The 144,179-nt window shown below is 51.3% G+C and overlaps 1 protein-coding gene across 3 annotated transcripts; it reads right to left on the bottom strand.

The window, feature by feature from the left end:
• Window positions 1-33,757: 33,757 nt before the first annotated feature.
• Window positions 33,758-128,411, bottom strand: OLFM1 (olfactomedin 1). 3 transcript variants are annotated; one of them, XM_072125806.1, is made up of 6 exons: window positions 128,256-128,411; window positions 72,550-72,699; window positions 71,913-72,068; window positions 62,091-62,310; window positions 35,669-35,775; window positions 33,758-35,196 (listed from the first exon to the last, which is right to left on the bottom strand). In XM_072125806.1, the coding sequence occupies exons 2-6, from the start codon at window positions 72,598-72,600 to the stop codon at window positions 34,522-34,524; spliced, it is 1,209 nt and encodes a 402-aa protein (XP_071981907.1). In that variant the 5' UTR covers window positions 72,601-72,699; window positions 128,256-128,411; the 3' UTR covers window positions 33,758-34,521. The 3 variants fall into 3 exon arrangements, with proteins under 3 accessions (XP_071981907.1, XP_071981906.1, XP_071981905.1); XM_072125805.1 differs by lacking the exon at window positions 128,256-128,411 and adding an exon at window positions 111,005-111,491; XM_072125804.1 differs by lacking the exon at window positions 128,256-128,411 and adding an exon at window positions 77,458-78,004.
• Window positions 128,412-144,179: the final 15,768 nt, after the last annotated feature.

Here is a 144,179-nt window from a genome sequence, read left to right as displayed (position 1 = left end):
CCGTCTTTTATACAATCTATTAGCGAGAAGACGACTCAACTCCTCAGGACTCGGATACATCTCCCCTTACATTCACATTATCAGCTGTGACAGGGGCGATGCCTGGATCCCCCAGTATCACACTAACCCTATGGTAGAGCAATCCTGACACAGGAGGGTGTAAGATTGTGATGTATCTGAACAGTGATACACCCACAACCAGCGCCCCCTCCCCCTAACACTCGCAAAGTCTTCTATGTACCGGGAAATGCAGATCAAGAACTTTTATTAAGTGCAGCCGGTGTTATGTATTGTCCCTGGAGAGATGTGTAATCAGACCTCACACTGCTGTGCTCTGTGCTCTCTGCAGCCAGTGTTATGTATTGTCCCTGGAGAGATGTGTAATCAGACCTCACACTGCTGTGCTATGTGCTCTCTGCAGCCAGTGTTATGTATTGTCCCTGGAGAGATGTGTAATCAGACCTCACACTGCTGTGCTCTGTGCTCTCTGCAGCCAGTGTTATGTATTGTCCCTGGGGAGATGTGTAATCAGACCTCACACTGCTGTGCTCTGTGCTCTCTGCAGCCAGTGTTATGTATTGTCCCTGGAGAGATGTGTAATCAGACCTCACACTGCTGTGCTCTGTGCTCCCTGCAGCCGGTGTTATGTATTGTCCCTGGAGAGATGTGTAATCAGACCTCACACTGCTGTGCTCTGTGCTCTCTGCAGCCAGTGTTATGTATTGTCCCTGGAGAGATGTGTAATCAGACCTCACACTGCTGTGCTCTGTGCTCTCTGCAGCCAGTGTTATGTATTGTCCCTGGAGAGATGTGTAATCAGACCTCACACTGCTGTGCTCTGTGCTCTCTGTAGCCGGTGTTATGTATTATCCCTGGAGAGATGTGTAATCATACCTCACACTGCTGTGCTCTGTGCTCTCTGCAGCCAGTGTTATGTAATACTCCTGGAGAGATGTGTAATCAGACCTCACACTGCTGTGCTCTGTGCTCTCTGCAGCCAGTGTTATGTATTGTCCCTGGAGAGATGTGTAATCAGACCTCACACTGCTGTGCTCTGTGCTCTCTGCAGCCAGTGTTATGTATTGTCCCTGGAGAGATGTGTAATCAGACCTCACACTGCTGTGCTCTGTGCTCTCTGCAGCCAGTGTTATGTATTGTCCCTGAAGAGATGTGTTTCATGCTGGTATATATTTATGTGCAGTATATTCCCTGCTGGTATATATTTATGTGCAGTATATTCCCTGCTAGTATATATGTATATACGCACTCCAGTAATAAATGTGTCACGAACTCCGACAAATCCATTACACATCCCTTTAGGTGTCAGACAAAATGCAACAAAATGATGGCGAAAAACACTTCATTAATACATGAAGCTACAAAGACCTTGTATTTAACTTACACAAAAAACTGGTGCAGACACAATGATATATCTGGGCCAGTGCCCCTCTGTCCTGCACCCCTGTCCTACTGCACCCAGACGCTGGCTTGAAGCGTGGCCTAGGGTTAGCCGGGGTCATGGTAATGTGGTCCTGGTGCACAGGCCCCTTCTGCACTGGACATGGCCAGCGAGGGGATGCAAGATGAGGGAGAGGCACTCCCGGCGTATGTGATGAAGGCATCCCCAGGTAGATAGTAGAAGTGAGGCCTGTGATGTTAGCGGCAGCCAGGCTCCGTGTAGCTTATGGTACCTTAGGGGATCAGCTTAATTTGTAATGCCCTAGTGAATGGGCCATAACACATCCATGTCCTCCTGCCCCCCTGTCCTCGTGTGTCCTCCTGCACCCCTGTTCTCGTGTGTCTTCCTACACCCCTGTCCTTGTTGGTCCTCCTGCACCTCTGTCCTCGTGTGTCCTCCTGCAGCCCTGTCCTCGTGTGTCCTCCTGCACCCCTGTCCTCGTATGTCCTCCTGCACACCTGTCCTCATGTGTCCTTCTGCACCCCTGTCCTCATGTGTCCTCCTGCACCCCTGTCCTCGTGTGTCCTTCTGCAACCCTGTCCTCGTGTGTCCTCCTGCACCCCTGTCCTTGTGTGTCTTCCTGCACCCCTGTCCTTGTGTGTCTTCCTGCACCCCTGTCCTCGTGGGTTCTGCTGCACCCCTGTCCTTGTGTGTCCTCCTGCACCCCTGTCCTTGTGTGTCTTCCTGCCCCCTGTCCTCGTGGTCCTCCTGCAACCCTGTCCTCGTGTGTGTCCTCCTGCACCCCTGTCCTCGTGTGTCCTCCTGCACCCCTGTCCTCATGTGTCCTTCTGCACCCCTGTCCTCGTGTGTCCTCCTACACCCCTGTCCTTGTGTGTCTTCCTGCACCCCTGTCCTCGTGGGTTCTGCTGCACCCCTGTCCTTGTGTGTCCTCCTGCCCCCCTGTCCTTGTGGTCCTCCTGCACCCCTGTCCTCGTGTGTCCTCCTGCACCCCTGTCCTTGTGGGTCCTCCTGCACCCCTGTCCTCGTGTGTCCTCCTGCCCCCCTGTCCTTGTGGTCCTCCTGCACCCCTGTCCTCGTGTGTCCTCCTGCACCCCTGTCCTTGTGTGTCCTCCTGCACCCCTGTCCTCGTGTGTCCTCCTGCACCCCTGTCCTTGTGTGTCTTCCTGCACCCCTGTCCTTGTGTGTCCTCCTGCACCCCTGTCCTTGTGTGTCTTCCTGCACCCCTGTCCTCGTGGGTTCTGCTGCACCCCTGTCCTTGTGTGTCCTCCTGCACCCCTGTCCTTGTGTGTCTTCCTGCCCCCCTGTCCTCGTGGTCCTCCTGCACCCCTGTCCTCGTGTGTCCTCCTGCACCCCTGTCCTCGTGTGTCCTCCTGCACCCCTGTCCTCATGTGTCCTTCTGCACCCCTGTCCTCGTGTGTCCTCCTGCACCCCTGTCCTCGTGTGTCCTCCTGCACCCCTGTCCTCATGTGTCCTTCTGCACCCCTGTCCTCGTGTGTCCTCCTACACCCCTGTCCTTGTGTGTCTTCCTGCACCCCTGTCCTCGTGGGTTCTGCTGCACCCCTGTCCTTGTGTGTCCTCCTGCCCCCCTGTCCTCGTGGTCCTCCTGCACCCCTGTCCTCGTGTGTCCTCCTGCACCCCTGTCCTCGTGTGTCTTCCTGCACCCCTGTCCTCGTGTGTCCTCCTGCACCCCTGTCCTCGTGTGTCCTCCTGCACCCCTGTCCTCGTGTGTCCTCCTGCACCCCTGTCCTCGTGTGTCCTCCTGCACCCCTGTCCTCGTGTGTCCTCATGTGTCCTCCTGCACCCCTGTCCTTGTGTGTCTTCCTGCACCCCTGTCCTCGTGTGTCTTCCTGCACCCCTGTCCTCGGGTGTCCTCCTGCACCCCTGTCCTCGGGTGTCCTCCTGCACCCCTGTCCTCGGGTGTCCTCCTGCACCCCTGTCCTCGGGTGTCCTCATGTGTCCTCCTGCACCCCTGTCCTCGTGTGTCCTCCTGCACCCCTGTCCTCGTGTGTCCTCCTGCACCCCTGTCCTCGTGTGTCCTCCTGCACCCCTGTCCTCGTGTGTCCTCCTGCACCCCTGTCCTCGTGTGTCCTCCTGCACCCCTGTCCTCGTGTGTCCTCCTGCACCCCTGTCCTCGTGTGTCCTCCTGCACCCCTGTCCTCGTGTGTCCTCCTGCACCCCTGTCCTCGTGTGTCCTCCTGCACCCCTGTCCTCGTGTGTCCTCCTGCACCCCTGTCCTCGTGTGTCCTCCTGCACCCCTGTCCTCGTGTGTCCTCCTGCATCCCTGTCCTTGGAGGTCCTCCTTCCCCCCTGTCCTCGTGTGTCCTCCTGCACCCCTGTCCTCGTGTGTCCTCCTGCACCCCTGTCCTCGTGTGTCCTCCTGCACCCCTGTCCTCGTGTGTCCTCCTGCACCCCTGTCCTCGTGTGTCCTCCTGCACCCCTGTCCTCGTGTGTCCTCCTGCACCCCTGTCCTCGTGTGTCCTCCTGCACCCCTGTCCTCGTGTGTCCTCCTGCACCCCTGTCCTCGTGTGTCCTCCTGCACCCCTGTCCTCGTGTGTCCTCCTGCACCCCTGTCCTTGGAGGTCCTCCTTCCCCCCTGTCCTCGTGGGTCCTCCTTTTCCCCTGTCCTTGTGTGTCTTCCTTCTCCCCTGTCCTTGTGGGTCCTCCTTCTCCCCTGTCCTCGTGGGTCCTCCTTCTCCCCTGTCCTCGTGGGTCCTCCTTCTCCCCTGTCCTCGTGGGTCCTCCTTCTCCCCTGTCCTCGTGGTTCCTCCTGCACCTGTATTATTCCTGAGCTGTAGAGGCAGCAGCATTTCTCTCTGCCAATAATTACATCATCCGTTGCCAACACTTTCCCCCATTCATTATTTCACATCTAAAATTACATACAACATCAATTATTCCCATCTCGCACTCAGTCCCTGCAATCTTCCTATTATCCAGGTGGCCGGGGGGGGGGGGGGGGATACAGGTCCGGGGTGTATCTACAAGTGGACAATAAGCTATATGTGAGAGAGATACATCAATCCCTCCTCTATCACAATGGGGTGTCAGGTCCTGCAATACTGGAGGTTGTTGGGTTATGCCGTTACTGTCCCATAGGGGGCGCTGCGGTTATAGATCTCGCACCTACCCATCTTTATTTGCTAGTCATGACATATACCTCAGTGCTGGTAATAGATTGTTTTACATGATGTATCTGCTGCCTGCAATGAGAGGTAGGCGAGGGAAGATGGAAAGGTTTCTGGAGCCGCTGGAGGGGATGTCAGCCAGAGCTGCGGCACAGAGAAGAGTAAACTGCTCAATGGGCCCCGCTCCGGCACAGCTCAATGGGCCCCGCTTCGACACAGCTCAATGGGCCCCGCTCTGACAAAGCTCAATGGGCCCCGCTCCGGCACAGCTCAATGGGTTCTGCTCCAGTCACAGCTCAATGGGCCCCCTCCAGTCACTGCTCAATGGGCCCCGCTCCAGTCACTGCTCACTGGGCCCCACTCCGGCACAGCTCAATGGGCCCCCTCCAGTCACAGCTCAATGGGTTCTGCTCCAGTCACAGCTCAATGGGCCCCTCTCCAGTCACTGCTCAATGGGCCCCACTCCAGTCACAGCTCAATGGGCCCCACTCCAGTCACTGCTCACTGGGCCCCTCTACAGTCACTGCTCAATGGGCCCCTCTCCAGTCACTGCTCAATGGGCCCCACTCCAGTCACTGCTCAATGGGCCCCACTCCAGTCACTGCTCAATAGGCCCCACTCCAGTCACTGCTCAATGGACCCCCCTCCAGTCACTGCTCAATGGGCCCCACTCCAGTCACTGCTCAATGGGCCCCGCTCAAGTCACTGCTCAATGGACCCCCCTCCAGTCACTGCTCAATGGGCCCCACTCCAGTCACTGCTCAATGGGCCCCACTCCAGTCACTGCTCAATGGGCCCCTCTACAGTCACTGCTCAATGGGCCCCGCTCCAGTCACTGCTCAATGGGCCCCTCTCCAGTCACAGCTCAATGGGCCCTACTCAAGTCATCGCTTATTGGGGCCAGATGATTGCATTCTAGATAGTTTTTTTGCCTGATACAACAGACTCCCCCAGTCGAGGCATTATTCACCAGATTCATTTATCCTGTGGTGTAACATTGCACACATCCATCTTCTGGATAAAATGTAGGTCAGTGCATCTCTTACATCCCCCGGGGCACAGAAGACCCCACTTCCGATATTATTGCAGTAGATTCACCTGGTCTGCTCCTCATTGCTCCGAATCTTCCCACTAATTCCCATAACTCTGTACGGTGAGATGTCCATAAAGCCATTACATGGGGCGACTGCCGGGACCCGACCATTCATCAATGCAGGAAGCCAGGAAACAATATGGGTCACTGCGCCACTTACATCCACCGGACTGCAGAAGACAGATCCCCAGGCTCACCCTCATCTACCAGATTCTTCTCCCATGTCACTCTATGGATAGTTTATCTGTAGGGTCACATGATTATTAGATAGGGGGACCTCTTCTTCCCTTCCTTCACTACCCACTTGTGTCTTCCAGGATAAAATCTCGGTCACTTACATCTATAAGACTATGGCAGATGCCACATGTGGATATTGGGTTGTGTCCATCCTTGGTCCTCACCTACCAGATCCTGCCCTAATTCATGCTGAGGAGCCTGTGCCGTCATGTATCTTCCCACAATGGCCACCGACCTCCATCCCTACATACATCCATCTAGCAGGCTGTGGTGTGTGGCTAGTAGCAGACCCCTGATCAGTGTCGCTGTGTAAGTTGCAAATTGTGGTCAGTATATGGGGGTCCTCAGCTTGTCCTGCCATCGTCATGCACTCGGCGCTCGTCCAGGATAGCCTATCGGTCAGTGCATCACTTGTAGCCACCAGGCGCCTCCACACCACACCAGGCTGATGGTTTCTGATCTCTTGTGTCTTTCTATCACCATGAGACGTCCTCATGTACTAAGGCTTGGTGATAATGCGCACATTACAATGTCCAGAGCGATGGGGCTGGGAGCTCACACCTTCCTGACCCAATGTCACCCAAAAGGCAAACTGCAAAGAAAATAACGCAGGGAGACGTCTGCTGAGCCTCATCAGGTGATCCAACCTGTATCCACAGATACCCGACCCCAGGAGGACGCCCTGCAGAGACGAGTAATTATACACCGGCCTCCGTCAGACACCACACAAGCTCCAGCTTAGATGTAAAGCTGATACAACCCGTGTGACAGGTGCCGCAAGGGTTAACTTATCTTACCTTACATTGCGGAGGTGTACAAGGAAAGATATGTCCAGGTGATGCTTGTGTGTAGGTAATGTCATATCCCCAAGGACTTACCTCCATATCTTCATCCGTGATCCATGCAGTAACACATTTCTGTCCTATGGGTGCAGTGTCCTGTGCATGGTGCAGGGGGCGCCACATCCATGATGTATGTCACCCGTTCTTCATGTCCCCTGCACTGCTCATGGGGCGTGCAACACATTTCTGTCAGACTTTACAACAGACTTTGTTGGGTAGGTTGTGTTCACCTTTCCTGACACCTTTCTATCATAGCCAGCAGTGGTCCGGGGTCAGCATGGGCGCTCTGACCCCTCTGTGACTACACCCCCCCCCCCCCACCATAAACAGCGAGCTGCCATGTCCTGTGTCCTGACACCTTTCTATCATAGCCAGCAGTGGTCAGGGGTCACCATGGGCGCTCTGACCCCTCTGTGACTACATCCCCCATACACAGCGAGCTGCCATGTCCTGTGTGTCCTGACACCTTTCTATCATAGCCAGCAGTGGTCAGGGGTCAGCATGGGCGCTCTGACCCCTCTGTGACTACACCCCCCATACACAGCGAGCTGCCATGTCCTGTGTGTCCTGACACCTTTCTATCATAGCCAGCAGTGGTCAGGGGTCAGCATGGGCGCTCTGACCCCTCTGTGACTACACCCCCCATACACAGCGAGCTGCCATGTCCTGTGTCCTGACACCTTTCTATCATAGCCAGCAGTAGTCAGGGGTCAGCATGGGCGCTCTGACCCCTCTGTGACTACACCCCCCATACACAGCGAGCTGCCATGTCCTGTGTCCTGACACCTTTCTATCATAGCCAGCAGTGGTCAGGGGTCAGCATGGGGGCTCTGACCCCTCTGTGACTACACCCCCCATACACAGCGAGCTGCCATGTCCTGTGTGTCCTGACACCTTTCTATCATAGCCAGCAGTGGTCAGGGGTCAGCATGGGTGCTCTGACCACTCTGTGACTACACCCCCATACACAGCGAGCTGCCATGTCCTGTGTGTCCTGACACCTTTCTATCATAGCCAGCAGTGGTCAGGGGTCAGCATGGGTGCTCTGACCCCTCTGTGACTACACCCCCATACACAGCGAGCTGCCATGTCCTGTGTCCTAACACCTTTCTATCATAGCCAGCAGTGGTCAGGGGTCAGCATGGGTGCTCTGACCCCTCTGTGACTACACCCCCCATACACAGCGAGCTGCCATGTCCTGTGTGTCCTGACACCTTTCTATCATAGCCAGCAGTGGTCAGGGGTCAGCATGGGCGCTCTGACCCCTCTGTGACTACACCCCCCATACACAGCGAGATGCCATGTCCTGTGTGTCCTGACACCTTTCTATCATAGCCAGCAGTGGTCAGGGGTCAGCATGGGCACTCTGACCCCTCTGTGACTACACCCCCCATACACAGCGAGCTGCCATGTCCTGTGTGTCCTGACACCTTTCTATCATAGCCAGCAGTGGTCAGGGGTCAGCATGGGCGCTCTGGCCCCTCTGTGACTACACCCCCATACACAGCGAGCTGCCATGTCCTGTGTGTCCTGACACCTTTCTATCATAGCCAGCAGTGGTCAGGGGTCAGCATGGGTGCTCTGACCCCTCTGTGACTACACCCCCCATACACAGCGAGCTGCCATGTCCTGTGTGTCCTGACACCTTTCTATCATAGCCAGCAGTGGTCAGGGGTCAGCATGGGTGCTCTGACCCCTCTGTGACTACACCCCCCATACACAGCGAGCTGCCATGTCCTGTGTGTCCTGACACCTTTCTATCATAGCCAGCAGTGGTCAGGGGTCAGCATGGGCGCTCTGAACCCTCTGTGATTATACCCCCATACACAGCGAGCTGCCATGTCCTGTGTGTCCTGACACCTTTCTATCATAGCCAGCAGTGGTCAGGGGTCAGCATGGGTGCTCTGACCCCTCTGTGACTACACCCCCCATACACAGTGAGCTGCCATGTCCTGTGTGTCCTGACACCTTTCTATCATAGCCAGCAGTGGTCAGGGCTCAGCATGGGTGCTCTGACCTCTCTATAACTACACCCCCCATACACAGCGAGCTGCCATGTCCTGTGTGTCCTGACACCTTTCTATCATAGCCAGCAGTGGTCAGGGGTCAGCATGGGTGCTCTGACCCCTCTGTGACTACACCCCCCATACACAGCGAGCTGCCATGTCCTGTGTGTCCTGACACCTTTCTATCATAGCCAGCAGTGGTCAGGGGTCAGCATGGGCGCTCTGAACCCTCTGTGATTATACCCCCATACACAGCGAGCTGCCATGTCCTGTGTGTCCTGACACCTTTCTATCATAGCCAGCAGTGGTCAGGGGTCAGCATGGGTGCTCTGACCCCTCTGTGACTACACCCCCCATACACAGTGAGCTGCCATGTCCTGTGTGTCCTGACACCTTTCTATCATAGCCAGCAGTGGTCAGGGGTCAGCAAGGACGCTCTGACCCCTCCGTGACTACATCCCCCATACACAGCCAGCTGCCATGTCCTGTGTGTCCTGACACCTTTCTATCATAGCCAGCAGTGGTCAGGGGTCAGCATGGGCGCTCTGACCAGTGTGTGACTACACCCCTTATACACAGCGAGCTGCCATGTCCTGTGTGTCCTGACACCTTTCTATCATAGCCAGCAGTGGTCAGGGGTCAGCATGGGCGCTCTGACCCCTCTGTGACTACACCCCCCATACACAGCGAGCTGCCATGTCCTGTGTCCTGACACCTTTCTATCATAGCCAGCAGTGGTCAGGGGTCAGCATGGGCGCTCTGACCCCTCTTTGACTACACCCCCCATACACAGGGAGCTGCCATGTCCTGTGTGTCCTGACACCTTTCTATCATAGCCAGCAGTGGTTGGAGGTCAGCATGGGTGCTCTGACCCCTCTGTGACTACACCCCCCATACACAGCGAGCTGCCATGTCCTGTGTGTCCTGACACCTTTCTATCATAGCCAGCAGTGGTCAGGGGTCAGCATGGGTGCTCTGACCCCTCTGTGACTACACCCCCCATACACAGCGAGCTGCCATGTCCTGTGTGTCCTGACACCTTTCTATCATAGCCAGCAGTGGTCAGGGGTCAGCATGGGTGCTCTGACCTCTCTGTGACTACACCCCCCATACACAGCGAGCTGCCATGTCCTGTGTCCTGACACCTTTCTATCATAGCCAGCAGTGGTCAGGGGTCAGCATGGGTGCTCTGACCTCTCTGTGACTACACCCCCATACACAGCGAGCTGCCATGTCCTGTGTGTCCTGACACCTTTCTATCATAGCCAGCAGTGGTTGGAGGTCAGCATGGGTGCTCTGACCCCTCTGTGACTACACCCCCCATACACAGCGAGCTGCCATATCCTGTGTGTCCTGACACCTTTCTATCATAGCCAGCAGTGGTCAGGGGTCAGCATGGGTGCTCTGACCCCTCTGTGACTACACCCCCATACACAGCGAGCTGCCATGTCCTGTGTCCTGACACCTTTCTATCATAGCCAGCAGTGGTCAGGGGTCAGCATGGGCGCTCTGACCCCTCTGTGACTACACCCCCATACACAGCGAGCTGCCATGTCCTGTGTGTCCTGACACCTTTCTATCATAGCCAGCAGTGGTCAGGGGTCAGCATGGGCGCTCTGACCCCTCTGTGACTACACCCCCCATACACAGCGAGCTGCCATGTCCTGTGTGTCCTGACACCTTTCTATCATAGCCAGCAGTGGTCAGGAGTCAGCATGGGTGCTCTGACCTCTCTATAACTACACCCCCCATACACAGCGAGCTGCCATGTCCTGTGTGTCCTGACACCTTTCTATCATAGCCAGCAGTGGTCAGGGGTCAGCATGGGTGCTCTGACCCCTCTGTGACTACACCCCCCATACACAGCGAGCTGCCATATCCTGTGTGTCCTGACACCTTTCTATCATAGCCAGCAGTGGTCAGGGGTCAGCATGGGCGCTCTGACCCCTCTGTGATTATACCCCCATACACAGCGAGCTGCCATGTCCTGTGTGTCCTGACACCTTTCTATCATAGCCAGCAGTGGTCAGGGGTCAGCATGGGTGCTCTGACCCCTCTGTGACTACACCCCCCATACACAGTGAGCTGCCATGTCCTGTGTGTCCTGACACCTTTCTATCATAGCCAGCAGTGGTCAGGGGTCAGCAAGGACGCTCTGACCCCTCCGTGACTACATCCCCCATACACAGCCAGCTGCCATGTCCTGTGTGTCCTGACACCTTTCTATCATAGCCAGCAGTGGTCAGGGGTCAGCATGGGCGCTCTGACCAGTGTGTGACTACACCCCTTATACACAGCGAGCTGCCATGTCCTGTGTGTCCTGACACCTTTCTATCATAGCCAGCAGTGGTCAGGGGTCAGCATGGGCGCTCTGACCCCTCTGTGACTACACCCCCCATACACAGCGAGCTGCCATGTCCTGTGTCCTGACACCTTTCTATCATAGCCAGCAGTGGTCAGGGGTCAGCATGGGCGCTCTGACCCCTCTTTGACTACACCCTCATACACAGCGAGCTGCCATGTCCTGTGTGTCCTGACACCTTTCTATCATAGCCAGCAGTGGTTGGAGGTCAGCATGGGTGCTCTGACCCCTCTGTGACTACACCCCCCATACACAGCGAGCTGCCATGTCCTGTGTGTCCTGACACCTTTCTATCATAGCCAGCAGTGGTCAGGGGTCAGCATGGGTGCTCTGACCCCTCTGTGACTACACCCCCCATACACAGCGAGCTGCCATGTCCTGTGTGTCCTGACACCTTTCTATCATAGCCAGCAGTGGTCAGGGGTCAGCATGGGTGCTCTGACCTCTCTGTGACTACACCCCCCATACACAGCGAGCTGCCATGTCCTGTGTCCTGACACCTTTCTATCATAGCCAGCAGTGGTCAGGGGTCAGCATGGGTGCTCTGACCTCTCTGTGACTACACCCCCATACACAGCGAGCTGCCATGTCCTGTGTGTCCTGACACCTTTCTATCATAGCCAGCAGTGGTTGGAGGTCAGCATGGGTGCTCTGACCCCTCTGTGACTACACCCCCCATACACAGCGAGCTGCCATGTCCTGTGTGTCCTGACACCTTTCTATCATAGCCAGCAGTGGTCAGGGGTCAGCATGGGTGCTCTGACCCCTCTGTGACTACACCCCCATACACAGCGAGCTGCCATGTCCTGTGTCCTTACACCTTTCTATCATAGCCAGCAGTGGTCAGGGGTCAGCATGGGCGCTCTGACCCCTCTGTGACTACACCCCCATACACAGCGAGCTGCCATGTCCTGTGTGTCCTGACACCTTTCTATCATAGCCAGCAGTGGTCAGGGGTCAGCATGGGCGCTCTGACCCCTCTGTGACTACACCCCCCATACACAGCGAGCTGCCATGTCCTGTGTGTCCTGACACCTTTCTATCATAGCCAGCAGTGGTCAGGAGTCAGCATGGGTGCTCTGACCTCTCTATAACTACACCCCCCATACACAGCGAGCTGCCATGTCCTGTGTGTCCTGACACCTTTCTATCATAGCCAGCAGTGGTCAGGGGTCAGCATGGGTGCTCTGACCCCTCTGTGACTACACCCCCCATACACAGCGAGCTGCCATATCCTGTGTGTCCTGACACCTTTCTATCATAGCCAGCAGTGGTCAGGGGTCAGCATGGGCGCTCTGACCCCTCTGTGATTATACCCCCATACACAGCGAGCTGCCATGTCCTGTGTGTCCTGACACCTTTCTATCATAGCCAGCAGTGGTCAGGGGTCAGCATGGGTGCTCTGACCCCTCTGTGACTACACCCCCCATACACAGTGAGCTGCCATGTCCTGTGTGTCCTGACACCTTTCTATCATAGCCAGCAGTGGTCAGGGGTCAGCAAGGACGCTCTGACCCCTCCGTGACTACATCCCCCATACACAGCCAGCTGCCATGTCCTGTGTGTCCTGACACCTTTCTATCATAGCCAGCAGTGGTCAGGGGTCAGCATGGGCGCTCTGACCCCTCTGTGACTACACCCCCCATACACAGCGAGCTGCCATGTCCTGTGTCCTGACACCTTTCTATCATAGCCAGCAGTGGTAAGGGGTCAGCATGGGCGCTCTGACCCCTCTTTGACTACACCCCCCATACACAGCGAGCTGCCATGTCCTGTGTGTCCTGACACCTTTCTATCATAGCCAGCAGTGGTTGGAGGTCAGCATGGGTGCTCTGACCCCACTGTGACTACACCCCCCATACACAGCGAGCTGCCATGTCCTGTGTGTCCTGACACCTTTCTATCATAGCCAGCAGTGGTCAGGGGTCAGCATGGGTGCTCTGACCCCTCTGTGACTACACCCCCCATACACAGCGAGCTGCCATGTCCTGTGTGTCCTGACACCTTTCTATCATAGCCAGCAGTGGTCAGGGGTCAGCATGGGTGCTCTGACCTCTCTGTGACTACACCCCCCATACACAGCGAGCTGCCATGTCCTGTGTCCTGACACCTTTCTATCATAGCAAGCAGTGGTCAGGGGTCAGCATGGGTGCTCTGACCTCTCTGTGACTACACCCCCATACACAGCGAGCTGCCATGTCCTGTGTGTCCTGACACCTTTCTATCATAGCCAGCAGTGGTTGGAGGTCAGCATGGGTGCTCTGACCCCTCTGTGACTACACCCCCCATACACAGCGAGCTGCCATGTCCTGTGTGTCCTGACACCTTTCTATCATAGCCAGCAGTGGTCAGGGGTCAGCATGGGTGCTCTGACCCCTCTGTGACTACACCCCCCATACACAGCGAGCTGCCATGTCCTGTGTGTCCTGACACCTTTCTATCATAGCCAGCAGTGGTCAGGGGTCAGCATGGGTGCTCTGACCACTCTGTGACTACACCCCCATACACAGGGAGCTGCCATGTCCTGTGTGTCCTGACACCTTTCTATCATAGCCAGCAGTGGTCAGGGGTCAGCATGGGTGCTCTGACCCCTCTGTGACTACAACCCCATACACAGGGAGCTGCCATGTCCTGGGTGTCCTGACACCTTTCAATCATAGCCAGCAGTGGTCAGGGGTCAGCATGGGCACTCTGACCCCTCTGTGACTACACCCCCCATACACAGCGAGCTGCCATGTCCTGTGTCCTGACACCTTTCTATCATAGCCAGCAGTGGTCAGGGGTCAGCATGGGCGCTCTGACCCCTCTTTGACTACACCCCCCATACACAGGGAGCTGCCATGTCCTGTGTGTCCTGACACCTTTCTATCATAGCCAGCAGTGGTTGGAGGTCAGCATGGGTGCTCTGACCCCTCTGTGACTACACCCCCCATACACAGCGAGCTGCCATGTCCTGTGTGTCCTGACACCTTTCTATCATAGCCAGCAGTGGTCAGGGGTCAGCATGGGTGCTCTGACCCCTCTGTGACTACACCCCCCATACACAGCGAGCTGCCATGTCCTGTGTCCTGACACCTTTCTATCATAGCCAGAAGTGGTCAGGGGTCAGCATGGGTGCTCTGACCACTCTGTGACTACACCCCCATACACAGGGAGCTGCCATGTCCTGTGTGTCCTGACACCTTTCTATCATAGCCAGCAGTGGTCAGGGGTCAGCATGGGTGCTCTGACCCCTCTGTGACTACAACCCCATACACAGGGAGCTGCCATGTCCTGTGTGTCCTGACACCTTTCTATCATAGCCAGCAGTGGTCAGGGGTCAGCATGGGCGCTCTGACCCCTCTGTGACTACACCCCCCATACACAGCGAGCTGCCATGTCCTGTGTGTCCTGACACCTTTCTATCATAGCCAGCAGTGGTCAGGGGTCAGCATGGGCGCTCTGACCCCTCTGTGAGTACACCCCCATACACAGCGAGCCGCCATGTCCTGTGTGTCCTGACACCTTTCTATCATAGCCAGCAGTGGTCAGGGGTCAGCATGGGCGCTCTGACCCCTCTGTGACTACACCCCCCATACACAGCGAGCTGCCATGTCCTGTGTGTCCTGACACCTTTCTATCATAGCCAGCAGTGGTCAGGGGTCAGCATGGGCGCTCTGACCCCTCTGTGAGTACACCCCCATACACAGCGAGCCGCCATGTCCTGTGTGTCCTGACACCTTTCTATCATAGCCAGCAGTGGTCAGGGGTCAGCATGGGCGCTCTGACCCCTCTGTGACTACACCCCCCATACACAGCGAGCTGCCATGTCCTGTGTGTCCTGACACCTTTCTATCATAGCCAGCAGTGGTCAGGGGTCAGCATGGGTGCTCTGACCCCTCTGTGACTACACCCCCATACACAGCGAGCTGCCATGTCCTGTGTGTCCTGACGCCTTTCTATCATAGCCAGCAGTGGTCAGGAGTCAGCATGAGTGCTCTGACCTCTCTGTGACTACACCCCCCATACACAGCGAGCTGCCATGTCCTGTGTCCTGACACCTTTCTATCATAGCCAGCAGTGGTCAGGGGTCAGCAGTGGTCAGGGGTCAGCATGGGCGCTCTGACCTCTCTGTGACTACATCCCCCATAGACAGCGAGCTGCCATGTCCTGTGTGTCCTGACACCTTTCTATCATAGCCAGCAGTGGTCAGGGGTCAGCATGGGGGCTCTGACCTCTCTGTGACTACATCCCCCATACACAGCGAGCTGCCATGTCCTGTGTGTCCTGACACCTTTCTATCATAGCCAGCAGTGGTCAGGGGTCAGCATGGGCGCTCTGACCCCTCTGTGACTACAACCCCCATACACAGCGAGCTGCCATGTCCTGTGTGTCCTGACACCTTTCTATCGTAGCCAGCAGTGGTCAGGGGTCAGCATGGGCGCTCTGACCTATCTGTGACTACACCCCCCATACACAGCGAGCTGCCATGTCCTGTGTGTCCTGACACCTTTCTATCATAGCCAGCAGTGGTCAGGGGTCAGCAGTGGTCAGGGGTCAGCATGGGTGATCTTATTGTATCCACTGTGGCTGTTCCTCATGATGTTACTCTGTATATTTTTCATATTCCCTTGTATCCAGATAATTCTGCTTCCGATTGCTTCATTTTCATACAATCACCTGTAATATGGAGAATAATCCGGCTTCATTCCCCTCTGACATTGCGGCTGCCTGGAGTAGAGACTCTGAAATCCCATTAAGTGGAGCTGAGATACAGCGCGCGTCTCTATTAGTCAAAGATTTATGCCGGTGTCAGCGCACATAAAACACGCCAGTAATGTGAAGATTTTACAATTAAGTAACATGGGATCCGTGTTCTCCAGCGTCGGATCAGCGTCACCGCGATATTGCCGTGGTTTATTTCTCCTCGGTTTATGGTTATTGCAGATATTTATCTCTCTGCTTGTAAAATCCGAATATTAAAAAATCCAAATATAGAAGGTTCCTACAATCTCGTGTCTGTGATGCGCCCACAGTCCTGCAGACATTTGTGTAACCCGAGTTTAGGGTCTGCCAGTCACAGATCTCCATCCTGCACTGCAGGGTCGGACTGGGTGCACCAGGGCCCAGCAGTAAGATCGATTAGTGGGGGCCCCACGACTACAACCTGGATACAATGGGACACCGTTAGAAAGTGTTTGCACCAGAACGTGGGGACTTCTTGTACATGTGTTTATGTGTCCAGTTTTGTGTTGCGGCTGCGCGGTGTCTGAACGCGGAAATGCTCTGGCGAGGGTCAATGTGTTCTGCCACTTTAAAAAGACCATCACTGCTTCCCGGAGCAAACATCAGGGTCTAAATATCATGTGAACATGGCCTTAGGATCCAGCATTAGGTATGACCTCTTATTAAAGGCAATCTGTGCCTCCACCAACTCCCCCTCATATTGTGGTCTCCCATCTCCCTCTCAAATTGCGCACCCTCATCTTCCCCTCATATTGTCACTTTCCATCTCCCTGTCATATGGAGGCCTCTCATCTCCTCCATCACAATATGGCCCCTTTCATCTCCCCCCTCATATTGTGGCCCCTCTCATTACCCCCTCATACTATGGTCCCTCTCATCATATTGTGGCTCCTCTCATTACCCCCCTCATACTATTGTCCCTCTCATCATATTGTGGCCCCTCTCATTACCTCCTCATACTATGGTCCCTCTCATCATATTGTGGCCCCTCTCATTACCCCCCTCATACTATGGTCCCTCTCATTATATTGTGGCTCCTCTCATTACCCCCCTCATACTATGGTCCCTCTCATCATATTGTGGCCCCTCTCATTACCCCCCTCATACTATGGTCCCTCTCATCATATTGTGGCCCCTCTCATTACCCCCCTTATACTATGGTCCCTCTCATCATATTGTGGCCCCTCTCATTACCCCCTCATACTATGGTCCCTCTCATCATATTGTGGCCCCTCTCATTACCTCCTCATACTATGGTCCCTCTCATCATATTGTGGCCCCTCTCATTACCCCCCTCATACTATGGTCCCTCTCATTATATTGTGGCTCCTCTCATTACCCCCCTCATACTATGGTCCCTCTCATCATATTGTGGCCCCTCTCATTACCCCCCTCATACTATGGTCCCTCTCATCATATTGTGGCTCCTCTCATTACCCCCTCATACTATGGTCACTCTCATCATATTGTGGCTCCCTCTCATTACCCCCCTCATACTATGGTCCCTCTCATCATATTGTGGCCCCTCTCATTACCCCCTCATACTATGGTCACTCTCATCATATTGTGGCTCCCTCTCATTACCCCCCTCATACTATGGACCCTCTCATCATATTGTGGCTCCCTCTCATTACCCCCCTCATACTATGGTCCCTCTCATCATATTGTGGCTCCCTCTCATTACCCCCCTCATACTATGGTCCCTCTCATCATATTGTGGCCCCTCTCATTACCCCCCTCATACTATGGTCCCTCTCATCATATTGTGGCCCCTCTCATTACCCCCTCATACTATGGTCCCTCTCATCATATTGTGGCCCCTCTCATTACCCCCCTCATTCTATGGTCCCTCTCATCATATTGTGGCTCCTCTCATTACCCCCTCATACTATGGTCCCTCTCATCATATTGTGGCTCCCTCTCATTACCCCCCTCATACTATGGTCCCTCTCATCATATTGTGGCCCCTCTCATTACCCCCCTCATACTATGGTCCCTCTCATCATATTGTGGCTCCTCTCATTACCCCCCTCATACTATGGTCCCTCTCATCATATTGTGGCCCCTCTCATTACCCCCCTCATACTATGGTCCCTCTCATCATATTGTGGCTCCTCTCATTACCCCCCTCATACTATGGTCCCTCTCATCATATTGTGGCTCCCTCTCATTACCCCCCTCATACTATGGTCCCTCTCATCATATTGTGGCCCCTCTCATTACCCCCCTCATTCTATGGTCCCTCTCATCATATTGTGGCCCCTCTCATTACCCCCCTCATACTATGGTCCCTCTCATCATATTGTGGCTCCCTCTCATTACCCCCCTCATACTATGGTCCCTCTCATCATATTGTGGCTCCCTCTCATTACCCCCCTCATACTATGGTCCCTCTCATCATATTGTGGCTCCTCTCATTACCACCTCATACTATGGTCCCTCTCATCATATTGTGGCCCCTCTCATTACCCCCCTCATACTATGGTCCCTCTCATCATATTGTGGCCCCTCTCATTACCCCCCTCATACTATGGTCCCTCTCATCATATTGTGGCCCCTCTCATTACCCCCTCATACTATGGTCCCTCTCATCATATTGTGGCCCCTCTCATTACCCCCCTCATTCTATGGTCCCTCTCATCATATTGTGGCTCCTCTCATTACCCCCTCATACTATGGTCCCTCTCATCATATTGTGGCTTCCTCTCATTACCCCCCTCATACTATGGTCCCTCTCATCATATTGTGGCCCCTCTCATTACCCCCCTCATACTATGGTCCCTCTCATCATATTGTGGCTCCTCTCATTACCCCCCTCATACTATGGTCCCTCTCATCATATTGTGGCCCCTCTCATTACCCCCCTCATACTATGGTCCCTCTCATCATATTGTGGCTCCTCTCATTACCCCCCTCATACTATGGTCCCTCTCATCATATTGTGGCTCCCTCTCATTACCCCCCTCATACTATGGTCCCTCTCATCATATTGTGGCCCCTCTCATTACCCCCCTCATTCTATGGTCCCTCTCATCATATTGTGGCCCCTCTCATTACCCCCCTCATACTATGGTCACTCTCATCATATTGTGGCCCCTCTCATTACCCCCCTCATTCTATGGTCCCTCTCATCATATTGTGGCCCCTCTCATTACCCCCCTCATACTATGGTCCCTCTCATCATATTATGGCTCCCTCTCATTACCCCCCTCATACTATGGTCCCTCTCATCATATTGTGGCTCCCTCTCATTACCCCCCTCATACTATGGTCCCTCTCATCATATTGTGGCTCCTCTCATTACCACCTCATACTATGGTCCCTCTCATCATATTGTGGCCCCTCTCATTACCCCCTCATACTATGGTCCCTCTCATCATATTGTGGCCCCTCTCATTACCCCCCTCATTCTATGGTCCCTCTCATCATATTGTGGCTCCTCTCATTACCCCCTCATACTATGGTCCCTCTCATCATATTGTGGCCCCTCTCATTACCCCCCTCATACTATGGTCCCTCTCATCATATTGTGGCCCCTCTCATTACCCCCCTCATACTATGGTCCCTCTCATCATATTGTGGCTCCCTCTCATTACCCCCCTCATACTATGGTCCCTCTCATCATATTGTGGCTCCTCTCATTACCCCCTCATACTATGGTCCCTCTCATCATATTGTGGCTCCCTCTCATTACCCCCCTCATACTATGGTCCCTCTCATCATATTGTGGCCCCTCTCATTACCCCCCTCAAACTATGGTCCCTCTCATCATATTGTGGCCCCTCTCATTACCCCCCTCATACTATGGTCCCTCTCATCATATTGTGGCTCCTCTCATTACCCCCTCATACTATGGTCCCTCTCATCATATTGTGGCTCCTCTCATTACCCCCTCTTACTATGGTCCCTCTCATCATATTGTGGCTCCCTCTCATTACCCCCCTCATACTATGGTCCCTCTCATCATATTGTGGCTCCTCTCATTACCCCCCTCAAACTATGGTCCCTCTCATCATATTGTGGCCCCTCTCATTACCCCCCTCATACTATGGTCCCTCTCATCATATTGTGGCCCCTCTCATTACCCCCCTCATACTATGGTCCCTCTCATCATATTGTGGCCCCTCTCATTACCCCCTCATACTATGGTCCCTCTCATCATATTGTGGCTCCTCTCATTACCCCCCTCATACTATGGTCCCTCTCATCATATTGTGGCTCCTCACATTACCCCCCTCATACTATGGTCCCTCTCATCATATTGTGGCTCCCTCTCATTACCCCCCTCATACTATGGTCCCTCTCATCATATTGTGGCCCCTCTCATTACCCCCTCATACTATGGTCCCTCTCATCATATTGTGGCCCCTCTCATTACCCCCTCATACTATGGTCCCTCTCATCATATTGTGGCTCCCTCTCATTACCCCCCTCATACTATGGTCCCTCTCATCATATTGTGGCCCCTCTCATTACCCCCCCTCATACTATGGTCCCTCTCATCATATTGTGGCTCCCTCTCATTACCCCCCTCATACTATGGTCCCTCTCATCATATTGTGGCTCCTCTCATTACCCCCTCATACTATGGTCCCTCACATCATATTGTGGCCCCTCTCATTACCCCCTCATACTATGGTCCCTCTCATCATATTGTGGCCCCTCTCATTACCCCCCTCATACTATGGTCCCTCTCATCATATTGTGGCTCCTCTCATTACCCCCCTCATACTATGGTCCCTCTCATCATATTGTGGCTCCTCTCATTACCCCCCTCATACTATGGTCCCTCTAATCATATTGTGGCCCCTCTCATTACCCCCTCATACTATGGTCCCTCTCATCATATTGTGGCTCCTCTCATTACCCCCCTCATACTATGGTCCCTCTCATCATATTGTGGCCCCTCTCATTACCCCCTCATACTATGGTTCCTCTCATCATATTGTTGCTTCCTCTCATTACCCCCCTCATACTATGGTCCCTCTCATCATATTGTGGACCCTCTCATTACCCCCCTCATACTATGGTCCCTCTCATCATATTGTGGCTCCTCTCATTACCCCCCTCATACTATGGTCCCTCTCATCATATTGTGGCCCCTCTCATTACCCCCTCATACTATGGTCCCTCTCATCATATTGTGGCCCCTCTCATTACCCCCCTCATACTGTGGTCCCTCTCATCATATTGTGGCTCCTCTCATTACCCCCCTCATACTATGGTCCCTCTCATCATATTGTGGCTCCCTCTCATTACCCCCCTCATACTATGGTCCCTCTCATCACATTGTGGCCCCTCTCATTATCCCCCTCATACTATGGTCCCTCTCATCATATTGTGGCTCCCTCTCATTACCCCCCTCATACTATGGTCCCTCTCATCATATTGTGGCCCCTCTCATTACCCCCCTCATACTATGGTCCCTCTCATCATATTGTGGCCCCTCTCATTACCCCCTCATACTATGGTCCCTCTCATCATATTGTGGCCCCTCTCATTACCCCCCTCATACTATGGTCCCTCTCATCATATTGTGGCTCCCTCTCATTACCCCCTCATACTATGGTCCCTCTCATCATATTGTGGCTCCTCTCATTACCTCCCTCATACTATGGTCCCTCTCATCATATTGTGGCTCCCTCTCATTACCCCCTCATACTATGGTCCCTCTCATCATATTGTGGCCCCTCTCATTACCCCCCTCATACTATGGTCCCTCTCATCATATTGTGGCTCCCTCTCATTACCCCCCTCATACTATGGTCCCTCTCATCATATTGTGGCCCCTCTCATTACCCCCCTCATACTATGGTCCCTCTCATCATATTGTGGCTCTCTCTCATTACCCCCTCATACTATGGTCCCTCTCATCATATTGTGGCTCCTCTCATTACCTCCCTCATACTATGGTCCCTCTCATCATATTGTGGCTCCCTCTCATTACCCCCTCATACTATGGTCCCTCTCATCATATTGTGGCCCCTCTCATTACCCCCCTCATACTATGGTCCCTCTCATCATATTGTGGCCCCTCTCATTACCCCCTCATACTATGGTCCCTCTCATCATATTGTGGCTCCCTCTCATTACCCCCTCATACTATGGTCCCTCTCATCATATTGTGGCTCCTCTCATTACCCCCCTCATACTATGGTCTTTCTCATCATATTGTGGCTCCCTCTCATTACCCCCCTCATACTATGGTTCCTCTCATCATATTGTGGCTCCTCTCATTACCCCCCTCATACTATGGTCCCTCTCATCATATTGTGGCTTCCTCTCATTACCCCCCTCATACTATGGTCCCTCTCATCATATTGTGGACCCTCTCATTACCCCCCTCATACTATGGTCCCTCTCATCATATTGTGGCTCCTCTCATTACCCCCCTCATACTATGGTCCCTCTCATCATATTGTTGCCCCTCTCATTACTCCCCTCATACTGTGGTCCCTCTCATCATATTGTGGCTCCTCTCATTACCCCCCTCATACTATGGTCCCTCTCATCATATTGTGGCTCCCTCTCATTACCCCCCTCATACTATGGTCCCTCTCATCACATTGTGGCCCCTCTCATTATCCCCCTCATACTATGGTCCCTCTCATCATATTGTGGCTCCCTCTCATTACCCCCCTCATACTATGGTCCCTCTCATCATATTGTGGCCCCTCTCATTACCCCCCTCATACTATGGTCCCTCTCATCATATTGTGGCCCCTCTCATTACCCCCTCATACTATGGTCCCTCTCATCATATTGTGGCCCCTCTCATTACCCCCCTCATACTATGGTTTCTCTCATCATATTGTGGCTCCCTCTCATTACCCCCTCAGCTATGGTCCCTCTCATCATATTGTGGCTCCTCTCATTACCCCCCTCATACTATGGTCCCTCTCATCATATTGTGGCTCCCTCTCATTACCCCCTCATACTATGGTCCCTCTCATCATATTGTGGCCCCTCTCATTACCCCCCTCATACTATGGTCCCTCTCATCATATTGTGGCCCCTCTCATTACCCCCCTCATACTATGGTCCCTCTCATCATATTGTGGCTCCCTCTCATTACCCCCTCATACTATGGTCCCTCTCATCATATTGTGGCTCCTCTCATTACCCCCCTCATACTATGGTCCCTCTCATCATATTGTGGCCCCTCTCATTACCCCCCTCATACTATGGTCCCTCTCATCATATTGTGGCTCCTCTCATTACCCCCCTCATACTATGGTCCCTCTCATTATATTGTGGCTCCTCTCATTACCCCCCTCATACTATGGTCCCTCTCATCATATTGTGGCCCCTCTCATTACCCCCTTATACTATGGTCCCTCTCATCATATTGTGGCTCCCTCTCATTACCCCCCTCATACTATGGTCCCTCTCATCATATTGTGGCCCCTCTCATTACCCCCTCATACTATGGTCCCTCTCATCATATTGTGGCCCCTCTCATTACCCCCCTCATACTATGGTCCCTCTCATCATATTGTGGCTCCTCTCATTACCCCCCTCATACTATGGTCCCTCTCATCATATTGTGGCCCCTCTCATTACCCCCTCATACTATGGTTCCTCTCATCATATTGTGGCTCCCTCTCATTACCCCCCTCATACTATGGTCCCTCTCATCATATTGTGGCTCCTCTCATTACCCCTCATACTATGGTCCCTCTCATCATATTGTGGCCCCTCTCATTACCCCCCTCATACTATGGTCCCTCTCATCATATTGTGGCCCCTCTCATTACCCCCCTCATACTATGGTCCCTCTCATTATATTGTGGCTCCTCTCATTACCCCCCTCATACTATGGTCCCTCTCATCATATTGTGGCCCCTCTCATTACCCCCCTCATACTATTGTCCCTCTCATCATATTGTGGCTCCCTCTCATTACCCCCCTCATACTATGGTCCCTCTCATCATATTGTGGCTCCCTCTCATTACCCCCCTCATACTATGGTCACTCTCATCATATTGTGGCCCCTCTCATTACCCCCCTCATACTATGGTCCCTCTCATCATATCGTGGCCCCTCTCATTACCCCCCTCATACTATGGTCCCTCTCATCATATTGTGGCTCCCTCTCATTACCCCCCTCATACTATGGTCCCTCTCATCATATTGTGGCCCCACTTATCTCCTCCCTCATATTGTGGCCCTATTTCATCTCCCCCACATACTTTGGTCTTTATCATCTCCCGCATATATTGAGGCTTCTCATGCCCCCAGTCTCTTCCAGTTCACATATGCCGGGTCCATCCATCCTGGAGACGTCACCTGTGCAGGTAGATCCTGGCGCCTCCTCCTGGTCAGGTGACTCCTCTCATCCTCCAGGCGGAGGCAGAAGCTTCTTACCTCATCCATCTAAATGGCAGCGGAGGGAAGACAAACAAACACAGAAGGTCTATTAATATCATCGTCATCTGGTGATGGAGGAAGAGCTGAGGCGAGCGATTATTTTGGAATCAGGCGGCGCAGGGGATTAAGTCATTATAGAAATGAGCATCTCGTTGCCATGACTCCTGCGGCCGCCGACTCCTGACTTCAGAGACTCGTTGCCGGCTCCTCTGATACAGAGATGTTTCCTTTCATGCCTCCGGATCACGTTTGGCGCTTTCTCCGTGTTCCAGGCGCGCAGCAGGATCCTGAGTGATGAGCGCCGGCGCAGGAGATGGGCGAGCGCTTGCTCATCCCTTTGTAGTGGATTTTATAGATGAAACCGACAGGACATAGAGGCCGGTGCAGTCACCAGCGCAAGCGCTCTGCTCGTTAACATCACTAGATGAAGCCAATTACACGTCTCGTGTAGAGATTTGTGGCTGCGGCCCCCGGAGTCCGGGACGTGTCACCGGCACAATTAGGAAGAAGGCGGAAAAATTGTACAAAATGACGGAATATTTCCAACAGAAAACCTTATTGTCTCCTCCCAGGAGTAACAGAAAGCACAAGCTCAGGGACACCAACAGCTTCTTGTATCTGCACATCACATTGTCTAGGCTGGATACAATTGTAACAAACCCTCTGCTGTGACTCAGCCCCGGTCACTGCTGGGTCCTTGCACTAGTAGTGAGATTATATCACCTGGTGCTGCACCCGAGGCTGAGGAAACGTGTGATAGGGTCCTGACCCCTTCTCCACCTTCTCTGACCTCTGCCTGCTCCTGTCCACACAGACCTGACCTCTGCCTGCTCCTGTCCACACAGACCTGACCTCTGCCTGCTTCCCATCCACACAGACCTGACCTCTGCCTGCTTCCCGTCCACACAGACCTGACCTCTGCCTGCTTCCCATCCACATAGACCTGACCTCTGCCTGCTCCTGTCCACACAGAACTGACCTCTGCCTGCTTCCCATCCACACAGACCTGACCTCTGCCTGCTTCTCATCCACACAGACCTGACCTCTGCCTGCTTCCCGTCCACATAGACCTGACCTCTGCCTGCTTCCCATCCACACAGACCTGACCTCTGCCTGCTTCCCGTCCACACAGACCTGACCTCTGCCTGCTCCTGTCCACACAGACCTGACCTCTGCCTGCTTCCCATCCACACAGACCTGACCTCTGCCTGCTTCCCATCCACACAGACCTGACCTCTGCCTGCTCCTGTCCACACAGACCTGACCTCTGCCTGCTTCCCGTCCACATAGACCTGACCTCTGCCTGCTTCCCATCCACACAGACCTGACCTCTGCCTGCTCCTGTCCACACAGACCTGACCTCTGCCTGCTCCTGTCCACACAGACCTGACCTCTGCCTGCTTCCCATCCACACAGACCTGACCTCTGCCTGCTTCCCGTCCACACAGACCTGAACTCTGCCTGCTTCCCGTCCACACAGACCTGACCTCTGCCTGCTTCCCGTCCACATAGACCTGACCTCTGCCTGCTTCCCGTCCACACAGACCTGACCTCTGCCTGCTTCCCGTCCACACAGACCTGACCTCTGCCTCCTTCCCGTCCACACAGACCTGACCTCTGCCTGCTTCCCGTCCACATAGACCTGACCTCTGCCTGCTCCTGTCCACACAGACCTGACCTCTGCCTGCTCCTGTCCACACAGACCTGACCTCTGCCTGCTTCCCGTCCACACAGACCTGACCTCTGCCTCCTTCCCGTCCACATAGACCTGACCTCTGCCTGCTCCTGTCCACACAGACCTGACATCTGCCTGCTTCCCGTCCACACAGACCTGACCTCTGCCTCCTTCCCGTCCACACAGACCTGACCTCTGCCTGCTCCTGTCCACACAGACCTGACATCTGCCTCCTTCCCGTCCACACAGACCTGACCTCTGCCTGCTTCCCGTCCACATAGACCTGACCTCTGCCTGCTTCCCGTCCACATAGACCTGACCTCTGCCTGCTTCCCGTCCACACAGACCTGAACTCTGCCTGCTTCCCGTCCACACAGACCTGACCTCTGCCTGCTTCCCGTCCACACAGACCTGACCTCTGCCTGCTTCTCGTCCACACAGACCTGACCTCTGCCTGCTTCTCGTCCACACAGACCTGACCTCTGCCTGCTTCCCGTCCACACAGACCTGACCTCTGCCTGCTTCCCGTCCACACAGACCTGACCTCTGCCTGCTTCTCGTCCACACAGACCTGACCTCTGCCTGCTTCTCGTCCACACAGGCCTGACCTCTGCCTGCTTCCCATCCACACAGACCTGACCTCTGCCTGCTTCCCGTCCACACAGACCTGACCTCTGCCTGCTTCTCGTCCACACAGACCTGACCTCTGCCTGCTCCTGTCCACACAGACCTGACCTCTGCCTGCTTCCCGTCCACACAGACCTGAACTCTGCCTGCTTCTCGTCCACACAGGCCTGACCTCTGCCTGCTTCCCGTCCACACAGACCTGACCTCTGCCTGCTTCTCGTCCACACAGACCTGACCTCTGCCTGCTTCTCGTCCACACAGACCTGACCTCTGCCTGCTTCTCGTCCACATAGACCTGACCTCTGCCTGCTCCTGTCCACACAGACCTGACCTCTGCCTGCTTCCCATCCACACAGACCTGACCTCTGCCTGCTTCCCGTCCACACAGACCTGAACTCTGCCTGCTTCCCGTCCACACAGACCTGACCTCTGCCTGCTTCCCGTCCACATAGACCTGACCTCTGCCTGCTTCCCGTCCACACAGACCTGACCTCTGCCTGCTTCCCGTCCACACAGACCTGACCTCTGCCTCCTTCCCGTCCACACAGACCTGACCTCTGCCTGCTTCCCGTCCACATAGACCTGACCTCTGCCTGCTCCTGTCCACACAGACCTGACCTCTGCCTGCTCCTGTCCACACAGACCTGACCTCTGCCTGCTTCCCGTCCACACAGACCTGACCTCTGCCTCCTTCCCGTCCACATAGACCTGACCTCTGCCTGCTCCTGTCCACACAGACCTGACATCTGCCTGCTTCCCATCCACACAGACCTGACCTCTGCCTCCTTCCCGTCCACACAGACCTGACCTCTGCCTGCTCCTGTCCACACAGACCTGACATCTGCCTCCTTCCCGTCCACACAGACCTGACCTCTGCCTGCTTCCCGTCCACATAGACCTGACCTCTGCCTGCTTCCCGTCCACATAGACCTGACCTCTGCCTGCTTCCCGTCCACACAGACCTGAACTCTGCCTGCTTCCCGTCCACACAGACCTGACCTCTGCCTGCTTCCCGTCCACACAGACCTGACCTCTGCCTGCTTCTCGTCCACACAGACCTGACCTCTGCCTGCTTCTCGTCTACACAGACCTGACCTCTGCCTGCTTCCCGTCCACACAGACCTGACCTCTGCCTGCTTCCCGTCCACACAGACCTGACCTCTGCCTGCTTCTCGTCCACACAGACCTGACCTCTGCCTGCTTCTCGTCCACACAGGCCTGACCTCTGCCTGCTTCCCATCCACACAGACCTGACCTCTGCCTGCTTCCCGTCCACACAGACCTGACCTCTGCCTGCTTCTCGTCCACACAGACCTGACCTCTGCCTGCTCCTGTCCACACAGACCTGACCTCTGCCTGCTTCCCGTCCACACAGACCTGAACTCTGCCTGCTTCTCGTCCACACAGGCCTGACCTCTGCCTGCTTCCCGTCCACACAGACCTGACCTCTGCCTGCTTCTCGTCCACACAGACCTGACCTCTGCCTGCTTCTCGTCCACACAGACCTGACCTCTGCCTGCTTCTCGTCCACACAGACCTGACCTCTGCCTGCTCCTGTCCACACAGACCTGACCTCTGCCTGCTTCTCGTCCACACAGACCTGACCTCTGCCTGCTTCCCGTCCACACAGACCTGACCTCTGCCTGCTTCCCGTCCACACAGACCTGACCTCTGCCTGCTTCCCGTCCACACAGACCTGACCTCTGCCTGCTTCTCGTCCACACAGGCCTGACCTCTGCCTGCTTCTCGTCCACACAGGCCTGACCTCTGCCTGCTTCTCGTCCACACAGGCCTGCCTTCCTGACATTAGCCTGTCCTGTTCCATCTGTAACAACACCTATAGACGGCTACAGGAAAGTGTAGTGGGCATGCTTTGTGACTTGTGCAGGAAGGGGAGATGTGACATCACCTATAGACAACTATGTGAGAATGTAGTGAGCATGCTCTGTGACCTGTGCAGGAAGGGAGTTGATTCATCACCTATATACTTCTATGGGAGTGTGTAGTGGGAATACTCTGTAACTGGTCCAGGGATGGGGAGGAGGGAGCTGTGACCTCACCTATAGACTTCTATGGGAGAGTGTAGTGGGCATGCTTTATGACCTGTGCAGGGAGAGGGAGCAGGGAGAGATGTGACATTACCTATAGACCCCTATGAGCGAGTGTAGTGGGCATGCTCTGTTACCAGTACAGGGAGGTGGAGTAGTGAGCTGTGACATCACCTACAGACTACTGCACCATCCCCCAGCAGGACCTAGCCTTTCTTTGGTGGCTGGACCCAGAATACCGGAGTGGCTGGTCACGGTGCTTGGGTGATGGAGGATGGGGAGACGTGATGGTGACGCAGCCTGGATCCAGGGATTAGACGGAGGCAACATTGTGCAAATCAACTCACGGTTCTTTATTGGAACTTGAACAGCAGATAACAGCCAAACATCATCAGCAGCAGGTTCAGCAAGATGAAAAGCTGGTAGGAGATAGCTGGTCCGTAGGAAGGGTTGCTCTCAGCCTGGTAGTAGTTTCAGGCTTGGCTTGTAGATGGAGCCGAGTCCGGACAGTGGACCTCTGCTATGGGGCTTAGTCTCGGGACTTGCCCAAGGTGTCAGGCAGTGGCCAGAGGCACCTGTGGTTCCTGGTTGTGGGTCTGGATGGAAGCTCTGCAGGAGCCGCACACTGGACCTGCTTCTCCATTGCTGACTAAACCCTCAGACCATGTGGTCCCATCCACAAGGGGTTTTTATACTCCCCGAGTGTGGTGGCAGGACTCTCCAATCAGCTTTCAGCTTGCATTATAATAAGAATACAGCATATAATTGGTTATAGACAATATATATGTCAACTATTGCCTTCCAGGCAGTGGTTCCAGCTGCAATTACAAAGTTCCTCACTTTTGGAGTCCTCCTAGTGAGGTGATCAGTCTCCCTAGGCAGCTCCTAACATGGAGAAGGTGCTACTCGCAACAACTACCCACCCTATGCATCGGCAGGGTTGTTGCACTTTTATGTGTAGTAGGCTTGCAGTGAGGAGGTGGAGCTATGTGGGTCAGGCTGATGATGTCACACTGAGGAGGTGGAGCTATGTCGGTCAGGCTGATGATGTCACACTGAGGAGGTGGAGCTATGTCGGTTAGGCTGATGATGTCACACTGAGGAGGTGGAGCTATGTTGGTCAGACTGATGATGTCACACCGAGGAGGTGTAGCTATGTGGGTCAGGCTGGTGATGTCACAGTGAGGAGGTGGAGCTATTTGGGTCAGGCTGATGATGTCACTGCTCATCTCTATTTCCATTCTCCTCTTGATGTCCTCCTCCTCTTAGGAGCCTAAATCATAGAATTTTGGAAATGTTAGCTGTGCATGACGGGGATCTTGTGTATTTCTGTGATGTTACAGCTGCACATGTGACTTTTGTTAGAGAATGATGTCCGCAGCGGGTGATGTCCCTAGGAGACAAGTGCAGAGCGCCATCGGATGAGAGACCTCCCGAATGTCCCCGGGTGATCTCTCCTCCGCTCTGGGTCATGTGACTGACATCAGGAGCCGCCACAGATCTGACAGGAGAAGGTTAGTGGACGACTGACCCCGGAACCAGGAGAAGAGGTCATGGCAATCCTCTATAAAGGGACTTCCCAAAGCAGAAGAGTCTGCAGGGGTCAGGACACGTAGGCACCAAAACCGGTAACTGGCAGAACACATCTTACTACTTACCAAACACCAGTGTCATATGTCATCTGTGTTCAGGGAGGAGCTTCACCTGATACGTGTGCCTTGTGTGAACGCGTCCTTAGTGAATTATAATGTTACTTATGTCCCGGGGTGAGGTCACCCCTGTACTTAAGGCTTTCTGTTATGTATAACAGCAGAGGTGCCGCAGCAGCTGCTTCCCTATGGGGAGCAGAAGAGCCTCTACATCATCAGCCGGTACTGCACCAGTGACCCGACCCAACAGTGTGGTAAAAAAATAAGTGGACGCCCGTCTAAATATAATTCTGTAGTAATCTTGGTTCTGGTGCTGTATCTATGTCATAACCTAGGTTACGGTACAGGATCTATGTAGTAATGTTCTGTGACTGTATTTTAAAGGTTTAGGCTCCAGGCCCAGCCGGGTTTGTGGTCCAGTTTGCGCTGGGTGGAGACGGGGGGGGAGTGACCAGAAATGGGCAGATATAGGACCTGCTCACTCCTTGCGGCGCGGAGCGTTGTGCTCACCGCCCCATGGACCGTGCAGAATGCGTCTTTGCGGAGGCCGTGAGCTAGCTGCCGCTAAGTCGTCTTAATCCTGCACGCTCTAGGACCCTGTGCACACACATTCCCAGTTCTGAGTAGTCAAACCAGTGGAGGGCTCATATTAATGTTTTGAGTCAGCTGTGTAAATGTTGAATTTCAGCGCAGCTGAGCACCTATAGCGTACGGCGCGCCCCATGTGCCCGGACACATTGTACATCAGTGTCTGTACAGCTTCTCGTCTAACGAATCCTCCTCAGTGTAAATAATAGGACACAAAGTGACGGGATCTCACGGGGGAGCGGATCATCTGCGCGCTGAATGCACATCCTCCGGAGCTGACAGCACGTACAAAGTATCGCCATGTGTGACCAGGAGCACGACGCCCGCACCCCGAGCCCCCCAAAAACACGCCAGCCTGTCTAAATACAAAGACTGAGCCGCATATGACGGCAGATGGCAGATCCCCCTCTCATCCCTCATCCTGTCACATGTAATCTCCGGGGTTTAGCGCGGATGGCATCGGGATGGGCACGCGGGCGCTCTCCTGGGCAATCATTAAAGGAGAAGCCAAGATTTACTCCAGGGCTGCAGATGGAGCAGATTAAGAAGTCATCACATCCAGAGATTACACACAGTCCGGTGCCACTCTGCGCCCAGGACTGTGCCAGGCTCTCAGCAGGACTATAACGAGGACCCCCTGCCTGCCATGCGTCCAGGCCTGATGGGGCAGCAGTCACATCAGTCACATCGAGCCCTGGTGCTCACTGGGGCCCAAAGGCCACTGTAGGATGGGGCCGCATTGTGAATGGCACATGGTTCTAGGGCCCCGGGGGTTCATGGTTCTGGGGCCTAGTGGGTGCAGCTGGTGCTTTGCATAGCTTTTGTTCTCATGCCTCTGTTCTGGGGATTCTTGATTTTACGGACTTGCTAAATATCAGCGGTGACAGTGGCGCCTCCTCCTCTGCTTGCTGAGGCCTCGTCAGGTGCATCAGGGAGCCATCTCATTATATTGGCCCTTTCCGCAATGGCTCCTGCGAGCGTCCAGAGGTAATTTGTAGATATCAGGGGTGCGGAGAGGGAACATTTTTGAAATGTTAATTGGTGACAGGCCGTGGCGTCCTCCAGATTGAGCAGCGCGGAGCAGGTCATTAGTCAGCCGCGATATCGTCTCATTGTGTCTGGGTAACAGATTTGTTGTGGCTGGTAATAGGGGCCATTAATGGGCACAGGGCGCGGCGAATCTGTAACGCCATTGTGTGCAATGAGAACGAGGCCCGTGCCCCATACTCACACTGAGGGACGGCGCGTTTATGGCGATACTTTGCTTTAACCATCTGGCAGACGTATAAATGTATTTATTAGCCTCTCACTCACATCCTGCACTCCTATGGGATCATTCACACGGCAGAGGATTTATGGCTCAATCACATCCACATCCACACACCACCCCAGATCTGCAGAAATCTACTCCTCCCTGGTATATGTGATATAACCACCTGCAACGCCCCTGCCAATACATGGACAGAGGAGTAGTTGTGAACAGCGCGCTCTCCAGGTTAGGAACTGACAGAGGGAGTTGCGGACGCTCCAGGAAGGTTCCAGAACCTGAGCACTAGGTATTAGCAGCTGTAGATTCTGCAAGGGTTAAGTATATTTGAATTATCATCCAATTGTATTCCCCTATGTAAGCTGGAGTGTGATTGGAGAGTAAGTCACCACCTGACCAGGGTAATAAAAAACCCTGGACAGGGAGGGGCGAGCTCTTGGGTCAGTCAGTTCCAGAAACTGCTTTGAGCACATGCTCTTACCACAGGCCTCCTAGTCCTCAGCTCTCACTATAGAGCACACCCAGTCACACAGGAGAGGCAGTGTCTGTGCTTCATCAGCACTAACACTCAGCTAATCCCAGGACAAGAGCTGCAGCTTCCACACCTGGACATAGCTCCATCCCAGCCTGCATCTGCTACCAGGCTGGTGACCCAATTCCTGAGGAGCACTCTCTATGACCACTCCAGTAATCCGGAATCTGTTCTGAAATCATTTGGCCCGTTGCCTGCAGTTGTTCCAATAAAGAACCGTGAGTTATCTTTGCACAACGTTACCTCCATCTGCTCCCTGGATATGGCTGTTACCACCACAGGCTCCCCCATCTATTACCTAGGGACTTATCTTACAGACACTCAGGGGTTACCCCAGGGAAAACTAGTACATCAGCCTCTCCCTCCATATTCCTTGCACACACCACCTGCTGGAGAGCTGCCAGGCTGTAGGACAGCCCTCCGGCCCCCATACCAAGCACCGTGACCACAGCGTGCCCTAGGCTGCAACCGCCAGCCACTCCGGTATTCTGGGCCCCGGCTGTCTGCAGGCCCCAAGAAATGGCTAGGCCCTGGTGGGGAATGTTGCACACCACACCGGATCCTCCTCCTCCCTGTTACATGTGATATAACCCCCACACAGGCTCCTCCTCCCTGTTACATGTGATATAACCCCCACACAGGCTCCTCCTCCCTGTTACATGTGATATAACCACCACACAGGCTCCTCCTCCCCGATACATGTGATATAACCCCCACACAGGCTCCTCCTCCCTGTTACATGTGATATAACCACCACACAGGCTCCTCCTCCTCGATACATGTGCTATAACCCCCACACAGGCTCCTCCTCCCTGTTACATGTGATATAACCCCCACACAGGCTCCTCCTCCCTGTTACATGTGATATAACCCCCACACAGGCTCCTCCTCCCTGTTACATGTGATATAACCCCCACACAGGCTCCTCCTCCCTGTTACATGTGATATAACCCCCACACAGGCTCCTCCTCCTCGATACATGTGCTATAACCCCCACACAGGCTCCTCCTCCCTGTTACATGTGATATAACCCCCACACAGGCTCCTCCTCCCTGTTACATGTGATATAACCACCACACAGGCGGCTCCTCCCCGATACATGTGATATAACCCCCACACAGGCTCCTCTTCCCTGTTGGCTCCTCCTCTCTGTTGGCTCCTCCTCTCTGTTACATGTGATAAAACAAAGGCTCGTGTTGTAATATCTCTTTTTATTGTTACATAGCTGTGGATCGTACAAATCGTTTTGTCATGTATCTTGTTGTTCGGTGTCTCCTGATTAGTGGCCTAATAATAATAATAATAATAATAATACATTATAAAACAAAGCCCCTGCGTGGCCCCTCCCCCTGCGTGTCCGGGGGGCGGGATCTAGGGCCACCTCTCTACCCCCGGACACTTCTATGGGGCGGGGGGGTCCTCTCTACGCTCACATATCTGCACGTATATATTATATTATGTCATAAATAATTTTTTCTTATTCTTTTCTTTATACTTTTTACATAAACGAAATTCATTTCTCTTAATAAATCCGAAAAACTACTTCAAACGGAACGACATTCATGGCGGAACAGACAAATACAGCGGAATACTTCAGAGAACGACGGACATCATACGTGATACATAAGATTACAGCGCGGGCGGAATGATCCGGAACGTCCTCCCTACAGTCTCTGCTGCGGATCCAGAGTCTCTGCCCGGATCGTCCTCGGTAACAGTCACGGCCGTCGTCAAGGCGTCTCTGTTACATTTGTAGCAGTTTTTAATGACCTTTTCTATAAGTTCCTGAAGTTTTCTCGTGGAGGGGGGGGGGGAAGGGTTAGTTTATGTTTCGGGGGGGTCATCCAATCCTCTGGCCGTTGCCGTGATTTTGGCAGCCATTTGCAATCTACATACCGAGTCTTTTTTTAGTTTTTCAGGTTTTTTTTCTTGTGTAATTTTGGTCGAGGATTTAGCTACAACTCGTCGGAGCGGATGACGTGGAACAGGGTGACGTTGTAGAGGACCTGGTGGCCGTTGTTCCAGGCGTACAGGGCGCGGTCCTTGGGGTTGTAGTCCAGCATGGAGATGTGCGAGTACTTGTTCTGGAAGGGGATGTCGATGTACTCGTAGTTGGAGGTGTTGGTGTGGTAGGCGTAGTGCACTTTAGTTCCTCCGGAGTAGCCATTGGTGACGTAGAGGGTCCCGCAGATCATGAAGGCCTCGCCCGCGCTCCTCTTGGGGTACCCCGTGTTCCAGGTCTTCAGGATCTGGAGTGTGTTGGGGTCCAGTTTGCTGATGACGATGTTGCCTGCGTTTTGGTTGGTGGCGTAGACCACCCATAACCCACCCTCGTCCACCATGATGTCTATGTCTGACTGCCCCCCCCAGGCGTAGTGGTAGACGTTAGTGTAACCGGCAGAGTCCAGGCTGCGAGTCTTCAGGATTGTCTCTGACTTTAGGTCGAATCGGATGATGATGTGACTTTGGAACTTGTTGAAGTAGATGGATCCATTATAGACGACCTGGCCGGTCCCGGACCACGGGTGGGGGAGGCGGTGAGAGGTAAAGTTGTCGCTGTTCATGAAGTCCTCCATAGACTTGTACTCCCGTACAAAGCGGTTATTGTGGTACCCGTCCATGTACCAGACCTGCGGAGCAAGCGACAGACATAGTCAGCAGGGAGCGGCGCACAGCAGCACAGAGTATTTCAGAGAGGAATAAACGCTGAATTCTGGGGTCGTCTCCAAGTCCTTCCTTTGGTGCCGGCATGAGTCCCCCCCTCCATCCCCGGCAGGTACCACCTCCGGCTACACAATTTACATATGACATTTCCAGAGAAAATGTCATCTCCCACAAGGCTGAGAAATGGCGGAGCACCGGCTGCCACCGCTCCATTAACCCTCTCATACACCAGGCAGGAGGAGGGCCCAGACATGGAGACCTGTGTATATGTATAAGCTAGGTGCACAGCAGTGTGAGGACACAGCAGTATCCTGTGCATTCAGGGTTGTGCTCAGGACAATGGGGAGGGCAGTTATGTTGGTTGTATGACTTTTCAGCAGCTGTAAAGTGAGACTTCTGTGCATGTTGTAGGGGGTGTAGAGGGGACGAGCTTCTTACCCTGTTATCTCCTTCAGGAGCCAGAGGATCCGTCATCCATGACCCAAACCTTGATCCGGAGGCCTTGATGGTGACCGGCTCGCTGATGCCCGTCAGCTTCCCGCAAGCTAAAAGACAGGAAAAAGATGTAAATGTTAGGAGGGAGGAATGGGGCGATACTCTGCAGCTGTGACATCACATTACGGAGGGTTCTACGCTGACGCCGCTCTACTCCAGTGTAGACCCCATGTCTAGGATCATCATCTACAATCACGGCCATAAGTTGTGAGAATGATACAAATGGTAATTGTTACAAAGTCTTCGGCATCAGGTGTTATAATGGTAATTTGCATATTCTCCAGAATGTTATAAAGAGCGATCAGCTTAACAGCAATTCATTACAAAGTCAATATTTGCCCAGAAAATGAACTTTTTCCCCCAAAACACATTTCCCCTTCATTGCCGGGGCCTTAGGCAGAGCAGCGGCCATGGTGTCAGTGATGTCTCCAGTAACACAGGTGCGGGGGCTGATGGGGACAGGGCTGGGGACAATGTGTCATGTGTAAGTAACAATCACCACTGGGCAGTATAATAGGAGCAGGTAACATGGTGTCAGTGATGTCTCCAGTAACACAGGTGCAGGGGCTGATGGGGACAGGGCTGGGGACAATGTGTCATGTGTAAGTAACAATCACCACTGGGCAGTATAATAGGAGCAGGTAACATGGTGTCAGTGATGTCTCCAGTAACACAGGTGCAGGGGCTGATGGGGACAGGGCTGGGGACAATGTGTCATGTGTAAGTAACAATCACCACTGGGCAGTATAATAGGAGCAGGTAACATGGTGTCAGTGATGTCTCCAGTAACACAGGTGCAGGGGCTGATGGGGACAGGGCTGGGGACAATGTGTCATGTGTAAGTAACAATCACCACTGGGCAGTATAATAGGAGCAGGTAACATGGTGTCAGTGATGTCTCCAGTAACACAGGTGCGGGGGCTGATGAGGACAGGGCTGGGGACAATGTGTCATGTGTAAGTAACAATCACCACTGGGCAGTATAATAGGAGCAGGTAACATGGTGTCAGTGATGTCCCCAGTAACACAGGTGCGGGGGCTGATGGGGACAGGGCTGGGGACAATGTGTCATGTGTAAGTAACAATCACCACTGGGCAGTATAATAGGAGCAGGTAACATGGTGTCAGTGATGTCTCCAGTAACACAGGTGCGGGGGCTGATGGGGACAGGGCTGGGGACAATGTGTCATGTGTAAGTAACAATCACCACTGGGCAGTATAATAGGAGCAGGTAACATGGTGTCAGTGATGTCTCCAGTAACACAGGTGCGGGGGCTGATGAGGACAGGGCTGGGGACAATGTGTCATATGTAAGTAACAATCACCACTGGGCAGTATAATAGGAGCAGGTAACATGGTGTCAGTGATGTCTCCAGTAACACAGGTGCGAGGGCTGATGGGGACAGGGCTGGGGACAATGTGTCATGTGTAAGTAACAATCACCACTGGGCAGTATAATAGGAGCAGGTAACATGGTGTCAGTGATGTCTCCAGTAACACAGGTGTGGGGGCTGATGGGGACAGGGCTGGGGACAATGTGTCATGTGTAAGTAACAATCACCACTGGGCAGTATAATAGGAGCAGGTAACATGGTGTCAGTGATGTCTCCAGTAACACAGGTGCAGGGGCTGATGGGGACAGGGCTGGGGACAATGTGTCATGTGTAAGTAACAATCACCACTGGGCAGTATAATAGGAGCAGGTAACATGGTGTCAGTGATGTCTCCAGTAACACAGGTGCAGGGGCTGATGAGGACAGGGCTGGGGACAATGTGTCATGTGTAAGTAACAATCACCACTGGGCAGTATAATAGGAGCAGGTAACATGGTGTCAGTGATGTCTCCAGTAACACAGGTGCAGGGGCTGATGGGGACAGGGCTGGGGACAATGTGTCATGTGTAAGTAACAATCACCACTGGGCAGTATAATAGGAGCAGGTAATATGGTGTCAGTGATGTCCCCAGTAACACAGGTGCGGGGGCTGATGGGGACAGGGCTGGGGACAATGTGTCATGTGTAAGTAACAATCACCACTGGGCAGTATAATAGGAGCAGGTAACATGGTGTCAGTGATGTCTCCAGTAACACAGGTGCAGGGGCTGATGGGGACAGGGCTGGGGACAATGTGTCATGTGTAAGTAACAATCACCACTGGGCAGTATAATAGGAGCAGGTAACATGGTGTCAGTGATGTCTCCAGTAACACAGGTGCGGGGGCTGATGGGGACAATGTGTCATGTGTAAGTAACAATCACCACTGGGCAGTATAATAGGAGCAGGTAACATGGTGTCAGTGATGTCCCCAGTAACACAGGTGCGGGGGCTGATGGGGACAGGGCTGGGGACAATGTGTCATGTGTAAGTAACAATCACCACTGGGCAGTATAATAGGAGCAGGTAACATGGTGTCAGTGATGTCTCCAGTAACACAGGTGCGGGGGCTGATGGGGACAGGGCTGGGGACAATCTGTCATGTGTAAGTAACAATCACCACTGAGCAGTATAATAGGAGCAGGTAACATGGTGTCAGTGATGTCCCCAGTAACACAGGTGCGGGGGCTGATGGGGACAGGGCTGGGGACAATGTGTCATATATAAGTAACAATCACCACTGGGCAGTATAATAGGAGCAGGTAACATGGTGTCAGTGATGTCTCCAGTAACACAGGTGCAGGGGCTGATGGGGACAGGGCTGGGGACAATGTGTCATGTGTAAGTAACAATCACCACTGGGCAGTATAATAGGAGCAGGTAACATGGTGTCAGTGATGTCTCCAGTAACACAGGTGCAGGGGCTGATGGGGACAGGGCTGGGGACAATGTGTCATGTGTAAGTAACAATCACCACTGGGCAGTATAATAGGAGCAGGTAACATGGTGTCAGTGATGTCCCCAGTAACACAGGTGCGGGGGCTGATGGGGACAGGGCTGGGGACAATGTGTCATGTGTAAGTAACAATCACCACTGGGCAGTATAATAGGAGCAGGTAACATGGTGTCAGTGATGTCTCCAGTAACACAGGTGCGGGGGCTGATGGGGACAGGGCTGGGGACAATGTGTCATGTGTAAGTAACAATCACCACTGGGCAGTATAATAGGAGCAGGTAACATGGTGTCAGTGATGTCTCCAGTAACACAGTGCAGGGGCTGATGAGGACAGGGCTGGGGACAATGTGTCATGTGTAAGTAACAATCACCACTGGACAGTATAATAGAAGCAGGTAACATGGTGTCAGTGATGTCTCCAGTAACACAGGTGCAGGGGCTGATGGGGACAGGGCTGGGGACAATGTGTCATGTGTAAGTAACAATCACCACTGGGCAGTATAATAGGAGCAGGTAACATGGTGTCAGTGATGTCTCCAGTAACACAGGTGCAGGGGCTGATGGGGACAGGGCTGGGGACAATGTGTCATGTGTAAGTAACAATCACCACTGGGCAGTATAATAGGAGCAGGTAACATGGTGTCAGTGATGTCTCCAGTAACACAGGTGCGGGGGCTGATGGGGACAGGGCTGGGGGACAATGTGTCATGTGTAAGTAACAATCACCACTGGGCAGTATAATAGGAGCAGGTAACATGGTGTCAGTGATGTCTCCAGTAACACAGGTGCGGGGGCTGATGGGGACAGGGCTGGGGACAATGTGTCATGTGTAAGTAACAATCACCACTGGGCAGTATAATAGGAGCAGGTAACATGGTGTCAGTGATGTCCCCAGTAACACAGGTGCGGGGGCTGATGGGGACAGGGCTGGGGACAATGTGTCATGTGTAAGTAACAATCACCACTGGGCAGTATAATAGGAGCAGGTAACATGGTGTCAGTGATGTCTCCAGTAACACAGGTGCGGGGGCTAATGGGGACAGGGCTGGGGACAATGTGTCATGTGTAAGTAACAATCACCACTGGGCAGTATAATAGGAGCAGGTAACATGGTGTCAGTGATGTCTCCAGTAACACAGGTGCGGGGGCTGATGAGGACAGGGCTGGGGGACAATGTGTCATGTGTAAGTAACAATCACCACTGGGCAGTATAATAGGAGCAGGTAACATGGTGTCAGTGATGTCTCCAGTAACACAGGTGTGGGGGCTGATGGGGACAGGGCTGGGGACAATGTGTCATGTGTAAGTAACAATCACCACTGGGCAGTATAATAGGAGCAGGTAACATGGTGTCAGTGATGTCTCCAGTAACACAGGTGCGGGGGCTGATGGGGACAGGGCTGGGGACAATGTGTCATGTGTAAGTAACAATCACCACTGGGCAGTATAATAGGAGCAGGTAACATGGTGTCAGTGATGTCTCCAGTAACACAGGTGCGGGGGCTGATGAGGACAGGGCTGGGGACAATGTGTCATGTGTAAGTAACAATCACCACTGGGCAGTATAATAGGAGCAGGTAACATGGTGTCAGTGATGTCTCCAGTAACACAGGTGCGGGGGCTGATGAGGACAGGGCTGGGGGACAATGTGTCATGTGTAAGTAACAATCACCACTGGGCAGTATAATAGGAGCAGGTAACATGGTGTCAGTGATGTCTCCAGTAACACAGGTGCGGGGGCTGATGGGGACAGGGCTGGGGACAATGTGTCATGTGTAAGTAACAATCACCACTGGGCAGTATAATAGGAGCAGGTAACATGGTGTCAGTGATGTCTCCAGTAACACAGGTGCAGGGGCTGATGAGGACAGGGCTGGGGACAATGTGTCATGTGTAAGTAACAATCACCACTGGGCAGTATAATAGGAGCAGGTAACATGGTGTCAGTGATGTCCCCAGTAACACAGGTGCGGGGGCTGATGGGGACAGGGCTGGGGACAATGTGTCATGTGTAAGTAACAATCACCACTGGGCAGTATAATAGGAGCAGGTAACATGGTGTCAGTGATGTCTCCAGTAACACAGGTGCGGGGGCTGATGGGGACAGGGCTGGGGGACAATGTGTCATGTGTAAGTAACAATCACCACTGGGCAGTATAATAGGAGCAGGTAACATGGTGTCAGTGATGTCTCCAGTAACACAGGTGCGGGGGCTGATGGGGACAGGGCTGGGGACAATGTGTCATGTGTAAGTAACAATCACCACTGGTCAGTATAATAGGAGCAGGTAACATGGTGTCAGTGATGTCTCCAGTAACACAGGTGCGGGGGCTGATGGGGACAGGGCTGGGGGACAATGTGTCATGTGTAAGTAACAATCACCACTGGGCAGTATAATAGGAGCAGGTAACATGGTGTCAGTGATGTCTCCAGTAACACAGGTGTGGGGGCTGATGAGGACAGGGCTGGGGACAATGTGTCATGTGTAAGTAACAATCACCACTGGGCAGTATAATAGGAGCAGGTAACATGGTGTCAGTGATGTCTCCAGTAACACAGGTGCGGGGCCTGATGGGGACAGGGCTGGGGACAATGTGTCATGTGTAAGTAACAATCACCACTGGGCAGTATAATAGGAGCAGGTAACATGGTGTCAGTGATGTCCCCAGTAACACAGGTGCAGGGGCTGATGGGGACAGGGCTGGGGACAATGTGTCATGTGTAAGTAACAATCACCACTGGGCAGTATAATAGGAGCAGGTAACATGGTGTCAGTGATGTCCCCAGTAATACAGGTGCGGGGGCTGATGGGGACAGGGCTGGGGACAATGTGTCATGTGTAAGTAACAATCACCACTGGGCAGTATAATAGGAGCAGGTAACATGGTGTCAGTGATGTCTCCAGTAACACAGGTGCGGGGGCTGATGAGGACAGGGCTGGGGACAATGTGTCATGTGTAAGTAACAATCACCACTGGGCAGTATAATAGGAGCAGGTAACATGGTGTCAGTGATGTCTCCAGTAACACAGGTGCAGGGGCTGATGGGGACAAGGCTGGGGACAATGTGTCATGTGTAAGTAACAATCACCACTGGGCAGTATAATAGGAGCAGGTAACATGGTGTCAGTGATGTCTCCAGTAACATAGGTGCGGGGGCTGATGGGGACAGGGCTGGGGACAATGTGTCATGTGTAAGTAACAATCACCACTGGGCAGTATAATAGGAGCAGGTAACATGGTGTCAGTGATGTCTCCAGTAACACAGGTGCGGGGGCTGATGAGGACAGGGCTGGGGACAATGTGTCATGTGTAAGTAACAATCACCACTGGGCAGTATAATAGGAGCAGGTAACATGGTGTCAGTGATGTCTCCAGTAACACAGGTGCGGGGGCTGATGGGGACAGGGCTGGGGACAATGTGTCATGTGTAAGTAACAATCACCACTGGGCAGTATAATAGGAGCAGGTAACATGGTGTCAGTGATGTCTCCAGTAACACAGGTGCGGGGGGCTGATGGGGACAGGGCTGGGGACAATGTGTCATGTGTAAATAACAATCACCACTGGGCAGTATAATAGGAGCAGGTAACATGGTGTCAGTGATGTCTCCAGTAACACAGGTGCAGGGGCTGATGGGGACAGGGCTGGGGGACAATGTGTCATGTGTAAGTAACAATCACCACTGGGCAGTATAATAGGAGCAGGTAACATGGTGTCAGTGATGTCTCCAGTAACACAGGTGCAGGGGCTGATGGGGACAGGGCTGGGGACAATGTGTCATGTGTAAGTAACAATCACCACTGGGCAGTATAATAGGAGCAGGTAACATGGTGTCAGTGATGTCTCCAGTAACACAGGTGCCGGGGCTGATGGGGACAGGGCGGGGGACAATGTGTCATGTGTAAGTAAGAATCACCACTGGGCAGTATAATAGGAGCAGGTAACATGGTGTCAGTGATGTCTCCAGTAACACAGGTGCGGGGGCTGATGAGGACAGGGCTGGGGACAATGTGTCATGTGTAAGTAACAATCACCACTGGTCAGTATAATAGGAGCAGGTAACATGGTGTCAGTGATGTCTCCAGTAACACAGGTGCGGGGGCTGATGGGGACAGGGCTGGGGACAATGTGTCATGTGTAAGTAACAATCACCACTGGGCAGTATAATAGGAGCAGGTAACATGGTGTCAGTGATGTCTCCAGTAACACAGGTGCGGGGGCTGATGAGGACAGGGCTGGGGACAATGTGTCATGTGTAAGTAACAATCACCACTGGGCAGTATAATAGGAGCAGGTAACATGGTGTCAGTGATGTCTCCAGTAGCACAGGTGCAGGGGCTGATGGGGACAGGGCTGGGGACAATGTGTCATGTGTAAGTAACAATCACCACTGGGCAGTATAATAGGAGCAGGTAACATGGTGTCAGTGATGTCTCCAGTAACACAGGTGCAGGGGCTGATGGGGACAGGGCTGGGGACAATGTGTCATGTGTAAGTAACAATCACCACTGGGCAGTATAATAGGAGCAGGTAACATGGTGTCAGTGATGTCTCCAGTAACACAGGTGCGGGGGCTGATGAGGACAGGGCTGGGGACAATGTGTCATGTGTAAGTAACAATCACCACTGGGCAGTATAATAGGAGCAGGTAACATGGTGTCAGTGATGTCTCCAGTAACACAGGTGCGGGGGCTGATAGGGACAGGGCTGGGGGACAATGTGTCATGTGTAAGTAACAATCACCACTGGGCAGTATAATAGGAGCAGGTAACATGGTGTCAGTGATGTCTCCAGTAACACAGGTGCGGGGGCTGATGGGAACAGGGCTGGGGACAATGTGTCATGTGTAAGTAACAATCACCACTGGGCAGTATAATAGGAGCAGGTAACATGGTGTCAGTGATGTCCCCAGTAACACAGGTGCGGGGGCTGATGAGGACAAGGCTGGGGACAATGTGTCATGTGTAAGTAACAATCACCACTGGGCAGTATAATAGGAGCAGGTAACATGGTGTCAGTGATGTCTCCAGTAACACAGGTGCGGGGGCTGATGGGGACAGGGCTGGGGACAATGTGTCATGTGTAAGTAACAATCACCACTGGGCAGTATAATAGGAGCAGGTAACATGGTGTCAGTGATGTCTCCAGTAACACAGGTGCGGGGGCTGATGGGGACAGGGCTGGGGACAATGTGTCATGTGTAAGTAACAATCACCACTGGGCAGTATAATAGGAGCAGGTAACATGGTGTCAGTGATGTCTCCAGTAACACAGGTGCGGGGGCTGATGGGGACAGGGCTGGGGACAATGTGTCATGTGTAAGTAACAATCACCACTGGGCAGTATAATAGGAGCAGGTAACATGGTGTCAGTGATGTCTCCAGTAACACAGGTGCGGGGGCTGATGGGACAGGGCTGGGGACAATGTGTCATGTGTAAGTAACAATCACCACTGGGCAGTATAATAGGAGCAGGTAACATGGTGTCAGTGATGTCTCCAGTAACACAGGTGCAGGGGCTGATGGGGACAGGGCTGGGGACAATGTGTCATGTGTAAGTAACAATCACCACTGGGCAGTATAATAGGAGCAGGTAACATGGTGTCAGTGATGTCTCCAGTAACACAGGTGCGGGGGCTGATGGGGACAGGGCTGGGGACAATGTGTCATGTGTAAGTAACAATCACCACTGGGCAGTATAATAGGAGCAGGTAACATGGTGTCAGTGATGTCTCCAGTAACACAGGTGCGGGGGCTGATGGGGACAGGGCTGGGGACAATGTGTCATGTGTAAGTAACAATCACCACTGGGCAGTATAATAGGAGCAGGTAACATGGTGTCAGTGATGTCTCCAGTAACACAGGTGCGGGGGCTGATGGGGACAGGGCTGGGGACAATGTGTCATGTGTAAGTAACAATCACCACTGGGCAGTATAATAGGAGCAGGTAACATGGTGTCAGTGATGTCTCCAGTAACACAGGTGCAGGGGCTGATGGGGACAGGGCTGGGGGACAATGTGTCATGTGTAAGTAACAATCACCACTGGGCAGTATAATAGGAGCAGGTAACATGGTGTCAGTGATGTCTCCAGTAACACAGGTGTGGGGGCTGATGGGGACAGGGCTGGGGACAATGTGTCATGTGTAAGTAACAATCACCACTGGGCAGTATAATAGGAGCAGGTAACATGGTGTCAGTGATGTCCCCAGTAACACAGGTGCCGGGGCTGATGGGGACAGGGCTGGGGACAATGTGTCATGTGTAAGTAACAATCACCACTGGGCAGTATAATAGGAGCAGGTAACATGGTGTCAGTGATGTCCCCAGTAACACAGGTGCGGGGGCTGATGGGGACAGGGCTGGGGACAATGTGTCATGTGTAAGTAACAATCACCACTGGGCAGTATAATAGGAGCAGGTAACATGGTGTCAGTGATGTCTCCAGTAACACAGGTGCGGGGGCTGATGGGGACAGGGCTGGGGACAATGTGTCATGTGTAAGTAACAATCACCACTGGGCAGTATAATAGGAGCAGGTAACATGGTGTCAGTGATGTCTCCAGTAACACAGGTGCAGGGGCTGATGGGGACAGGGCTGGGGGACAATGTGTCATGTGTAAGTAACAATCACCACTGGGCAGTATAATAGGAGCAGGTAACATGGTGTCAGTGATGTCTCCAGTAACACAGGTGTGGGGGCTGATGGGGACAGGGCTGGGGACAATGTGTCATGTGTAAGTAACAATCACCACTGGGCAGTATAATAGGAGCAGGTAACATGGTGTCAGTGATGTCCCCAGTAACACAGGTGCCGGGGCTGATGGGGACAGGGCTGGGGACAATGTGTCATGTGTAAGTAACAATCACCACTGGGCAGTATAATAGGAGCAGGTAACATGGTGTCAGTGATGTCCCCAGTAACACAGGTGCGGGGGCTGATGGGGACAGGGCTGGGGGACAATCTGCCAGCATCGCAGAGCTCAGGAATGGCAGCAGCAGGTGTGAGGCATCTGCACGCACTGTGACACTGCGGAGACTCCTGGAGCAAGGCCTGGTGTCCAGGAGGGCAGCACAGAAGCCGCTTCTCTCCAGAAACCATCACGGACAGACGGATATTCTGCAGGAGGTGCAGGGAGTGGACGCTGAGGACTGGGGGACAGACGGATATTCTGCAGGAGGTGCAGGGAGTGGACGCTGAGGACTGGGGGACAGACGGATATTCTGCAGGAGGTGCAGGGAGTGGACGCTCAGGACTGGGGGACAGACGGATAATCTGCAGGAGGTGCAGGGAGTGGACGCTGAGGACTGGGGGACAGACGGATATTCTGCAGGAGGTGCAGGGAGCGGACGCTGAGGACTGGGGGACAGACGGATATTCTGCAGGAGGTGCAGGGAGTGGACGCTGAGGACTGGGGGAAGGCATTGTCTCTGATGAATCCCCTTTCCGATTGTTGGGAGAAGACAAGGTGAGCGATGCCCCAGTCCTGTCTCCTACACCTGTAAAGCTCCTGCAGCCATTCATGTGGGAGGGGGGGGGGGGGGGTGGCTTCTCAGCCAAGGGAATCACCTAAAAACACCTCCATGGATAAAGAATGGAGCAGAATGTCCTCCAGGAGCCGCTTCTCCCGACCCTCCAGGAGCAGATGGTGATGAGCAGAGCCTCCTCCAGCATGATGGAGCACCGGCCATAAAGGGGAGAACTAAATGGATCAGGGGACAGAACACAGAGATTCTGGGTCCATGGCCCGGGAACAGAACACAGAGATTCTGGGTCCATGGCCCGGGAACAGAACACAGAGATTCTGGGTCCATGGCCCGGGAACAGAACACAGAGATTCTGGGTCCAGGGCCCGGGAACAGAACACAGAGATTCTGGGTCCATGGCCCGGGAACAGAACACAGAGATTCTGGGTCCATGGCCCGGGAACAGAACACAGAGATTCTGGGTCCATGGCCCGGGAACAGAACACAGAGATTCTGGGTCCATGGCCCGGGAACAGAACACAGAGATTCTGGGTCCATGGCCCGGGAACAGAACACAGAGATTCTGGGTCCATGGCCCGGGAACAGAACACAGAGATTCTGGGTCCATGGCCCGGGGACAGAACACAGAGATTCTGGGTCCAGGGCCCGGGAACAGAACACAGAGATTCTGGGTCCATGGCCCGGGAACAGAACACAGAGATTCTGGGTCCATGGCCCGGGAACAGAACACAGAGATTCTGGGTCCATGGCTCCGGGGACAGAACACAGAGATTCTGGGTCCATGGCCCGGGAACAGAACACAGAGATTCTGGGTCCATGGCCCGGGAACAGAACACAGAGATTCTGGGTCCATGGCCCGGGAACAGAACACAGAGATTCTGGGTCCATGGCCCGGAGACTCCCCAGATCTTATCCCATTGAGAACTTGTGGTCAATCATCAGGAGACGGGGGACAAACAAAACCCAACACATTGTGACAGAATGCAGCAGTGATTGGAATGGAGTGCAGGAATGGACGGCGATCAGTCAGGATCTGGTGCAGGAGGTGAGTGAGAGCTGCCAGGGAGAATTGCAGAGGTCCTGAAGAAGAAGGAGAGGTCCTGCAGATACTGACTCCTCCTACCTGACAATAAAAGCTTCTGCTCCCCATAATATGATTGCACTTGTATCTCTGTATGTGATAAACATCTGACAAACCAGAGGGACACATCATGTGACAAGAGGAGATTTGTGTCACTCTCACAACTTATGGCCAGGACTGTAGTGGAGACTGTGCTGGTCCTGGCCCCGCCTCCTGCAACTGATACATTGTATCCATCACATTTATAAAATGCTTCCTGTATACTCAGGTCTATAGGCTCCTACACACCTACTGGAACCTCAGAGGCCGAGTCTTCATGCCCTTCTATCCACACATACAGGGCGGCAATGTAATATACAGGGCGGTAATGTAATATACAGGGCGGTAATGTAATATACAGAGCGGTAATGTAATATACAGGGCGGTAATGTAATATACAGAGCGGTAATGTAATATACAGGGCGGCAATGTAATATACAGGGCGGTAATGTAATATACAGAGCGGTAATATAATATACAGGGCAGTAATATACCAGATGGGGCAGTAATATAATATACAGGGCAGTAATATAATATACAGGGCGGTAATATAATATACAGGGCGGTAATATAATATACAGGGCGGCAATATAATATACAGGGCAGTAATATAATATACAGGGTGGTAATATAATATACAGGGCAGTAATATACCAGATGGGGCAGTAATATAATATACAGGGCAGTAATATAATATACAGGGCAGTAATATAATATACAGGGCGGTAATATAATATACAGGGTGGTAATATAATATACAGGGCAGTAATATACCAGATGGGGCAGTAATATAATATACAGGGCGGTAATATAATATACAGGGCGGTAATATAATATACAGGGCGGTAATATAATATACAGGGCAGTAATATACCAGATGGGGCAGTAATATAATATACAGGGCAGTAATATAATATACAGGGCAGTAATATAATATACAGGGCGTTAATATAACATACAGGGTGGTAATATAATATACAGAGCGGTAATATAATATACAGGGCGGTAATATAATATACAGGGCGGTAATATAATATACAGGGCGGTAATATAATATACAGGGCAGTAATATAATATACAGAGCGGTAATATAATATACAGGGCAGTAATAAAATATACAGGGCAGTAATATAATATACAGGGCAGTAATATACCAGATGGGGCAGTAATATAATATACAGGGCAGTAATATAATATACAGGGCGGTAATATAACATATAGGGCAGTAATATAATATACAGGGCGGTAATATAACAGATGGGGCAGTAATATAATATACAGAGCGGTAATATAATATACAGGGCAGTAATATAATATACAGGGCAGTAATGTAATATACAGGGCGGTAATATAATATACAGGGCAGTAATATAATATGCAGGGCAGTAATGTAATATACAGGGCGGTAATATAATATACAGAGCGGTAATATAATATACAGGGCAGTAATATAACAGATGGGGCAGTAATATAATATACAGGGCAGTAATATAACAGATAGGGCAGTAATATAATATACAGGGCAGTAATATAATATACAGGGCAGTAATATAACAGATGGGGCAGTAATATAATATACAGGGTAGTAATATAATATACAGGGCAGTAATATAACAGATGGGGCAGTAATATAATATACAGGGCAGTAATATAATATACAGGGCAGTAATATAACAGATGGGGCAGTAATATAATATACAGGGCGGTAATATAATATGCAGGGCAGTAATATAATATACAGGGCAGTAATATAATATACAGGGCAGTAATATAACAGATGGGGCAGTAATATAATATACAGGGCAGTAATATAATATACAGGGCAGTAATATAACAGATGGGGCAGTAATATAATATACAGGGCAGTAATATAATATGCAGGGCAGTAATATAATATACAGGGTGGTAATATAATATACAGGGCAGTAATATACCAGATGGGGCAGTAATATAATATACAGGGCAGTAATATAATATGCAGGGCAGTAATATAATATACAGGGCAGTAATATAAAATGCAGAGCGGTAATATAACAGATGGGGCAGTAATATAATATACAGGGCAGTAATATAATATACAGGGCAGTAATATAATATACAGGGCAGTAATATAACAGATGGGGCAGTAATATAATATACAGGGCAGTAATATAATATGCAGGGCAGTAATATAATATACAGGGCAGTAATATAAAATGCAGAGCGGTAATATAACAGATGGGGCAGTAATATAATATACAGGGCGGTAATGTAACATTCAGCAGTGTGAGGTCTGATTACACATCTCTCCGCACTTCGATACAAATGTGGCGCGGACACTTATTTACCTTTTGCAGAAATTTCCACAAGACAGAAAACTGGCGCAAGGACCTTAGTGAATGAGCCCCATGTCTTTAGTTGTCGAGCCTCGTGGCGCTAATGAATCCCGTGATTAGAAATAACTGCCCCAGGCCCGATGCATGATGGGTAATAAGGCGATAGAGCCGGGACCTGACATTTAGGCGAGTGGGACCGGCGCCAAGCTGTGTAATTAGTCAGGGATATATTCCGGGAGTGAAGGGTCTCATTTGCATACAGTCCCTGTGTGCTGCGTCCTGAGCACCGAGGAGCCCGGTGAGGGGAGAGGGGACAATGTACAAGGACACGCGTGACACGAAATCAGACTAAACCTTCAACGTGGAACCAAATGCCAAAATAATGAGAGAGAGAATAGAGGCGTTTTTATATCTTTACGTCCATTCCATTAGTATTGGGTGAGGACTGCGTGATCAGGACTGCGTGATCAGGACTGCGAGACCAGGACTGCGAGATCAGGACTGCGAGATCAGGACTGCGAGACCAGGACTGCGAGACCAGGACTGCGAGATCAGGACTGCGAGATCAACACTGTCTGATCAGGACTGCGAGATCAGGACTGCAGGATCAGGACTGCAGGATCAGGACTGCAGGATCAGGACTGCGGGATCAGGACCGTGTGGTCAGGACTGAGAGATCAGGACTGAGAGATCAGGACTGCGAGATCAGGACTGCGTGGTCAGGACTGTGAGATAAGAACTGCGAGATCAGGACTGAGATCAGGACTGCGAGATCAGGACTGTGAGATCAGGACTGCGAGATAAGGACTGTGAGATCAGGACTGTGAGATCAGGACTGTGAGATGAGGACTGCGAGATCAGCACTGCGTGATCAGGACTGCGTGGTCAGGACTGCGAGATCAGGACTGCGAGATCAGGACTGCGAGATCAGGACTATGTGATCAGGACTGTGTGATCAGGACTATGTGATCAGGACTGTCTGATCAGGACTGCAGGATCAGGACTGTGTGGTCAGGACTGCAAGATCAGGACTGTGAGATCAACACTGTCTGATCAGGACTGCGAGATCAACACTGTCTGATCAGGACTGCGGGATCAGGACTGCAGGATCAGGACCGTGTGGTCAGGACTGAGAGATCAGGACTGCGAGATCAGGACTGTGTGGTCAGGACTGTGAGATAAGAACTGCGAGATCAGGACTGAGATCAGGACTGCGAGATCCGGACTGTGTGATCAGGACTGCGAGACCAACACTGTGTGATCAGGACTGCAGGATCAGGACTGTGTGATCAGGACTGCGAGACCAACACTGTGTGATCAGGACTGCAGGATCAGGACTGCGAGATCAGGACTGCAGGATCAGGACTGCGAGATCAGGACTGCGGGATCAGGACTGCGAGATCAGGACTGCGGGATCAGGACTGCGAGATCAGGACTGCGAGATCAGGACTGCGGGATCAGGACTGCGTGATCAGGACTGTGTGATAAGGACTGCGAGATCAGGACTGCGAGATCAGGACTGCGAGATCAGGACTGCGGGATCAGGACTGTGTGATAAGGACTGTGTGATCAGGACTGCGAGATCAGGACTGCGAGATCAGGACTGCGAGATCAGGACTGCGTGATCTGGACTGTGTGGTCAGGACTACGAGATCAGGACTGTGTGATCCGGATTGCGAAATCAACACTGTCTGATCAGGACTGCAGGATCAGGACTGCGAGATCAGGACTGCGAGATCAACACTGTCTGATCAGGACTGCGTGATCAGGACTGTGAGATCAGGACTGCGAGATCAACACTGTCTGATCAGGACTGCGAGATCAACACTGTCTGATCAGGACTGCGAGATCAACACTGTCTGATCAGGACTGCGAGATCAACACTGTCTGATCAGGACTGCGAGATCAACACTGTCTGATCAGGACTGCGAGATCAACACTGTCTGATCAGGACTGCAGGATCAGGACTGCGAGATCAGGACTGCGAGATCAGGACTGCGAGATCAACACTGTCTGATCAGGACTGCGAGATCAACACTGTCTGATCAGGACTGCGAGATCAACACTGTCTGATCAGGACTGCGAGATCAACACTGTCTGATCAGGACTGCGAGATCAACACTGTCTGATCAGGACTGCGAGATCAACACTGTCTGATCAGGACTGCGAGATCAACACTGTCTGATCAGGACTGCAGGATCAGGACTGCGAGATCAGGACTGCGAGATCAGGACTGCGTGGTCAGGACTGCGAGATTAGGACTGCGAGATCAGGACTGCGAGATCAACACTGTCTGATCAGGACTGTGTGATCAGAACTGCGTGATCAACACTGTCTGATCAGGACTGCAGGATCAGGACTGCGAGATCAGGACTGCGAGATCAGGACTGCGAGATCAGGACTGCGAGATCAGGACTGTGAGATCAGGACTGCGAGATCAACACTGTCTGATCAGGACTGCGAGATCAGGACTAGGAGATCAGGACTGTCTGATCAGGACTGTGAGATCAGGACTGCGAGATCAGGACTGTGAGATCAACACTGTCTGATCAGGACTGCGAGATCAACACTGTCTGATCAGGACTGCGAGATCAGGACTGCGGGATCAGGACTGCGGGATCAGGACTGCGGGATCAGGACTGTGTGGTCAGGACTGCGAGATCAGGACTGTGAGATCAGGACTGCGAGATCAACACTGTCTGATCAGGACTGCGAGATCAGGACTAGGAGATCAGGACTGTCTGATCAGGACTGTGAGATCAGGACTGCGAGATCAGGACTGTGAGATCAACACTGTCTGATCAGGACTGCGAGATCAACACTGTCTGATCAGGACTGCGAGATCAGGACTGCGGGATCAGGACTGCGAGATCAGGTCATGAGATCAGGACTGTGTGATCAGGACCGTGTGATCAGGACCGCGAGATCAGGACCGCGAGATCAACACTGTCTGATCAGGACTGCGAGATCAGGACTGTGATAAGGACTGCGAGATCAGGACTGTGTGATAAGGACTGCGAGATCAGGACTGCGAGATCAGGACTGCGAGACCAACACTGTGTGATCAGGACTGCAGGATCAGAACTGTGTGATCAGGACTGCGAGACCAACACTGTGTGATCAGGACTGCAGGATCAGGACTGCGAGATCAGGACTGCAGGATAAGGACTGCGAGATCAGGACTGCGAGATCAGGACTGTGTGATCAGGACTGCGAGATCAGAACTGCGTGGTCAGGACTGCGAGATCAGGACTGCGTGGTCAGGACTGCGAAATCAACACTGTGAGATCAGGACTGCGAGATCAACACTGTCTGATCAGGACTGCGAGATCAACACTGTCTGATCAGGACTTCAGGATCAGGACTGCGAGATCAGGACTGTAAGATCAGGACTGCAAGATCAGGACTGCAAGATCAGGACTGCAAGATCAGGACTGTGAAATCAGGACTGTGAGATCAGGACTGTGAGATCAGGACGTGAGATCAGGACTATGAGATCAGGACTATGAGATCAGGACTATGTGATCAGGACTATGTGATCAGGACTATGTGATCAGGACTGCGAGATCAGCACTATGTGATCAGGACTGTGTGATCAGAACTGCGTGATCAGGACTGCGTGATCAGGACTGCGAGATCAGGACTGCGTGATCAGGACTGCGAGATCAGGACTGCGAGATCAGGTCTGCGAGATCAGGTCTGCGAGATCAGGTCTGCGAGATCAGGACTGCTTGTTCAGGACTGCGTGATCAGGACTGCGAGATCAGGACTGTGTGATCAGGACTGTGAGATCAGGACTGTGAGATCAGGACTGTGAGATCAGGACTGTGTGATCAGGACTGTGTGATCAGGGCTCCGAGATCAGGACTATGTGATCAGGAATGCGAGATCAGCACTATGTGATCAGGACTGCGTGATCAGGACTGCGTGATCAGGACTGCGAGATCAGGACTGCGAGATCAGGACTGCGAGATCAGGACTGCGAGATCAGGACTGCGAGATCAGGACTGCGAGATCAGGTCTGCGAGATCAGGACTGCGAGATCAGGACTGCGAGATCAGGACTGCGAGATCAGGACTGCGAGATCAGGTCCTGAGATCAGGACGGTGTGATCAGGACGGTTTGATCAGGACTGCGAGATCAGGACTGTGTGATCAGGACTGTGTGATCAGGACTGCGTGATCAGGACTGCGTGATCAGGACTGCGTGATCAGGACAGTGTGATCAGGACAGTGTGATCAGGACTGCGAGATCAACACTGTCTGATCAGGACTGCAAGATCAGGACTGCGAGATCGGAACTGCTGGATCAGGACTGCGAGATCAGGTAATGAGATCAGGACTGCGAAATCAGGACTGCGTGATCAGGACTGCGAGATCAGGACTGCGAGATCAGGACTGCGAGATCAGGACTGTGTGATCAGGACTGCGAGATCAGGATTGTGTGGTCAACACTGTGTGATCAGGACTGCGAGATCAGGGCTGCGAGATCAGGGCTGCGAGATCAGGGCTGCGAGATCAAGGCTGCGAGATCAGGGCTGCGAGATCAGGGCTGTGTGGTCAAGACTGTGAGATCAGGGCTGTGAGATCAGGACTGCGAGATCAGGACTGCGAGTTCAGGACTGCGAGATCAGGGCTGTGTGGTCAAGACTGAGATCAGGGCTGTGAGATCAGGACTGTCTGATCAGGACTGTCTGATCAGGACAGTGAGTTCAGGACTGTGAAATCAGGTCGTGAGATCAGGACTATGTGATCAGGACTATGTGATCAGGACTGCGAGATCAGGACTGTCTGATCAGGACTGTCTGATCAGGACTGTCTGATCAGGACTGTCTGATCAGGACTGTTAGATCAGGACTGTGTGGTCAAGACTGTCTGATCAGGACTGTGAGATCAGGGCTATGTGATCAGGGCTGTGAGATCAGGACTGTGTGATCAGGACTGTGAGATCAGGACTGTGAGATCAGGGCTGTGAGATCAGGGCTGTGAGATCAGGGCTGTGAGATCAGGGCTGTGAGATCAGGGCTGTGAGATCAGGAATGCGAGATCAGCACTATGTGATCAGCACTATGTGATCAGGACTGTGTGATCAGGACTGTGTGATCAGGACTGCGAGATCAGGACTGTGTGGTCAAGACTTTGCGATCTGGACTGTCTGATCAGGACTGTGAGATCAGGACTGTTAGATCAGGGCTGTGTGGTCAAGACTGTCTGATCAGGACTGTGAGATCAGGACTGTGAGATCAGGGCTATGTGATCAGGGCTGTGAGATCAGGACTGTGTGGTCAAGACTGTGTGATCAGGACTGTGTGATCAGGACTGTGAGATCAGGGCTGTGTGGTCAAGACTCTCTGATCAGGACTGTGAGATCAGGGCTGTGTGATCAGGACTGTGTGATCAGGACTGTGTGATCAGGACTGTGTGATCAGGACTGCGAGATCAGGACTGCGAGATCAGGACTGCGAGATCAGGACTATGTGATCAGGACTGCGTGATCAGGACTGTGTGATCAGGACTGTGTGATCAGGACTGTGTGATCAGGACTGTGTGGTCAACACTGTGTGGTCAACACTGTGTGGTCAGGGCTGCGAGATCAGGGCTGCGAGATCAGGGCTGCGAGATCAGGGCTGTGTGGTCAGGACTGTGAGATCAGGGCTGTGAGATCAGGACTGCGAGATCAGGACTGCGAGATCAGGACTGCGAGATCAGGACTGCGAGATCAGGACTGTCTGATCAGGACAGTGAGTTCAGGACTGTGAAATCAGGTCGTGAGATCAGGACTATGTGATCAGGACTATGTGATCAGGACTGCGAGATCAGGACTGTCTGATCAGGACTGTCTGATCAGGACTGTCTGATCAGGACTGTTAGATCAGGGCTGTGTGGTCAAGACTGTCTGATCAGGACTGTGAGATCAGGGCTATGTGATCAGGGCTGTGAGATCAGGACTGTGTGATCAGGACTGTGTGATCAGGACTGTGAGATCAGGACTGTGAGATCAGGGCTGTGAGATCAGGGCTGTGAGATAAGGAATGCGAGATCAGGAATGCGAGATCAGCACTATGTGATCAGCACTATGTGATCAGGACTGTGAGATCAGGACTGCGAGATCAGGACTGCGAGATCAGGACTGCGAGATCAGGACTATGTGATCAGGAATGCGAGATCAGCACTATGTGATCAGAACTGCGTGATCACAACTGCGTGATCAGAACTGCGTGATCAGAACTGCGTGATCAGAACTGCGTGATCAACACTGCGAGATCAGGACTGCGTGGTCAGGACTGCGAGATTAGGACTGTGAGATCAGGACTGCGAGATCAACACTGTCTGATCAGGACTGTGTGATCAGAACTGCGTGGTCAGGACTACGAGATTAGGACTGTGAGATCAGGACTGCGAGATCAACACTGTCTGATCAGGACTGTGTGATCAGAACTGCGTGATCAACACTGTCTGATCAGGACTGCAGGATCAGGACTGCGAGATCAGGACTGCGTGGTCAGGACTGTGAGATCAGGACTGTGAGATCAGGACTGCGAGATCAACACTGTCTGATCAGGACTGCGAGATCAACACTGTCTGATCAGGACTGCAGGATCAGGACTGCGAGATCAACACGGTCTGATCAGGACTGCGTGATCAACACTGTCTGATCAGGACTGCAGGATCAGGACTGCGAGATCAGGACTGCGTGGTCAGGACTGTGAGATCAGGACTGTGAGATCAGGACTGCGAGATCAACACTCTCTGATCAGGACTGCGAGATCAGGACTGTCTGATCAGGACTGTCTGATCAGGACTGCGAGATCAGGACTGCGAGATCAGGACTGCGAGATCTGGACTGCGGGATCAGGACTGCAGGATCAGGACTGCGGGATCAGGACTGCGGGATCAGGACTGCGAGATCAGGACCGTGTGATCAGGACCGTGTGATCAGGACCGTGTGATCAGGACCGTGTGATCAGGACCGTTTGATCAGGACCGTGTGATCAGGACCGTGTGATCAGGACCGTGTGATCAGGACTGCGAGATCAGGACTGCGAGATCAGGACTGCGTGATAAGGACTGCGAGATCAGGACTGCGAGATCAGGACTGCGAGATCAGGACTGTGAGATCAGGACTGCGAGATCAGGACTGTGATAAGGACTGCGAGATCAGGACTGTGTGATAAGGACTGCGAGATCAGGACTGCGAGATCAGGACTGTGAGATCAGGACTGCGAGATCAGGACTGCGAGATCAGGACTGTGTGATCAGGACTGCGAGACCAACACTGTGTGATCAGGACTGCAGGATCAGAACTGTGTGATCAGGACTGCGAGACCAACACTGTGTGATCAGGACTGCAGGATCAGGACTGCGAGATCAGGACTGCAGGATAAGGACTGCGAGATCAGGACTGAAAGATCAGGACTGTGTGATAAGGACTGCGAGATCAGGACTGCGAGATCAGGGCTGTGTGGTCAAGACTGTGTGATCAGGACTGTCTGATCAGGACTGTGAGATCAGGGCTGTGTGGTCAAGACTGTCTGATCAGGACTGTGAGATCAGGGCTGTGTGGTCAAGACTGCGAGATCAGGACTGCGAGATCAGGACTGCGTGGTCAGGACTGCGAGATCAACACTGTGAGATCAGGACTGCGAGATCAACACTGTCTGATCAGGACTTCAGGATCAGGACTGCGAGATCAGGACTGTAAGATCAGGACTGCAAGATCAGGACTGAGTTCAGGACTGCAAGATCAGGACTGAGTTCAGGACTGCAAGATCAGGACTGCGAGATCAGGTCGTGAGATCAGGACTATGAGATCAGGACTATGTGATCAGGACTATGTGATCAGGACTATGTGATCAGGACTGCGTGATCAGGACTGTGTGATCAGGACTGCGTGATCAGGACTGCGTGATCAGGACTGCGTGATCAGGACTGCGAGATCAGGACTGCGTGATCAGGACTGCGAGATCAGGTCTGCGAGATCAGGTCTGCGAGATCAGGTCTGCGAGATCAGGACTGCTTGTTCAGGACTGCGTGATCAGGACTGCGAGATCAGGGCTGTGAGATCAGGGCTGTGTGATCAGGACTGTGTGATCAGGGCTCCGAGATCAGGACTATGTGATCAGGACTGCGTGATCAGGACTGCGAGATCAGGACTGCGAGATCAGGACTGCGAGATCAGGTCTGCGAGATCAGGTCTGCGAGATCAGGACTGCGAGATCAGGACTGCGAGATCAGGACGGTGTGATCAGGACGGTGTGATCAGGACTGCGAGATCAGGACTGTGTGATCAGGACTGCGTGATCAGGACTGTGTGATCAGGACAGTGTGATCAGGACTGCGAGATCAACACTGTCTGATCAGGACTGCAAGATCAGGACTGCGAGATCGGAACTGCAGGATCAGGACTGCGAGATCAGGTAATGAGATCAGGTAATGAGATCAGGACTGCGAGATCAGGACTGCGTGGTCAGGACTGCGAGATCAGGACTGCGAGATCAGGACTGTGTGATCAGGACTGCGAGATCAGGACTGTGTGGTCAACACTGTGTGATCAGGACTGCGAGATCAGGGCTGCGAGATCAGGGCTGTGTGATCAGGGCTGTGAGATCAGGACTGCGAGATCAGGGCTGTGTGATCAGGGCTGTGAGATCAGGACTGCGAGATCAGGACTGCGAAATCAGGACTGCGAGATCAGGACAGTGAGTTCAGGACTGTGAAATCAGGTCGTGAGATCAGGACTATGTGATCAGGACTATGTGATCAGGACTATGTGATCAGGACTATGTGATCAGGACTATGTGATCAGGACTGTCTGATCAGGACTGTCTGATCAGGGCTGTGTGGTCAAGACTGTCTGATCAGGACTGTGAGATCAGGGCTATGTGATCAGGGCTGTGAGATCAGGACTGTGTGATCAGGACTGTGTGATCAGGACTGTGAGATCAGGGCTGTGAGATCAGGGCTGCGAGATCAGGAATGCGAGATCAGCACTATGTGATCAGCACTATGTGATCAGCACTATGTGATCAGGACTGTGCGATCAGGACTGTGCGATCAGGACTGTGCGATCAGGACTGTGCGATCAGGACTGTGCGATCAGGACTGTGCGGTCAAGACTGTGCGATCTGGACTGTCTGATCAGGACTGTGAGATCAGGACTGTGAGATCAGGACTGTGAGATCAGGACTGTGAGATCAGGGCTGTGAGATCAGGGCTGTGAGATCAGGGCTGTGAGATCAGGGCTGTGAGATCAGGACTGTGTGGTCAAGACTGTGTGATCAGGACTGTGAGATCAGGACTGTGTGATCAGGACTGTGTGATCAGGACTGCGAGATCAGGACTGCGAGATCAGGACTATGTGATCAGGAATGCGAGATCAGCACTGCGTGATCAGAACTGCGTGATCAGAACTGCGTGATCAGAACTGCGAGATCAGGACTGCGAGATCAGGACTGCCAGATCAGGACTGCGAGATCAGGACTGCGAGATCAACACTGTCTGATCAGGACTGCGAGATCAACACTGTCTGATCGGGACTGCGAGATCGGGACTGTGTGATCAGCACTGCAAGATCAAGACTTTGTGATGGCCGCTCCACTGACTTTCAGACAATTTGCTACCAGTAGCTTCAGGTCATTGTCCATGTTGAAGACCCATCAGCCCCCAAGCTTTACCCTCCTCGCTGATGGTCTTGATGTCCTTCTCCTCACGTGCCCCAGTCCCTCCACCACTTTGTCGGACCACAGAACATGTCTTCATCAGGGTTGTTGTTCCTGCAGGTGCACACATTTACCTTCCAGCCCATGTGGATACAAGACTCGTCACTGTGGATACTTTCTCTCACAAGCTACTTTTGTTATTGGGATATTCTGCATTATTTCAGACCAAAGCCGATTCATCTCTGGGACACAGAACCTGTCTCCTTCATGAGTGGTATGATGGCTGGACATTCACATATTGTTTGTACAGATGCACCTTCAGGTATCTAGAAATTACACCCAAGGATGAACCAGACTTGTGCACAGTCTGATCTTTTGGTTGATTTCTTTACACTTTCCCATGATGTTACACAAAGAAGCAGTGTGTTTCAGATGTGCCTTCAAATACATCCACTGGTGTGTGGGTCAGAAGCTAACAAAGACATGATCATCATATGGGTTGTCCCAAATTGTTCAAAGGCAGAGTAATCTTAGTGTATGTAAATTTTTGACTTTCTAGAAAGTAATTAAAATGCTTTAAACATGTTCTCTCACTATTCCAGCATTTGGCAAATCTAAAATTTGGTTCCTAATTGACCTAAATGGGAAAAGGGTTCTTCTGATTTCCATATATAATAGATATACTGGTTTGGCTTTAACCCCACATCATGTCATTAGGCTTCCTGAAAGTCATGCTTGATGTATAGGGGGCTGCCTTACAAGGCGCTAAGAGGCAATGTTTTCCATATCCCATCATGGAAAACATATTTCCCAGTTCTAGTTTCGGAGGAGGTTTCTCTGACCACACTTGGTCCCGTTATAGATCACAATCAGATGTGCGATTTATTCGCCATCGAGGACGGCGCACCCAGGGACGGAGAGAAACCTTCCCATTTATGCATAAAATTCCCATAATATAAGCGGAAATGGATAAAATCCTCCAGCGCAGGGAATCATTAGGGGCTACACCCGTATATCTCCTGCCATAAAGACTCAGTGGGCGCAGCATCATGTCTTATTCTCCAATCACACCCAAAGCTGCATACACAGTCCTGCTGCCTGCTCCTAGAGGGAGCACCGGACCCAGGAGCCCCAGGATGTCCCCTCCAGCGCTACACACATCACAGAGGGGTCCCAGCAGCCAGTGGTTACATCCCGTCCCCAAATCCATCTCTATAGGCACGGGACTCACAGGCAGAGAGAGGAGGGATTGTGACTGCAGCTCTGGCTGTGACTGGAGAATATGGATGATGATGTAGGGTGGCTGCACACACATCCTGTCCTGCTGCTATGTGTATGACAGGCTGGAGCCCACGGGGACATATTGTCTCATTATTTCCCTCCTCTCCCCTCCATAAACCATATGGCGCCTCAGCTATGAGCCTTACTCACTCCACACAACACAACCGTACGGCAGATTGTGCGCTCTCCTCCACACACAACACAAGCTGCTGCACGGATCTAGTGACCGGCTCTGCTCTGCATGAATATCTCAACGTGACAAGCTCCTGTGGTCGTCATCCCCCCTCCCCCTGCCCTCATCTCATCCCCCCTCCCCCTGCCCTCATCTCATCCCCCCTCCCCCTGCCCTCATCCCCCCCTCCCCCTGCCCTCATCCCCCCTCCTCCTGCAGGAGGACAGAGGAGTCTGGAGGAGGAGGAGGACAGAGGAGTCTGGAGGAGGAGGAGGACAGAGGAGTCTGGAGGAGGAGGAGGACAGAGGAGTCTGGGGGAGAAGGACAGAGGAGTCTGGAGGAGGAGAAGGACAGAGGAGTCTGGAGGAGGAGAAGGACAGAGGAGTCTGGAGGAGGAGGAGGACAGAGGAGTCTGGAGGAGGAGGAGGACAGAGGAGTCTGGAGGAGGAGGACAGAGGAGTCTGGAGGAGGAGGACAGAGGAGTCTGGAGGAGGAGGAGGACAGAGGAGTCTGGAGGAGGAGGAGGAGGACAGAGGAGTCTGGAGGAGGAGGAGGACAGAGGAGTCTGGAGGAGGAGGAGGACAGAGGAGTCTGGAGGAGGAGGAGGACAGAGGAGTCTGGAGGAGGAGGAGGACAGAGGAGTCTGGAGGAGGAGGAGGACAGAGGAGTCTGGAGGAGGAGGAGGACAGAGGAGTCTGGAGGAGGAGGAGGACAGAGGAGTCTGGAGGAGGAGGATCTCCTCCCAGCACCCTGATCTCCTCCCGGCACCCTGATCTCCTCCCGGCACCCTGATCTCCTCCCGGCACCCTGATCTCCTCCCGGCACCCTGATCTCCCCCTAGCTCCATCCTGCTGCAGGTTTGGGATCTTATCTGCTGATCTGCTGTTTGCATTTTTGACTTTTAGCAATGGTTGTGGTTTTTGCTAGAGGTGACCTGTGAGCGTGGACACAACCGCCTCAGCGGGATCTGCTGCCGAGTCATCATTAAAGGGGCGACACCTTCCAAGGGTGTATGAAGCATCATAGCGGGTGGTAATAATTCTTATCTATATCCCGGCATGAGGCACCTTGTGCTTAGGGTACTGCCATCCATGTGACTGCTGAGACCCTGGAGTGTGGGGGACCTGCACCCACCCCGCATTGTCCAGGTCCACACACATAACACGTTTAGTTCCCCACAAATGCCACGTCTGCCTGATGTTTTCACCCTGCAGCAGGGGACAGGACGGGCAGGTACGTATGCAGCGCACATTCTCCAAATTCAGTAGATGCGGATCTAGCAGAGCTGAGTTTGTCATTTGCACTGTAGATCCATCGCATTGTCTTGCGGTTCTTTGATGGCAAACTGGATTCTGCTACATCTGCACAAGGACATAGTATGAGATCAGCCCCAGCTAGTGGTGTGTGTCCGGCTAGCTAACCCTCCAGTACAGCCTGGGAAGGGGGCGGCAGACAGGGGTCCGCCAGCTACAGTTATGGGTGTGTGGAGGGTCTGAGCCTACCTAATTTTTGCATGCATGCACGAAGCCTCTCTTCAAGATTTGACACTCTGCTCTGAAGCTCCTCGTAGTCATAGGCGCCAATCTCCTCCTGGAGCTCGTTTAGAACTGACGTCAGATTCTGGACCTCCTCCTTAAACTGCAATACCAATTTGGCATCGGCTTTGTACTCTTCCAACACTGGTATCAGAGGCCTAAGTTCCTCCATTTTCGCTTTTATTGCCTGCAAGGTTAAAATAAGCTGGTTCAGTGCTCTGCATGCAAAACGTGGCAACACCCTGTCCTGCCCTGCCCTGTGCCCCGCTGCTCCTGCCCTGTGCCCCCCTGCTCCTGCCCTGTGCCCCCCTGCTCCTGCCCTGTGTCCCCTCTGCTCCTGCCCTGTGTCCCCTCTGCTCCTGCCCTGTGTCCCCTCTGCGCCTGCCCTGTGCCCCCCTGCCCGGCTCCCTACATGTGTGCAGCGGTGCGTTATAGCAACTTAAAAAATCCTCCATACAACTTATTTGGGAAAGGCCTTTATTAGTCATTGTTTCTGTTTCCAATGCAACATCTTATGGTCACATGCTTCGTTTATTTTTTTTTGTTTTTTTTGTTGTCGTTTTTTTTTTCCGTAAAACACATACACAAAGATTTTTTTTTTTGCCGTTTTCTTTAAAAAAAAAAAAAAAAAGTAGAATGCATTGACAAAGGGTTAAAAATGTCTTCATGAAATGCAGCTACATTCGCATGCAAAGGAAGATTGGAAGTCAAGGTTGTGGAGCGCTCCTTAGGGACATAGCTCTAATTGGGAGGATAACGGTACAAAAAGAAAAAAAAAAATGGAAAAAAAAAGGAGAAAATTTCTGATTGGTGCCCAAACTGCTGTGTGTCTCTTTCATGGTAACATAGGAGTTAACTGCCTCTTCAGTCTTACGTTAGCCCTGCAATCAAGAAAACGAAAGACCGGTGAAGAGTCTGGACACTAAGAGTCATCAACACCATTCCTGCTACACACCATGCAGGGAGGGGGCGCTAGCTGCCGCCTAGTCACTACCTGCCCCCCTCTTCCTTCCATAACTAAAGCTGCTGCAAGGGTTAATGTAGCCTGAAACGCGTTGGAGGCGCATGATAACTGTAGTGACTACATGCCCCCCTCTTGTTTCAGGTCTGCGTGTGCTTCTATATTTTGGGGATTTCCTTCTTAGCTTGTGTTGGCGTGTGTTCTCATCAAGACTAGAAGAAAAAGCAGGTGACTAAGGGTTAATGTAATGTAAAACGCGTCAGCAGTATCCGCTAGCTGTATAGTGTATTAGTGCTTCTATGCTTTTAGGATGTCTTCTGCCCTCTGCTTGGGCTTGAAGAGGTGTGAAACGCGTCAGTCTATCCATTACTTGTAGTTACTATGTGGCCTCTATAGTATACTGTATGTGTGTCCTTCTTCCCTGTGCTTGGGCTTGAAGAGGTGTGAAACGCGTCAGTCTATCCATTACTTGTAGTTACTATGTGGCCTCTATAGTATACTGTATGTGTGTCCTTCTTCCCTGTGCTTGGGCTTGAAGAAGTGTGAAACGCGTCAGTATATCCATTACCTGTAGTTACTATGTGGCCTCTATAGTATACTGTATGTGTGTCCTTCTTCCCTGTGCTTGGGCTTGAAGGGGTGTGAAACGCGTCAGTATATCCATTACCTGCAGTTACTATGTGGCCTCTATAGTATACTGTATGTGTGTCCTTCTTCCCTGTGTTTGGGCTTGAAGAGGTGTGAAACGCGTCAGTATATCCATTACTTGTATGTGGCCTCTACAGTATACTGTATGTGTGTCCTTCTTCCCTGTGCTTGGGCTTGAAGAGGTGTGAAACGCGTCAGTGTATCCATTACCTGTAGTTACTATGTGGTCTCTATAGTATACTGTATGTGTGTCCTTCTTCCCTGTGCTTGGGCTTGAAGAGGTGTGAAACGCGTCAGTATATCCATTACTTGTAGTTACTATGTGGCCTCTATAGTATACTGTATGTGTGTCCTTCTTCCCTGTGCTTGAAGAAGTGTGAAACGCGTCAGTATATCCATTACCTGCAGTTACTATGTGGCCTCTATAGTATACTGTATGTGTGTCCTTCTTCCCTGTGTTTGGGCTTGAAGAGGTGTGAAACGCGTCAGTATATCCATTACTTGTATGTGGCCTCTATAGTATACTGTATGTGTGTCCTTCTTCCCTGTGCTTGGGCTTGAAGAGGTGTGAAACGCGTCAGTATATCCATTACCTGTAGTTACTATGTGGCCTCTATAGTATACTGTATGTGTGTCCTTCTTCCCTGTGCTTGAAGAAGTGTGAAACGCGTCAGTGTATCCATTACCTGTAGTTACTATGTGGCCTCTATAGTATACTGTATGTGTGTCCTTCTTCCCTGTGCTTGGGCTTGAAGAAGTGTGAAACGCGTCAGTATATCCATTACTTGTAGTTACTATGTGGCCTCTATAGTATACTGTATGTGTGTCCTTCTTCCCTGTGCTTGAAGAAGTGTGAAACGCGTCAGTATATCCATTACTTGTAGTTACTATGTGGCCTCTATAGTATACTGTATGTGTGTCCTTCTTCCCTGTGCTTGGGCTTGAAGAAGTGTGAAACGCGTCAGTATATCCATTACTTGTAGTTAATATGTGGCCTCTATAGTATACTGTATGTGTGTCCTTCTTCCCTGTGCTTGAAGAAGTGTGAAACGCGTCAGTATATCCATTACCTGTAGTTACTATGTGGCCTCTATAGTATACTGTATGTGTGTCCTTCTTCCCTCTACAAGGGCTTGAAGATGTGTGAAACGCGTCAGTATATCCATTACCTGTAGTTACTATGTGGCCTCTATAGTATACTGTATGTGTGTCCTTCTTCCCTGTGCTTGGGCTTGAAGATGTGTGAAACGCGTCAGTATATCCATTACTTGTAGTTACTATGTGGCCTCTATAGTATACTGTATGTGTGTCCTTCTTCCCTGTGCTTGGGCTTGAAGAGGTGTGAAACGCGTCAGTATATCCATTACTTGTAGTTACTATGTGGCCTCTATAGTATACTGTATGTGTGTCCTTCTTCCCTGTGCTTGGGCTTGAAGAAGTGTGAAACGCGTCGCCTGTATCTGTTTCGGGCAGTTATTATACACCCCCCTCTTGTTGGGAGTCAGTCTGTCCGTCTGTGTCCGTAACTGTAGTGTGAATGTGACAGCTGTACCTGCTACATGTAGTTACTTTGTGTCCTCCTTTTTGGGGTCTCGGGATATTAGCATATTTTATAAATCGGGGGTTGGAGAATAAGAAGTCACCCATAATGTGTCCCCCCTTCCTGTCCCATGTCTCCTCCTGGGGTCGTCCGCTGATCCCTTTTTCATGCAAATACAATTAAAGGAAGGATAGAAAAAGGAAAGTGCCTCAGTGCTCCCTAATGAGGCAGCTCCCGCTACAGCAGTGTCTATAACCAATCCACAAGGAGCAGACTCCCGGCTGTGGACTGCGCTGGTTCTGTGTCACTACATCTCATCAGTGCCCTGGATGTGGGTCAGGAAGGGGATGGATCTGTCACCTCATGTTTGGGGTCAGTGTGACCTCATGTGTTTTTGGGTTAATGTCCCCTGTACTTATATTTGTTTGTGGAGAGTGGTGGGTGCTATAGGTGCAGGGGTCTTAGGAGCAGGATGATGAATGCAGCTCTGGATGTGACTGGAGTATAAGACATGGCAGGATGTATGAGGCCATCAGTGCTGTGTGCAGACTCTCAGCCTTCCCTGCGTTTGCACAGTGTCACGGAACAGCAGCTGTGTGATGGCTGCTCCCCCATCGCCCCAGTAATTCCGGCATCGCTCTCCGGGCTCCGCGCTCTCCCAGTGGGAGCAATTACCGTGCAGGAAGTGACAGCAGCGGTGCCAGCGCCTCCTGATGTGACCCGGGTGGGGTTACACTTTATTCTTAGCTCCATCATCAGTGCAATGACTGCTCACAGCTGCAGCTTCTGTAATTGGTATCGGCCCTGGATGTTCTACCAGATGAGACCACAATTGTCAGGGGTTTGGCCGTTGCAGGGCAATCGCTTACGTAGTAATTCCATAGGGGATATTACTATACTGTAGGCCGCATGCAGGGCAATCGCTTACGTAGTAATTCCATAGGGGATATTACTATACTGTAAGCCGCATGCGGGGCGGAGCCGTGGATCGTCTATAATGACATTGTACAGGGGTGACCTTCATTATTAGAGACTGCAGGGTCATGTGTGACGCAGGATCAGACACTCCTGACAACACGGGGTGCACGGCTGTAGTAGTCAGGGGCGTCTCCCATATGTAGGTAGAAACCCCCTTTAAGACTGACACCCTGCATACTGTGCAGCCCTGCTCCCTATGTCACCTCTCGCTCCAGTAGGTGTCCAACCAGAGGTTGTTATCCTGGATCAGGCAAATTGCCCCTGTGCCCACCTCTGCCCCCTGTGCCAGCCGCTGCCCCCTGTGGGCCTCCGCTGCCCCTGTGCTTCGCCGCTGCCCCGTGTCCACCACCCCTATCCCGTGTCCACCACCGCTACCCCCTGTACCAGCCGCTGCCCCCTGTGTCCACCACCCCTACCCCCTGTGTCCACCACCGCTACCTCCTGTGTCCTCCACCGCTACCCCCTGTGCCCACCGCTGCCCCCTGTGGGCTGCCACTGCCCCTGTGCCTGCCGCTGCCCCGTGTCCACCGCCGCTACCCCCTGTGCCTGCCGCTGCCCCGTGTCCACCACCGCAGCCCCTGTGCTCCGACGCCGCCCCCTGTGCCCACCGCTGCCCCCTGTGCCCACCGCTGCCCCGTGTCCACCACTGCAGCCCCTGTACCCACCGCCGCCCCCTCTGTCCACCGATGCCCCCTGTGCCCGCCGATGCCCCCTGTGGTCTCCCATTGATAGCGGTGGATTCCTGTCTGTGTGTGTATATTTAGTCACGCCGTGGCGCTGACATCCCTTCCTGGTAATTAACACGTGTCGCGCCTCGTCACACCTCATTTCTGCTGAGAATCGTCTCTCTCCAATCTCATTATCTGCAGACGAGGCGCCAGAAATACATCATCATGTGAGGCGAGTCAATGCTGGGGGACAATACACAGCAACATGTCTATCAGCGTAACGTCCTCACGTGGCCTCTAATGGTGGCGTCGCTTCAAAGGATACTACACTGTATGGTGTGTGCAGGGGGCTCAATCACCTCTATAGTCTATGACAGAGCTATCAGGTGCAGTAAGCATTTACGCTGTACTCACTATTCAGCAGCTTGTAGCGGAAGCCATCAGTAAGCTCCTACATTACTGAGTCCCTGGAGTAGAGCCGACGCGTCGCTGAATGCTTTGCCTTTGTCCTATATGGTTGGATGTGTAAGGTATGTCGAGCCATGGCGGGATGTTGGGTCACGGCGGGATGTTGGGTCCTATATGGTTGGATGTGTAAGGTATGTCGAGCCATGGCGGGATGTTGGGTCACGGTGGGATGTCGGGTCCTGGCGGGATGTTGTGGTAGTGTTATTTGTGGTTGGAGAATGAGCATGATTCTAGGGGTGACATGGTTGGAGAATGGGCATGGTTGGAGAATGGGCATGGTTGGAGAATGGGCATGGTTGGAGAATGGGCATGGATGAAGGATGGGCATGGTTCTAGGGGTGACATGGTTGGAGAATGGGCATGGATGAAGGATGGGCATGGTTCTAGGGGTGACATGGTTGGAGAATGGGCATGGATGAAGGATGGGCATGGTTCTAGGGGTGACATGGTTGGAGGATGGGCATGGTTCTAGGGGTGACATGGTTGGAGGGTGGGCATGGTTCTAGGGGTGACATGGTTGGAGGGTGGGCATGGTTCTAGGGGTGACATGGTTGGAGGGTGGGCATGGTTCTAGGGGTGACATAATTGGAGGGTGGGCATGGTTCTAGGGGTGACATGGTTGAAGGGTGGGCATGGTTCTAGGGGTGACATGGTTGGAGGATGGGCATGGTTCTAGGGGTGACATGGTTGGAGGGTGGGCATGGTTCTAGGGGTGACATAGTTGGAGGGTGGGCATGGTTCTAGGGGTGACATGGTTGGAGGGTGGGCATGGTTCTAGGGGTGACATGGTTGGAGGATGGGCATGGTTCTAGGGGTGACATGGTTGGAGGGTGGGCATGGTTCTAGGGGTGACATGGTTGGAGGGTGGGCATGGTTCTAGGGGTGACATGGTTGGAGGGTGGGCATGGTTCTAGGGGTGACATGGTTAGAGGGTGGGCATGGTTCTAGGGGTGACATGGTTGGAGGGTGGGCATGGTTCTAGGGGTGACATGGTTGGAGGATGGGCATGGTTCTAGGGGTGACATGGTTGGAGGATGGGCATGGTTGTAAGTTGGACTCTGGTTTAGTGCTGGATCTCAGTTGAAGGTTGGGTTGTGGCTTGTAGTTGTGTGATGTGTCATGGTTGTATTTGTGTCCAGGTCACAGTTTGGTTGTGGTTAAATGTACATTGGGTCTTGGTTGTAGGTTGGTTATGGTTGTGATTGTAGACTGGTTCCTGGTGGTAGGTGTAGTTGTGTGCCTGGTGTGGGTGTTGGTTGAGTCACCATTATGTGAGAGGTTGGTTCATGGTCTAGATTGGGTCATGGTTGCGTGTTAGGGTGTTGCGGTAGGTCAAGTTATTGTTTAGGTTTGGCTAGGATTGTGTGTTAGATCGCAAGTGTAGATTTGGTGATGGTCGTGTGTTGGGTTGGGAATGTAGGTCGGATTGTGATTTAGGTTTAGTGATGGTTAGGTGTTAGTATGTATGTGGTTGTAGGATTGGTCAAGGGTTTAAGTTTGGTGAAGGCTTTGTATTAGGGGGTGGATGTAGGATGGGCCATGGTTAGTGTGTTAGGGTGCGGATGTAGGAACAAGGTTTAGGATTGGAGATAGTTGTTTGTTAGAATTTGGCTGTAGGTAGGGTTATGGTTGTTTGCTAGGGTATGGTTGTAGGTTGGGTCATGGTTTAGGTTAAGTGATAGACGTGTCTTAGGATGTGGGTGTAGTTTGGTTGTGGTTTAGGTTTGGTGATGGTTGTGTATTAGCGTGTGGATGTAGGTTGAGTAACGGTTTAGATTTGACGATGATTGGGTGTTAGTTTGTGGGTGCAGGTTTGTTGATTGTTGAGTGTTAGGATGTAAATGTAGGGTTGGTCTTTGTTGAAGTTTGGTGATGGTTGAGTGTTAGGACGTTGGTGTAGGGTTGATCGTGGTTCAGGCTTGGTGATGGTTGGGTGTTAGGACGTTGGTGTCAGGTTGGTCGTGGTTAAGCCTTGGTGATGGTTGGGTATTAGGACGTAGGTGTAGGGTTGTTTGTGGTTTAGGCTTGGTGATGGTTGGGTATTAGGACGTAGGTGTAGGGTTGATCGTGGTTTAGGCTTGGTGATGGTTGGGTGTTAGGACGTTGGTGTCAGGTTGGTCGTGGTTAAGCCTTGGTGATGGTTGGGTATTAGGACGTAGGTGTAGGGTTGTTTGTGGTTTAGGCTTGGTGATGGTTGGGTGTTAGGACATAGGTGTAGGGTTGGTCGTGGTTAAGCCTTGGTGATGGTTGGGTGTTAGGACATAGGTGTAGGGTTGGTCATGGTTAAGCCTTGGTGATGGTTGGGTATTAGGACGTAGGTGTAGGGTTGGTTGTGGTTTAGCCTTGGTGATGGTTGGGTATTAGGACGTAGGTGTAGGGTTGGTTGTGGTTTAGCCTTGGTGATGGTTGGGTATTAGGACATAGGTGTAGGGTTGGTTGTGGTTTAGCCTTGGTGATGGTTGGGTATTAGGACGTAGGTGTAGGGTTGGTCATGGTTAAGCCTTGGTGATGGTTGGGTATTAGGACATAGGTGTAGGGTTGGTCGTGGTTAAGCCTTGGTGATGGTTGGGTGTTAGGACATAGGTGTAGGGTTGGTCATGGTTAAGCCTTGGTGATGGTTGGGTATTAGGACGTAGGTGTAGGGTTGGTTGTGGTTTAGCCTTGGTGATGGTTGGGTATTAGGACGTAGGTGTAGGGTTGGTTGTGGTTTAGCCTTGGTGATGGTTGGGTATTAGGACGTAGGTGTAGGATTGGTTGTGGTTTAGCCTTGGTGATGGTTGGGTATTAGGACGTAGGTGTAGGGTTGGTTGTGGTTTAGCCTTGGTGATGGTTAGGTATTAGGACATAGGTGTAGGGTTGGTCGTGGTTAAGCCTTGGTGATGGTTGGGTATTAGGACGTAGGTGTAGGGTTGGTTGTGGTTTAGCCTTGGTGATGGTTGGGTATTAGGACATAGGTGTAGGGTTGGTTGTGGTTTAGCCTTGGTGATGGTTGGGTATTAGGACGTAGGTGTAGGGTTGGTTGTGGTTTAGCCTTGGTGATGGTTGGGTATTAGGACATAGGTGTAGGGTTGGTTGTGGTTTAGCCTTGGTGATGGTTGGGTATTAGGACGTAGGTGTAGGGTTGCTTGTGGTTTAGGCTTGGTGATGGTTGGGTATTAGGACGTAGGTGTAGGGTTGCTTGTGGTTTAGGCTTGGTGATGGTTGGGTATTAGGACATAGGTGTAGGGTTGGTCGTGGTTAAGCCTTGGTGATGGTTGGGTGTTAGGACATAGGTCTAGGGTTGGCCGTGGTTAAGCCTTGGTGATGGTTGGGTGTTAGGACATAGGCGTAGGGTTGGTTGTGGTTTAGCCTTGGTGATGGTTGGGTATTAGGACATAGGTGTAGGGTTGGTTGTGGTTTAGCCTTGGTGATGGTTGGGTATTAGGACGTAGGTGTAGGGTTGCTTGTGGTTTAGGCTTGGTGATGGTTGGGTATTAGGACGTAGGTGTAGGGTTGGTTGTGGTTTAGGCTTGGTGATGGTTGGGTATTAGGACATAGGTGTAGGGTTGGTCGTGGTTAAGCCTTGGTGATGGTTGGGTATTAGGACATAGGTGTAGGGTTGGTTGTGGTTTAGCCTTGGTGATGGTTGGGTATTAGGACGTAGGTGTAGGGTTGGTTGTGGTTTAGCCTTGGTGATGGTTGGGTATTAGGACATAGGTGTAGGGTTGGTTGTGGTTTAGCCTTGGTGATGGTTGGGTATTAGGACGTAGGTGTAGGGTTGCTTGTGGTTTAGGCTTGGTGATGGTTGGGTATTAGGACATAGGTGTAGGGTTGGTCGTGGTTAAGCCTTGGTGATGGTTGGGTGTTAGGACATAGGTGTAGGGTTGGTCGTGGTTAAGCCTTGGTGATGGTTGGGTGTTGGTATATGGGTGTAGGATGGGCTATGGTTGTGTGTTAGGGTTTGTGTTAGGGTACTGTGCTCTTTTGGGGTGTGACGCCTCCCTGATGGTTTTGTGATCTCTGCCCCTGTTCCTAATCGAGTCTCAGCGAAATTCAGTGGAGTCTACTGTTCTACATAACCAACTCTCATCATTGCTCCATACATCATGTACATCTGATTATCTTAGGTAACTTGAGGAGACTCTGCCCAAATATCTTATCTCCACTCGCACCCCCGGCAGATGATGGACATTTCCCGCTACATTATAATGAATGATTATTTTCCCACTTTCGGGAGCGGCAGGGATGATATGAGCTCGGAGCGCCATCTTACGTATAGACAGAAAGATCCGGAATAAAATCTCAATCTTAGGGAGATTATAATTTGGGATTTTCCTATAAAGCAGCGGGAAGTGAGCAATGGTGGGCTCAGGTGCGGGGGATGAGATGTGCAGAAAATATTTGCGGTCTCCTTCACATAGACATTGTGTAAGGCTCCAGGCCTGCAGAGGCTACTGGTGATCCCTGGAACCTGCTGGGACCTGTAGTGCCCCACCAGTTGGAGCGTTACAGGCTGTCTATGTCTGCATGAGCGGAAGGTAACCCACCTTGAACTGTCTCGCCTGGTGCTGTCTATGAGACTCTTCCACCTGCTTAAATTTGGACTCCAGTCCTTTCATCTGGTTCTCCATCCTCTCTACGTACTGCAGGTCCCGCTGGGTTCTCCTGTCCAGCACCTCTATGGACTGGGACATATTCTGCACCTGCAAAGAGACCATTACACATCATGTAAGCTGCAGGACCTATAGCGCCATCACCTGCTAAAGCGCAGTACCACCAGGCCTGGGCTATAGGAGGACATCAGCAGAATCATACATCAGTATGTGAACAGCGATTATACACCGGTACCCATCAGTCACATGACCCCATCTACCCCCTTGATGTGCGGTGCTGACATGAAGAGCTCCGGGAACATAGACTAATGATGGGGGTTGTAGTGGAGACTGCTGGTGGGAATGTAATATCCCGCTGCACTTTGCCTCCTGTCTATATATCGATGCCTCTAATGGCCTGTGCGGTCCGGAGGGAGTGCAGCCACTCGCCTGGCGCCCAGGATTTAGGTATCGGATACAGGCAGAGCAAACGTTAGCTAGACATTTAACACACAAAGTCAGCATAAGGTTTGCTACCTCAAGGGGTTAAGCGACGGCTCCTGAGACCATAGAGCGGGCGAGGGCCACCTACCTTCTCCAGTAGCTGCCGGAGCTGCTTTGTCCTGGCGTCTCGCGAGCACATGGTCTGTTGTGGAGCCACCACTGTGCATATACACCGGCCCTCGCTGTCCTGGGCAGAGCTGTATACCTGCCAGCTCTCTTCTGGGTTAGTTGGCAACACCTGGGGATGGAGGAGAGGGCAAACATTTTACAAAATCATCGGGAAATGGAGGAAAAACCTGCGCAGGGAGAGGTGTGGCTGATACCAGAGAGCGACAGTGAGACTGAATATTCTACATTCATGTGCCAGGTATGAGGGCCATTCATTGGAGTTCTATGACGGTGTCCTGCGGTTACAATGTTTCATAGAGAACCCCCCCCCCCCCCCCCGATTCTTCCCGTCACGTCTCTGTAATGATAAGTGCAGAAGCTACTCGATACCAGTGGTTTCCACCAACGAAGCGGATATTAGGGGAATGGAGCTGTGCTGCGGGGTCTAGGGGGGCTCTCCAGCAACATAACATCTCTCAGGCTCAGCAGACAAATGATTGCAACATTATGGGATATATTAAGAATATTACATCCGATAGCAATGGAACATTATACTACGACTATATAATATTACACTAGATTATAGAGCAATATAGCGGGTATAATATTTAGGTATATATATATATATATCCCATACATACACATATATAAGGATATACATATATGGGATAGAAGAGAAGTGTATCAGTACATTAGGGGATTCTACACATAACACTAGACTAGATTATAACTGATATAACGCTACACTATAATCTTCCTGTATAGACTCCACCCGCATCAGAGGATGATGTCACACTACATTATTACAGTCTAACATCTATACACTGGGAATATATTATGTATAACACATTAGGATACGGACATTTATATAATAAGATATCATCTATAATATAATGTACGGCCTGGCGGGTGACCCTGGATATAATATCCACTACGTACGGACCATCCATAAGGATCTGCTGCATGTATCCTCCCTATAGACCCCCGGGGGGTCCTGCACATAATGCACCGGACACTGAGGACCTGCAAATCACTTCCAAATCCCAGGAAGATAAAGCATCCGGAGACATCCTGGATATTGTAACACTGTGTATTATACATCCCTCTCTATACTGTAACACGGTGTATTATACATCCTTCTCTATACTGTAACACTGTGTATTATACATCCCTCTCTATACTGTAACACTGTGTATTATACATCCCTCTCTATACTGTAACACTGTGTATTATACATCCCTCTCTATACTGTAACACTGTGTATTATACATCCCTCTCTATACTGTAACACGGTGTATTATACATCCCTCTCTATACTGTAACACTGTGTATTATACATCCCTCTCTATACTGTAACACTGTGTATTATACATCCCTCTCTATACTGTAACACTGTGTATTATACATCCCTCTCTATACTGTAACACTGTGTATTATACATCCCTCTCTATACTGTAACACTGTGTATTATACATCCCTCTCTATACTGCAACACTGTGTATTATACATCCCTCTCTATACTGCAACACTGTGTATTATACATCCCTCTCTATACTGCAACACTGTGTATTATACATCCCTCTCTATACTGTAACACTGTGTATTATACATCCCTCTCTATACTGTAACACTGTGTATTATACATCCCTCTCTATACTGTAACACTGTGTATTATACATCCCTCTCTATACTGTAACACTGTGTATTATACATCCCTCTCTATACTGTAACACTGTGTATTATACATCCCTCTCTATACTGTAACACTGTGTATTATACATCCCTCTCTATACTGTAACACTGTGTATTATACATCCCTCTCTATACTGTAACACTGTGTATTATACATCCCTCTCTATACTGTAACACTGTGTATTATACATCCCTCTCTATACTGTAACACTGTGTATTATACATCCCTCTCTATACTGTAACACTGTGTATTATACATCCCTCTCTATACTGTAACACTGTGTATTATACATCCCTCTCTATACTGTAACACTGTGTATTATACATCCCTCTCTATACTGTAACACTGTGTATTATACATCCCTCTCTATACTGTAACACTGTGTATTATACATCCCTCTCTATACTGTAACACTGTGTATTATACATCCCTCTCTATACTGTAACACTGTGTATTATACATCCCTCTCTATACTGTAACACTGTGTATTATACATCCCTCTCTATACTGTAACACTGTGTATTATACATCCCTCTCTATACTGTAACACTGTGTATTATACATCCCTCTCTATACTGTAACACTGTGTATTATACACCCCTCTCTATACTGTAACACTGTGTATTATACATCCCTCTCTATACTGTAACACTGTGTATTATACATCCCTCTCTATACTGTAACACTGTGTATTATACATCCCTCTCTATACTGTAACACTGTGTATTATACACCCCTCTCTATACTGTAACACTGTGTATTATACATCCCTCTCTATACTGTAACACTGTGTATTATACATCCCTCTCTATACTGTAACACTGTGTATTATACATCCCTCTATACTGTAACACTGTGTATTATACATCCCTCTCTATACTGTAACACTGTGTATTATACATCCCTCTCTATACTGTAACACTGTGTATTATACATCCCTCTCTATACTGTAACACTGTGTATTATACATCCCTCTATACTGTAACACTGTGTATTATACATCCCTCTCTATACTGTAACATTGTACATTATCTTGTATGTAGAACATTATATAGTTTGTCCTTGATATTGTAACACCGTATTCACCGTACGTCATCTAGATGGTAAGTATTATACGGAGATGTATTGTTATAGGACAAATTCTATATTATAAATAATCCTGTATAATGTAACACTGAGCCTATTGTAACATCCTACATTATAAGCATCATAAATATTATATATCATCCTCTATATAGTAACATTGTAGATTATATATTGTCCTCTATTTATATATTATCCTCTGTTTAGCAATCTAGATTATATAATGTCCTCTATATAGTAACATTGTAGATTATATACAATCCGCTCTATAGTAACATTGTAGATCATATATTGTCCTCTATATACTAACGCTGTAAAATATATATTGTCCTCTATAAAGCCACATTGCAGATTATATGTAGTTCTCTATATAGTTCTATATTGTCTTCTTTATAGTTGTATATTGTCCCCTATGTAGTTCTACATTGCCCTCTATTTAGTAACATTGTATATTATATATAGTCTTCTATATAGTTACATATTGTCTTCTCTCTCTATATATATATTAATTGTCTTCTATATAGTTATATATTGTGTTCTATGTATTTGTACATTGTCCTCTGTTTGGTAAAATGGTAGATTATATATTGTCCTCTATATAGTAACATTGTACATTATAAAATTGTCCTCCATATAGTAACATTGTAGATTATATATTGCCCTCTATATAATAACATTGTAGATTATATATTGTCCTCTATACAGTAACATTGTAGATTATATACTGTCCTCTATATGGTGACATTGTAGATTATATACTGTCCTCTATACAGTAACATTGTAGATTGTAGATTATATACTGTCCTCTATACAGTAACATTGTAGATTGTATACTGTCCTCCATATGGTGACATTGTAGATTATATACTGTCGTCTATACAATAACATTGTAGATTATATACTGTCCTCCATATAATAACATTGTAGATTATATACTGTCCTCTATACAGTAACATTGTAGATTGTATACTGTCCTCCATATGGTGACATTGTAGATTATATACTGTCCTCTATACAGTAACATTGTAGATTGTATACTGTCCTCCATATGGTGACATTGTAGATTATATACTGTCCTCTATACAGTAACATTGTAGATTATATACTGTCCTCCATATAATAACATTGTAGATTATATACTGTCCTCTATACAGTAACATTGTAGATTGTATACTGTCCTCCATATGGTGACATTGTAGATTATATACTGTCCTCTATACAGTAACATTGTAGATTGTATACTGTCCTCCATATGGTGACATTGTAGATTATATACTGTCCTCTATACAGTAACATTGTAGATTATATACTGTCCTCTATATGGTGACTGTAGATTATATACTGTCCTCCATATGGTGACATTGTAGATTATATACTGTCCTCTATACAGTAACATTGTAGATTGTATACTGTCCTCCATATGGTGACATTGTAGATTATATACTGTCGTCTATACAATAACATTGTAGATTATATACTGTCCTCCATATAATAACATTGTAGATTATATACTGTCCTCTATACAGTAACATTGTAGATTATATACTGTCCTCTATATTGTGACATTGTAGATTATATACTGTCCTCTATACAGTAACATTGTAGATTATATACTGTCCTCTATACAGTAACATTGTAGATTATATACTGTCCTCTATATGGTGACTGTAGATTATATACTGTCCTCTATACAGTAACATTGTAGATTGTATACTGTCCTCCATACGGTGACATTGTAGATTATATACTGTCCTCTATACAGTAACATTGTAGATTGTATACTGTCCTCCATATGGTGACATTGTAGATTGTATACTGTCCTCCATATGGTGACATTGTAGATTATATACTGTCCTCTATACAGTAACATTGTAGATTATATACTGTCTTAGAGGGCCGTTCCTTTTGGGCAGTGACCTCGCGGCCGCCCTGTGCCCTCCACCTCTCGTCTCCCTCTTATGGTAATGAAGTTGTAGCGTTTGTGTAAATGTCTCCCTCGTGATGACTTCCTCTATAATGAGCGCTCAGTGTCCCCCTCCTTCTAAGAATAGCGCCCCCCCCCCCCCCCAAACCAAAGGACAAACATGTGGCGATCCCGTGCGGGTGACTTACGCCGGTGCTCCGGTCCAGGACGCCAGGGTTGGCCGCCGTTAGCTTGGTGGTGTTTAAGCCCACCAGCGATGGCAGGGTCTGTGACATCCAGTTGGTGATCATGGCCATGGTGCTCAGGACAACCCCAATTTTGAGTAAAGGCACCGACATCTCTGCTTGGCGTTCCTCCCGCAGCACACCTTCATACTGTAGGCATCGGGCGGGGGGCTCCAGACTGCAGGGGGCTTGCGGGGGACATCTGTGCCTCCCAGGAGTCCAGCACTGCCGGGCGTTTTTTAGACATTTTCTCGTACGGGAAAATCCGAGCCTGGATCCTTCTGCGTCCGCTGATGAGGGATTGAGTGGGCGCTCCGAGCCGGGCGACGCGCAGGAGCCGGTGCTTTCGGAAGCCTCCCTTGGCAGTTGCCGCTCCGCTTCCGGATGAGGTTATTTTGGGAGCGTTCCCTGCTGCTCAGACCGAGCCTCCAGGTCCCCGCCGACCGCGCTGGGCAATTGACATGCAACTTACTGATGAGAGGAAGAATCGGGATGGATTAGAGGCGGCGGCGGCAGGAGGAGGAGGAGGAGGAGGAGGGGCGGCAGGAGAAAACGCAAGCTGATGTCACATCATCCCCCTCCTCTCCCCTCCACTTGTCATCTCTCAGAGGACAGGAGCATTTTAGGGAAGAGAAGATCCAAGTGCAAAAATGTGTTAATTAGAGGCGGCACGTGACTGAGGAGCCCACCTGGGAATAGCGCGGACCATCCCCTCCCCCAGCACCGGCCTCAATTATTAAAGAAGCCGGAACTCATCCGCTACAAGGGCAGAGGCTCCAGATGTTCTACAATACAAACCCGAGTGTCAGCTCCATGGCCCAGACACTGCGGCACATAGGATCCCACAAACATCGCTCATCACTGACTCCATTACTGTAACATCATGTATCACCCTGTATATTATATACCATCCTGTATCCTGTATAATGTATATTATATACCATACTGTATATTATATACCATCCTGTATACTGTACATTATATACCATCCTGTACATTATATACAATCCTGTATACTGTATATTATATACCATCCTGTATACTGTATATTACATACCATCCTGTACATTATATACCATCCTGTATACTGTATATTACATACCATCCTGTACATTATATACCATCCTGTATACTGTATATTATATACCATCTTGTATACTGTATATTATATACCATCCTGTACATTATATACCATCCTGTATGTATACTGTACATTATATACCATCCTGTATACTGTACATTATATACCATCCTGTATACTGTATATTATATACCATCCTGTATACTGTATATTATATACCATCCTGTACATTATATACCATCCTGTATACTGTACATTATATACCATCCTGTATACTGTACATTATATACCATCCTGTATACTGTATATTATATACCATCTTGTATACTGTATATTATATACCATCCTGTATATTATATACCATCCTGTACATTATATACCATCCTGTATAATGTACATTATATACCATCCTGTACATTATATACCATCCTGTATAATGTACATAATATATCATCCTGTATACTGTATATTATATACCATCTTGTATACTGTATATTATATACCATCCTGTATATTATATACCATCCTGTACATTATATACCATCCTGTATAATGTACATTATATACCATCCTGTACATTATATACCATCCTGTATAATGTACATTATATACCATCCTGTATATTATATACCATCCTGTACATTATATACCATCCTGTATAATGTACATTATATACCATCCTGTACATTATATACCATCCTGTATACTGTACATTATATACCATCCTGTATACTGTATATTATATACCATCCTGTATACTGTATATTATATACCATCCTGTACATTATATACCATCCTGTATACTGTACATTATATACCATCCTGTATACTGTACATTATATACCATCCTGTATACTGTATATTATATACCATCTTGTATACTGTATATTATATACCATCCTGTATATTATATACCATCCTGTACATTATATACCATCCTGTATAATGTACATTATATACCATCCTGTACATTATATACCATCCTGTATAATGTACATAATATATCATCCTGTATACTGTATATTATATACCATCTTGTATACTGTATATTATATACCATCCTGTATATTATATACCATCCTGTACATTATATACCATCCTGTATAATGTACATTATATACCATCCTGTACATTATATACCATCCTGTATAATGTACATTATATACCATCCTGTATATTATATACCATCCTGTACATTATATACCATCCTGTATAATGTACATTATATACCATCCTGTATATTATATACCATCCTGTACATTATATACCATCCTGTATACTGTATATTATATACCATCCTGTACATTATATACCATCCTGTATACTGTACATTATATACCATCCTGTATACTGTACATTATATACCATCCTGTATACTGTATATTATATACCATCCTGTACATTATATACCATCCTGTATACTGTATATTATATACCATCCTGTATACTGTATATTATATACCATCCTGTATACCATCCTGTATATTATATACCATCCTGTATAATGTACTATATATTATATCATATATTGTCCTATATATTATACATAATCCTGTATATTACACTGTATATTATATATAATCCTGTATAATTTCCTGTGTATTCTCCTGTATACTGTAACATTATATATTGTCCTGTATACTGTAACAACATGTGACCCAGAGACAAAAGTAACAGACGGATATTCAGGTTCTTTCCTGGCATTTGGCCCCTAGTGGCCCCCAGCACCTGCCCTGGCTCCGGTGCCCGATGCCATGAGGAGGGGCCGCCCCTGTATACCCCGTATACATCTGTATTACTTGTCCTGCAATGCCGGAGAGGCTGCGGTCATCACAATGTGGCGAGGAAGGAGTTAAGGCGTGACAGTGATGGATGGAGGGCGATGCGCAGGTCCCTGCAGGGAATACATTAGAAATCTGACAGTCGCTCAGGTATGAGGACCATTAACATAATATATTTAAATCAGTCCTGGGGAAAGTGCTTACACAGGTAGAGCGCCTCGGGCGGCCAGCGGCGGGGGGAGGCACCGGCACCTCAATTCATGGCAATTAGCGACACAGATGACAGCAGAGAAGAGCGGGGGAGTGGCGCCATCTGGTGCTGCTTCCCTGTACTGCAGGACCCAGTCTTGACCCTCACAGGGACCCATTGCCACTAGATTTACTGCACCCCTTTAATACTACTGCACTAAGGACCCACCCTGGAGCACCCCACTACTGCACTAAGGACCCGCCCTGGAGCACCCCACTACTGCACTAAGGACCCGCCCTGGAGCACCCCACTACTGCACTAAGGACCCGCCCTGGCGCAACCCACTACTGCACTAAGGACCCGCCCTGGCGCAACCCACTACTGCACTAAGGGCCCGCTCTGGCGCAACCCACTACTGCACTAAGGGCCCGCCCTGGAGCACCCCACTACTGCACTAAGGGCCCGCCCTGGCGCAACCCACTACTGCACTAAGGGCCCGCTCTGGCGCAACCCACTACTGCACTAAGGGCCCGCCCTGGAGCACCCCACTACTGCACTAAGGACCCGCCCTGGAGCACCCCACTACTGCACTAAGGGCCCGCTCTGGCGCAACCCACTACTGCACTAAGGGCCCGCCCTGGAGCACCCCACTACTGCACTAAGGGCCCGCCCTGGAGCACCCCACTACTGCACTAAGGGCCCGCCCTGGAGCACCCCACTACTGCACTAAGGGCCCGCCCTGGAGCACCCCACTACTGCACTAAGGACCCGCCCTGGAGCCCCCCACTACTGCACTAAGGACCCGCCCTGGAGCACCCCACTACTGCACTAAGGACCCGCCTTGGAGCACCCCACTACTGCACTAAGGGCCCGCCCTGGAGCACCCCACTGCTGCACTAAGGGCCCGCCCTGGAGCACCCCACTACTGCACTAAGGACCCGCCCTGGCGCAACCCACTACTGCACTAAGGGCCCGCTCTGGCGCAACCCACTACTGCACTAAGGGCCCGCCCTGGAGCACCCCACTACTGCACTAAGGACCCGCCCTGGAGCACCCCACTACTGCACTAAGGGCCCGCTCTGGCGCAACCCACTACTGCACTAAGGGCCCGCCCTGGAGCACCCCACTACTGCACTAAGGGCCCGCCCTGGAGCACCCCACTACTGCACTAAGGGCCCGCCCTGGAGCACCCCACTACTGCACTAAGGGCCCGCCCTGGAGCACCCCACTGCTGCACTAAGGGCCCGCCCTGGAGCACCCCACTACTGCACTAAGGACCCGCCCTGGAGCACCCCACTACTGCACTAAGGACCCGCCTTGGAGCACCCCACTACTGCACTAAGGGCCCGCCCTGGAGCACCCCACTGCTGCACTAAGGGCCCGCCCTGGAGCACCGCACTGCTGCACTAAGGGCCCACCCTGGAGCACCCCACTACTGCACTAAGGACCCGCCCTGGAGCACCCCGCTACTGCACTAAGGACCCGCCCTGGAGCACCCCGCTACTGCACTAAGGACCCGCCCTGGAGCACCCCGCTACTGCACTAAGGACCCGCCCTGGAGCACCCCGCTACTGCACTAAGGACCCGCCCTGGAGCACCCCGCTACTGCACTAAGGGCCCGCCCTGGAGCACCCCGCTACTGCACTAAGGGCCCGCCCTGGAGCACCCCGCTACTGCACTAAGGGCCCGCCCTGGTGCACCCCGCTACTGCACTAAGGACCCGCCCTGGAGCACCCCACTACTGCACTAAGGACCCGCCTTGGAGCACCCCACTACTGCACTAAGGGCCCGCCCTGGAGCACCCCACTGCTGCACTAAGGGCCCGCCCTGGAGCACCGCACTGCTGCACTAAGGGCCCGCCCTGGAGCACCCCACTACTGCACTAAGGACCCGCCCTGGAGCACCCCGCTACTGCACTAAGGACCCGCCCTGGAGCACCCCGCTACTGCACTAAGGACCCGCCCTGGAGCACCCCGCTACTGCACTAAGGACCCGCCCTGGAGCACCCCGCTACTGCACTAAGGGCCCGCCCTGGAGCACCCCGCTACTGCACTAAGGGCCCGCCCTGGAGCACCCCGCTACTGCACTAAGGGCCCGCCCTGGTGCACCCCGCTACTGCACTAAGGGCCCGCCCTGGAGCACCCCGCTACTGCACTAAGGGCCCGCCCTGGTGCACCCCGCTACTGCACTAAGGACCCTCGCTGGAGCACCCCGCTACTGCACTAAGGACCCGCCCTGGCGCAACCCACTACTGCACTAAGGGCCCGCTCAGGCGCAACCCGCTACTGCACTAAGGGCCCGCCCTGGAGCACCCCGCTACTGCACTAAGGACCCGCCCTGGAGCACCCCGCTACTGCACTAAGGACCCGCCCTGGAGCACCCCGCTACTGCACTAAGGACCCGCCCTGGAGCACCCCGCTACTGCACTAAGGACCCGCCCTGGAGCACCCCACTACTGCACTAAGGGCCCGCTCTGGCGCAACCCACTACTGCACTAAGGGCCCGCCCTGGAGCACCCCACTACTGCACTAAGGGCCCGCCCTGGAGCACCCCACTACTGTACTGAGGGCCCGCCCTGGAGCACCCCACTACTGCACTAAGGGCCCGCCCTGGAGCACCCCACTGCTGCACTAAGGGCCCGCCCTGGAGCACCCCACTACTGCACTAAGGACCCGCCCTGGAGCACCCCACTACTGCACTAAGGACCCGCCCTGGAGCACCCCACTACTGCACTAAGGGCCCGCCCTGGAGCACCCCACTACTGCACTAAGGACCCGCCCTGGAGCACCCCGCTACTACACTAAGGACCCGCCCTGGAGCACCCCGCTACTGCACTAAGGGCCCGCCCTGGAGCACCCCGCTACTGCACTAAGGGCCCGCCCTGGAGCACCCCGATACTGCACTAAGGGCCCGCCCTGGTGCACCCCGCTACTGCACTAAGGACCCGCCCTGGAGCACCCCGCTACTGCACTAAGGGCCCGCCCTGGTGCACCCCGCTACTGCACTAAGGACCCTCCCTGGAGCACCCCACTACTACACTAAGGACCCGCCCTGGCGCAACCCACTACTGCACTAAGGGCCCGCTCTGGCGCAACCCACTACTGCACTAAGGGCCCGCCCTGGAGCACCCCGCTACTGCACTAAGGACCCGCCCTGGAGCACCCCACTACTGCACTAAGGACCCGCCCTGGAGCACCCCACTACTTCACTAAGGACCCGCCCTGGAGCACCCCACTACTGCACTAAGGGCCCGCCCTGGAGCACCCCACTACTGCACTAAGGGCCCGCCCTGGAGCACCCCACTACTGCACTAAGGGCCCGCCCTGGAGCACCCCACTACTGCACTAAGGGCCCGCCCTGGAGCACCCCACTACTGCACTAAGGGCCCGCCCTGGAGCACCCCACTACTGCACTACGGGCCCGCCCTGGAGCACCCCACTACTGCACTACGGGCCCGCCCTGGAGCACCCCACTACTGCACTACGGGCCCGCCCTGGAGCACCCCACTACTGCACTAAGGACCCGCCCTGGAGCACCCCACTACTGCACTAAGGACCCGCCCTGGAGCACCCCACTACTGCACTAAGGACCCGCCCTGGAGCACCCCACTACTGCACTACGGGCCCGCCCTGGAGCACCCCACTACTGCACTACGGGCCCGCCCTGGAGCACCCCACTACTGCACTAAGGACCGGGGTCACGCGTTACTCCCCGCAGCATCATACCGAGGTCATTGTGGAAAACAATACTCCCATCCTCCAGCGTCCACACTCTGAGCCCAGGCTGCAGATAAATATAGAGACAACGCTGCCCCCTGCTGCCTCTCATGTGATATCCAGCCTGCAGAGATTGTGGACGGACTGTAGAGGGCAGCACAACACTGACAATGTGACTACTGCTCCACATCACCAGGTACAGGGAGGACACAATCTATTACTCTCTGTTATCAGCCATTACATCCCAGGGAGAGGGGACTGTACAGGGGGGATACAATCTATTACTCTCTGTTATCAGCCATTACATCCCAGGGAGAGGAGACTGTACAGGGAGGACACAATCTATTACTCTCTGTTATCAGCCATTACATCCCAGGGAGAGGGGACTGTACAGGGGGGACACAATCTATTACTCTCTGTTATCAGCCATTACACCCCGGGGAGAGGAGACTGTACAGGGGGGATACAATCTATTACTCTCTGTTATCAGCCATTACATCCCGGGGAGAGGAGACTGTACAGGGGGGATACAATCTATTACTCTCTGTTATCAGCCATTACATCCCGGGGAGAGGAGACTGTACAGGGGGATACAATCTATTACTCTCTGTTATCAGCCATTACACCCCGGGGAGAGGAGACTGTACAGGGGGATACAATCTATTACTCTCTGTTATCAGCCATTACATCCCGGGGAGAGGAGACTGTACAGGGGGGATACAATCTATTACTCTCTGTTATCAGCCATTACATCCCGGGGAGAGGAGACTGTACAGGGGGGGATACAATCTATTACTCTCTGTTATCAGCCATTACACCCCGGGGAGAGGAGACTGTACAGGGGGGATACAATCTATTACTCTCTGTTATCAGCCATTACACCCCGGGGAGAGGAGACTGTACAGGGGGGATACAATCTATTACTCTCTGTTATCAGCCATTACATCCCGGGGAGAGGAGACTGTACAGGGGGGGATACAATCTATTACTCTCTGTTATCAGCCATTACACCCCGGGGAGAGGAGACTGTACAGGGGGGGATACAATCTATTACTCTCTGTTATCAGCCATTACATCCCGGGGAGAGGAGACTGTACAGGGGGGATACAATCTATTACTCTCTGTTATCAGCCATTACATCCCGGGGAGAGGAGACTGTACAGGGGGGATACAATCTATTACTCTCTGTTATCAGCCATTACACCCCGGGGAGAGGAGACTGTACAGGGGGGGATACAATCTATTACTCTCTGTTATCAGCCATTACACCCCGGGGAGAGGAGACTGTACAGGGGGGGATACAATCTATTACTCTCTGTTATCAGCCATTACATCCCAGGGAGAGGGGACTGTACAGGGGGGACACAATCTATTACTCTCTGTTATCAGCCATTACATCCCAGGGAGAGGGGACTGTACAGGGGGGGATACAATCTATTACTCTCTGTTATCAGCCATTACACCCCGGGGAGAGGAGACTGTACAGGGGGGATACAAGCTATTACTCTCTGTTATCAGCCATTACATCCCGGGGAGAGGAGACTGTACAGGGGGGATACAATCTATTACTCTCTGTTATCAGCCATTACACCCCGGGGAGAGGAGACTGTACAGGGGGGATACAATCTATTACTCTCTGTTATCAGCCATTACACTCCGGGGAGAGGAGACTGTACAGGGGGGGATACAATCTATTACTCTCTGTTATCAGCCATTACATCCCGGGGAGAGGAGACTGTACAGGGGGGATACAATCTATTGCTCTCTGTTATCAGCCATTACACCTCGGGGAGAGGAGACTGTACAGGGGGGATACAATCTATTACTCTCTGTTATCAGCCATTACATCCCGGGGAGAGGAGACTGTACAGGGGGGGATACAATCTATTACTCTCTGTTATCAGCCATTACATCCCGGGGAGAGGAGACTGTACAGGGGGGATACAATCTATTACTCTCTGTTATCAGCCATTACATCCCGGGGAGAGGAGACTGTACAGGGGGGGATACAATCTATTACTCTCTGTTATCAGCCATTACACCCCAGGGAGAGGAGACTGTACAGGGGGGGATACAATCTATTACTCTCTGTTATCAGCCATTACATCCCGGGGAGAGGAGACTGTACAGGGGGATACAATCTATTACTCTCTGTTATCAGCCATTACACCCCGGGGAGAGGAGACTGTACAGGGGGGATACAATCTATTACTCTCTGTTATCAGCCATTACACCCCGGGGAGAGGAGACTGTACAGGGGGGATACAATCTATTACTCTCTGTTATCAGCCATTACATCCCGGGGAGAGGAGACTGTACAGGGGGGATACAATCTATTACTCTCTGTTATCAGCCATTACATCCCGGGGAGAGGAGACTGTACAGGGGGGGATACAATCTATTACTCTCTGTTATCAGCCATTACATCCCGGGGAGAGGAGACTGTACAGGGGGGGGGGATACAATCTATTACTCTCTGTTATCAGCCATTACACCCCGGGGAGAGGAGACTGTACAGGAGGGGATACAATCTATTACTCTCTTATCAGCCATTACATCCCGGGGAGAGGAGACTGTACAGGGGGATACAATCTATTACTCTCTGTTATCAGCCATTACACCCCGGGGAGAGGAGACTGTACAGGGGGGGGATACAATCTATTACTCTCTGTTATCAGCCATTACATCCCGGGGAGAGGAGACTGTACAGGGGGGATACAATCTATTACTCTCTATTATCAGCCATTACATCCCGGGGAGAGGAGACTGTACAGGGGGGGGGGGATACAATCTATTACTCTCTGTTATCAGCCATTACATCCCGGGGAGAGGAGACTGTACAGGGGGGATACAATCTATTACTCTCTGTTATCAGCCATTACATCCCGGGGAGAGGAGACTGTACAGGGGGATACAATCTATTACTCTCTGATATCAGCCATTACACCCCGGGGAGAGGAGACTGTACAGGGGGGGTACAATCTATTACTCTCTGTTATCAGCCATTACACCCCGGGGAGAGGAGACTGTACAGGGGGGATACAATCTATTACTCTCTGTTATCAGCCATTACATCCCGGGGAGAGGAGACTGTACAGGGGGGATACAATCTATTACTCTCTGTTATCAGCCATTACATCCCGGGGAGAGGAGACTGTACAGGGGGATACAATCTATTACTCTCTGATATCAGCCATTACACCCCGGGGAGAGGAGACTGTACAGGGGGATACAATCTATTACTCTCTGTTATCAGCCATTACACCCCGGGGAGAGGAGACTGTACAGGGGGATACAATCTATTACTCTCTGTTATCAGCCATTACATCCCGGGGAGAGGAGACTATACAGGGGGGATACAATCTATTACTCCCTGTTATCAGCCATTACATCCTGGGGAGAGGAGACTGTACAGGGGGGATACAATCTATTACTCTCTGTTATCAGCCATTACACCCCGGGGAGAGGAGACTGTACAGAGGGATACAATCTATTACTCTCTGTTATCAGCCGTTACACCCCGGGGAGAGGAGACTGTACAGGGGGGATACAATCTATTACTCTCTGTTATCAGCCATTACACCCCGGGGAGAGGAGACTGTACAGGGGGGATACAATCTATTACTCTCTGTTATCAGCCATTACATCCCGGGGAGAGGAGACTGTACAGGGGGGATACAATCTATTACTCTCTGTTATCAGCCATTACATCCTGGGGAGAGGAGACTGTACAGGGGGATACAATCTATTACTCTCTGTTATCAGCCATTACACCCCGGGGAGAGGAGACTGTACAGGGGCATACAATCTATTACTCTCTGTTATCAGCCATTACATCCCGGGGAGAGGAGACTGTACAGGGGGGGATACACTCTATTACTCTCTGTTATCAGCCATTACATCCCGGGGAGAGGAGACTGTACAGGGGAGGGATACAATCTATTACTCTCTGTTATCAGCCATTACACCCCGGGGAGAGGAGACTGTACAGGGGGGATACAATCTATTACTCTCTGTTATCAGCCATTACATCCCGGGGAGAGGAGACTGTACAGGGGGGATACAATCTATTACTCTCTGTTATCAGCCATTACATCCTGGGGAGAGGAGACTGTACAGGGGGATACAATCTATTACTCTCTGTTATCAGCCATTACACCCCGGGGAGAGGAGACTGTACAGGGGCATACAATCTATTACTCTCTGTTATCAGCCATTACATCCCGGGGAGAGGAGACTGTACAGGGGGGGATACACTCTATTACTCTCTGTTATCAGCCATTACATCCCGGGGAGAGGAGACTGTACAGGGGGGATACAATCTATTACTCTCTGTTATCAGCCATTACACCCCGGGGAGAGGAGACTGTACAGGGAGGATACAATCTATTACTCTCTGTTATCAGCCATTACATCCCGGGGAGAGGAGACTGTACAGGGGGGGATACAATCTATTACTCTCTGTTATCAGCCATTACATCCCGGGGAGAGGAGACTGTACAGGGGGGGATACAATCTATTACTCTCTGTTATCAGCCATTACATCCCGGGGAGAGGAGACTGTGCAGGGGGGACACAATCTATTACTCTCTGTTATCAGCCACTACATCCCGGGGAGAGGAGACTGTACAGGGGGGATACAATCTATTACTCTCTGTTATCAGCCATTACATCCCGGGGAGAGGAGACTGTACAGGGGGGATACAATCTATTACTCTCTGTTATCAGCCATTACATCCCGGGGAGAGGAGACTGTACAGGGGGGGGGGATACAATCTATTACTCTCTGTTATCAGCCATTACATCCCGGGGAGAGGAGACTGTACAGGGGGGATACAATCTATTACTCTCTGTTATCAGCCATTACATCCCGGGGAGAGGAGACTGTACAGGGGGGATACAATCTATTACTCTCTGTTATCAGCCATTACACCCCGGGGAGAGGAGACTGTACAGGGGGGGATACAATCTATTACTCTCTGTTATCAGCCATTACACCCCGGGGAGAGGAGACTGTACAGGGGGGATACAATCTATTACTCTCTGTTATCAGCCATTACACCCCGGGGAGAGGAGACTGTACAGGGGGATACAATCTATTACTCTCTGTTATCAGCCATTACATCCCGGGGAGAGGAGACTGTACAGGGGGATACAATCTATTACTCTCTGTTATCAGCCATTACACCCCGGGGAGAGGAGACTGTACAGGGGGATACAATCTATTACTCTCTGTTATCAGCCATTACACCCCGGGGAGAGGAGACTGTACAGGGGGGGATACAATCTATTACTCTCTGTTATCAGCCATTACATCCCGGGGAGAGGAGACTGTATAGGGGGGGGGGATACAATCTATTACTCTCTGTTATCAGCCATTACATCCCGGGGAGAGGAGACTGTACAGGGGGGGGGGATACAATCTATTACTCTCTGTTATCAGCCATTACATCCCGGGGAGAGGAGACTGTACAGGGGGATACAATCTATTACTCTCTGTTATCAGCCATTACATCCCGGGGAGAGGAGACTGTACAGGGGGGGATACAATCTATTACTCTCTGTTATCAGCCATTACACCCCGGGGAGAGGAGACTGTACAGGGGGGATACAATCTATTACTCTCTGTTATCAGCCATTACATCCCGGGGAGAGGAGACTGTACAGGGGGGATACAATCTATTACTCTCTGTTATCAGCCATTACATCCCGGGGAGAGGAGACTGTACAGGGGGGGATACTATCTATTACTCTCTGGTATCAGCCATTACATCCCGGGGAGAGGAGACTGTACAGGGGGGATACAATCTATTACTCTCTGGTATCAGCCATTACACCCCGGGGAGAGGAGACTGTACAGGGGGGGATACAATCTATTACTCTCTGTTATCAGCCATTACATCCTGGGGAGAGGAGACTGTACAGGGGGGGATACAATCTATTACTCTCTGTTATCAGCCATTACATCCCGGGGAGAGGAGACTGTACAGGGGGGGATACAATCTATTACTCTCTGTTATCAGCCATTACACCCCGGGGAGAGGAGACTGTACAGGGGGATACAATCTATTACTCTCTGTTATCAGCCATTACATCCCGGGGAGAGGAGACTGTACAGGGGGGATACAATCTATTACTCTCTGTTATCAGCCACTACATCCCGGGGAGAGGAGACTGTACAGGGGGGATGCAATCTATTACTCTCTGTTATCAGCCATTACATCCCGGGGAGAGGAGACTGTACAGGGGGATACAATCTATTACTCTCTGTTATCAGCCATTACATCCCGGGGAGAGGAGACTGTACAGGGGGGGGATACAATCTATTACTCTCTGTTATCAGCCATTACATCCCAGGGAGAGGAGACTGTACAGGGGGATACAATCTATTACTCTCTGTTATCAGCCATTACATCCCGGGGAGAGGAGACTGTACAGGGAGGATACAATCTATTACTCTCTGTTATCAGCCATTACATCCCGGGGAGAGGAGACTGTACAGGGGGGGGATACAATCTATTACTCTCTGTTATCAGCCATTACATCCCGGGGGGAGGAGACTGTGCAGGGGGGATACAATCTATTACTCTCTGTTATCAGCCATTACATCCCGGGGAGAGGAGACTGTACAGGGGGGATACAATCTATTACTCTCTGGTATCAGCCATTACACCCCGGGGAGAGGAGACTGTACAGGGGGGGATACAATCTATTACTCTCTGTTATCAGCCATTACATCCTGGGGAGAGGAGACTGTACAGGGGGGGATACAATCTATTACTCTCTGTTATCAGCCATTACATCCCGGGGAGAGGAGACTGTACAGGGGGGGATACAATCTATTACTCTCTGTTATCAGCCATTACACCCCGGGGAGAGGAGACTGTACAGGGGGATACAATCTATTACTCTCTGTTATCAGCCATTACATCCCGGGGAGAGGAGACTGTACAGGGGGGATACAATCTATTACTCTCTGTTATCAGCCACTACATCCCGGGGAGAGGAGACTGTACAGGGGGGATGCAATCTATTACTCTCTGTTATCAGCCATTACATCCCGGGGAGAGGAGACTGTACAGGGGGATACAATCTATTACTCTCTGTTATCAGCCATTACATCCCGGGGAGAGGAGACTGTACAGGGGGGGGATACAATCTATTACTCTCTGTTATCAGCCATTACATCCCAGGGAGAGGAGACTGTACAGGGGGGATACAATCTATTACTCTCTGTTATCAGCCATTACATCCCGGGGAGAGGAGACTGTACAGGGAGGATACAATCTATTACTCTCTGTTATCAGCCATTACATCCCGGGGAGAGGAGACTGTACAGGGGGGGGATACAATCTATTACTCTCTGTTATCAGCCCGGGGAGAGGAGACTGTACAGGGGGGGATACAATCTATTACTCTCTGTTATCAGCCATTACATCCCAGGGAGAGGAGACTGTACAGGGGGATACAATCTATTACTCTCTGTTATCAGCCATTACATCCCGGGGAGAGGAGACTGTACAGGGGGGGGATACAATCTATTACTCTCTGTTATCAGCCATTACACCCCGGGGAGAGGAGACTGTACAGGGGGGGATACAATCTATTACTCTCTGTTATCAGCCATTACACCCCGGGAAGAGGAGACTGTGCAGGGGGATATTGCTCTCTGTTATCAGCTGCTCCAGCACGGTAATAGACGCCGGTCCTTTTAGTGCTGTACATGATGAATATTTCAGGACCCTGCACTTAGCATTAAATATTAGTGGGGTCTGGTGCGCTTGGTCCTGCCGGCTGAGTGCTTCTGAGAACGCTGGCGCTGATGGTGGGGGACGACCCACTCCTGCCTGGGCACTTTACAGAGCGGCCATCTATGAAGACTCCACAGCATCTCACATAGGAAAGTGCAGCGCTGACCCGTTTGTGGGCGACTCTTTTATTCCATCACATCATCAATCTACAATATCAACGTTACATCCATACAGGAGAACATATACAGGATAGGAGTAGTAGTACTGTGCTGTGTCCATATACACAGGATAGGAGTAGTAGTACTGAGCACTGCCCATGTATACAGGATTGGAGTAGTAGTACTGTGCCCATATATACAGGATAGGAGTAGTAGTACTGTGCTGTGCCCATATATACAGGATAGGAGTAGTAGTACTGTGCAGTGTCCATATACACAGGATAGGAGTAGTAGTACTGTGCTGTGTCCATATATACAGGATAGGAGTAGTAGTACTGTACTGTGCCCATATATACAGGATAGGAGTAGTAGTACTGTACTGTGCCCATATATACAGGATAGGAGTAGTAGTACTGTGCTGTGCCCATATACACAGGATAGGAGTAGTAGTACTGTGCTGTGCCCATATATACAGGATAGGAGTAGTAGTACTGTGCAGTGTCCATATACACAGGATAGGAGTAGTAGTACTGTGCAGTGTCCATATATACAGGATAGGAGTAGTAGTACTGTGCTGTGCCCATATACACAGGATAGGAGTAGTAGTACTGTGCTGTGCCCATATATACAGGATAGGAGTAGTAGTACTGTGCAGTGTCCATATACACAGGATAGGAGTAGTAGTACTGTGCAGTGTCCATATATACAGGATAGGAGTAGTAGTACTGTGCTGTGCACATGTATACAGGATAGGAGTAGTAGTAGTACTGTGCTGTCACCATATATACAGGATAGGAGTAGTAGTACTGTGCTGTGCCCATATATACAGGATAGTAGTAGTAGTAGTACTGTGCTGTCACCATATATACAGGATAGGAGTAGTAGTACTGTGCTGTGTCCAGAACCCCAGAACTACACAGGAGGACCCGGTCACTGACCTGACACCCAGAACTACACAGGAGGACCCGGTCACTGACCTGACACCCAGAGCTACACAGGAGGACCCGGTCACTGACCTGTCACCCAGAACTACACAGGAGGACCCGGTCACTGACCTGACACCCAGAACTACACAGGAGGACCCAGTCACTGACCTGACACCCAGAACTACACAGGAGGACCTGGTCACTGACCTGACACCCAGAACTACACAGGAGGACCCGGTCACTGACCTGACACCCAGAACTACACAGGAGGACCCGGTCACTGACCTGACACCCAGAGCTACACAGGAGGACCCGGTCACTGACCTGACACCCAGAGCTACACAGGAGGACCCGGTCACTGACCTGACACCCAGAACTACACAGGAGGACCCGGTCACTGACCTGACACCCAGAACTACACAGGAGGACCCGGTCACTGACCTGACACCCAGAACTACACAGGAGGACCCGGTCACTGACCTGACACCCAGAACTACACAGGAGGACCCGGTCACTGACCTGACACCCAGAACTACACAGGAGGACCCGGTCACTGACCTGACACCCAGAGCTACACAGGAGGACCCGGTCACTGACCTGACACCCAGAGCTACACAGGAGGACCCGGTCACTGACCTGACACCCAGAGCTACACAGGAGGACCCGGTCACTGACCTGACACCCAGAACTACACAGGAGGACCCGGTCACTGACCTGACACCCAGAACTACACAGGAGGACCCGGTCACTGACCTGACACCCAGAACTACACAGGAGGACCCGGTCACTGACCTGACACCCAGAACTACACAGGAGGACCCGGTCACTGACCTGACACCCAGAGCTACACAGGAGGACCCGGTCACTGACCTGACACCCAGAACTACACAGGAGGACCTGGTCACTGACCTGTCACCCAGAACTACACAGGAGGACCCGGTCACTGACCAAACACCCAGAACTACACAGGAGGACCCGGTCACTGACCTGACACCCAGAACTACACAGGAGGACCCGGTCACTGACCTGACACCCAGAACTACACAGGAGGACCTGGTCACTGACCTGACACCCAGAACTACACAGGAGGACCCGGTCACTGACCTGACACCCAGAACTACACAGGAGGACCCGGTCACTGACCTGACACCCAGAGCTACACAGGAGAACCTGGTCACTGACCTGACACCCAGAGCTACACAGGAGAACCTGGTCACTGACCTGACACCCAGAACTACACAGGAGGACCTGGTCACTGACCTGACACCCAGAACTACACAGGAGAACCTGGTCACTGACCTGACACCCAGAACTACACAGGAGGACCCGGTCACTGACCTGACACCCAGAACTACACAGGAGAACCTGGTCACTGACCTGACACCCAGAACTACACAGGAGGACCCGGTCACTGACCTGACACCCAGAACTACACAGGAGGACCCGGTCACTGACCTGACACCCAGAGCTACACAGGAGGACCTGGTCACTGACCTGACACCCAGAACTACACAGGAGGACCCGGTCACTGACCTGACACCCAGAACTACACAGGAGGACCCGGTCACTGACCTGACACCCAGAACTACACAGGAGGACCTGGTCACTGACCTGACACCCAGAGCTACACAGGAGGACCCGGTCACTGACCAAACACCCAGAACTACACAGGAGGACCTGGTCACTGACCTGACACCCAGAGCTACACAGGAGGACCCGGTCACTGACCTGACACCCAGAGCTACACAGGAGGACCTGGTCACTGACCTGACACCCAGAACTACACAGGAGGACCCGGTCACTGACCTGACACCCAGAACTACACAGGAGGACCCGGTCACTGACCTGACACCCAGAACTACACAGGAGGACCTGGTCACTGACCTGACACCCAGAACTACACAGGAGGACCCGGTCACTGACCTGACACCCAGAACTACACAGGAGGACCTGGTCACTGACCTGACACCCAGAACTACACAGGAGGACCTGGTCACTGACCTGACACCCAGAACTACACAGGAGGACCCGGTCACTGACCTGACACCCAGAACTACACAGGAGGACCCGGTCACTGACCTGACACCCAGAGCTACACAGGAGGACCTGGTCACTGATCTGACACCCAGAACTACACAGGAGGACCTGGTCACTGACCTGACACCCAGAACTACACAGGAGGACCCGGTCACTGACCTGACACCCAGAACTACACAGGAGGACCTGGTCACTGATCTGACACCCAGAACTACACAGGAGGACCCGGTCACTGACCTGACACCCAGAACTACACAGGAGGACCCGGTCACTGACCTGACACCCAGAGCTACACAGGAGGACCTGGTCACTGATCTGACACCCAGAACTACACAGGAGGACCCGGTCACTGACCTGACACCCAGAACTACACAGGAGGACCCGGTCACTGACCTGACACCCAGAGCTACACAGGAGAACCTGGTCACTGACCTGACACCCAGAACTACACAGGAGGACCTGGTCACTGACCTGACACCCAGAACTACACAGGAGGACCCGGTCACTGACCTGACACCCAGAACTACACAGGAGGACCTGGTCACTGACCTGACACCCAGAACTACACAGGAGGACCCGGTCACTGACCTGACACCCAGAACTACACAGGAGGACCTGGTCACTGACCTGACACCCAGAACTACACAGGAGGACCGGTCACTGACCTGACACCCAGAACTACACAGGAGGACCCGGTCACTGACCTGACACCCAGAACTACACAGGAGGACCTGGTCACTGACCTGACACCCAGAACTACACAGGAGGACCCGGTCACTGACCTGACACCCAGAGCTACACAGGAGGACCCGGTCACTGACCTGACACCCAGAACTACACAGGAGGACCCGGTCACTGACCTGACACCCAGAGCTACACAGGAGGACCTGGTCACTGACCTGACACCCAGAACTACACAGGAGGACCCGGTCACTGACCTGACACCCAGAACTACACAGGAGGACCTGGTCACTGACCTGACACCCAGAACTACACAGGAGGACCCGGTCACTGACCTGACACCCAGAGCTACACAGGAGGACCCGGTCACTGACCTGACACCCAGAACTACACAGGAGGACCTGGTCACCCAAGGACTAGATGGGAGGACCTTGCCAAGGCCTGAAGCCCAGAACATGTGAGGACCTGGTCACTGACTTGAAAAGAGCGGGGACCACATCTCATAGATTACTATGAGTAAGACACTAGAACATCGTGGACTATAGTCTTGTAGGACACACAAGGTGCTCACCCCAGCGCATGTAGGGCCCAATAACCACCTGGATGATCCAGAGGCTGAGGAGAAGCTCCGGGGGTCAGAGGAGACCTAAATAGAACTTTCTGTATCCTCTCCTCTCGCTGTGCTGAGGGGAAGAAGAAGGAGGAGGAATAACCCCAAGAATATCGCTCCAAATGTGACACGGGGGTCCACACATCAGTCCCGGGGGGGGGGGGGACAGGACGGCTGCACCGTATAGAGAGACAATGGATGGGGCCAACAATCTCTTTCCCTTAGAGTGTTGAAAATGGGTTGTGGTTGGGTCTTCCAGCAGGACAAAGACCCGAAACACACAGTCAGGACCACTAAGGAGCGGCTCCATCAGAACCATCTCAGGGTCCTGGAGTAACCTCTCCAGTCTCCAGACCTCAACCCAATCCAAAATAATTCCCTACAACAGCCCCGAATCCTAAAAAATCTGGAGAAGATCCGGTGTAGAGGGGCGAACCAGAACCCCTGCAGGACGCACCTCTGGAACTGCACCCAAACGGACCCGATACTAAGTTCTGTTGTATCAGATACTCACTGTCTCTCCATGGGAGGCTCCGGATTACACAATGCTCACATTTATTACAGTGTTTGCAGTTTTTTGTCTTAGTTTACACTGAAAAGAACATGAAACTGCTTCATATACTCAAGAAGAGCCACAAAATCCTTCATGAGGCGGAGATTCTGCCACATTCATCATGAAGAGTACAACAGAAATCTGCCCAAAGTTAGAGGTGCACTAAAACAGGTGGTGCCCCCTGTGCCCCCCTAGCAGTGCAGGGGGGGGGGCAGATTCATGAAGAACGTGCACCAAAAATCCTAGATCTGGACACACAGGACACCGCACATAGTACACAGGACCCCTGCACATAGTACACACTGCACATAGTACACAGGACCCTGCTCATAGTACACAGGACCCTGCACATAGTACACAGGACCCTGCACATAGTACACCCTGCACATAGTACACAGGACCCTGCACATAGTACACAGGACCCTGCACATGGTACACAGGACCCCTGCACATAGTACACAGGACCCCTGCACATAGTACACAGGACCCCTGCACATAGTACACAGGACCCCTGCACATAGTACACAGGACCCCTGCACATAGTACACAGGACCCTGCACATAGTACACAGGACCCTGCACATAGTACACAGGACCCTGCACATAGTACACAGGACCCTGCACATAGTACACAGGACACTGCACATAGTACACAGAACACTGCACATAGTACACACTGCACATAGTACACACTGCACATAGTACACACTGCACATAGTACACAGGACACTGCACATAGTACACACTGCACATAGTACACACTGCACATAGTACACAGGACCCCTGCACATAGTACACAGGACCCCTGCACATAGTACACAGGACCCCTGCACATAGTACACTGCACATAGTACACAGGACCCTGCACATAGAACACAGGACCCCTGCACATAGTACACAGGACCCTGCACATAGTACACAGGACCCTGCACATAGTACACAGGACCCTGCACATAGTACACAGGACCCTGCACATAGTACACAGGACCCTGCACATAGTACACAGGACCCTGCACATAGTACACAGGACCCTGCACATAGTACACAGAACACTGCACATAGTACACACTGCACATAGTACACAGGACACTGCACATAGTACACACTGCACATAGTACACACTGCACATAGTACACACTGCACATAGTACACAGGACCCTGCACATAGTACACAGGACCCCTGCACATAGTACACAGGACCCCTGCACATAGTACACTGCACATAGTACACAGGACCCTGCACATAGAACACAGGACCCCTGCACATAGTACACAGGACCCTGCACATAGTACACAGGACCCTGCACATAGTACACAGGACCCTGCACATAGTACACAGGACCCTGCACATAGTACACAGGACACTGCACAAAGTACACACTGCACATAGTACACAGGACCCCTGCACATAGTACACAGGACCCCTGCACATAGTACACAGGACCCTGCACATAGTACACAGGACCCTGCACATAGTACACAGGACCCTGCACATAGTACACAGGACCCTGCACATAGTACACAGAACACTGCACATAGTACACACTGCACATAGTACACACTGCACATAGTACACAGGACACTGCACATAGTACACACTGCACATAGTACACAGGACCCTGCACATAGTACACAGGACCCCTGCACATAGTACACAGGACCCCTGCACATAGTACACAGGACCCCTGCACATAGTACACTGCACATAGTACACAGGACCCTGCACATAGAACACAGGACCCCTGCACATAGTACACAGGACCCTGCACATAGTACACAGGACCCTGCACATAGTACACAGGACCCTGCACATAGTACACAGGACCCTGCACATAGTACACAGGACCCTGCACATAGTACACAGGACACTGCACATAGTACACACTGCACATAGTACACACTGCACATAGTACACACTGCACATAGTACACAGGACCCTGCACATAGTACACAGGACCCCTGCACATAGTACACAGGACCCCTGCACATAGTACACTGCACATAGTACACAGGACCCTGCACATAGAACACAGGACCCCTGCACATAGTACACAGGACCCTGCACATAGTACACAGGACCCTGCACATAGTACACAGGACCCTGCACATAGTACACAGGACCCTGCACATAGTACACAGGACACTGCACAAAGTACACACTGCACATAGTACACAGGACACTGCACATAGTACACTACACATAGTACACAGGACCCTGCACATAGTACACAGGAGCCTGCACATAGTACACAGGAGCCTGCACATAGTACACAGGAGCCTGCACATAGTACACAGGAGCCTGCACATAGTACACACTGCACATAGTACACAGGACACTGCACATAGTACACTACACATAGTACACAGGACCCTGCACATAGTACACAGGACCCTGCACATAGTACACAGGAGCCTGCACATAGTACACAGGAGCCTGCACATAGTACACACTGCACATAGTACAAGGACACTGCACATAGTACACTACACATAGTACACAGGACCCTGCACATAGTACACAGGACCCTGCACATAGTACACAGGACCCTGCACATAGTACACAGGAGCCTGCACATAGTACACACTGCACATAGTACACAGGACACTGCACATAGTACACTACACATAGTACACAGGACCCTGCACATAGTACACAGGACCCTGCACATAGTACACAGGACCCTGCACATAGTACACAGGACCCTGCACATAGTACACAGGACCCTGCACATAGTACACAGGACCCTGCACATAGTACACAGGAACCTGCACATAGCACACAGGACCCTGCACATAGTACACAGGACACTGCACATAGTACACAGGACCCTGCACATAGTACACAGGACCCCTGCACATAGTACACAGGACCCCTGCACATAGCACACAGGACCCTGCACATAGCACACAGGACCCTGCACATAGCACACAGGACCCTGCACATAGCACACAGGACCCAGCACATAGCACACAGGTCACTGCACATAGCACACAGGAGCCTGCACATAGTACACAGGAGCCTGCACATAGTACACTGGACCCTGCACATAGTACACTGGACCCTGCACATAGTACACAGGACCCCTGCACATAGTACACAGGACCCCTGCACATAGTACACAGGACCCCTGCACATAGTACACAGGACCCCTGCACATAGTACACAGGACCCATGCACATAGTACACAGGACCCCTGCACATAGTACACAGGACCCCTGCACATAGTACACAGGACCCCTGCACATAGTACACAGGACCCCTGCTCATAGTACACAGGACCCTGCACATAGTACACAGGACCCTGCTCATAGTACACAGGACCCTGCTCATAGTACACAGGACCCTGCACATAGCACACAGGACCCTGCACATAGCACACAGGACCCTGCACATAGCACACAGGACCCTGCACATAGCACACAGGACCCTGCACATAGCACACAGGACCCTGCACATAGCACACAGGACCCTGCACATAGCACACAGGACCCTGCACATAGCACACAGGACACTGCACATAGCACACAGGACACTGCACATAGTACACACTGCACATAGTACACAGGACCCTGCACATAGTACACAGGACCCCTGCACATAGTACACACTGCACATAGTACACAGGACACTGCACATAGTACACAGGACACTGCACATAGTACACAGTACACTGCACATAGTACACAGGACCCCTGCACATAGTACACAGGACCCCTGCACATAGTACACAGGACCCCTGCACATAGCACACAGGACCCCTGCACATAGCACACAGGACCCCTGCACATAGCACACAGGACCCCTGCACATAGCACACAGGACCCCTGCACATAGCACACAGGACCCCTGCACATAGTACACAGGACCCCTGCACATAGTACACAGGACCCCTGCACATAGTACACAGGACCCCTGCACATAGTACACAGGACCCCTGCACATAGTACACAGGACCCCTGCACATAGTACATACTGCACATAGTACACAGGACCCTGCACATAGTACACAGGACCCTGCACATAGTACACAGGACCCTGCACATAGTACACAGGACCCTGCACATAGTACACAGGACCCCTGCACATAGTACACAGGACCCTGCACATAGTACACAGGACCCTGCTCATAGTACACAGGACCCTGCTCATAGTACACAGGACCCTGCTTATAGCACACAGGACCCTGCACATAGTACACAGGACCCTGCACATAGCACACAGGACACTGCACATAGTACACACTGCACATAGTACACAGGACCCTGCACATAGTACACAGGACCCCTGCACATAGTGGACACTGCACATAGTACACAGGACACTGCACATAGTACACAGGACACTGCACATAGTACACAGGACCCCTGCACATAGTACACAGGACCCCTGCACATAGTACACAGGACCCCTGCACATAGTACACAGGACCCCTGCACATAGCACACAGGACCCCTGCACATAGCACACAGGACCCCTGCACATAGCACACAGGACCCCTGCACATAGCACACAGGACCCCTGCACATAGCACACAGGACCCCTGCACATAGCACACAGGACCCCTGCACATAGCACACAGGACCCCTGCACATAGCACACAGGACCCCTGCACATAGCACACAGGACCCCTGCACATAGCACACAGGACCCCTGCACATAGCACACAGGACCCCTGCACATAGCACACAGGACCCCTGCACATAGCACACAGGACCCCTGCACATAGTACACAGGACCCCTGCACATAGTACACAGGACCCTGCACATAGTACACAGGACCCTGCTCATAGCACACAGGACCCTGCACATAGTACACAGGACCTTGCACATAGCACACAGGACCCCTGCACATAGTACACAGGACCCCTGCACATAGTACACAGGACCCCTGCACATAGTACACAGGACCCCTGCACATAGTACACAGGACCCCTGCACATAGTACACAGGACCCCTGCACATAGTACACAGGACCCCTGCACATAGTACACACTGCACATAGTACACAGGACCCCTGCACATAGTACACAGGACCCCTGCACATAGCACACAGGACCCTGCACATAGCACACAGGACCCTGCACATAGCACACAGGACCCTGCACATAGCACACAGGACCCTGCACATAGCACACACTGCACATAGTACACAGGAACCGGCACATAGTACACAGGACCCTGCACATAGTACACAGGACCCTGCACATAGTACACAGGACCCTGCACATAGTACACACTGCACATAGTACACAGGACCCTGCACATAGCACACAGGACCCTGCACATAGTACACACTGCACATAGTACACAGGACCCTGCACATAGCACACAGGACACTGCACATAGCACACAGGACACTGCACATAGCACACACTGCACATAGTACACAGGACCCCTGCACATAGTACACACTGCACATAGTACACAGGACACTGCACATAGCACACAGGACCCTGCACATAGTACACACTGCACATAGTACACAGGACCCTGCACATAGCACATAGCACACAGGACCCTGCACATAGTACACAGGACCCTGCACATAGTACACAGGACCCCTGCACATAGTACACAGGACCCCTGCACATAGTACACAGGACCCCTGCACATAGTACACAGGACCCCTGCACATAGTACACAGGACCCCTGCACATAGTACACAGGACCCCTGCACATAGCACACAGGACCCCTGCACATAGCACACAGGACCCCTGCACATAGCACACAGGACCCCTGCACATAGCACACAGGACCCCTGCACATAGCACACAGGACCCCTGCACATAGTACACAGGACCCCTGCACATAGTACACACTGCACATAGTACACAGGACCCTGCACATAGTACACAGGACCCCTGCACATAGTACACAGGACCCCTGCACATAGTACACACTGCACATAGTACACAGGACCCTGCACATAGTACACAGGACCCTGCACATAGTATACAGGACCCTGCACATAGTACACACTGCACATAGTACACAGGACCCCTGCACATAGTACACTGCACATAGTACACAGGACCCCTGCACATAGTACACACTGCACATAGTACACAGGACTCTGCACATAGTACACAGGACCCTGCACATAGTACACAGGACCCTGCACATAGTACACAGGACCCTGCACCTAGTACACAGGACCCTGCACATAGTACACAGGACCCTGCACATAGTACACAGGACCCTGCACATAGTACACAGGACACTGCACATAGTACACAGGACACTGCACATAGTACACAGGACCCTGCACATAGTACACAGGACCCTGCACATAGTACACAGGACCCTGCACATAGTACACAGGAGCCTGCACATAGTACACACTGCACATAGTACACAGGACTCTGCACATAGTACACAGGACACTGCACATAGTACACACTGCACATAGTACACAGGAGCCTGCACATAGTACACAGGACCCTGCACATAGTACACTGGACCCTGCACATAGTACACAGGACCCTGCACATAGTACACAGGACCCTGCACATAGTACACAGGACCCTGCACATAGTACACAGGACCCTGCACATAGTAAACACTGCACATAGTACACAGGACTCTGCACATAGTACACAGGGCCCTGCACATAGTACACAGGACCCTGCACATAGTACACAGGACCCTGCACATAGTACACAGGACCCTGCACATAGTACACACTGCACATAGTACACACTGCACATAGTACACAGGACCCTGCACATAGCACACTGGACCCTGCACATAGCACACTGGACCCTGCTCATAGCACACTGGACCCTGCTCACAGCACACTGGACCCTGCACATAGTACACAGGACCCTGCACATAGCACACACTGCACATGGTACACAGGACCCTGCACATAGTACACAGGACCCTGCACATAGCACACAGGACACTGCACATAGCACACAGGACACTGCACATAGTACACAGGACCCTGCACATAGTACACAGGACCCTGCACATAGTACACAGGACACTGCACATAGTACACACTACACATAGTACACAGGACCCCTGCACATAGTACACAGGACCCCTGCACATAGTACACAGGACCCCTGCACATAGTACACAGGACCCCTGCACATAGCACACAGGACCCCTGCACATAGCACACAGGACCCCTGCACATAGCACACAGGACCCCTGCACATAGCACACAGGACCCCTGCACATAGTACACAGGACCCTGCACATAGTACACAGGACCCCTGCACATAGTACACACTGCACATAGTACACAGGACCCTGCACATAGTACACAGGACCCCTGCACATAGTACACAGGACCCCTGCACATAGTACACACTGCACATAGTACACAGGACCCTGCACATAGTACACAGGACCCTGCACATAGTACACAGGACCCTGCACATAGTACACAGGACACTGCACATAGTACACTGCACATAGTACACAGGACCCCTGCACATAGTACACACTGCACATAGTACACAGGACCCTGCACATAGTACACAGGACCCTGCACATAGTACACAGGACCCTGCACATAGTACACAGGACCCTGCACATAGTACACAGGACCCTGCACATAGTACACAGGACCCTGCACATAGTACACAGGACCCTGCACATAGTACACAGGACCCTGCACATAGTACACAGGAGCCTGCACATAGTACACAGGAGCCTGCACATAGTACACACTGCACATAGTACACAGGACTCTGCACATAGTACACAGGACACTGCACATAGTACACAGGAGCCTGCACATAGTACACAGGACCCTGCACATATTACACAGGACCCTGCACATAGTACACAGGACCCTGCACATAGTACACAGGACCCTGCACATAGTACACAGGACCCTGCACATAGTACACAGGACCCTGCACATAGTACACAGGACCCTGCACATAGTACACAGGACCCTGCACATAGTACACACTGCACATAGTACACAGGACACTGCACATAGTACACAGGACACTGCACATAGTACACAGGACCCCTGCACATAGTACACTGGACCCTGCTCATAGCACACAGGACCCTGCACATAGCACACAGGACACTGCACATAGCACACAGGACACTGCACATAGCACACAGGACACTGCACATAGTACACAGGACCCTGCACATAGTACACAGGAGCCTGCACATAGTACACAGGACCCTGCACATAGTACACAGGACCCTGCACATAGTACACAGGACACTGCACATAGTACACAGGAGCCTGCACATAGTACACAGGACCCTGCACATAGTACACAGGACCGTACAAATAGTACACAGGACCCTGCACATAGTACACAGGACACTGCACATAGTACACAGGACACTGCACATAGTACACAGGACACTGCACATAGTACACAGGACACTGCACATAGTACACAGGACCCCTGCACATAGTACACACTGCACATAGTACACAGGACTCTGCACATAGTACACAGGACCCTGCACATAGTACACAGGACCCTGCACATAGTACATGTGTGCTATGTGCAGGGTCCAGTGTGCTATGTGCAGGGTCCAGTGTGCTATGTGCAGGGTCCAGTGTGCTATGTGCAGGGTCCTGTGTACTATGTGCAGTGTGTACTATGTGCAGGGTCCTGTGTACTATGTGCAGGGTCCTGTGTACTATGTGCAGGGTCCTGTGTACTATGTGCAGTGTGTACTATGTGCAGGGGTCCTGTGTACTATGTGCAGTGTCCTGTGTACTATGTGCAGTGTCCTGTGTACTATGTGCAGTGTCCTGTGTACTATGTGCAGTGTCCTGTGTACTATGTGCACATAGTACACACTGCACATAGTACACACTGCACATAGTACACAGGACCCTGCACATAGCACACTGGACCCTGCACATAGCACACTGGACCCTGCACATAGCACACAGGACCCTGCACATAGTACACAGGACCCTGCACATAGTACACAGGACCCTGCACATAGTACACAGGACCCTGCACATAGTACACAGGACCCTGCACATAGTACACAGGACCCTGCACATAGTACACAGGACCCTGCACATAGTACACAGGACCCTGCACATAGTACACAGGACCCTGCACATAGTACACACTGCACATAGTACACAGGACTCTGCACATAGTACACAGGACACTGCACATAGTACACACTGCACATAGTACACAGGAGCCTGCACATAGTACACACTGCACATAGTACACAGGAGCCTGCACATAGTACACAGGACCCTGCACATAGTACACAGGACCCTGCACATAGTACACAGGACCCTGCACATAGTACACAGGACCCTGCACATAGTACACAGGACCCTGCACATAGTACACACTGCACATAGTACACAGGACACTGCACATAGTACACAGGACCCCTGCACATAGTACACACTGCACATAGTACACAGGACTCTGCACATAGTACACAGGACCCTGCACATAGTACACAGGACCCTGCACATAGTACACAGGACCCTGCACATAGTACACAGGACCCTGCACATAGTACACAGGACCCTGCACATAGTACACAGGACCCTGCACATAGTACACACTGCACATAGTACACACTGCACATAGTACACAGGACCCTGCACATAGCACACTGGACCCTGCACATAGCACACTGGACCCTGCACATAGCACACAGGACCCTGCACATAGCACACAGGACACTGCACATAGTACACAGGACCCTGCACATAGTACACAGGACACTGCACATAGTACACACTGCACATAGTACACAGGAGCCTGCACATAGTACACAGGACCCTGCACATAGTACACAGGACCGTACACATAGTACACAGGACCCTGCACATAGTACACAGGACCCTGCACATAGTACACAGGACCCTGCACATAGTACACACTGCACATAGTACACAGGACACTGCACATAGTACACAGGACACTGCACATAGTACACAGGACACTGCACATAGTACACAGGACCCCTGCACATAGTACACACTGCACATAGTACACAGGACTCTGCACATAGTACACAGGACCCTGCACATAGTACACAGGACCCTGCACATAGTACACAGGACCCTGCACATAGTACATGTGTGCTATGTGCAGGGTCCAGTGTGCTATGTGCAGGGTCCAGTGTGCTATGTGCAGGGTCCAGTGTGCTATGTGCAGGGTCCTGTGTACTATGTGCAGTGTGTACTATGTGCAGGGTCCTGGACACTGCACATAGTACACAGGACACTGCACATAGTACACAGGACCCCTGCACATAGTACACACTGCACATAGTACACAGGACACTGCACATAGTACACAGGACCCTGCACATAGCACACTGGACCCTGCACATAGCACACAGGACCCTGCACATAGTACACAGGACCCTGCACATAGTACACAGGACCCCTGCACATAGTACACAGGACACTGCACATAGTACACAGGACACTGCACATAGTACACAGGACCCCTGCACATAGTACACAGGACCCTGCACATAGTACACAGGACACTGCAAATAGTACACAGGACACTGCACATAGTAGGTCTGCAGGTGACATCTACTACATGATCTGTACTCAGAGAGATATCACTGTGTTATCTGTGGTGTTACATGGGACTGCAGGTCACATCTACTACATGATCTGTACTCAGAGATATCACTGTGTTATCTGTGGTGTTACATAGGACTGCAGGTCACATCTACTACATGATCTGTACTCAGAGATATCACTGTGTTATCTGTGGTGTTACATAGGACTGCGGGACACATCTACTACATGATCTGTACGCAGAGAGATATCACTGTGTTATCTGTGGTGTTACATAGGACTGCAGGACACATCTAGTACATGATCTGTACTCAGAGATATCACTGTGTTATCTGTGGTGTTACATGGGACTGCAGGACACATCTACTACATGATCTGTACTCAGACATATCACTGTGTTATCTGTGGTGTTACATAGGACTGCAGGACACATCTACTACATGATCTGTACTCAGAGATATCACTGTGTTATCTGTGGTGTTACATAGGACTGCAGTTCACATCTACTACATGACCTGTACTCAGAGATATCACTGTGTTATCTGTGGTGTTACATGGGACTGCAGGTCACATCTACTACATGATCTGTACTCAGAGATATCACTGTGTTATCTGTGGTGTTACATAGGACTGCAGGACACATCTACTACATGACCTGTACTCAGAGATATCAGTGTGTTATCTGTGGTGTTACATAGGACTGCAGGACACATCTACTACCTGATCTGTACTCAGAGATATCACTGTGTTATCTGTGGTGTTACATAGGACTGCAGGACACATCTACTACATGATCTGTACTAAGAGAGATATCACTGTGTTATCTGTGGTGTTACATAGGACTGCAGATGACATCTACTACATGATCTGTACTCAGAGATATCAGTGTGTTATCTGTGGTGTTACATAGGACTGCAGGACACATCTACTACATGATCTGTACTCAGAGATATCACTGTGTTATCTGTGGTGTTACATAGGACTGCAGGTTACATCTACTACATGATCTGTACTCAGAGATATCACTGTGTTATCTGTGGTGTTACATGGGACTGCAGGACACATCTACTACATGATCTGTACTCAGAGATATCACTGTGTTATCTGTGCTGTTACATAGGACTGCAGGACACATCTACTACATGATCTGTACTCAGAGATATCACTGTGTTATCTGTGCTGTTACATAGGACTGCAGGACACATCTACTACATGATCTGTACTCAGAGATATCACTGTGTTATCTGTGGTGTTACATAGGACTGCAGGACACATCTACTACATGATCTGTACTCAGAGATATCACTGTGTTATATGTGGTGTTACATAGGACTGCAGGACACATCTACTACATGATCTGTACTCAGAGATATCTCTGTGTTATCTGTGGTGTTACATAGGACTGCAGGACACATCTACTACATGGTCTGTACTCAGAGAGATATCACTGTGTTATCTGTGGTGTTACATAGGACTGCAGGTCACATCTACTACATGATCTGTACTCAGAGATATCACTGTGTTATCTGTGGTGTTACATAGGACTGCAGGACACTACTACATGATCTGTACTCGGAGATATCACTGTGTTATCTGTGGTGTTACATAGGACTGCAGGACACATCTACTACATGATCTGTACTCAGAGATATCACTGTGTTATCTGTGGTGTTACATAGGACTGCAGGACACATCTACTACATGATCTGTACTCAGAGATATCACTGTGTTATCTGTGGTGTTACATAGGACTGCAGGACACATCTACTACATGATCTGTACTCAGAGATATCACTGTGTTATCTGTGGTGTTACATAGGACTGCAGGACACATCTACTACATGATCTGTACTCAGAGAGATATCACTGTGTTATCTGTGGTGTTACATAGGACTGCAGGACACATCTACTACATGGTCTGTACTCAGAGAGATATCACTGTGTTATCTGTGGTGTTACATAGGACTGCAGGTCACATCTACTACATGATCTGTACTCAGAGATATCACTGTGTTATCTGTGGTGTTACATAGGACTGCAGGACACATCTACTACATGATCTGTACTCAGAGATATCACTGTGTTATCTGTGCTGTTACATAGGACTGCAGGACACATCTACTACATGATCTGTACTCAGAGATATCACTGTGTTATCTGTGGTGTTACATAGGACTGCAGGACACATCTACTACATGATCTGTACTCAGAGATATCACTGTGTTATCTGTGGTGTTACATAGGACTGCAGGACACATCTACTACATGACCTGTACTCAGAGATATCGCTGTGTTATCTGTGGTGTTACATAGGACTGCAGGACACATCTGTAAGTTTATAGTGTAGTTGTTTCCGTGCGCACAGTTTCGCGCTGAGCTCTGCTACATCTGCGTGCCGCTGCGTCCTGTCCTGTGGCTCGGTGTCCGTGTTTGGGGTGCAGGACTTGTCATCTCCCCACATAAGTTTCTTTCTTTGTGTCTCCCCGTGTCCCCCATGAGGAGCTGCTGGTGCCCCCTATACTACAGCGCCCCTGGACAGTATCCTGCCTGTGCTGTATCACAGCTGGGGAGTCGTTACAGTGTACAGTAATGTACAATGTGCCGGACCCCCGGTCGCCTCCCTCCTTTATGGGACCCCCGGCACCCTGCGCCCCCCTGCCTGTGCTGTATCAGAGCTGGGGAGTTGTTACAGTGTATAGTAATGTACAATGTGCCGGACCCCCGGTCGCCTCCCTCCTTTATGGGACCCCCAGCACCCTGCGCCCCACTGCCTGTGCTGTATCACAGCTGGGGAGTCGTTACAGTGTATAGTAATGTACAATGTGCCGGACCCCCGGTCGCCTCTTTATGGGACCCCCGGCACCCTGTGCCCCCCTGCCTGTGCTGTATCACAGCTGGGGAGTCGTTACAGTGTATAGTAGTGTACAATGTGCCGGACCCCCGGTCGCCTCTTTATGGGACCCCCGGCACCCTGTGCCCCCTTGCCTGTGCTGTATCACAGCTGGGGAGTCGTTACAGTGTATAGTAGTGTACAATGTGCCGGACCCCCGGTCGTCTCCCTCCTTTATGGGACCCCCGGCACCCTGCGCCCCCCAGCCTGTGCTGTATCACAGCTGGGGAGTCGTTACAGTGTATAGTAATGTACAATGTGCCGGACCCCCGGTCGCCTCCCTCCTTTATGGGACCCCCGGCACCCTGCGCCCCCGCCTGGCGGATGTAATTGGGATCAGCGCCCGATCTCAGCCCTAATCTCATTAGCAGAGTGGAATCCCTTTACACTTGACTCCTATTCCGCTAATCAAACAAATCCGTAAAATCCCTAAGCCGCTTCCCGGAGGCGAACTTCTCCTCGTTCCCCCCGCGTCCCCCACCAGAGACCCCCGAAAGGACATGCAAATGTCACCGTCAATCACTGGGAACCGAACAGTCAGGGAGAGGGCTGGGTGCCGGGCAGAGCCCAGGGTGCAGCACCCGCGTGCCTGGGGGGGGGGGGGGAGGGGCACCTACTTGGGTGAGTTCGGAGCCCATCAGGATGAGGAGGAAGAGGCTCAGCACTCGGCTCGTGGGCTGCATTTCTGGTCCTGGTTCTGTCCGGAGTCGCTGTCCTCCTGTCGCTGGCCGCTGCCGTGGTGCGGGGGTCCGTCCCTTCTTTCCGTCGTCTTCCTGCGGAGGGGGGTCAGCTGTCCGTTCCTTCCCTGCGGCGGGAGCCCTAGGAGACACGGCGAGGAGTCGGCAGGTGGTCTCTGTGCATGTTTGTGGGGTATCGCCGCTCCCTCCGGGTCGGGGTTCGGGGGGCTCAGGGATTCTTAATGGCTTCCGGGATTATTCAGAGGCATTTGCTATGGAGGAGGAGGCGCAGGACCAGGCCAAGGATGCTGACAAAAGTTTGGAGCCCGGGAACAGAGGAAGACAAACCCCAGGAGCGGCGGACGGAGCAGGGATGCAGCGAGTGAGAGGACCACAGCACCGAGATACTGCCAGGGATGGAGGATGGAAGGAGCCCGCTGATTGGTTGCTGTGCTGGCGGCAGGGATTGGCCGGGGAGCTGTCATTGTGCACTGACTCCTCCCTCCACTGCTCCCCCATTGTCCTCCAGCAATAACACGATACACTGTGCAGAAACCTCAGCATCCTACAGCACACCCGACTGATGGAGAACACCTGCCCCCTACATGAGCACATCATCCCGACCCCCAGACATGGAAGGATCTCACATGTATCCTCTATAGACCATGTATCTAACTACACAGAGAGATACAATGTAACAGAACACCAGCACCTAGGGAGGAGGAGGGAGCCATATACACATCCCCCCATAACATCTACACATCCCCCATAACAGTGTCACCTACACCTCCCCCCATAACAGTGTCACCTACACATCCCCCATAACAGTGTCACCTACACCTCCCCCCCCCATAACAGTGTCACCTACACATCCCCCATAACAGTGCCACCTACACATCCCCCATAACATCTACACATCCCCCATAACAGTGTCACCTACACCTCCCCCCATAACATCTACACATCCCCCATAACAGTGTCACCTACACATCCCCCATAACAGTGTCACCTACACATCCCCCATAACATCTACACATCCCCCCCATAACAGTGTCACCTACACACATCCCCCATAACAGTGTCACCTACACATCCCCCATAACAGTGTCACCTACACATCCCCCATAACAGTGTCACCTACACATCCCCCCATAACAGTGTCATCTACACATCCCCCCATAACAGTGTCATCTACACATCCCCCATAACAGTGTCACCTACACATCCCCCATAACAGTGTCACCTACACCTCCCCCCCCCATAACAGTGTCACCTACACATCCCCCATAACAGTGCCACCTACACATCCCCCATAACATCTACACATCCCCCATAACAGTGTCACCTACACCTCCCCCCATAACATCTACACATCCCCCATAACAGTGTCACCTACACATCCCCCATAACAGTGTCACCTACACATCCCCCATAACATCTACACATCCCCCCCATAACAGTGTCACCTACACACATCCCCCATAACAGTGTCACCTACACATCCCCCATAACAGTGTCACCTACACATCCCCCATAACAGTGTCACCTACACATCCCCCCATAACAGTGTCATCTACACATCCCCCCATAACAGTGTCATCTACACATCCCCCATAACAGTGTCACCTACACATCCCCCATAACATCTACACATCCCCCATAACAGTGTCACCTACACATCCCCACATAACATCTACACATCCCCCCCATAACAGTGTCACCTACACACATCCCCCATAACAGTGTCACCTACACCTCCCCCCATAACATCTACACATCCCCCATAACAGTGTCACCTACACATCCCCCATAACAGTGTCACCTACACATCCCCCATAACATCTACACATCCCCCCATAACAGTGTCACCTACACATCCCCACATAACATCTACACATCCCCCCCATAACAGTGTCACCTACACACATCCCCCATAACAGTGTCACCTACACCTCCCCCCATAACATCTACACATCCCCCATAACAGTGTCACCTACACATCCCCCATAACAGTGTCACCTACACATCCCCCATAACATCTACACATCCCCCATAACAGTGTCACCTACACACATCCCCCATAACAGTGTCACCTACACCTCCCCCCATAACATCTACACATCCCCCATAACAGTGTCACCTACACACATCCCCCATAACAGTGTCACCTACACATCCCCCATAACAGTGTCACCTACACATCCCCCATAACAGTGTCACCTACACATCCCCCCATAACAGTGTCACCTACACATCCCCCATAACAGTGTCATCTACACATCCCCCCATAACAGTGTCACCTACACATCCCCCCCATAACATCTACACATCGCCCATAACAGTGTCACATACACATCCCCCATAACAGTGTCACCTACACATCCCCCCATAACAGTGTCACCTACACATCCCCCCCCATAACAGTGTCACCTACACATCCCTCATAACAGTGTCACCTACACATCCCCCCCATAACAGTGTCACCTACACATCCCCCCCATAACAGTGTCACCTACACATCCCCCCCATAACAGTGTCACCTACACATCCCTCATAACAGTGTCACCTACACATCCCCCCATAACAGTGTCATCTACACATCCCCCCATAACAGTGTCATCTACACATCCCCCCATAACAGTGTCACCTACACATCCCCCATAACAGTGTCACCTACACATCCCCCCATAACAGCGTCACCTACACATCCCCCCATAACAGTGTCACCTACACATCCCCCCATAACAGTGTCACCTACACATCCCCCATAACAGTGTCACCTACACATCCCCCCATAACATCTACACATCCCCCATAACAGTGTCACCTACACATCCCCCATAACAGTGTCATCTACACATCCCCCCATAACAGTGTCATCTACACATCCCCCATAACAGTGTCACCTACACATCCCCCATAACATCTACACATCCCCCATAACAGTGTCACCTACACATCCCCACATAACATCTACACATCCCCCCCATAACAGTGTCACCTACACACATCCCCCATAACAGTGTCACCTACACCTCCCCCCATAACATCTACACATCCCCCATAACAGTGTCACCTACACATCCCCCATAACAGTGTCACCTACACATCCCCCATAACATCTACACATCCCCCCATAACAGTGTCACCTACACATCCCCACATAACATCTACACATCCCCCCCATAACAGTGTCACCTACACACATCCCCCATAACAGTGTCACCTACACCTCCCCCCATAACATCTACACATCCCCCATAACAGTGTCACCTACACATCCCCCATAACAGTGTCACCTACACCTCCCCCCCCATAACAGTGTCACCTACACATCCCCCATAACATCTACACATCCCCCATAACAGTGTCACCTACACACATCCCCCATAACAGTGTCACCTACACCTCCCCCCATAACATCTACACATCCCCCATAACAGTGTCACCTACACACATCCCCCATAACAGTGTCACCTACACATCCCCCATAACAGTGTCACCTACACATCCCCCATAACAGTGTCACCTACACATCCCCCCATAACAGTGTCACCTACACATCCCCCATAACAGTGTCATCTACACATCCCCCCATAACAGTGTCACCTACACATCCCCCCCATAACATCTACACATCGCCCATAACAGTGTCACATACACATCCCCCATAACAGTGTCACCTACACATCCCCCCATAACAGTGTCACCTACACATCCCCCCCCATAACAGTGTCACCTACACATCCCTCATAACAGTGTCACCTACACATCCCCCCATAACAGTGTCACCTACACATCCCCCCATAACAGAGTCACCTACACATCCCCCCATAACAGTGTCACCTACACATCCCCCCATAACAGTGTCACCTACACATCCCCCCATAACAGTGTCATCTACACATCCCCCATAACAGTGTCACCTACACATCCCCCATAACATCTACACATCCCCCATAACAGTGTCACCTACACATCCCCACATAACATCTACACATCCCCCCCATAACAGTGTCACCTACACACATCCCCCATAACAGTGTCACCTACACATCCCCCATAACAGTGTCACCTACACATCCCTCATAACAGTGTCACCTACACATCCCCCCATAACAGTGTCATCTACACATCCCCCATAACAGTGTCATCTACACATCCCCCCATAACAGTGTCATCTACACATCCCCCCCATAACAGTGTCACCTACACATCCCCCCATAACAGTGTCATCTACACATCCCCCCATAACAGTGTCATCTACACATCCCCCATAACAGTGTCATCTACATATCCCCCCATAACAGTGTCATCTACACATCCCCCCATAACAGTGTCATCTACACATCCCCCCATAACAGTGTCACCTACACCTCCCCCATAACAGTGTCACCTACACATCCCCCCATAACATCTACACATCCCCCCATAACAGTGTCACCTACACATCCCCCATAACAGTGTCACCTACACATCCCCCCATAACAGTGTCATCTACACATCCCCCCATAACATCTACACATCCCCCCATAACAGTGTCACCTACACATCCCCCATAACACTGTCACCTACACATCCCCCCCATAACAGTGTCATCTACACATCCCCCCATAACATCTACACATCCCCCCATAACAGTGTCACCTACACATCCCCCATAACAGTGTCACCTACACATCCCCCCATAACAGTGTCATCTACACATCCCCCATAACAGTGTCACCTACACATCCCTCATAACAGTGTCACCTACACATCCCCCCATAACAGTGTCACCTACACATCCCCCATAACAGTGTCACCTACACATCCCCCATAACAGTGTCACCTACACCTCCCCCCCCATAACAGTGTCACCTACACATCCCCCCATAACAGTGTCATCTACACATCCCCCCATAACAGTGTCATCTACACATCCCCCCATAACAGTGTCACCTACACATCCCCCCCATAACAGTGTCACCTACACATCCCCCCCATAACAGTGTCACCTACACATCCCTCATAACAGTGTCACCTACACATCCCCCCATAACAGTGTCATCTACACATCCCCCCATAACAGTGTCATCTACACATCCCCCCATAACAGTGTCACCTACACATCCCCCATAACAGTGTCACCTACACATCCCCCCATAACAGCGTCACCTACACATCCCCCATAACAGTGTCACCTACACATCCCCCATAACAGTGTCACCTACACATCCCCCCATAACAGTGTCACCTACACATCCCCCATAACAGTGTCACCTACACATCCCCCCATAACATCTACACATCCCCCATAACAGTGTCACCTACACATCCCCCATAACAGTGTCATCTACACATCCCCCCATAACAGTGTCATCTACACATCCCCCATAACAGTGTCACCTACACATCCCCCATAACATCTACACATCCCCCATAACAGTGTCACCTACACATCCCCACATAACATCTACACATCCCCCCCATAACAGTGTCACCTACACACATCCCCCATAACAGTGTCACCTACACATCCCCCATAACAGTGTCACCTACACATCCCCCCATAACAGTGTCATCTACACATCCCCCATAACAGGGTCATCTACACATCTCCCATAACAGTGTCATCTACACATCCCCCATAACAGTGTCATCTACACCTCCCCCCATAACAGTGTCACCTACACATCCCCCCATAACAGTGTCACCTACACATCTCCCCCATAACAGTGTCATCTACACATCCCCCATAACAGTGTCACCTACACATCCCCCATAACAGTGTCACCTACACATCCCCCCATAACAGTGTCACCTACACATCCCCCCATAACAGTGTCACCTACACATCCCCCCATAACAGTGTCACCTACACATCCCCCATAACAGTGTCACCTACACATCCCCCCATAACAGTGTCATCTACACATCCCCCATAACAGTGTCATCTACACATCCCCCCATAACAGTGTCATCTACACATCCCCCCCATAACAGTGTCACCTACACATCCCCCCATAACAGTGTCACCTACACATCCCCCATAACAGTGTCACCTACACATCCCCCATAACAGTGTCACCTACACATCCCCCATAACAGTGTCACCTACACATCCCCCCATAACAGTGTCATCTACACATCCCCCCATAACAGTGTCATCTACACATCCCCCATAACAGTGTCATCTACATATCCCCCCATAACAGTGTCATCTACACATCCCCCCATAACAGTGTCATCTACACATCCCCCCATAACAGTGTCACCTACACCTCCCCCATAACAGTGTCACCTACACATCCCCCCATAACATCTACACATCCCCCCATAACAGTGTCACCTACACATCCCCCATAACAGTGTCACCTACACATCCCCCCATAACAGTGTCATCTACACATCCCCCCATAACATCTACACATCCCCCCATAACAGTGTCACCTACACATCCCCCATAACACTGTCACCTACACATCCCCCCATAACAGTGTCATCTACACATCCCCCCATAACATCTACACATCCCCCCATAACAGTGTCACCTACACATCCCCCATAACAGTGTCACCTACACATCCCCCATAACAGTGTCACCTACACATCCCTCATAACAGTGTCATCTACACATCCCCCATAACAGTGTCACCTACACATCCCCCCATAACAGTGTCATCTACACATCCCCCATAACAGTGTCACCTACACATCCCTCATAACAGTGTCACCTACACATCCCCCCATAACAGTGTCACCTACACATCCCCCATAACAGTGTCACCTACACATCCCCCATAACAGTGTCACCTACACCTCCCCCCCCATAACAGTGTCACCTACACATCCCCCATAACAGTGTCATCTACACCTCCCCCCATAACAGTGTCACCTACACCTCCCCCCCCATAACAGTGTCACCTACACATCCCCCCATAACAGTGTCATCTACACATCCCCCCATAACAGTGTCATCTACACATCCCCCCATAACAGTGTCACCTACACATCCCCCCATAACAGTGTCACCTACACATCCCCCATAACAGTGTCACCTACACCTCCCCCATAACAGTGTCACCTACACATCCCCCATAACAGTGTCACCTACACATCCCCCATAACAGTGTCACCTACACATCCCCCATAACAGTGTCACCTACACATCCCCCATAACAGTGTCATCTACACATCCCCCCATAACAGTGTCACCTACACATCCCCCCATAACAGTGTCACCTACACATCCCTCATAACAGTGTCATCTACACATCCCTCATAACAGTGTCATCTACACATCCCCCCATAACAGTGTCATCTACACATCCCCCATAACAGTGTCACCTACACATCCCTCATAACAGTGTCATCTACACATCCCCCCATAACATCTACACATCCCCCATAACATTGTCATCTACACATCCCCCATAACAGTGTCATCTACACATCCCCCCATAACAGTGTCATCTACACATCCCCCATAACAGTGTCATCTACACATCCCCCCATAACAGTGTCATCTACACATCCCCCCATAACAGTGTCATCTACACATCCCTCATAACAGTGTCATCTACACATCCCTCATAACAGTGTCATCTACACATCCCCCCATAACAGTGTCATCTACACATCCCCCATAACAGTGTCACCTACACATCCCTCATAACAGTGTCATCTACACATCCCCCCATAACATCTACACATCCCCCATAACATTGTCATCTACACATCCCCCATAACAGTGTCATCTACACATCCCCCCATAACAGTGTCATCTACACATCCCCCATAACAGTGTCATCTACACATCCCCCCATAACAGTGTCATCTACACATCCCCCCATAACAGTGTCATCTACACATCCCCCCATAACAGTGTCATCTACACATCCCCCCCATAACAGTGTCATCTACACATCCCCCCATAACAGTGTCATCTACACATCCCCCATAACAGTGTCATCTACACATCCCCCCATAACAGTGTCATCTACACATCCCCCCATAACAGTGTCATCTACACATCCCCCATAACAGTGTCACCTACACATCCCCCCATAACAGTGTCACCTACACCTACCCCCATAACAGTGTCATCTACACATCCCCCCCATAACATCTACACATCCCCCATAACAGTGTCACCTACACATCCCCCCATAACAGTGTCACCTACACATCCCCCCATAACAGTGTCACCTACACATCCCCCATAACAGTGTCACCTACACATCCCCCCCATAACAGTGTCACCTACACATCCCCCATAACAGTGTCACCTACACATCCCCCCATAGCAGTGTCACCTACACATCCCCCCATAACAGTGTCACCTGCACATCCCCCATAACAGTGTCACCTACACATCCCCCATAACAGTGTCACCTACACATCCCCCCATAACAGTGTCACCTACACATCCCCCATAACAGTGTCACCTACACATCCCCCCATAACAGTGTCACCTACACATCCCCCCATAACAGTGTCACCTGCACATCCCCCCATAACAGTGTCATCTACACATCCCCCCCCCATAACAGTGTCACCTACACATCCCCCCATAACAGTGTCACCTACACATCCCCCATAATAGTGTCATCTACACATCCCCCCATAACAGTGTCACCTACACATCCCCCCCATAACAGTGTCACCTACACCTCCCCCATAACATCTACACATCCCCCCATAACAGTGTCACCTACACATCCCCCCCCATAACAGTGTCACCTACACATCCCCCCATAACAGTGTCATCTACACATCCCCCATAACAGTGTCATCTACACATCCCCCATAACAGTGTCATCTACACATCCCCCCCATAACATCGTCACCTACACATCCCCCATAACAGTGTCATCTACACATCCCCCCCCATAACAGTGTCATCTACACATCCCCCCCCATAACAGTGTCATCTACACATCCCCCATAACAGTGTCATCTACACATCCCCCATAACAGTGTCACCTACACCTCCCCCCATAACAGTGTCACCTACACATCCCCCCCATAACAGTGTCACCTACACATCCCCCCCATAACAGTGTCACCTACACATCCCCCCCATAACAGTGTCACCTACACATCCCCCCATAACAGTGTCACCTACACATCCCCCCATAACAGTGTCACCTACACATCCCCCCCCCCATAACAGTGTCACCTACACATCCCTCATAACAGTGTCATCTACACATCCCCCATAACAGTGTCACCTACACATCCCCCATAACAGTGTCATCTACACATCCCCCATAACAGTGTCACCTACACATCCCCCATAACAGTGTCACCTACACATCCCCCATAACAGTGTCACCTACACATCCCCCATAACAGTGTCACCTACACATCCCCCATAACAGTGTCACCTACACATCCCCCATAACAGTGTCACCTACACATCCCCCCCATAACAGTGTCACCTACACATCCCCCATAAGTGTCACCTACACATCCCCCATAACAGTGTCACCTACACATCCCCCCCATAACAGTGTCACCTACACATCCCCCATAAGTGTCACCTACACATCCCCCATAACAGTGTCACCTACACATCCCCCATAACAGTGTCACCTACACATCCCCCCATAAGTGTCATCTACACATCCCCCCATAACAGTGTCACCTACACATCCCCCATAAGTGTCACCTACACATCCCCCATAACAGTGTCACCTACACATCCCCCCATAACAGTGTCATCTACACATCCCCCCCATAACAGTGCCACCTACACATCCCCCATAACAGTGTCACCTACACATCCCCCATAACAGTGTCATCTACACATCCCCCCATAACAGTGTCACCTACACATCCCCCCATAACAGTGTCACCTACACATCCCCCATAACAGTGTCATCTACACATCCCCCCATAACAGTGTCACCTACACATCCCCCCCATAACAGTGTCATCTACACATCCCCCCATAACAGTGTCATCTACACATCCCCCCCATAACAGTGTCACCTACACATCCCCCCCATAACAGTGTCACCTACACATCCCCCCCATAACAGTGTCATCTACACATCCCCCATAACAGTGTCATCTACACATCCCCCATAACAGTGTCACCTACACATCCCCCATAACAGCGTCACCTACACATCCCCCCCATAACAGTGTCATCTACACATCCCCCATAACAGTGTCACCTACACATCCCCCCATAACAGTGTCACCTACACATCCCCCCCATAACATCTACACATCCCCCATAACAGTGTCATCTACACATCCCCCATAACAGTGTCACCTACACATCCCCCCCATAACAGTGTCACCTACACATCCCCCCCATAACAGTGTCATCTACACATCCCCCCATAACAGTGTCACCTACACCTCCCCCATAACAGTGTCACCTACACATCCCCCCATAACAGTGTCACCTACACATCCCCCATAACAGTGTCATCTACACATCCCCCCATAACAGTGTCACCTACACCTCCCCCATAACAGTGTCACCTACACATCCCCCCATAACAGTGTCACCTACACATCCCCCATAACAGTGTCATCTACACATCCCCCCATAACAGTGTCACCTACACATCCCCCATAACAGTGTCATCTACACATCCCCCATAACAGTGTCATCTACACATCCCCCATAACAGTGTCATCTACACATCCCCCCCATAACAGTGTCACCTACACATCCCCCATTACAGTGTCACCTACACATCCCCCATAACAGTGTCACCTACACCTCCCCCCATAACAGTGTCACCTACACATCCCCCATAACAGTGTCATCTACACATCCCCCATAACAGTGTCACCTACACATCCCCCCATAACAGTGTCACCTACACATCCCCCCCATAACAGTGTCACCTACACATCCCCCCCATAACAGTGTCACCTACACATCCCCCCCATAACAGCGTCACCTACACATCCCCCATAACAGCGTCACCTACACATCCCCCATAACAGTGTCACCTACACATCCCCCATAACAGTGTCACCTACACATCCCCCATAACAGTGTCACCTACACATCCCCCATAACAGTGTCACCTACACATCCCCCCATAACAGTGTCACCTACACATCCCCCATAACAGTGTCACCTACACATCCCCCCCATAACAGTGTCATCTACACATCCCCCATAACAGTGTCACCTACACATCCCCCCCATAACAGTGTCATCTACACATCCCCCCATAACAGTGTCACCTACACATCCCCCATAACAGTGTCACCTACACATCCCCCATAACAGTGTCACCTACACATCCCCCATAACAGTGTCACCTACACATCCCCCCATAACAGTGTCACCTACACATCCCCCCATAACAGTGTCATCTACACATCCCCCATAACAGCGTCATTTACACATCCCCCATAACAGTGTCATCTACACATCCCCCCATAACAGTGTCATCTACACATCCCCCCATAACAGTGTCACCTACACATCCCCCCATAACAGTGTCACCTACACATCTCCCCATAACAGTGTCACCTACACATCTCCCCATAACAGTGTCACCTACACATCCCCCCATAACAGTGTCACCTACACATCTCCCCATAACAGTGTCACCTACACATCCCCCCATAACAGTGTCACCTACACATCTCCCCATAACAGTGTCACCTACACATCCCCCATAACAGTGTCATCTACACATCCCCCCATAACAGTGTCACCTACACATCCCCCATAACAGTGTCACCTACACATCCCCCCATAACAGTGTCACCTACACATCCCCCCATAACAGTGTCACCTACACCTCCCCCCATAACAGTGTCACCTACACATCCCCCATAACAGTGTCATCTACACATCCCCCATAACAGTGTCACCTACACATCCCCCCATAACAGTGTCACCTACACATCCCCCCATAACAGTGTCACCTACACATCCCCCCATAACAGTGTCACCTACACATCCCCCCATAACAGTGTCACCTACACATCCCCCCATAACAGTGTCACCTACACATCCCCCCATAACAGTGTCACCTACACATCCCCCCATAACAGTGTCACCTACACATCCCCCATAACAGTGTCACCTACACATCCCCCCATAACAGTGTCACCTACACATCCCCCATAACAGTGTCACCTACACATCCCCCCATAACAGTGTCACCTACACATCCTGCAACAAGAAACACAGCAACAAGCAGATTATTAAAGGGATTTCCCAATATAAGAAAGTTCTCACATTTTAACCACTTAGTGATGTTTACACAATAAAGCTCATGTTTAACCCTTTACTGTGCTCTGTACACACCTGGCGGTATTATATTTATACATATAAGAGGCGGCTGCTCTGTGCACACCTGGCGGTATTATATTTATACATACAAGTGGCGGCTGCGCTCTGTACACACCTGGCGGTATTATATTTATACATATAAGTGGCTCCTGCGCTCTGTACACACCTGGCGGTATTATATTTATACATATAAGTGGCGGCTGCGCTCTGTGCACACCTGGCGGTATTATATTTATACATATAAGTGGCTCCTGTGCTCTGTGCACACCTGGCGGTATTATATTTATACATATAAGTGGCGGCTGCTCTGTACACACCTGGCGGCATTATATTTATACATATAAGTGGTGGCTGCGCTCTGTGCACACCTGGCGGTATTATATTTATACATATAAGAGGCGGCTGCGCTCTGTGCACACCTGGCGGTATTATATTTATACATATAAGTGGCGGCTGCGCTCTGTACACACCTGGCGGTATTATATTTATACATATAAGTGGCGGCTGCTCTGTGCACACCTGGCAGTATTATATTTATACATATAAGTGGCGGCTGCGCTCTGTGCACACCTGGCGGTATTATATTTATACATATAAGTGGCTCCTGTGCTCTGTACACACCTGGCGGTATTACATTTATACATATAAGTGGCGGCTGCGCTCTGTGCACACCTGGCAGTATTATATTTATACATATAAGTGGCTCCTGTGCTCTGTGCACACCTGGCGGTATTATATTTATACATACAAGTGGCGGCTGCGCTCTGTACACACCTGGCGGTATTATATTTATACATATAAGTGGCTCCTGTGCTCTGTACACACCTGGCGGTATTATATTTATACATATAAGTGGCGGCTGCGCTCTGTGCACACCTGGCGGTATTATATTTATACATATAAGTGGCAGCTGCTCTGTACACACCTGGCGGCATTATATTTATACATATAAGTGGCGGCTGCGCTCTGTGCACACCTGGCGGTATTATCTTTATACATATAAGTGGTGGCTGCTCTCTGTGCACACCTGGCAGTATTATATTTATACATATAAGTGGTGGCTGCTCTGTACACACCTGGCGGTATTATATTTATACATATAAGTGGCGGCTGCACTCTGTGCACACCTGGCGGTATTATATTTATACATATAAGTGGTGGCTGCGCTCTGTGCACACCTGGCGGTATTATATTTATACATATAAGAGGCGGCTGCTCTGTGCACACCTGGCGGTATTATATTTATACATATAAGTGGCGGCTGCACTCTGTGCACACCTGGCGGTATTATATTTATACATATAAGTGGTGGCTGCGCTCTGTGCACACCTGGCGGTATTATATTTATACATATAAGAGGCGGCTGCTCTGTGCACACCTGGCGGTATTATATTTATACATATAAGTGGCGGCTGCGCTCTGTGCACACCTGGCAGTATTATATTTATACATATAAGTGGCGGCTGCGCTCTGTGCACACCTGGCGGTATTATATTTATACATATAAGTGGCGGCTGCTCTGTGCACACCTGGCGGTATTATATTTATACATATAAGTGGCGGCTGCTCTGTGCACACCTGGCAGTATTATATTTATACATATAAGTGGCGGCTGCGCTCTGTGCACACCTGGCGGTATTATATTTATACATATAAGTGGCGGCTGCGCTCTGTGCACACCTGGCGGTATTATATTTATACATATAAGAGGCGGCTGCTCTGTGCACACCTGGCGGTATTATATTTATACATATAAGAGGCGGCTGCTCTGTGCACACCTGGCGGTATTATTTTCATATAAGCGGCAGCAGGAATCTGCAGGGCTGCTAGGAAGCAATTTATTTCCCGCTGTGGTTGGTAAAAATCCATACGTGATGGTACAATCAGCAGCGTATAGGGGGAGGGGAGGCTGCGGACTGTTTTCTACCGCACCTAGAAATCACTGGAAGTGATGGCGCATTTATTACACCGTCTGCGGCAGATCCATGAGATCCCGGCGCCAGTACTGGTGGATCTGCGCCCCCTGCACAGGTCACTGCACACATGAGAAGGGCCAAAACCCCAAAAATGAGGAGTCCCCCTGTAGTTCTGTACTGGAAGATAACAATGTCCTCCCCTGATACAGAATCTACAAAGTGCCTTATGGTACCTGAATGATAGCGCCACCATGTGCTCAATAATAGTGCTACAAAGGGGCTTATTTACTAAGGGTCCCACGGCCGCATTTCCGTCGAGAGTCCCAACTTTTTGAGGAACGCACTGCTGGGACAGGCATTTAGAAGGGGATTGAGTGGCAGGCGATTGGATTCTGGCGCATTGGTTCCGGCTTTCATGCAACAGAAATCGGGGGGTGGGCCGTCAGATGATCCAAGGGATTCGGACTGAGCGCAGGATTTAACAATTAAATCAAGCACTTACATGCACCAGGAAGAAGAAGGTGAACTCCTGGGACCTGAGCGGGGAAGCGACACATGCAGGATATCGGGTGCAGGATCTTAGTGACTCCCCGCACAGCGCATAATACACGGACAATGCACATACATGCACCAGGAAGAAGGAGAACTCCGGGGACCTGAGCAGGGAAGCGACACATGCAGGATATCGGGTGCAGGATCTTAGTGACTCCCCGCACAGCGCATTATACACGGACAATGCACTTACATGCACCAGGAAGAAGAAGGAGAACTCCGGGGACCTGAGCGGGGAAGCGACACATGCAGGATATCGGGTGCAGGATCTTAGTGACTCCCTGTACAGCGCATTATACACGGACAATGCACTTACATGCACCAGGAAGAAGAAGGTGAACTCCGGGGACCTGAGCGGGGAAGCGACACATGCAGGATATCGGGCGCATGATCTTAGTGACTCCCCGCACAGCGCATTATACACGGACAATGCACTTACATGCACCAGGAAGAAGAAGGTGAACTCCAGGGACCTGAGCGGGAAAGAGACACATGCAGGATATTGGACGCACCATCTTAGTGACTCCCCGCACAGCGCATTATACATGGACAATGCACTTACATGCACCAGGAAGAAGGTGAACTCCGGGGACCTGAGCGGGGAAGTGACACATGCAGGATATCGGGCACACGATCTTAGTGACTCCCCGCACAGTGCATTATACACGGACAATGCACTTACATGCACCAGGAAGAAGGTGAACTCCGGGGACCTGAACGGGGAAGCGACACATGCAGGATATCGGGCGCAGGATCTTAGTGACTCCCTGCACAGCGCATTATACACGGACAATGCACTTACATGCACCAGGAAGAAGAAGGTGAACTCCGGGGACCTGAGCGGGGAAGCGACACATGCAGGATATCGGGCACACGATCTTAGTGACTCCCCGCACAGCGCATAATACACGGACAATGCACATACATGCACCAGGAAGAAGGTGAACTCCGAGGACCTGAACGGGGAAGTGACACATGCAGGATATCGGGCGCAGGATCTTAGTGACTCCCCGCACAGCGCATTATACACGGACAATGCACTTACATGCACCAGGAAGAAGAAGGTGAACTCCAGGGACCTGAGCGGGGAAGTGACACATGCAGGATATCGGGCGCACGATCTTAGTGACTCCCCGCACAGCGCATTATACATGGACAATGCACTTACATGCACCAGGAAGAAGGTGAACTCCGGGGACCTGAGCGGGGAAGTGACACATGCAGGATATCGGGTGCAGGATCTTAGTGACTCCCCGCACAGTACATTATACACGGACAATGCACTTACATGCACCAGGAAGAAGAAGGTGAACTCCGGGAACCTGGGCGGGGAAGCGACACATGCAGGATATCGGGTGCAGGATCTTAGTGACTCCTCGCACAGCGCATTATACACGGACAATGCACTCACATGCACCAGGAAGAAGAAGGTGAACTCCAGGGACCTGAGCGGGGAAGCGACACATGCAGGATATCGGGGCAGGATCTTAGTGACTCCCCGCACAGCGCATTATACACGGACAATGCACTCACATGCACCAGGAAGAAGAAGGTGAACTCCAGGGACCTGAGCGGGGAAGCGGCACATGCAGGATATCAGGCAGACAATCTTAATGAATTGCACCGGAGTCCATGATCGTCGGACAACGCACAGCGGGGATTGTGACAGGACCGGGTAAGTAAATGTGCCCCATAATAGTGTCTACACAACTGTAGTAGTTCCATATATAGTAGCGCACACTAGCACTGTATTACACTGCCACATCATACCTGCAGGACAGGACTACATAATGGCGCAATAGCTGAGACGCTCAGCCACAATACAAGTCACAAAGAGGGGCGGAGCCTAGGGGTCAACATGTCCTGTAGTCTAGCACCCCACCGTCCGCTATGTAAGTGGGCACTATCCCGTAGGACACGTTACACTCATGTTGGCGGGTAGAAGTGTTATAGCCCTGTACACACTGCACAAACAGTCTCCTCCTCCTGCTGGCAGCACCTCCCAAACCAGATGCCAGAACCGACCACGGTCTGAGCCACTGGCCTTAGGCAGCATTCCCAAAATGCAGATAGAAGCTGCCCCGACCTGTTGCTGTTACTCTTGGTGCAGTTTCTAATTTTACGGGTGAACCATGTTAAATATGGAAACGGCATCTAAATGGAAGCGCTTCTTTACGATGCACTCGTGATGCAGTTTTAACTGCAATGTGTGAACACGCACTGATTCTCCGGGACATTTTCACTAGTGACAGCATATACTAGCAATATGATCATATATGGTATATACAGACAGTGGTAAAGAAATACATATATAAATAATACCGCTACATACATCTCTAATAATGCACAAATAAAGCACAATTACAGCATCTTATACACAGAAATCATCACACACCCATTAATATATCCGAATATACACATGATAAAGCCTGTGTACTGTGTGCTATTGTACACTTACCCTCCATGCTGTACATGCCCTCACAATGCCTCATTCCTATACAGCAAAGGAGGGGCAAGGGCTGGAGATCAAAGCAGCCTATAGAAAGCTGCAGACATACATGTGGAGGCAGAGGAGCACATGGTCTGCAGGCAGCTTCCTTTTCCTGTGCTGCTCGACCTCTGTGCCCCTCCCTCTGCTCATTGACACGACTACTTCCTGTATAGTAGGAGGCCCTGCATAATGTACAGTAGACTATACAGAAGACATCCTTAGTAGCAGACAACAGACACAGGAGGTAAAGAAGAGAAGGATATGTTGCAGGTGCTGCTCATGTGAGGCTGTCCTGTGTGACACCTCCCTGCACTCTGCACATGTGGGGCTGTCCTGTGTGACACCTCCCTGCACTCTGCACATGTGAGGCTGTCCTGTGTGACACCTCCCTGCACTCTGCACATGTGAGGCTGTCCTGTGTGACACCTCCCTGCACTCTGCACATGTGAGGCTGTCCTGTGTGACACCTCCCTGCACTCTGCACATGTGAGGCTGTCCTGTGTGACACCTCCCTGCACTCTGCACATGTGAGGCTGTCCTGTGTGACACCTCCCTGCACTCTGCACATGTGAGGCTGTCCTGTGTGACACCTCCCTGCACTCTGCACATGTGAGGCTGTCCTGTGTGACACCTCCCTGCACTCTGCACATGTGAGGCTGTCCTGTGTGACACCTCCCTGCACTCTGCACATGTGAGGCTGTCCTGTGTGACACCTCCCTGCACTCTGCACATGTGAGGCTGTCCTGTGTGACACCTCCCTGCACTCTGCACATGTGAGGCTATCCTGTGCCCTAGCGTTGTGGTACGTGTGAGCCTCCAGGCGGTGCCCTAGTGCTGTGGTACGTGTGAGCCTCCAGGCGGTGCCCTAGTGCTGTGGTACGTGTGAGCCTCCAGGCGGTGCCCTAGTGCTGTGGTACGTGTGAGCCTCCAGGGGGTGCCCTAGGGCTGTGGTACGTGTGAGCGCACCGTCCAGGCGGTGCCCTAGCGCTGTGGTACGTGTGAGCCTCCAGACGGTGCCCTAGTGCTGTGGTACGTGTGAGCGCACCGTCCAGGTGGTGCCCTAGCGCTGTGGTACGTGTGAGCCTCCAGGCGGTGCCCTAGCGCTCTGATACGTGTGAGCCTCCAGGCGGTGCCCTAGCGCTCTGATACGTGTGAGCCTCCAGGCGGTGCCCTAGCACTGTGGTACGCGTGAGCCTCCAGGCGGTGCCCTAGCGCTGCGGTACGTGTGAGCGCACCCTCCAGACGGTGCCCTAGCGCTGTGGTACGCGTGAGCCTCCAGGCGGTGCCCTAGCGCTGTGGTACGGGTGAGCCTCCAGGCGGTGCCCTAGCGCTGTGGTACGGGTGAGCCTCCAGGCGGTGCCCTAGCGCTGTGGTACGGGTGAGCGCACCCTCCAGGCGGTGCCCTAGCGCTGTGGTACGTGTGAGCCTCCAGGCGGTGCCCTAGCGCTGTGGTGGTGTGAGCCTCCAGGCGGTGCCCTAGCGCTGTGGTACGTGTGAGCCTCCAGGCGGTGCCCTAGTTCTGTGGTACGTGTGAGCCTCCAGGCGGTGCCCTAGTGCTGCGGTACGTGTGAGCACACCCTCCAGGTGGTGCCCTAGCGCTGCGGTACATGTGAGCCTCCAGGCGGTGCCCTAGTGCTGCGGTAGGTGTGAGCACACCCTCCAGGCGGTGCCCTAGTGCTGCGGTAGGTGTGAGCACACCCTCCAGGCGGTGCCCTAGTGCGGCGGTAGGTGTGAGCCTCCAGGCGGTGCCCTAGCGCTCTGATACGTGTGAGCCTCCAGGCGGTGCCCTAGTTCTGTGGTACGTGTGAGCCTCCAGGCGGTGCCCTAGTTCTGTGGTACGTGTGAGCCTCCAGGCGGTGCCCTAGTTCTGTGGTACGTGTGAGCCTCCAGGCGGTGCCCTAGTTCTGTGGTACGTGTGAGCCTCCAGGCGGTGCCCTAGTTCTGTGGTACGTGTGAGCCTCCAGGCGGTGCCCTAGTTCTGTGGTACGTGTGAGCCTCCAGGCGGTGCCCTAGTTCTGTGGTACGTGTGAGCCTCCAGGCGGTGCCCTAGTTCTGTGGTACGTGTGAGCCTCCAGGCGGTGCCCTAGTGCTGCGGTACGTGTGAGCACACCCTCCAGGTGGTGCCCTAGCGCTGCGGTACATGTGAGCCTCCAGGCGGTGCCCTAGTGCTGCAGTAGGTGTGAGCACACCCTCCAGGCAGTGCCCTAGTGCTGCGGTAGGTGTGAGCACACCCTCCAGGCGGTGCCCTAGTGCGGCGGTAGATGTGAGCACACCCTGCAGGTGGTGCCCTAGCACTGTGGTACGTGTGCGCGCACCCTCCAGGCGGTGCCCTAGCGCTGCGGTACGTGTGCGCGCACCCTCCAGGCGGTGCCCTAGTGCTGCGGTACGTGTGAGCGCACCCTCCAGGCGGTGCCCTTGCGCTGCGGTACGTGTGAGCGCACCCTCCAGGCGGTGCCCTTGCGCTGCGGTACGTGTGAGCGCACCCTCCAGGCGGTGCCCTAGCGCTGCGGTACGTGTGAGCGCACCCTCCAGGCGGTGCCCTAGCGCTGCGGTACATGTGAGCGCACCCTCCAGGCGGTGCCCTAGCGCTGCGGTACATGTGAGCGCACCCTCCAGGCGGTGCCCTAGCATTGTGGTACGTGTGAGCGCATCCTCCAGGCGGTGCCCTAGTGCTGCGGTAGGTGTGAGCACACCCTCCAGGCGGTGCCCTAGTGCGGCAGTAGGTGTGAGCACACCCTGCAGGTGGTGCCCTAGCACTGTGGTACGTGTGCGTGCACCTTCCAGGCGGTGCCCTAGCGCTGTGGTACGTGTGCGCGCACCCTCCAGGCGGTGCCCTAGCGCTGCGGTACGTGTGCGCGCACCCTCCAGGCGGTGCCCTAGCGCTGCGGTACGTGTGCGCGCACCCTCCAGGCGGTGCCCTAGTGCTGCGGTACGTGTGAGCGCACCCTCCAGGCGGTGCCCTTGCGCTGCGGTACGTGTGAGCGCACCCTCCAGGCGGTGCCCTAGCGCTGCGGTACGTGTGAGCGCTCCCTCCAGGCGGTGCCCTAGCGCTGCGGTACGTGTGCGCGCACCCTCCAGGCGGTGCCCTAGTGCTGCGGTACGTGTGAGCGCACCCTCCAGGCGGTGCCCTTGCGCTGCGGTACGTGTGAGCGCACCCTCCAGGCGGTGCCCTAGCATTGTGGTACGTGTGAGCGCACCCTCCAGGCGGTGCCCTAGCGCTGCGGTACGTGTGAGCGCACCCTCCAGGCGGTGCCCTAGCGCTGCGGTACGTTTGAGCGCACCCTCCAGGCGGTGCCCTAGCGCTGCGGTACGTTTGAGCGCACCCTCCAGGCGGTGCCCTAGCATTGTGGTACGTGTGAGCGCACCCTCCAGGCGGTGCCCTAGCGCTGCGGTACGTGTGAGCGCACCCTCCAGGCGGTGCCCTAGCGCTGCGGTACGTTTGAGCGCACCCTCCAGGCGGTGCCCTAGCGCTGCGGTACGTTTGAGCGCACCCTCCAGGCGGTGCCCTAGCATTGTGGTACGTGTGAGCGCATCCTCCAGACGGTGCCCTAGCGCTGCGGTACGTTTGAGCGCACCCTCCAGGCGGTGCCCTAGCATTGTGGTACGTGTGAGCGCATCCTCCAGACGGTGCCCTAGCGCTGCGGTACGTGTGAGCGCTACCTCCAGGCGGTACACTAGTGTCTGTTCTCAGGTGGAGGGCAGGGCGGAGCAGGCCACTGTGTGAGGAGGAACAATAGTGGAAGGTACTTGGTTTCCGGGGGAGCGGCTGCCTGGTGACTCTCCTTGTGGTGCATTAGAAGAAGCGGCCTCATGAGTCACCAGAGGTTTCCTCGCTTTATCGCCGCCATTGGAAGGAGGTACGGATTTCTTTGTATGTAGGTGAGAAACATTGTATTTTGGTTTGAAAATTGTATGTGCGCTCTGCGACTAGTGCAATTATTCTCCAGCTCCTAATAATTGAAAGCCCACGCCTGTGTGGCCCCTTGAAGTCTGGAAAAACGTGTCAGTAGAGTGCCACAGGCACCACCGCCGCGCAACATTTTAAAAACGCAACAAAAACGGCAGGTGGGAAGGCGCTCTGAGGGAGTGTTCACGCAGTGTATTAAGTCACGTTTTTTGATGCGTTTTGATCACATGCTTAAGGAACATTGCGTTTTAGCCAATGCAATGGAAACGTAATGTTACCTCAGTGTGTGATCCAGGCTAAAGCCTTTGAAAAACGCGAGGTAGTGTGTGAACGCGGCCAGAGGTCACCCCGATCGGTGCCCTGCCCCGGGTGCTTGCTACAGATCGAGGCGCGACCCCTGTGAGCCAGCATTGCATTAGGAAACGCAACCGTAACGTGGGAATTTGGGGACCCTAACTGACAAGGTTTCCGGGCCCCTCATACTTTAGTTCCCAACAGATACTATATAGTTCCCTGGAATGAATGATAGCAAATACAGCACCCCAATTTATTATATGTACAGCGCCCCCTGCACCGATTACACGCGGCGCCCCCTGCACCGATTATAGTTTATACGGTTGAAAAAGACACTTGTCCATCAAGTTCAATCAAGGAAGGGTAGGGATTGGATGAGGAAGGGATTTAGGGGAAACAATCCTATATAGCATAACAATCAATGTTATTTAGGTGTAAAAAGGCATCTAGACCCTTCTTGAAGCTCTCTGCTGTCCCTGCTGTGACCAGCGCCTGAGCTCAGCTATTCCACAGAGTGACAGTTCTTATAGTAAAAAAGCCCTGTCGCCTCCGGTGATTAAACCTGGTTTTCTCCAGACGGAGACAGTGCCCCCTCGTCTTATGATTTGATTTAATCTGGAACAACTTACCACCATATTTTTTGTATGGACCATTCATATATTTATATAAATCTAGACTAAATAAATCTAGTTGATTTAATCTTTCCTCATAACTAAGACCCTCCACACCCCTTATCAGTTTTGTGGCTCTACGTTGAACCCTCTCCAGCTCCAGGGCATCCTTTTTATGGTCCGTTGCCCAGAACTGGACAGCATATTCCAGGTGTGGCCAAACCAGTGCCTTGTACAGTGGTAATATCACATCCCTATCACGAGAGTCCATTCCACTTTTGATACATGACATGATCCTACTAGCTTTAGAGGCAGCTGATTGACATTGCATGCTGTTATTCAATTTATGATCTACTAGTACCCCCAGGTCCTTCTCAACAAGGGACTCTCCCAGATTTACTCCCCCAAGGACATATTTTGCCTTTGGATTATTGGCCCCCAGGTGCATAACCTTACATTTATCCACATTAAACCTCATTTGCCAAGTGGATGACCAAACATTCAGTTTGTCCAAGTCACCCTGCAGCCTATGAACATCCTCCATAGACTGTATTACACTACACAGTTTGGTGTCATCTGCAAAAATAGACACAGTGCTATTAATTCCTACCTCTATATCATTAATAAATATATTAAATAGTAGTGGGCCAAGCACAGAACCCTGAGGTCCACCACTCATAACTGGTGACCATTCCGAGTAGGAATCATTGACCACAACTCTCTGGATACGATCCTTCAGCCAGTTTTCAATCCAATTGCAAATGATTCCTGCCAAACCAATAGCCCTAATTTTACCCATCAGGCGTCTATGAGGGACAGTGTCAAATGCCTTTGCAAAGTCCAAGAACACAATATCCACAGCTGCTCCTCCATCCAGGCACCTGCTCACCTCTTCATAGAAGCAGATAAGGTTAGTTTGACAACTTCTATTCTTAGTAAACCCATGCTGGCTGTCACTTATTATTCTATCACTTATTTATATTTTTTAAATGCCCTCTTTTTCTCATTAATTGCCCTTTTAACTGTAGCTGTAAGCCACGTGGGGTGTAATCTAGCCCGTCTATACTTGTTACCTGTAGCTGTAGCTACGCGGGGTGTAATCTAGCCCGTCTATACTTGTTACCTGTAGCTGTAGCTACGCGGGGTGTAATCTAGCCCGTCTATACTTGTTACCTGTAGCTGTAGCTACGCGGGGTGTAATCTAGCCCGTCTATACTTGTTACCTGTAGCTGTAAGCCACGCAGGGTGTAATCTAGCCCGTCTATACTTGTTACCTATTGGAATAAATTTAGAAGTATAATGACCCAGGATAGATTTGAATTTCTCCCATGTAACATTAGTATCACCATGTGACAGTATCTGATCCCAGTCTATATCCTGTATTGCAGCCCTGAATTTTTGGAAATTAGCCCTCTTAAAATTCAAAGTTTTCGATTTTCCCACCTGTTTCTGCTTTTTAAAGTTTAAGAGGAAAATAATTATATTATGATCGCTGTTCCCAAGGGGTTCCCGGATACTGACGTTTTGGACAATCTCCTCATTGTTAGAAATCACAAGGTCCAACAATGCGTCACCTCTTGTGGGATCTTCTACAAGCTGCAACATAAAATTATCCTGAAGAAAATTCATAAAATGTCTCCCCTTCACAGATGAAGACGAGCCCTGACCCCAATTTATATTTGGAAAGTTAAAGTCTCCCATTATCACTACGGTCCCCCCCTGTGTAGCCCGCTCCATCTGTTTATATAGGTGACCCTCTATTTCCTCAGAGATGTTAGGGGGTCTATAAATTACACCAAAAATAATTTTCTCAAAGCTCTCTTGGCTTTGAATTTCAACCCACAAAGTTTCAGCCTCCTCACACTCTTCTGAGACCACTGACTCATTCACAATCGCTTTTAAGTCTCTTCTGACATACAGACATACACCACCTCCCCCCTATTACATACAGACATACACCACCTCCCCCCTATTACATACAGACATACACCACCTCCCCCCTATTACATACAGACATACACCACCTCCCCCCTATTACATACAGACATACACCACCTCCCCCCTATTACATACAGACATACACCACCTCCCCCCTATTACATACAGACATACACCACCTCCCCCCTATTACATACAGACATACACCACCTCCCCCCTATTACATGTACACATACACCACCTCCCCTCCTATTACATACGGACATACACCACCTCCCCGCCTATTACATATATACACATACACCACCTCCCCTCCTATTACATATATACACATACACCACCTCCCCTCCTATTACATATATACACATACACCACCTCCCCTCCTATTACATATATACACATACACCACCTCCCCTCCTATTACATATATACACATACACCACCTCCCCTCCTATTATATATACACATACACCACCTCCCCTCCTATTTGCCCTGTCTTTCCGAAAGAGTGTAAAACCTTGAATATTAACACCCCAATCATGCGATGCATGAAGCCATGTCTCTACTACACCAACAACATCTAACTGTTCCTCTAATATCAGAGCCTCAAGCTCGCCCATTTTGCCTGTGATACTTCTGGCATTTGTGAACATACAATTTAATTTTCCACAGTTATTTGTCTGATTTAAAGTAATTTTACTGGCACATATATCCTCACCACTGTTCTGCAACTTGTGGATCTCCTTATCCACCGCCTTGGTCCCACATACACCGCCCACATCACCACCCACCAACATAACCTGCCCCCTCTCTGACCTGTCTACCCCTTCAGTGTCTTTCTTTTCCTCCTCCCCCGATCCTAGTTTAAATACTCCGCCACCCCTGCTAGGATCTTCTCCCCCAGCACAGCAGCCCCCCTTCCATTTAGGTGCAAGTTATCTGCGGAAAACAGGTTGCACCCCAGTGAAAAGTCAGCCCAATGCTCTAGGAACCCAAATCCCTCTGCTCTACACCAGGATCTGAGCCATGCATTTAACTCCCTGAGCTCCCGCTGTCTGCTCTGTGTAGCGCATGGCACAGGTAGGATTCCGGAGAATACTACCTTGGAGGTCCTTTCCTTAAGCTTTGAACCTAGTTCTTTAAAATTATTCTTCAGGCTCCTCCACCTACCATCTATTCTGTCATTGGTACCAACATGGACCACGACAGCTGGGTCATCCCCAGCCCCTCCCAATAATTTATCCACCCTTTCCACCACATGCCGAACCCTGGCACCAGGGAGACAGCAAACCATTCGGTTGAGGCGGTCTTGGCGACAAATTATTCTATCCGTCTTCCTGATTATAGAGTCCCCTACAACCACTAGCTGCCTTGGCTTGCCTGCACTCCCATCCACCCTACTACTAGCTGGTCTGCTCCCCCGGCTGTGAGGGAGAGCAGGATCCGCTAGGGCTGCCATTTCTGACACTGACGTCCTGACATCATTGCACAATTTTGCAATTTTGCTTGGATGTTCAGAGTCAGAGTTGGCCTTCCTTTTCTTTGACCCCTTCCTACTCCCTCTAGTTACAGTAACCCAGCTACTCACCTGACCCTGCTGGCTTACCTCTCCACCCTCCACTTCTACCCCGCTTATTGCTTGCTCAGTGAGCAGCATACTCCTCTCAAGATTGTCAATTGCTCGCAGCCGTGCAATATCTTCCTCCAGATCTCTAACACGAGCTTCTAGTAGAAAAATATGGGCACATCTGTCACAGCGGTATTCACCCTGGAACTCCTGCTCCAGCAGTGTATACATGCGGCAGAGTGTGCACTGGAGCATACCACCAATCCTGCTAGCCATATCCTAGTAACAAAACTGTGATAACTATATAAATCAAGAGATATGTAGGTTACTTACAGATCTGTGGACTTCTCTTTTTCAAACTCCGCTTTTTTCATCTCCATCTCCACTTAAGTTCACTAGCCACTTGAAATCACAAGCCAAAACTGAGCGAGCTCAAAAGTGAGTTGCTAGACCTTAATTTATCAGGTGTGAACACTAATCCCTCCTCCCAATTAGCAGACCAGGCAAAGAAAGGAAAAAAAAATCTATTTAAATTGTGACACTAAGAAAAGTGCCTTGCTACTACCTATATACTCAGTCCACAATCACCCAAACAACAGATTCACTCTTAACACACACAAAACTCCGCTTTTTTCAACTCCACTTAAGTTCACTAGCCACTTGAAATCACAAGCCAAAACTGAGCGAGCTCAGCGCCCCCTGCACTGATTACACGCAGCGCCCCCTGCACTGATTACACGCAGCGCCCCCTGCACTGATTACACGCAGCGCCCCCTGCACTGATTACACGCAGCGCCCCCTGCACTGATTACACGCAGCGCCCCCTGCACTGATTACACACAGCGCCCCCTGCACTGATTACACGCAGCGCCCCCTGCACTGATTACACTCAGCGCCCCCTGCACTGATTACACGCAGCGCCCCCTGCACTGATTACACGCAGCGCCCCCTGCACTGATTACACGCAGCGCCCCCTGCACTGATTACACGCAGCGCCCCCTGCATTGATTACACGCAGCGCCCCCTCATTCATTAACTAACGGTGTTCGTATAGGATAAAGCACAAAATTAATTAAAGGGCATCTCCCACCAGGATGAAGGACTGTATTCAAATGAGCCATAGGCTGGTGCCACACGTGCCGTTTTGTCTGCGTTTGTCTGTGCACTGATCGGGTGCGGGTTTGTCTGCGTTGGCAAACGCAGACAAAACGGCACGTGTGGCACCAGCCATAAGTTTAAATGGTGCCTGGAGCCCCTCAGGCTCATTTGCATAAGTATTTCATCCTTGTGGCAGATGTCCTTTAACAATGTATTTACAGTATATATTGCAGCACATGCCCCCCAGGAGATAAGAAAACACTGCAGCACGTGCCCCCCTGTAGCTGGGTAGCTGCAACTCGGGCCCGCCTAGTGGCTTGGACCAGGACTGCAGTTCACCATTTCCCCCTATGATGTCGGCCACGACCATACCCTGAGGGAGCGTTCACACGTGAAGTTAGTGCATGCATTTTCCAATGCATAACAGCTGAGAACATGAGATTTACCTGATTATATTGCGGTCAGCATTTGCATTTACAAAACGCTACAGATAACGCAATGTTAATATATATGTTAACATTGCAGTTTTCTGTGGCTCTGTATACAGTGCTGCACCCTTATAGCTTGCCCTCATTGTGGCTCTGTATTATGTGCTGCACCCTTATAGCTTGCCCTCGTGGCTCTGTATACAGTGTGCACCCTTATAGCTTGCCCTCGTTGTGGCTCTATATACAGTGCTGCACCCTTATAGCTTGCCCTTGTTGTGGCTCTGTATGCAGTGCGGCACCCTTATAGCTTGCCCTCGTTGTGGCTCTGTATGCAGTGCGGCACCCTTATAGCTTGCCCTCGTTGTGACTCTGTATACAGTGCTGTACCCTTATAGCTTGCCCTCGTTGTGGCTCTGTATACAGTGCTGCACCCTTATAGCTTGCCCTCGTTGTGGCTCTGTATTATGTGCTGCACCCTTATAGCTTGCCCTCGTTGTGGCTCTGTATACAGTGCTGCACCCTTATAGCTTGCCCTTGTTGTGGCTCTGTATACAGTGCTGCACCCTTATAGCTTGCCCTCGTTGTGGCTCTGTATACAGTGCTGCACCCTTATAGCTTGCCCTCGTTGTGGCTCTGTATTATGTGCTGCACCCTTATAGCTTGCCCTCGTTGTGGCTCTGTATTCTGTGCTGCACCCTTATAGCTTGCCCTCGTTGTGGCTCTGTATTCTGTGCTGCACCCTTATAGCTTGCCCTTGTTGTGGCTCTGTATACAGTGCTGCACCCTTATAGCTTGCCCTCGTTGTGGCTCTGTATTCTGTGCTGCACCCTTATAGCTTGCCCTTGTTGTGGCTCTGTATACAGTGCTGCACCCTTATAGCTTGCCCTCGTTGTGGCTCTGTATTCTGTGCTGCACCCTTATAGCTTGCCCTCGTTGTGGCTCCGTATTATGTGCTGTACCCTTATTGCTTGCCCTCGTTGTGGCTCTGTATACAGTGCTGCACCCTTATAGCTTGCCCTCGTTGTGGCTCTGTATTATGTGCTGCAGCCTTATAGCTTGCCCTCGCTGTGGTTCTGTATACAGTGCTGCACCCTTATAGCTTGCCCCCGTTGTGGCTCTGTATTATGTGCTGCACCCTTATAGCTTGCCCTCATTGTGGCTCTGTATTATGTGCTGTACCCTTATTGCTTGCCCTCGTTGTGGCTCTGTATACAGTGCTGCACCCTTATAGCTTGCCCTCGTTGTGGCTCCGTATTATGTGCTGTACCCTTATTGCTTGCCCTCGTTGTGGCTCTGTATACAGTGCTGCACCCTTATAGCTTGCCCTGGTTGTGGCTCTGTATTATGTGCTGCACCCTTATAGCTTGCCCTCGTTGTGACTCTGTATACAGTGCTGTACCCTTATAGCTTGCCCTCGTTGTGGCTCTGTATACAGTGCTGCACCCTTATAGCTTGCCCTCGTTGTGGCTCTGTATTATGTGCTGCACCCTTATAGCTTGCCCTCGTTGTGGCTCTGTATACAGTGCTGCACCCTTATAGCTTGCCCTTGTTGTGGCTCTGTATTATGTGCTGCACCCTTATAGCTTGCCCTCGTTGTGACTCTGTATACAGTGCTGTACCCTTATAGCTTGCCCTCGTTGTGGCTCTGTATACAGTGCTGCACCCTTATAGCTTGCCCTCGTTGTGGCTCTGTATTATGTGCTGCACCCTTATAGCTTGCCCTCGTTGTGGCTCTGTATACAGTGCTGCACCCTTATAGCTTGCCCTTGTTGTGGCTCTGTATACAGTGCTGCACCCTTATAGCTTGCCCTCGTTGTGGCTCTGTATACAGTGCTGCACCCTTATAGCTTGCCCTCGTTGTGGCTCTGTATTATGTGCTGCACCCTTATAGCTTGCCCTCGTTGTGGCTCTGTATTCTGTGCTGCACCCTTATAGCTTGCCCTCGTTGTGGCTCTGTATTCTGTGCTGCACCCTTATAGCTTGCCCTTGTTGTGGCTCTGTATACAGTGCTGCACCCTTATAGCTTGCCCTCGTTGTGGCTCTGTATTCTGTGCTGCACCCTTATAGCTTGCCCTTGTTGTGGCTCTGTATACAGTGCTGCACCCTTATAGCTTGCCCTCGTTGTGGCTCTGTATTCTGTGCTGCACCCTTATAGCTTGCCCTCGTTGTGGCTCCGTATTATGTGCTGTACCCTTATTGCTTGCCCTCGTTGTGGCTCTGTATACAGTGCTGCACCCTTATAGCTTGCCCTCGTTGTGGCTCTGTATTATGTGCTGCAGCCTTATAGCTTGCCCTCGCTGTGGTTCTGTATACAGTGCTGCACCCTTATAGCTTGCCCCCGTTGTGGCTCTGTATTATGTGCTGCACCCTTATAGCTTGCCCTCATTGTGGCTCTGTATTATGTGCTGTACCCTTATTGCTTGCCCTCGTTGTGGCTCTGTATACAGTGCTGCACCCTTATAGCTTGCCCTCGTTGTGGCTCCGTATTATGTGCTGTACCCTTATTGCTTGCCCTCGTTGTGGCTCTGTATACAGTGCTGCACCCTTATAGCTTGCCCTGGTTGTGGCTCTGTATTATGTGCTGCACCCTTATAGCTTGCCCTCGCTGTGGTTCTGTATACAGTGCTGCACCCTTATAGCTTGCCCTCGTTGTGGCTCTGTATACAGTGCTGCACCCTTATAGCTTGCCCTCGTTGTGGCTCTGTATACAGTGCTGCACCCTTATAGCTTGCCCTCGTTGTGGCTCTGTATACAGTGCTGCACCCTTATAGCTTGCCCTCGTTGTGGCTCTGTATTATGTGCTGCACCCTTATAGCTTGCCCTCGTTGTGGCTCTGTATTATGTGCTGCAGCCTTATAGCTTGCCCTCGCTGTGGTTCTGTATACAGTGCTGCACCCTTATAGCTTGCCCCCGTTGTGGCTCTGTATTATGTGCTGCACCCTTATAGCTTGCCCTCGTTGTGACTCTGTATTATGTGCTGCACCCTTATAGCTTGCCCTCGTTGTGGCTCCGTATTATGTGCTGCACCCTTATAGCTTGCCCTCGTTGTGGCTCTGTATACAGTGCTGCACCCTTATAGCTTGCCCCCGTTGTGGCTCTGTATTATGTGCTGCACCCTTATAGCTTGCCCTCGTTGTGGCTCCGTATTATGTGCTGCACCCTTATAGCTTGCCCTCGTTGTGGCTCTGTATACAGTGCTGTACCCTTATAGCTTACCCTCGTTGTGGCTCTGTATTATGTGCTGCACCCTTATAGCTTGCCCTCGTTGTGGCTCTGTATTATGTGCTGCACCCTTATAGCTTGCCCTCGTTGTGGCTCTGTATACAGTGCTGCACCCTTATAGCTTGCCCTCGTTGTGGCTCTGTATTATGTGCTGCACCCTTATAAGTTGCCCTCGTTGTGGCTCTGTATTATGTGCTGTACCCTTATAGCTTGCCCTCGTTGTGGCTCTGTATACAGTGCTGCACCCTTATAGCTTGCCCTCATTGTGGCTCTGTATTCTGTGCCACACCCTTATAGCTTGCCCTCGTTGTGACTCTGTATACAGTGCTGCACCCTTATAGCTTGCCCTCATTGTGGCTCTGTATTCTGTGCCACACCCTTATAGCTTGCCCTCGTTGTGGCTCTGTATTATGTGCTGCACCCTTATAGCTTGCCCTCGTTGTGACTCTGTATACAGTGCTGCACCTTTATAGCTTGCCCTCGTTGTGGCTCTGTATACAGTGCTGCACCCTTATAGCTTGCCCTCGTTGTGACTCTGTATTATGTGCTGCACCCTTATAGCTTGCCCTCGTTGTGGCTCTGTATACAGTGCTGCACCCTTATAGCTTGCCCTCGTTGTGGCTCCGTATTATGTGCTGCACCCTTATAGCTTGCCCTCGTTGTGGCTCTGTATTCTGTGCTGCACCCTTATAGCTTGCCCTCGTTGTGGCTCTGTATACAGTGCTGCACCCTTATAGCTTGCCCTCGTTGTGGCTCTGTATACAGTGCTGCACCCTTATAGCTTGCCCTCGTTGTGGCTCTGTATTATGTGCTGTACCCTTATTGCTTGCCCTCGTTGTGGCTCTGTATACAGTGTTGCACCCTTATAGCTTGCCCTCGTTGTGGCTCTGTATACAGTGCTGTACCCTTATAGCTTGCCCTCGTTGTGGCTCCGTATTATGTGCTGCACCCTTATAGCTTGCCCTCGTTGTGGCTCTGTATACAGTGCTGCACCCTTATAGCTTGCCCTCGTTGTGGCTCTGTATACAGTGCTGCACCCTTATAGCTTGCACTCGTTGTGGCTCTGTATACAGTGCTGCACCCTTATAGCTTGCCCTCGTTGTGGCTCTGTATTCTGTGCTGCACCTTTATAGCTTGCCCTCGTTGTGGCTCTGTATACAGTGCTGCACCCTTATAGCTTGCCCTCGTTGTGGCTCTGTATTCTGTGCTGCACCCTTATAGCTTGCCCTCGTTGTGGCTCTGTATACAGTGCTGCACCCTTATAGCTTGCCCTCGTTGTGGCTCTGTATTATGTGCTGTACCCTTATTGCTTGCCCTCGTTGTGGCTCTGTATACAGTACTGCACCCTTATAGCTTGCCCTCGTTGTGGCTCTGTATTATGTGCTGTACCCTTATTGCTTGCCCTCGTTGTGGCTCTGTATACAGTGCTGCACCCTTATAGGTTGCCCTCGTTGTGGCTCTGTATACAGTGCTTCACCCTTATAGCTTGCACTCGTTGTGGCTCTGTATACAGTGCTGCACCCTTATAGCTTGCCCTCGTTGTGGCTCTGTATTATGTGATGTACCCTTATTGCTTGCCCTCGTTGTGGCTCTGTATACAGTACTGCACCCTTATAGCTTGCCCTCGTTGTGGCTCTGTATTCTGTGCTGCACCCTTATAGCTTGCCCTTGTTGTGGCTCTATATACAGTGCTGCATCCTTATAGCTTGCCCTCGTTGTGGCTCTGTATGCAGTGCTGCACCCTTATAGCTTGCCCTCGTTGTGGCTCTGTATACAGTGCTGCACCCTTATAGCTTGCCCTCGTTGGGGCTCTGTATACAGTGCTGCACCCTTATAGCTTGCCCTCGTTGTGGCTCTGTATACAGTGCTGCACCCTTATAGCTTGCCCTCGTTGGGGCTCTGTATACAGTGCTGCACCCTTATAGCTTGCCCTCGTTGTGGCTCTGTATACAGTGCGGCATCCTTATAGCTCGCCCTCGTGGGGCTCTGTATACAGTGCTGCATCCTTATAGCTTGCCCTCGTTGGGGCTCTGTATACAGTGCTGCACCCTTATAGCTTGCCCTTGTTGTGGCTCTGTATACAGTGCTGTACCCTTATAGCTTGCCCTCGTTGTGGCTCTGTATGCAGTGCTGCACCCTTATAGCTTGCCCTCGTTGTGGCTCTGTATACAGTGCTGCACCCTAATAGCTTGCACTCGTTGTGGCTCTGTATACAGTGCTGCACCCTTATAGCTTGCCCTCGTTGTGGCTCTGTATTCTGTGCTGCACCTTTATAGCTTGCCCTCGTTGTGGCTCTGTATACAGTGCTGCACCCTTATAGCTTGCCCTCGTTGTGGCTCTGTATTCTGTGCTGCACCCTTATAGCTTGCCCTCGTTGTGGCTCTGTATACAGTGCTGCACCCTTATAGCTTGCCCTCGTTGTGGCTCTATATACAGTGCTGCACCCTTACAGCTTGCCCTTGTTGGGGCTCTGTATACAGTGCTGCACCCTTATAGCTTGCCCTCGTTGTGGCTCTGTATACAGTGCTGCACCCTTATAGCTTGCCCTCGTTGTGGCTCTGTATACAGTGCTGCACCCTTATAGCTTGCCCTCGTTGTGGCTCTGTATACAGTGCTGCACCCTTATAGCTTGCCCTCATTGTGGCTCTGTATTCTGTGCTGCACCCTTATAGCTTGCCCTCGTTGTGGCTCTGTATACAGTACTGCACCCTTATAGCTTGCCCTCATTGTGGCTCTGTATACAGTGCTGCACCCTTATAGCTTACCCTCGTTGTGGCTCTCTATTATGTGCTGCACCCTTATAGCTTGCCCTCGTTGTGGCTCTGT

The sequence above is a fragment of the Engystomops pustulosus genome, chromosome 9, assembly GCF_040894005.1.
Source record: "Engystomops pustulosus chromosome 9, aEngPut4.maternal, whole genome shotgun sequence".
NCBI lineage: Eukaryota > Metazoa > Chordata > Amphibia > Anura > Leptodactylidae > Engystomops > Engystomops pustulosus.
The sequence above is the reverse complement of the archived record's forward strand: the minus strand, read 5'-3'. Positions and strand labels throughout refer to the sequence as shown.

Coding starts and splice junctions, on each gene's coding strand:
- OLFM1 (XM_072125804.1), bottom strand. CDS start 77,607: ATGTCGGTGCCTTTACTCAAAATTGGGGTTGTCCTGAGCACCATGGCC. Junction 72,700..77,457: donor TCCTGGACCGGAGCACCGGC/GTAAGTCACCCG, acceptor CTCCATCCCCAG/GTGTTGCCAACTAACCCAGA. Junction 62,311..71,912: donor ACCAGGCGAGACAGTTCAAG/GTGGGTTACCTT, acceptor TTAACCTTGCAG/GCAATAAAAGCGAAAATGGA.